This window comes from Giraffa tippelskirchi, chromosome 9, assembly GCF_054371585.1.
Source record: "Giraffa tippelskirchi isolate mGirTip1 chromosome 9, T2T-mGirTip1v1.2.pri, whole genome shotgun sequence".
Taxonomy (NCBI): Eukaryota; Metazoa; Chordata; class Mammalia; order Artiodactyla; family Giraffidae; genus Giraffa; species Giraffa tippelskirchi.
This window is the reverse complement of record NC_137283.1, coordinates 166409168-166552641: the sequence shown is the minus strand read 5'-3', so window position 1 is coordinate 166552641 and position 143474 is coordinate 166409168. Positions and strand designations below refer to the sequence as shown.

The 143474-nt window shown below is 44.1% G+C and overlaps 3 protein-coding genes, 3 long non-coding RNA genes and 2 pseudogenes across 12 annotated transcripts; 4 read left to right on the top strand and 4 right to left on the bottom strand.

Annotated features, from left to right (window-relative positions):
• Positions 1–824: 824 nt before the first annotated feature.
• LOC145521947 (histone-lysine N-methyltransferase PRDM7-like) lies at positions 825–11307 on the top strand (annotated as a pseudogene).
• A 304-nt stretch (positions 11308–11611) lies between these two features.
• Positions 11612–14070, top strand: LOC145521946 (histone-lysine N-methyltransferase PRDM9 pseudogene; annotated as a pseudogene).
• A 4182-nt stretch (positions 14071–18252) lies between these two features.
• Positions 18253–21577, bottom strand: LOC145521349 (uncharacterized). The gene is made up of 3 exons (XR_014065332.1): positions 21428–21577; positions 20504–20655; positions 18253–20005 (listed from the first exon to the last, which is right to left on the bottom strand). It is a non-coding gene; the product is annotated as an uncharacterized LOC145521349 (long non-coding RNA).
• Positions 21578–45024: 23447 nt separating this feature from the next.
• LOC145521350 (uncharacterized) lies at positions 45025–49936 on the bottom strand. The gene is made up of 2 exons (XR_014065333.1): positions 46963–49936; positions 45025–45225 (listed from the first exon to the last, which is right to left on the bottom strand). It is a non-coding gene; the product is annotated as an uncharacterized LOC145521350 (long non-coding RNA).
• A 15842-nt stretch (positions 49937–65778) lies between these two features.
• On the top strand, positions 65779–72061 carry PDCD2 (programmed cell death 2). Of its 3 annotated transcripts, XM_081529812.1 has the most exons (7): positions 65779–65922; positions 66022–66115; positions 66643–66885; positions 67245–67376; positions 68694–68797; positions 70381–70494; positions 71709–72061. In XM_081529812.1, the coding sequence occupies exons 1-7, from the start codon at positions 65833–65835 to the stop codon at positions 71865–71867; spliced, it is 936 nt and encodes a 311-aa protein (XP_081385938.1). In that variant the 5' UTR covers positions 65779–65832; the 3' UTR covers positions 71868–72061. The 3 variants fall into 3 exon arrangements, with proteins under 3 accessions (XP_081385938.1, XP_081385936.1, XP_081385937.1); XM_081529810.1 differs by having other exon boundaries at positions 65779–66115; XM_081529811.1 differs by lacking the exon at positions 70381–70494 and having other exon boundaries at positions 65779–66115.
• A 9431-nt stretch (positions 72062–81492) lies between these two features.
• On the bottom strand, positions 81493–98988 carry TBP (TATA-box binding protein). Of its 3 annotated transcripts, none has more exons than XM_081529807.1 (8): positions 98693–98988; positions 90928–91143; positions 89035–89411; positions 86666–86753; positions 85188–85279; positions 84104–84271; positions 82858–82952; positions 81493–82160 (listed from the first exon to the last, which is right to left on the bottom strand). In XM_081529807.1, exons 2-8 carry the CDS (start codon positions 90979–90981, stop codon positions 82081–82083), a joined length of 954 nt encoding a protein of 317 aa, XP_081385933.1. In that variant the 5' UTR covers positions 90982–91143; positions 98693–98988; the 3' UTR covers positions 81493–82080. The 3 variants fall into 3 exon arrangements, with proteins under 3 accessions (XP_081385933.1, XP_081385935.1, XP_081385934.1); XM_081529809.1 differs by lacking the exon at positions 98693–98988 and adding an exon at positions 94230–94340 and having other exon boundaries at positions 90928–92652; XM_081529808.1 differs by lacking the exon at positions 98693–98988 and adding an exon at positions 94230–94340.
• An 85-nt stretch (positions 98989–99073) lies between these two features.
• Positions 99074–134658, top strand: PSMB1 (proteasome 20S subunit beta 1). 3 transcript variants are annotated; one of them, XM_081529805.1, is made up of 9 exons: positions 99074–99211; positions 102461–102568; positions 106529–106610; positions 108975–109104; positions 114849–114955; positions 126011–126152; positions 126502–126662; positions 127345–127393; positions 134138–134658. In XM_081529805.1, exons 1-9 carry the CDS (start codon positions 99099–99101, stop codon positions 134146–134148), a joined length of 903 nt encoding a protein of 300 aa, XP_081385931.1. In that variant the 5' UTR covers positions 99074–99098; the 3' UTR covers positions 134149–134658. The 3 variants fall into 3 exon arrangements, with proteins under 3 accessions (XP_081385931.1, XP_081385930.1, XP_081385932.1); XM_081529804.1 differs by lacking the exon at positions 134138–134658 and having other exon boundaries at positions 127345–129111; XM_081529806.1 differs by lacking the exons at positions 126011–126152; positions 126502–126662; positions 127345–127393; positions 134138–134658 and adding an exon at positions 115937–116224.
• LOC145521346 (uncharacterized) lies at positions 130896–140449 on the bottom strand. The gene is made up of 4 exons (XR_014065329.1): positions 139355–140449; positions 138834–139057; positions 138467–138752; positions 130896–134503 (listed from the first exon to the last, which is right to left on the bottom strand). It is a non-coding gene; the product is annotated as an uncharacterized LOC145521346 (long non-coding RNA).
• Between the last annotated feature and the right edge of the window lie 3025 nt (positions 140450–143474).

Sequence of the window (143474 nt, the reverse complement as noted above, 5' to 3'; positions counted from 1 at the left end):
AGGGACTACAAGTCCCTTCACCCGCAGAAACACCGAATCCCCTAGTGCTGCGACCCTCAAATACCTAGAGTAACCCCAGTTCCCCTCAGCCTGAGGCACCCTAAAAATAGCACTGCAGAGAGACCAAATTTCCTTAACCTCAGAGACCCTGAATACCTCAGCCTGGGAGCTCTTAAAACTCGTCCTCCTCAAGACCCCAACTGTCATGCCTGTTGGAGACCTAAAGTCCCTTAATAAGAAACCCCCGATTTCCTCAGCCTCAGAGATCCCAAGTTCTCTCACCCTGCGCATTCTACATCAGCCAAAAGATCACCAGTCCCCTCTGTCTGAAGAGCCCAGTTCCTTCAGCCCGTGTGACCCAGCTCTCCTCAAGCCAAGTAACCTGTCCCTTAGACGTAGAACCCACGTTATGCCCAGATTTTTCTGAGTCCCCAGGAGGAGGTCCTCAAAACCCTTCTTGGAGAAATATTCCCTCTCCTGCACTTAAACAGAGCCCTGATTTCAGCCTGACCCCAGTCCAGCAGTTAGGGGCTTCCAGGTCTCCTCAGGACTCCCTCCGTCACCCACAGACACGTCCCTCCCAGAGCCTTTCCTCGGAGGGGCTGAACTGTAGCAGAACCAAAGAAACCAAATCTAGTTCACATCAGGCTGGTCTGTCATAGCTGGTCAGGGTCCGTCCATCCCACCAATACCCTCACCCTGACTCTCCCCTCACCTTCCTGCCCTGGACACTCCACTCAAGGAAGACAGACCAGGCTCTGGACAGTGGTCTGGGCTATCTCAGCACCTTCTTCTTCCACAGGCACCTTGGCCTTGAGCACTCCAATGGCCATGAGGCCAAACAGGTCTCCAGAGGAGAGCACTGAGGGAGATGCCGGGAGAACAGAGTGGAAGCCCACGGTGAGAGGCGGAGGCGGCAAAGCTGGGCTCTAAGCCAGCTCTATAGGAAGGACACGGCGCTGGTCCCTGAAGGACCACAGACTGCTTGCCTGGGCAGCTGAGTGAACTTCTCTGTGACCATACACAGGATGGGAATGCCTGGTCTTGTCTGCGATGGTGGGGTGGAGTGGGACAAAACAGGACACTAGCATCATCAACTGCCCTGTGTCCAGGGAGAGTTAGGAAAACGCTCAGTGTTTGTTCAGTTAAGCAGGACACAGTTGGGAAGGAAAATCTTCATCCCTGCCTCACAGAGACCATCCAGTAGCTTCAGGCTACTCCCTGCACAAAAGGTGGAGGAAAAGGCCCAGCTCTAAGTTCTGACTTATATTAGTAAATTACTGATGAAATCTATTATTTTCCTTAGGCCAAAGATGCTTTCAAAGACATCTCTGTATACTTCTCCAAGGAAGAATGGGAAGAGATGGGAGAATGGGAAAAAATCTGATATATGAATGTGAAAAGGAACTACGAAGCACTGATTGCTATAGGTAACAGGAACTGCTGGGTGCCTGTAAGCCTGGGAAACATGAAACAGGTCTTCACCCTCAGTGTTCACTTGGCCCTCTCTTAGGTGGCTTCATTTGCTCACAGTTGCCTTTTGTGTGGAGACTAACCTGGAGGAAATTTTTATTGTTCTGTACCAAAGGGAGGTTGACCCTGCAGCGCAGAGCTCACCTCTTGCCTTGTTCTAGATTCTCCCAGCTCATTCTACTGATTTCCCTGACTTTGTGACACTTTCCATTGCTTCTGTGCTTTGTTCCTCCTTCTTAGAACAAATATTTTGCTTCTTTCCAGGTTTCAGAGCCACTCGACCAGCTTTCATGCATCACCGCAGAAAGGTCATGACACTGCCCCAGGTAGATGACACTGAGGATTCTGATGAAGAATGGACACCAAGGAAGCAAGGTGAGGGGCCAGGAGGATTTAGAGGTGTCTTCCTGAAAACTACATCTCAGCCGCTAGCACAGAAAACATAATTTTCAGCATTCCGTAGTGGTTGTGGCTGAATATTGACATAAGCCTGAATGAAGATGAATGTATAGGTTTTCCAGTATAATTCTCAAAAGTTTTGTTTAAAATTTATCATCCTTTTTAAAAAGAATTGTTTTTGCTAAACATTCTTAATGAATGACAGTTAAAGAAACCTTAGAAATAAATTCACCAAAGAGATTTAATATTAACCTCATAATTGGTTATTGAATTAAATCTCTTAGAAGAGGAAATGATTAACATATTATGTCAAGATACATTATTTATGTATGTATATAACACAACACACGATCTTCTTAACCTAAGGTGAAACTAATTCTTTGTTTTAATTCTGGGAAAGGGTTTGAGAGAACTATTTATTCTCCCTGATCTTTCCCACATTTCACTGACCAGAGACAGCATCAGGTAAATAAAATGAAGTGCACTCATTATACAATAGAAGTGAGCAGCTCACTTCCTCTTCTGCTGCTCAGTTTAGAAGAGTTAATCTTGCTAGACTGGAGAAAACAATTTAGATAGTTCTATAATTCTCCATCTATGAATTTCTGTTCTCCCAGATTTTTAAAAATTATTTATTTAGTTTTGGCTGCACTGGATCTTCGTGGCTGTGCACGGGCTTTCTCTGGTTGCGGTGAGTGGCTTCTCATTGCAGAGCACATGCAGGCTCAGTAGTTTGTGACACTGTGCCCTCTGCATCGGCAGGCAGATTCTCATCCACTGTGTCACCCGGGAAGTCCCTCTGTTCCCTTAGGTTATTAAAACTAGTGGAAGGGATATGAAAAACAAACATTTGGTTGTCTGCAAAGGTTTTGACATGAAGAGAGATTCTTCATAGGGAATACATATGCCACGGTTCACCATACCTCTGCACATCTTTATTTACCTTCTTAACAATTTCTGAGTGTATGGTACACTCTTGCTAATTATGTACACATTAGTGTTAGTGGCCATAGTGTTAATCACTCCGTCGTGTCCAACTCTTTGCGTACCCATGGACTGTAGCCCGCTAGGCTCCTCTGTCCATGGGATTCTCCAGGCAAGAATACTGGAATGAGTTGCCATTTCCTACTCCGGGTGATCTTCCCAACCCAGGGATCGAACCGCGTCTGTTGCATCTCCTGCATTGCAGGCGGATTCTTTACCGCTGAGCCACCGGGGATATATATACACATTGCTATACAACAAATCTGTAGAACTTTTCCATCTTATGTGACTGAAGCCCTAACCCACTGAGGAACAATTCTCCAATCTTTCCTCCTCATAGCCCTTGGCCACCATGATTATATTTTCTGTTTCCATGGATTTGATTAATTTAGATACCTCATAGAAGTGGAATCAGGCAATATTTGTCTTTTTTGGATTGATTCATTTTACTTAGGATATCATCAAGACCCATCCCTGATGTAGCATATGACAGAATTCTTTTTTAAGGCTTAAAAACATCCCATTGTGTGCATGTGTATATAACAGATATAAGATATATCTTATATATAATCTTTGTTTATCCACCGGTGAACATTTAGATTGCTTCCACATCTCACCAACTGGGAATAATGCTGCAATGACCATAGATGTGCACACTATTTATTGAAGATCTTGTTTTCAATTTTTTATGGAAATATACTCGAGTTCGAGTGCTAGATCATACAGCAGTTCTACTTTTCTGAGGAAATTCCATACTGTTTTCTATGAAGGTTGCAACATTTTACATTTCCAACAATAGTGTATAAGGGTTCTAATTTCTCCATATCCTTACCAAACTTGCTATTGTCTTCTTATTCATATTGCCCATCACAGAAGGTTTCAATTTGTATTTCCCTATTGATTAGTAATATTGAGCATCTTTTCATATGTTTGTTGGCCATTTGTGTATCTTCTTTGAAGAAATGTCTATTTAATTCCATCTCCCACTGTATTAGTCAGCTCAGACTGCCATAACAAAACAGACTGCATGCCTTAAACAACAGAAATTTGTTTTCTTACAATGCTGGAGCATGGAAGTTTGATATCGGGGTTCCATCGTGGTCAATCAGGTTCTCTTTCTGACTTATAGGAAGGCTTCATATTGGTGTATGCTTATTAACCCCTTATCAGATACATATTTTACAAATATTTTCTACCGTCCTGTAGGTGGCCTTTTCACTCTGTTCACTGTGTCCTTTGCTGCACAGAGGTTTTAAGATTAATGTAATCTCATATGTCTATTTTTACTTCATTACTAATACTTGTGCACTTGGTACCATATCTAAGAAATCATTGCTGATTCAGTGTCATGAAGCTTCACCCTTGTTTTCCTCTAAGAGTCTTATCAAGTCTTGCATTTAGGTCTTTAATCCATTCTGAGTTGATTTTTCTTCATGATGTAAGATCTTCGTTATTTTGCGTATGGATATTTTGTTTCCCCAGCACCATTCGTTATAGGGATTAAACTTTCCCCATTGTCTTGACACCCTTGATGAAGATCGTTAGACCATGTATCCAAGAGTGTCAGTCAGTTCAGTCTCTCAGTCATGTCCAACTCTTTGCGACCCCATGAATCACAGCACCCCAGGCCTCCCTGTCCATTACCAACTCCCGGAGTTTACCCAAACCCATGTCCTTCGAGTCGGTGATGCCATCCAACCATCTCATCCTCTGTCGTCCCCTTCTCCTCCTACCCTCAATCCTTCCCAGCATTAGGGTCTTTTCCAATGAGTCAACTCTTTGCATGAGGTGGCCAAAGTATTGGAGTTTCAGCTTCAACATCAGTCCTTCCAATGAACACCCAGGACTGATCTCCTTTAGGATGGACTGGTTGGATCTCCTTGCAGTCCAAGGGACTCTCAAGAGTCTTCTCCAACACCACAGTTCAAAAGCATCAATTCTGCGGTGCTCGGCTTTCTTTATAGTCCAACTCTCACATCCATACATGACCACTGGAAAAACCATAACCTTGACTAGACGGACCTTTGTTGGCAAAGTAATGTCTCTGCTTTTAAATATGCTATCTAGGTTGGTCATAACCTTCCTTCCAAGGAGTAAGCGTCTTTTAATTTCATGGCTGCAGTCACCATCAGCAGTGATTTTGGAGCCCCCCAAAATAAAGTCTGACACTGTTTCTACTGTTTCCTCATCTATTTCCCATGAAGTGATGGGACCAGATGCCATGATCTTAGTTTTCTGAACGTTGAGCTTTAAGCCAACTTTTTTACTCTCCTCTTTCACTTTCACCAAGAGGCTCTTTAGTTCTTCTTCGCTTTCTGCCATAAGGGTGGTGTCATCTGCATATCTGAGGTTATTGATATTTCTCCCAGCAATCTTGATTCCAGCTTGTGTTTCTTCCAGCCCAGCGTTTCTCATGATGTACTCTGCATATAAATTAAATAAGCAGGGTGACAATATACAGCCTTGACATACTCCTTTTCCTATTTGGAACCAGTCTGTTGTTCCATGTCCAGTTCGAACTGTTGCTTCCTGACCTGCATACAGGTTTCTCAAGAGGCAGGTCAGATATCTGGTATTCCCATCTCTTTCAGAATTTTCCACAGTTTATTGTGATCCACAGAGTCAAAAGCTTTGGCATAGTCAATAAAGCAGAAATAGAAGTTTTTCTGGAACTCTCTCGCTTTTTCGATGATCCAGCGGATGTTGGCAATTTGATCTCTGGTTCCTCTGCCTTTTCTAAATTAAAAGCTTTTGCACAACAAAGGAAACTATAAGCAAGGTGAAAAGACAGCCTTCAGAATGGGAGAAAATAATAGCAAATGAAGCAACAGACAAACAATTAATCACAAAAATATACAAGCAACTTCTGCAGCTGAATTCCAGAAAAATAAATGACCCAATCAAAAAATGGGCCAAAGAGCTAAACAGACATTTCTCCAAAGAAGAAATACAGATGGCTAACAAACACATGAAAAGATGCTCAACATCACTCATTATTAGAGAAATGCAAATCAAAACCACAATGAGGTATCATTTCACACCAGTCAGAATGGCTGCTATCCAAAAGTCTACAAGCAATAAATGCTGGAGAGGGTGTGGAGAAAAGGGAACCCTCTTACACTGTTGGTAGGAATGCAAACTAGTACAGCCACTATGGAGAACAGTGTGGAGATTCCTTAAAAAACTGGGAATAGAACTGCCATATGACCCAGCAATCCCACTGCTGGGCATATACACCGAGGAAACCAGAATTGAAAGAGATGCGTGTACCCCAATGTTCATCGCAGCACTGTTTACAATAGCCAGGACATGGAAGCAACCTAGATGTCCATCAGCAGACGAATGGATAAGGAAGCTGTGGTACATATACACAATGGAATATTACTCAGCCATTAAAAAAAAAAATACATTTGAATCGGTTCTACTGAGATGGATGAAACTGGAGCCCATTATACAGAGTGAAGTAAGCCAGAAAGAAAAACAACAATACAGTATACTAATGCATATATATGGAATTTGAAAGATGGTAACGATAACCCTATATGCGAGACAGAATAAGAGACACAGATGCATAGAACAATTTTATGGACTCTGAGGGAGAAGGTGAGGGTGGGACGTTCTGGGAGAATAGCATTGAAACATGTATATTATCATATGTGAAACAGAACACCATTCCATGTTCGATGCATGATACAAGGGCTCAGGGCGGGGGCAATGGGATGTCCCAGAGGGATGGGATGGGGAGGGAGGTGGGTGGGGGGTCCAGGAAGGGGAACACATGTAAACCCATGGCTGATTCATGTCAATGTATGGCAAAAACTATTACAATATTGTAAAGTAATTAGCCCCCAACTAAAATAAATAAATTTATTAAAAAAATAAAATAAAATAAAAAATAAATAAAACCAGCTTGAACATCTGGAAGTTCACGGTTCACGTATTGTTGAAGCCTGGCTTGATTTCTGTTTATTTCTGGCTGTCTATTCTGTTCCACTGATTGACATGTCTGTCTTTATGCCAACGGGCTTCCTCAGTGGCTCAGCAGGTGAAGAATCTGCCTTCAATGCAGGAGACACAGGAGATGCAGGTTCAATCCATGGGTTAAGAAGAGCCCCTGGAGACGGAAATGGCAACCCCGTCCAGTAGTCTTGTCTGAGAAATCCCCTGGACAGAGGAGCCTGGTGGACTACAGTCCAAAAGGTCACAAAGAGTCAACATGACTGAGTGACTAAGCACACACTTTATGCCAAAACTACACTCTTTTGGTTCCTGTACTTTTGTAATATGTTCTGAAATCAGAGACCTCCAGCTTTGCTGTTCTTTCTAAGATTGTTTTGCCTATTGGGGGTCCTCTGAGATTCGGTATTAACTGTAGGATAGATTTTCTATATCAGAAAAAAATTCCATTGGGATTTTAATAGGAATTGCATTGAACCTTTAAATTGCTTTGGGTAGTATGAACAGCTTAATAATATTAAGTCTCCAAATCCATAAACATGAGATGCCTTTCTATTTACTTGTGTCAGATTCCTTTCAGCAATACTTTTGTAGTTTTCAATGTATAAGTCTTTCATCTCCTTAAGTTTACTCCCAATTATTTCATTCTTTTTGATGCTATTATAAATAAGATTATTGGAACTTCTCTGGTGGTCCAGAGGCTAAGACTCCACACTCCCAATGCAGAGAACTTGGGTTCAGTCCCTGATCAGGGAACTAGATCCCACATGCTGCACGAAGACCTGGCACAAATAAATAAATAAAAATAAATATTTTTAAAAATTTAAACTTAGATCTTGAATATAGTTTTAAAAAAATAAAAAATAAATAGGATTGTTTTCTTATTTTCCTTTTTGGAATGGTCATTGTTCATGCATGGAAAGATATTTGAATGTTGATTTTGCACCGTGCAACTTTCTCTGCAGGTTTTTTGTGTGTGTGGAATTTTAAAGATTTTTCTATACATAAAATCATGTCCTCTGTGAACAGACATAATTTTACTTCTTTCTTTCCAAATTGAAGCCTTTTGTTTCCTTTTCTAACCTAATGCCCTGGCTAGAACTTTTAACATTATGGTGAATAGAAATGCTGAAAATGGGCATCCTTGCCTTTTTTTCTGGATCTTAGAGAAGTTTTCAGCTTTTCACTGATGACTATGATGTTAGAGGTAGACTTTTCATATATGACCTTTATATTCCAGTCACTTCCTTCTATTTCTACTTTGTTGAGTATTTTTGTCATGAAAGGCTAGTAAATTTATTAGATACTTTATGGACATCAGGTGAGGCACAATGAAGTTTCATATATTTTTTTAATTTTAAGAAAATTATGTAATGCTCCCAGTGGAAGCATAGGAGTTGATGATACAGAAATCATTTTCCATTCCTCCTTTGGTAATCCTTGTCCTTGTCACTCTCTGGCTCAGAATTATGTGTCCTCAATTAGAATGCCCAGAGTTTGGAAACATTTACCAACCAAAACACTGATTCTCATCATTTTTTAGGTAAACCTTCTAGGATGGCCTTCAGAGTGGGGCACAGTAAACTCCAGAAGGTGAGTATTTCCCAAATCCTGTTGCCAAAATATCCTCCTCATGGATCCAGTCACAGGTGAGGACAGGAGAGAACACAGAGATCCTGGAGCCTGCTGCCTTTCTGTCCTGAGTCTTTAGCACCGTGTCTGATATCATCACCATCTTTACAGTTAGTAAGAACAGCAACAATAGTAGGCTGTCCTATTGTTTCATTATTTTCACAATATTTAAGACTTTCAGCATTTTATGTGAATAAACTTACTTAAACCTTAAAACAATCCTACAGTACCTATAAGTAGGTATATAGCTATCACCATTATCGATCACAAAACTGAGGTAAAAAAAATGATTTATTATATGCCTGAGATCACAGTATCACTGGTAGTGCAATCTAATCCAAAGCACTTTTTCTAAACTCCTTACAAAATGATTAAAACTTACATAGTTTTATGAAGTTTATTCATACATCTTTATATCATTCATCTGAGAGATGTTTTCAACCTCAGTTCTTTTGTGCTGTGCTAGGGAGGGATATGCTAAGACATCTGACTAAGGGAAGCTTAAGGACATGCTGGGCAGTGTGTAGAGTGGACAGTCCAGGATGATGAAGGCGACAGGATCCCTACCTCAGAGCCTCCCACTCCAATAAGAGGAAGCAAGTCGCAACCCTGACAAGCCTCAGGTTTATGACTGAAAAGCAACAAATAAGAAAATAACTGAAGGACTTTCACATAGGTTACCCACTTTTGAGTAGAAACTCATCATCTGGGCATCACTTCAAATGCTCGTTCTTGCAGGAGGAAGTCACAAGTCCTGCCCCTGAGCTCTGATTAGGCAACTCTCCTGTTTGGGATCATTTGTTTAGCCTGCCCAGTGTTGTGAGCTGTGAGAGCCTGGCCCATACCCATTAATTCTCAGAAGACCAGGCCCAGCTCAAAGCCTCCAAGGGCTCCCTGAATGTTTTGTGAATGAGTGACTCCACATTTAAACATTCACCTACCAGTGAGAAGGTCAAAGAATGCTAAACATAGTATCTGTGAGCTAGACTTCAAATATAGAGGCAGTTGAAGGGATAAATTGATGGCCGGGATGTACGCTCACATTCATACTGTACTAAATAGCTCACACAACGATTTGTTGAAATGTTATTAAATTTCATGTCCACTGTAACATTAAGAATTAGCATGTATACCAATTTATGGATCAGGAAACTGAGGAGAACCAGCTAGTCATACAGCCTTGTTCAAGCAGAATTGATAAGGCCAGCTACTTTAATTCCAAACGTTGTCTCTAGGACATGGCAACCTGCAACTTTCAGCTCATTTTCTTTATTGTCTAAATGTGTTTCTGCCGATCATCTTTTCTCTTCTCAATCTCACTCCTTTGTCACCTTATTTTCCAGATGTGTTTTGTCCCCTCTGTAATTTTCCATACTTCCTCATCCATCAAAGGTCCACTAATTAATAGAAAACCCCTCGGATTTCTCTATGAGCACTTACCCTCTTCTTTCCCTGACCTCCAACTATTCTCCCTGCCTTGCTCTCACTTTTATGCAGAAAGTTGAAGGGAAAGAACCTTAAGATATGAATTCTAGTTTTGTTTCACTACCCACTTAGGTCCTTATTTTACACTCCTGTGTTCAGAAGCCCCCCTCCACCAGGTATTTCCAAGAATTGTCAAAGTATTAACTAAAGTCATGCATGTGAAAGCACTTCATAAAGTCCTAAAGAACTAAAGAAATGCATGTTATCTTTTACTCAAGTGGAAGGGAATGTCCAAGGCACCATTAAGTAAGAAATCTAGTTTGAAGGAATTGCTGGGAGCAGCAAAATTGCTGAAGACAAGTGGCTCCAAGCAGGCTCAGAAACCTGTGCCCCCTCCCAGAAAAACAAGGACCGCTGGACAGCACCCCAGACAAAAAGTCGGTAAGAGAAAATTTGGGGAGTTTCTCTAATTAGTTCCTCTAATCCCTGTAGAAAAGCTAATAAGTATGGCCTAGGTGTGTGGCGTGGACTTTGGGTAGGCTTGGGTTTAAGCTGGACTGATCTGAGACATGAAGTTAGCAATGGGGCCTTGGGAAAATCTTGTACAGTTTCTGAGGTCCTGATTGCTCCTCTGTAAAGTGAAGATAAGGATACATAACTCATACAGTGTTTGAAAGCATTACATTAAATGCAAAAGTGCTGACACTTTTTTGAACTAAAAGTGGTTCAGGAAATCCAGCTGTGATGATAGGGACCATGCTTTGTTAGTGTTTATGCCCAGACCTCTGCTCAATGCCTTACGTGTCATGTCAACGCCGTAACATATATTTTCTGAGTAGATGTGTCAGTGAACTATTTCCTAAGTAAGAAGGTTGGGAAGTTAAACCTACTAACGGGAAGTTCAGGAAGCTTACAGTGAACTGGGCATCTGTGGTCAGTGTGGAGCCTCAGTCTCCTGAACCAGTAGTTAAAGGGAGAAGAAACAAAGTATGGAGAAGAGACTTCCTGGCGGTTAAGGGGTTCAGACTCCACGCTGCCACTGCAGAAGGCGGGGGTTCCGTTCCTGGTCGGGGAACTAAGATCCCACAAACCATGCAGCATGGCCAATAAATACATAAGGTAACCTTAAAACATAAAATTACAAAAGTAAAAGTTTGAAAAATACATGTAAACAAGTTTTAACAAAGTATATAGATGGACAGGTAGGAGATCTCACACTTTCTGATAAAACAGGGACTAACTCTCCAGACTCCACCAGCCTTTCTTAGCTTCTGTTCTCCATCTTAGAACTCAGAAGAAAGGAGACTGGAGATTTACTCACACCTGCTCTAACCACCCCCTGTGCTGACTCCCATACGCAGAGAGCTCCAGGCCAGGCACCCCTTACTTAACAGACCCTTTCCCCTCACAGGGAGCTGCTCAGGAGATTCCACTTAAGTCATCAGTCTTATCTCTCAGTAGGGTAAAGTACCTGTGGCCACTGTAACATGACTTTTCAGATACTTACACGCAGGGAAAGGTCCCTGCAGATCCACCTCTATCAGGAGAGACGCTGCTTCTGATGCTGCTGGAAGGTCCCTAGTCTGGGTGATATGTAGAAAAGGCCCCTGACACAAGCTTCCTGGATTTCTCTAGATGTAGAGAATAAGAATGGAATGGAAAAGTGGACTGTAAAGACACACTTGATGGGAGACAAATCGTGCGCTGTCAACACTTAGATGATTAGTGGGCAGGCCTTACCATGGCAAACCAGCTACCTGACCAAAAGCTTCCTCTTTCAGGAAAACCGAAGCCCAAGATCCACCCACGTGCCTCCTGCTCTCTGGCCTTCTCCAGTCAGAAATTCCTCAGCCAACACGTCCAACGCAATCACTCCTCTCAGACACTCCTGAGACCATCTGCAAGAGACCACCTCCAAGCAGAGGATCCCTGCCCAGGCAATCAAAATCAGCAGCAGCGATATTCTGATACACACAGCCAGAGTGACAAACCTGAGGGCTGCGAGGCCAAAGAAAGGCCCCAACCTTTGCTGAAAAGCATAAGGCTGAAGAGGATTTCAAGGGCCTCTTCCTACTCACCCAGAGGACAAGTAGGGGGTTCTGGGGTGCATGAGAGAATGACAGAAGAGCCCAGCACAAGCCAGAAACTGAATCCAGAGGACACAGGCAAATTATTCATGGGGGCAGGGGTCTCAGGGATTATAAGAGTCAAGTAAGGAGAGTGTGGGCAAGTCTCCAAGGATAGGTCAAATCTCATCACACACGAGAGGACACACACAGGGGAGAAGCCCTATGTTTGTGGGGAGTGTGGGCGAAGCTTCCATTGGAAGTCCCTCCTCATGAGACACCAGAGGACACACACAGGGGAGAAGCCCTATATTTGCAGGGAGTGTGAGTGAGTCATGACCAACAAACCACATCTTAGCCACAGGAGGATTACTGCAGCCACCCCATGCCGCAGCTCTAAGGAGGCCTCAGAGGAGGTCTATGACCCGTTACTGTCCCCAAGAGTATGAGGAGAGACTTCCCAGGTGGTCCAGTGGCCAAGAATCCAATGCAGAGACCCATGTTCAATACCTGATTGGGGAACTGGCTCCCACATGCTGCAACTAAGACACATCACAGCCGAATAAATAAATATGTAAATAAATATTTGAAAGAAAGAGTGTGATAAGCACTTTTATGACACTTTCACTTTATGACACTTTCATGACAGGAAAGGAGGTAGATAAACGGCAGAGGGTTTCTTAAGTGTTCTGGAGATGTTTGTGCCAATTGCCTTCATGGTTTTTTGTACTCCTCTTCTAATAAATTTTGTCTCCAAACAAATCTGAAGCCCAGACTACGTACTTATTCCCCACTTATTACTGAGAGCAGTGGGCTCCAGTGGTAGCTGAACCCCTGGGAAGGCATAATTCTGGAGCCAACTCAGTTAGGTCATGGGACAGTCGGTTCCTGGGTCCAGGGAGAGGAATCTAGGGTTTGAGACAAACTCACCAGAGAAGAGAACTCCCTGGCCTCCTGGGAAGTGTGGCCTCTCCTCCTTATAGGCCTCGACTCTCCTTTGGCCTCTCCTGGTTGCCCTCAGGTTTCCTCTGACTTCTGTAGCCTCAAAGTGAAGGCCTTGTGCACCTGAGTGTGTGCGTGTGTGTGTACCTGGCTCAGCCTGGGCCATCTGGTCTTTGCCGCTCCCTCAGAGTCATCACAGCATCTGGACTCCAGATTCGACCACAGGGGTCCAGTTCTCAGCCCTGCCCTCAGCAGCTCTGTGACCTGGGGCAAGATGCTCAGCCTCTCTGTGTCTCTATTCTAATCTGTGACACACGGTGGAGGCAGCAGCATTTTGGTCTGATGCATGAGCACAGGGAGAATCTGGCAGAGGCTGGCTGAGAAGGCAAGCCCCACCTTTGCTGTTCTTTGTGTTTTTTTCTTTAACCTTTTCTTATTTTTTAATTGAAGGATAATTGCTTTACAGAATTTTGTTTTCTGCATGTCCTTCAGCCCCCACACCTTCCAGGTCAGAGCTAGACGAGGAAGGGGCCATTTAGGCACTCGGCTGCCCTGATGAGTGGGTGTGAGGTCAGGGGTGCTAAGGGAGGGCGACCTCCCTTCCCACTACTGCCGTTCCTGCTGAGCTGGGCAGCCCCAGAGCCCCTCCACGGACAGGCAGTGCCGACAGTCGTCCGCCCTGCCAAGAGCAGAGCCTGGAGCTGCGTGTGCAGGAAGTCCCTGTCCGGCCCCCATCCCACCCCGACACGGAGGGTCCTCGAAGCCCACACAGCAGCTTCTCTATGCACGAGCCTCGTACCTGTGTCCATGTGCTCTTGTCAACGCTGTAGAGACCTTGAAATTCTTAACTATGGAATAATTCATCCTTTCACGTCCCTTTTATGAGTGAAGTCTGATGGACCCCGGGGTGTACTGTGAGCAGAGCAGATGCGCACAGCACGGGTCCCAGGGGTGACCAGGCTGCACGAGGGGACAAGGTGGGCACAAAGGCCCCGCGGTGAGTGAAGGTGGGGACCGCATCAGGAAGCCACGCTTGCTTTGACCCAGAACGGAGCTCCGACACAGAGTAGAGACAATGGCGTTCTAAAGAGTCGACCACACCCTCCCCTCTGTGAATGACCTCTGCCCTGGCCTGATCCTTGCAGGATGGGTTCAGGAGGCTGAAGTTCGCCCGGTCATCAGAAGACACTAAGGGGAGAGTGGGCCGTGGGACGGGGGGCGGAGGGTGCAAACTCCAGGACTGGGGGCGATGGCCCTCAGTTCCCTTCCTGTGCCAGGCGTCTGAAGCATCTCTACATGAACCATGTCAGTAATAACCACCCACTAGTATTTTCTCGTTTCTTTCATGCTTTCTTAAAGGAACACGTTTGTCTGTGGCTTGATTTCCCTACAGGAAGGGAAGCCGTATAGAGTCCCCATCTTCTGCGGCTTTAGGCGGGGGCCGCGGGAGGGAGAGTTAGGGGTGGTGCAGGCAGAGGGGCTTCAACTGAAATACGGTGGGGACCGAGCAACTTGCAGGGGCTTCTCACCTGCACCTCCCACCGGAGCTGGGCCTGGAATCCCCTGGAAGCCTGAGCAATTCAAAGCTTCTCCCTCCCCTCTGCTCCCCTCTCTTCCCCTCAAAAAGCTGGCTCCTGGGCCAGCCCACAACACCCCCAAATCCCCCATTATCCACAGCCCCACACAGGCCCTCCCTCACAGAAGTCGGACGACCTGCATGGTGGAAGGGACAGTGTGTGACCCCAGAGCTTGGGGTCTCAGCTGACCTTGAGCAATGGGGCTGGTGCTTTACCCAGCCTCCCAGCCCAGGGAGCTGACAGCAGCCACAAGCCACGATCTGAGTGGGGGGGTGGGGTGGGGATGTGAGCTGTCTGAGGTCCCATCCTGTCCCCACGACAGCGGCCAGGCCTCACCTGACACCGTGACTGCCCTGCACGGGCACACAGGACAGCAGCAGTCACGGGGACAGGACAGCCAGCTGCCTCCACAACAGGCTCCACTCTGACTGCAGTGGTCCCACGGCTGTACCAGCCCCGCCTGCGCGCCGCTCTGCTTGGCTGCCAGGGCTCAGGGACCCTGCGTGGGTCGGTGAAGGCAGAGCTCCAGAGGCCAAGCCTGTCTTCAGCTACCAGACCCACCCTGGTTGCCAGACTCATGAGCCCAACCGGGATCTGAAGCCTTTGGGAGAATGACACCACAGATACTGACTTCAGAGCTCAGACTCCTGAAAACTTACTAAACAGGTTGCTTTTAGTCTTTTTTTAAAGCAGGAAGGGGGGAGCGTAATGACTTCCTTGGTGGTGCAGTGGTTAAAATCCACCTGCCAATGCAGGAGACACGGGTTCAATCCCTGATCTGGGAAGACCCCACCTGCCATGGAGCAACTAAGCCCATGCACAACTACTGCAGCCATGAAATTAAAAGACGCTTTCTGCTTAGAAGAAAAGTTATGACCTACCTAGCATATTAAAAAGCAGAGACGGGGGACTTCCCTGGTGGTTCAGTGGCTAAGACTCCGAGCTCCCAATGCAGGGGGCCTGGGTTCAATCCCTGGGCAGGGAACTAGACCCCACATGCCCCAACTAAAGACCTGGCACAGACAAAAATAATAAATAAATTATAAAAAATAAAAAATAAAAAAAATAAAAAGCAGAGACGTTACTTTGCCAACAAAGGTCCATCTAGTCAAGGCTATGGTTTTTCCACTAGTCATGTATGGATGTGAGAGTTGGACTATAAGGAAAGCTGAGCGCCGAAGAATTGATGCTTTTGAACTGTGGTGTTGGAGAAGACTCCTGAGAGTCCCGTGGTCTTCAAGGAGATCAAACCAGTCCATTCGAAAGGAAATCAGTCCTGAATATTTGTTGGAAGGACTGATGCTGAAGCTGAAACTCCAATCCTTTGGCCACCTGATGCGAACAGCTGACTCACTGGAAAAGACCCTGATGCTGGGAAAGATTGGAGGCAGGAGAAGAAGGGGACGACAGAGGATGAGATGCTTGGATAGCATCACTGACTCAATGGACGTGAGTTTGGGTAAACTCTGGAAGTTGGTGATGGACAGGGAGGCCTGGTGTGCTGCAGTCCATGGGGCCACAAAGAGTCTGACACGATTGAGTGACTGAACTGAACTGATTCTTAAAGATCTTATTCAGAAAATCAAAAGACAAGCCACAATCTGGGAGAGAAGTATTTGCAAAACTCATATCTGATGAAGGATTTGAACTCAAAATAGACAAAGACCTCTTGAACAACCCCATAAAAAATAAGTAAAGATCTGAACAGACAACCAGCCAAAAAAAGGTATACAGACAGTCAAAAACAAAAACACGCTCAACATCATACACCATTAGGGAATTACAAATTAAAATCATGAGATATCACATCACACATATCATTAGGACTGTTAAATTCTAAATATATAACAATATCAATTACTGGAGGCTGAGGATCAGCAGGAATGCCCCCTCACTGCTGGTGGGACGCATGCACAGCCACTTTGTAACACAGTTGGGCGGTTTTCCCCGAAGCTAAACAAACCTCGCCTTGGGATCCAACAATCATTATTTCCAGTATTTAAGAAACCGCTTTGAAAAATCCATGCCCAAGTGCTTTGAAAAATCCATGCCCAAGTGCAAACGAAAATGAACTTAGGCACAGCAGCGCTATTCATAATAGTTAAAAACTTGAAGGCAAGTAGAGCAGACTACCCCCAAAATAAGCCTCTCTGGTGTGAGGATTATTTACGTCGGCTTCAAGGGGAAAAAAAAGAGGACTCTCAGTAAACTAAGTAGCAATTGCCTTTTGTGAAGGACATTTACAACAGAGAAATCTCTGCATTTAAGGGTTGCCCCTGTTTGCACCAGAAATAGAAGGATAATTAACTCAAGTAACTTATCAATGGAAAGGTCCCACCTTAAATCTACCAACAATCATCCTTCTTTACTGTGTCTTGCATGATAACCTTCCATAACTGGCTTCTCACATTCCTCAAGATCTTCTGTCTTCAGCTGAAGGTGGTATTTAAGATGATGGCTTAGGACATTTCAGGGAGTGACTCAGTTTTCTTTGGTAGCTCCCCTGTATACAGTAGGCATTTGTTGTTTTAGTCACTAAGTCATGTTCAACTCTGGGATCCCATGGACTGTATCCCCCCAGATCCTCTGTCTATGGCATTCCCCAGGCAAGAATACTGGAGTGGGTTGCCAACTCCTTCTCCAGGGGATCTTCACAACCCAGGGATCAAACCCATCTCTCCTGTTCTGCAGGTGGATTCTTTACCACTAAGCCACAGGGAAGCACAGAGGAGGTATGCTTCTGTTTTTTTCTCCTGATGATTTGTCTTTTATTATGGAAGGGCAGAATGAAAATTGTTTTTCTTCCCATACACATGCAATGGAGTATTACTCATCAGTAGAAAGGAATGAATCGCCAACCCTCAAAAGGCATGGTTAAATCTCACGTGCATATTACTCTGTGAAAGAACACAGTCTGAAGAGATAACGCACAGCCTGACCTCATTGATGAGGGATGGGCTCGGTTTGGTGGGTCCTCCTGTTTCCTGGATCTCAGAGGCAGCAGGCCCCAGGGGGCCGTGGAGCAGATATGTGGGGTTCTGCTGCAGATAAGAAATTCAAACTGAAATAGAGATGAATATCTTATGATTTCTCCAAAACAGTTACAGAACAATCGAGTGGAAACCATACGCAATGAAATGACTGTAAACACAAACTGTAAAACTTACACCAAATTCACTCAGATTCATTAACAGACATTTAAAATGCAAAACAATCAAAATTACATGCATATATAAGAAAATATACATGATCTTGGCTTTGGTCTGCAGATCATGAGCTTTGAGTTTTAACACAGAAAACGCCAATATACAAAAGATAAAAATAGTGTAGACTTTATAAAATTAAAGATTTCTCCCCTGAAAGACCTTATTCAGAAAGTCTAAAGACAAGCCACAAACTGGGAGAAAAATATTTGCAAACACACATCTAATAAAGGATTTGGACCTAAAATAGACAAAGACCTCTAAAATAGCGCCAGTTTAAAAAAAAAAAAAAATGGGTAAGGATCTAACCAGAAACACCTGGCCAAAGGAGATATGCAGATGCTAAATATCATACAAAAATTATACAAAAGTATCATACTACTAGGGAATAACAATTAAAATCATGAGATAACACACCGCACCTATTAGCACTACTGTGCTCCAAATATATGACAGTAGCAATTGCTGGAGGGTGAGGAACAACAGAAGCTCTCCTTCATTGCTGGTGGTGTTGCAGGAAGGGGGACCCCTTCCAGGCCCCGAAACTGGGCTCTTGTCTAACACTCGGAAATGAATTGTCCAAGGAGACACACGTGCTGACAAAGAAAGAGATTTTATTGGGAAGGGCGCCCGGCTGGAGAGCAGTAGGGGAAGGGAACCCAGGTTTTATGGTGATGGGATTAGTTTCCAGGTTGTCTTTAGCCAATCATTCTGACTCAGAGCCCTGCCTGGTGGTGCTGAAGGAGGAAAGTAGGCCGAACAGACTCCATCTTGAAAATCAGTCTCCATCTTGAAACCACTGTGAACTTTGGACTATATGCCTGGGTGCTCACCTGATGGACACTAAATTATGTGCCCAGTATCCATGGAGACGACATAACAATTGGAAAACCAACCCCCAGATAAAAGACCTTCAGGACTCGTACCGAGAAATCCCATCACCAAGGGAGTGTACTAACTTACCCCAAAGCAAAACAAATTATCTGTACAATACCTATTGATATATGTTACTCTGTTTATCCAACTAAGACTTACTGCATATAAATCATAGCTAGCCTTGATTGTATCTCTCCTTTACACTATCCAGACTAGTTTCAAGGAATCTGGGGATGTGGGTTTGGGCACGTACTCTTATGGTATGTAAGGTTGTCACAAAAACTGGTCGGGGTCCTTGGCTAAGAGGAGACTCTGCCTTGGACCCACCAGTGTAATAAATTGCTCTCCACTATTTGCATTGTCCTTCTGAGTGAGTTTGCCTCCGGAGAGCGTAGCTACAACAGTGCACATCCTGTTCAGCCAAGATGGATGCCAGCGAGGATTCTGGGAGCTGGTCTGACATGTGGTGTCTCCTTTTGACCTTTCCCGAACTCTTTTGGTTGGTAGTGGCTTCTGAGTTCCCTGTTCCTTACCAGGACCTCCAGTCATAAAACAACTCATGCAAATGGTTACCATGGTGCCTGGGCAGGGTGGGTGGTCTCAGTCAGTGTGCTTCCCCTAACAGTGGGATGCCAGTACAGCCACTTTGTAACACAGCTGGGCAGTTTTTTCCAAAGCTAAACAAGTCTCACCTTGGGATGCTCAGTACTTAGTCAACTGCTTTGAAAACCTATCTCCAAATTCAAACAAGGATAAAATTATGCACAGCAGCACTACTCATAATAGCTAAAAACTTGAACAAATAAGGATACCCTTCAACAGATGAAGGCACAAGCGAAGTGGGATACATCCATGTCAAGGCAAACAGAATATGCTGCCCCAAGATATGCCTTTCCGGCATAAGGAATATTTCAGTCTCATTAAAAAAAAAAAAAAAAAAAAAACAGGAATCTCAGAAAACTGTATGGAAATTCCTTGGCTATGAAAGACATTTACAACAGAAAAATTTCCATATTTAAGGGCTGTCCCTCTTTGCACCAGAAATAGAAGGATGATTAAACCTCCAGTAGCTCTTTTCAGTGCAGGAGCCCTGACTGAAATCTGCAAACAATCATACACTTCTTTACTGTGTTTTGCGTGATAACCTGCCAAAACTGGCTTCCCGTCCCCCAGGGACTTCCTCCTATTGTTTTTATCTGAAGATAGTATTTTAAATAATGGTCTTGGACGTTACAGGGAGTACCTCACTTTTTCTGGGTAGCTCCTGTATATACAGGAGGTATGTGCTTAGTCGCTCAGTCATGTCCGACTCTTTGCGACTCCGTGCGACTCCGTGGACTGTAACCCGCCAGGCTCCTCCGTCCAGGGGGGTTCTCCAGGCAAGAATACTGGAGTGCATTGCTGTGCCCTCCTCCAGGGGATCTTCCCAACCCAGGGATCGAACCCAGGTCTCCCACATTGCAGGTGGATTCTTTACCATCGGAGCCGCCAGGAAAACCCATACAGGAGATATACAGGTTATTAAACTTCTGTTTTTCTCCTGGTAATCTGTTTTTTCTTTTTTACAGGGGAAGTCTCTACCAAGAATCTGGAAGGGTAGAAGGAAAATTGTTTTTCTTTACAAGCATATGCAATGGAACACCACTTAGCAACAGAAAGGAATAAACCATCAACTCATACACTGTTAGTGAAAGAATCCAGTGTAAAGAAGCTGCACACACTATTGAACTCAACGAGGCAGCAGTTGTAACCAGGGAGGGTTAATTTTAAATTTACACTGGCTCTGCTTCTATGACTGTAACTCTTTTTTGTTATAATAAATATACATAATGGCCTGCCTCTGGGAGATAATCTGAGCCCCCTATGAAGGACTGTAAGGAAGTGAGACTAACACATCCCCCTGCCTGAGGCTTGCCATTCTAGGAGACATCTGCAAGGATTGAAAAGTCTTCTTGTTTTGTTTCCTCACCTCCCTCCATTTCTGACCCATAAAAAAGCGTGGCCACCAGGCCCTGACAAGATGGATATTTTGAGGCACTAGCCTGCCATCTTCTCGGTCAGCTGGTTCCCCAATTAAAGTCTCTTCCTTGCCTCGACACTTCGTCTCTTGGATTCATTGGCCTGTTGTGAGACGAGCAGAGTGAGCTTGGACTTGCTAAGACAGTGAGCAGGGCATGAAGCGGGATCTTAATTCCCTGCCCAGGAACTGAACCCGGCCAGCCTGGATGAAAACCAGGAATCCTAGACACCAGAGCAGCAAGGGCTACAGGCTAGAAGATGTTTTCCCTTGACTCTTTGTCCCAGGGAAAAACGCATTTATCCGGGAGGCAGAGACTGTAAATGCAAGTATAAAATTCATTATCATAGACATAGCGTAACAACAAGTGGGAGAGCACAGAGAGAAACAATTTGTTTAGTTGAGACAGAAGCAAGGCAGAGACGCGCATCCGGAGAGAAAGTGTGTGGGCAGCCCCCCCCCCCCCGCCCCCGGGGAGGAGCAGCGCAGTAAAGAGGCTGTTAAGTCATTCATACAGGTCGGATCTTCCGGGTCTTTGTCTTCCTTCAGCCAGTTATCTGGTTTCTTTTTCAACCTGATCTAAGCTGGGACCCTCCCCTTGGTGTGCACACACCCCTCAGCCAAGATGGACCTCAAAGTGAAGGGAGGCGCCAGACTCATTCTGGCCTGGCACTGTCCCCAGACTTTCAACCCACAAAGAGCCTTCCTGTGCATGAGGAGTGTCTCCTTTGTCCCAAAAGAGGGGGAGCAGCGATTCCTGACTCCTCTTCTCACACAGGGTTTTGCCCCTCTTTGTCCTTGCCTTGACTATTACCTTGACTATTGCCATGGCTGTTACTTTAAGGTGTTTCCAAGAGACAAACCCTGGCTATTTACCCTGTTGCTGTTGCTACTGCCATTTCAGAGGGCAAACAGGAGGCTGACTGTAAATGCCGTAACCGAAGTCCAGCTGTCCCTTGTCTCAGAAAATGCTAACCGTTGTGAGTATCCAGCTGAAGCCCACTTCTTCATGCCCCGTGAAATGCAAACAGGAGGCCAGTTGCTAGCGTCTAACCTGGAGCCCAGCTATCTCCTACATCACTGTGACCCCATTTATGACATCCTGGATGAGGCAAAGCTACACAGATAATAAGCAGAGCATGGGGTGGGGGTTTAAAGGATTCCATGTGATACTTTAGAGTGGATACCTGTCACTATGCATTTGTCTGAGCCTGCAGATGTGTATAGCCCAAGGGGTCGATTATAATCTATTTGATTTTAGTTATTTTGGGTGTAGGAGTGGAACACACAATGGGACACCGCATCTGACTGTAATAGAACTACATAGAAAAACCTCACTGTGCGGGATGAGGCAAAAGGCGCTGACAGCTTTGGAAATGAGCAGAATCTGTAGACTAAAGGCAAAATGGAGCTTTCATAAACAGTGGGCTTGATTTTACAGAGGTCTCTCCAGGGTGTGGCAGCTGAGAATGCTCAAACCTCTGAACATGTCATCTGGAAAGGAGCAGCACACAGAGAAACGGCGGAGGGTGGGCACCGGGTTCCTCACTGTGGGACTGACAGCTACACATAAAGGGAGAGAGGGCCCCTGCCCTGGTGACCCTGGGTCTGGGCTTCCTGGGAGGATGACGTGGGGAGCTGACTGGCTGGGAAAACGCACAGACCTCTGCACTGGGAAGGCCCTGCACACGCAGGAACCTCACGCCCCATGGTTCCCCCATACCCGCTGGAAACACTCAGCCCTCCATGATCTGCGAAGTTCAGATTTTAAGACATTTTGACCCCAGGCAGGTACAGGAGTGTGAGGGTCTTCCTTACCCTTAAGCTATCCCAGAAGCCAGGCCCTGAAGGCTGGAGCCAGGATGGGGATGCCTGGGCCTCTAACCAGCAGCTGGTTGGAAGGAGGAGCCAGTCCTGAGGGCAAGAGCTCCCTGTTGTCTGTGAGCCCCGGGGCCCTGATGGGACTCATTCCCAGTGAGGACACGGGTGGGGCCAGCAGTAGTTCTGTTTTCCCAGGGACCCTTTGATGAACAGGCTTCCCAGGTGGCTCAGTGGTAAAGAACCCACCTGCCAATGCAGGAGACACAGGAGAAGGGGATTTGATCCCTGGGTTGGGAAGATTCTCTGGAGGAGGAAATGGCAGCCCGCTCCAGTATTCTTGCATGAAAAATTCCAAGGGCAGAGGAGCCTGGCAGGCTACAGTCCCCAGGGTCAGACATGACCGAGCATGGTCACACGCCCTTTGATGAAACCATGCAACACTGGGCTCAGAAGTCTCCTGATAGGGTTTCAGACTCTGACACGGGGGTTTTATGGGAACAGAGAAAGAAGCTGAGCTCCTGACAGGCAGCCCTTTCTGGCTCTGAGTTGATTCCACCAGGACTGCACCACAGTCACCCACATGGAGTCGGCTATGACCCACACGCCCCCGCCCGGCCTCTCCTATTCCTGCGACGATTGCAGTGACATTTCCAGCCTGGACCCTCTCCCAGACCAGGTGCATCTGTCCAGCCACCGCATCCCCGTCTCACCTTGAGGGCCAAGAGGCCTCACAGAGGTCTGTGACCCTGCTGCTCCCACACCCAGGAGGCAGGCCCGACCTCCCCTGGTTGCTGAGCCCAGACGCCCAGGGCCTCCCAGTCTCCCACTTCCTTGTGCCCCAGTGACTGCCAGTTCCCCCGCCAGAGCCTATGGCCAGTCCCCACACTGATTTCCCTCTAGGGCCACAACCTTGGCTCAAGACTGATCCCTCCATCAGGCCCTAACAAAGCTCCCTGCCCGCACGGTGAATCTTACACCCCATCTCAACGTGGTCCTTCTGAAGCATGAACTGTGGAACCGCATGCTGGGGTCATAGGGCAATATTTCCAGAATTAGCTAAGCTCCATGGCAACCACTGATTCTGGGCCATTCTGAGCCCATGGGCCATTCATGGGCCATTCTGTTTGTCATTCGTCATTCTGTCCCTTGGACTTCCCTGGTGGCTCAGACGGTAAACTGTCTGCTTACAATGCAGCAGACCCAGGTTCAATCCCTGGGTCAGGAAGATCTCCTGGAGAAGGAAATGTCAACCCACTCCAATATTCTCAACTGGAAAATCCCATGGACAGAGGAGCCTGATAGGCTACAGTCTACGGGGTCATGAAGAGTCAGACATGACTGAGCGACTTCACTTCACTTTTCACTTCACATTCTGTCCCTAAATAGCAAGTTCCAATCTCCATATTAGGCAAGGTGGTCAATCAAAAGACCCCCAAACCAATGAGAACACCATCCCATCTCATAGGAACTTTCTTTGTCCTGAGACTATAACAATTGCCTCAAGCCCATGAAAGAGATCACCTCTTCCTGGTCGGTCAGGAAGTCTGCCCGCTGTCTCATCAGTGGCCCTCCCTACCTCAGTCCTCTGTTCTCAGCAAATTCTCTCTAAAATACTGTCTGCTCTGCCTGTGTGTCTCTCTGTCTCTCTCCCTGCCATGTAAGGACACAGTGTTGCACATCTTATCCTTTGCTTATCCTCACAACACTCCCTTCCCCTTGTAGTTACATATCACAAAGGCTACAGAGTCACTTAACTGCTGGACTCAATTACTGGGCTATTGACACCAGCCTAGGACTGTTTTTGACAAGATCCTAACACCTCTGTTCCTCATCACTAAGTCCTGACTCCGATAAGTCCTCATCTTATATAAGCCCCTGGACTCCTCATAGGACGGGGCACAGTTCTCAAAGCATGACCCTATGGGGTTCCCCTCTCCACTGGCTGGAAATTTCTTTTAGGAAGTTCTATGTTCTGTAATTTCAGAGTTAAATTATTATGCCTTCAAAGATTGTATAAGGCATTCAGCACAGACCTTTTTCAATTTATAAATTGAGCCAAAGCAAAATTCCTATTTTTAAATAAGAGGTTCTGGGATCGCCAGAGTAGGGTAAAGCTGAGGAAGTCAGGCCCTTTTTGCCTCATTTCCGCTCAGTTCAGTCACTCATTCTTGCCCAACTCTTTACGACCCCATGGACTGCAGCACACCAGACCTCCCTGTCCATCACCAGCTCCTGGAGCTTACTCAAACTCATGTCCATTGAGTCAGTGATGCCATCCAACCATCTCATCCTCTGTCATCCCCTTCTCCTCCTGCCTTCAATCCTTCCCAGCATCAGGGTCTTTCTCAGTGAGTCAGTATTTGCATCAGGTGGCCAAAGTATTGGAGCTTCAACTTCAGCATCAGTCCTTCCAATGAATATTCAGAGCTGATTTCCTTTAGGATGGACTGGTTGGATCTCCTTCCAGTCCAAGGGACTCTGAAGAGTCTTCTCCAACACCACAGTTCAAAAGCATCAATTCCCAGTGCTCAGTTTTTTTATGGTCCAACTCTCACATCCATACATGACTACTGGAAAAACCATAGCTTTTACTAGACGGACCTTTGTCAGCAAAGTATGTCTCTTCTTTTTAACGTGCTATCTAGGTTGGTCATAGCTTTTCTTTCAAGGAGGAAGCGTCTTTTAATTTCATGGCTGCAGTCACCAACTGCAGTGATTTTGGAGCTCAAGGGGGAAAAAAAAACACTCTCACTGCTTCCATTGATTCCTCATCTATTTGCCATGAAGTGATGGGACCAAATGCCAAGGTCTTCGTTTTTTGAATGTTGAGTTTTAAGCTAGCTTTTTCACTGTCCTCTTTCACTTTCATCAAGACGCTATTTAGTCCTTCACTTTCTGCCATAAGGGTCCCGTCATCTGCATAACTGAGGTTATTCAGGCAGCCTCTCCCTCTCCTGGTGCTGGGAACCCCAGTTCCAGCCTCCTGCCCGAGAATGCAGCATTCTAACGCCTAAGAACCCCCAGCAGTGCACTGTGGACCCTAAAATGATGAGTCTGGATTGGGTGTTTGTGTGATGCTTTACGGGGAAATAGTAGTGAGACTCAAGGCCTTTTCTGTTTGTTCAGGTAGAATGCAAAACACAGAAAACTAATTAAACTGATCACAACAACCACAGCCTTGTCTATCTCAAAGAAACTATGAGCCAAGCCATGTAGGGCCACCCGAGACAGAGGGGTCATGGTGGAGAGTTCTGACAAAATGTGGTCCACTGGAGAAGGGAATGGCAAACCACGTCAGTATTCTTGCCTTGAGAATCCCATGAACAGTATGAAAGGGCAAAAATATATGACACTGAAAGATAAACTCCCCAGGTCAGTAGGTGCCCAACATGTCACTGGAGAAGAGGAGAGAAATAGCTCCAGGAAGAATGAAGAGATGGAGCCAAAGTGAAAACAATGCCCAGTTGTGGACGTGACTGGTGACGGAAGTAAAATCCCATGCTATAAAGAGCAATATTGCATACGAACCTGGAATGTTAGATTCAGAAATCAAGGTAAATTAGAAGTGGTCAAACAGGGGATGGCAAGAGTGAACATCAACATTTTAGGAATCAGTGAACTAAAATGGAGTAGAATGGGCAAATTTAACTCAGATGACCATTATATCTACTACTATGGGCAAGAATCCCTTAGAATGGAGCAGCTCTCACAGTCAACAGAAGAGTTGGAAATGCAGGACTTGGGTGCAGTCTCAAAAATGACAGAATGATTTCTGTTCATTTCCAAGACAAACCATTCAATATCACAGTTCCAAGTCTAGGCCCCAAACAGCAATGCTGAAGAAGCTGAAACTGAATTATTCTATGAAGACCTACAAAATGTTCTAGAACTCACACCCAAAAAAGATGTCCTTTTCATCATAGGGGACTGGGATGCAAAAGTAGGAAGTCAAGAGATACTTGGAAGAACAGGCAAAATTGGCCTGGGAGTACAAAATGAAACAGGGCAAAGACTAACAGAGTTTTTCCAAGAGAACGCACTGGTCATAGCAAACACCCTCTTCCAACAACACAAGATAAGACTCTACACATGGACATCATCAGATGGTCAATACCGAAATCAGACTGATTATATTCTTTGCAGCCAAAGATGGAGAAGCTCTATACAGTCAGCAAAAAACAAGACCAAGAGCTGACTGTGGCTCCAATCATGAACTCCTTATTGCCAAATTCAGACTTAAATGGAAGAAAGTAGGGAAAACCATTAGACCATTCAGGTATGACCTAAATCAAATCCCTTACGATTCTGCAGTGGAAGTGAGAAATAGTTTCAAGGGCTTAGATCTGATAGACAGAGTGCCTGAAGAACTATGGATGGAGATTCGTGACATTGTGCAGGAGACAGGGATCAAGACCTTCCCCAAGAAAAAGAAATGCAAAAAAGGCAAAATGGTTGTCTGAGGAGGCCTTACAAATAGCTGTGAAAAGAAGAGAAGCGAAAGAAAAAGGAGAAAAGGAAAGATATACCCATTCGAATGCAGAGTTCCAAAGAAGGACAAGCAGAGATAAGAAAGCCTTCCTCAGGGATCAATGCAGAGAAATGGAAGAAAACAACAGAATGGGAAAGACTAGAGATCTCTTCAAGAATATTAGAGATCCAGGTGAACATGTCAGGCAAAGATGGGCACAATAAAGGACAGAAATGGTATGGATCTCACAGAAGCAGAAGATATTAAGAAGAGATGGCAGGAATACACAGAAGAACTATACAAAATAGATCTTCATGACCCAGATAACCATGATGGTGTGATCACTCACCTAGAGCCAGACATCCTGGAATGTGAAGTCAGGTGGGCCTTAAGAAGCATTGCTACAAAAAGCTAGTGGAGGTGACAGAATTCCAGTTGAGCTATTTCAAATCCTAAAAGATGATGCTTTGAATGTGCTGTACTCAATATGCCAGCAAATTTGGAAACTCAGCAGTGGCCACAAGACTGGAAAAGGTCAATTTTCATTCCAATCCCAAATAAGGACAATGCCAAAGAATGTTCAAACTACCGCACTATTGCACACATCTCACATGCTGGCAAAGTAATGCTCAAAATTCTCCAAGCCAGGCTTCAACAGTACATGAACCATGAACTTCTAGATGTTCAAGCTCGATTTAGTAAAGGCAGAGGGATCAGAGATGAAATTGCCAACATCCATTGGATCATAGAAAAAGCAAGAGAATTCCAGAAAAACATCTCCTTTATTGATTATGCCAAAGCCTTTGACTGTGTGGATCACACCAAAATGTGGGAAATTCTTCAAGAGATGGGAATCCCAGACCACCTGAACTGCCTCCTGAGAAATCTGTATGCAGGTCAAGAAGCAACAGTTAGAACCAGACATGGAACAATGGACTGGCTCCAAATGGGGAAAGGACTACATCAAGGCTGTACATTATCACCCTGCTTATTTAACTATATGCAGATTACATCATGTGAAATGCTGGGCTGGATGAAGCACAAGCTGGAATCAAAGTTTCCAGGAGAAATATCAATAACCTCAGATATACAGATGACACCACCCTTTTGGCAGACAGTGAAGAGGAACTAAAGAGCCTCCTGATGAAAGTGAAAGAGGAGAGTGAAAAAGCTGTCATAAAACTCTACATTCAACAAACAAAGATCATGGCATCTGGTGCCATCACTTCACGGCAAATAGATGGGGAAACAATGGAAAAATAACAGACTTTATTTTTCGGGGCTCCAAAATCACTGCAGATGATGACTGCAGCCATGAAATTATCAGATGCTTGATCCTTGAAAGAAAATTTATGACCAACCTAGACAGCATTTTAAAAAGCAGAGACAATATTTTGCTGACAAAGATCTGTCTAGTCAAAGCTATGGTTTTTCCAGTAGTCATATATGGATGTGAGAGTTGGACCATAAAGAAAGCTGACTGCCAAAGAATTGATGCCTTTGAACTGTGGTGTTGGAGAAGACTCTTGAGAGTCCCTTGGACTGCAAGAAGACCAAACCAGTCAATCCTAAAGGAAATCAGTCCTGAATATTATTTACAAAGACTGATACTGAAGCTGAAACTCCAATCCTTTGGTAACATGATGCAAAGAACTGACTCATTGGGAAAGACCCTGATGCTGGGAGAGATTGAAGGCAGGAGGAGAAGGGGACGACAGAGAATGAGATGGTTGAATGGCATCACCAACTCAATGGACATGAGTTTGAGCAAGCTCTGGGCATTGGTGATGGACAGGGAAGCCTAGAATGCTGCAGTCCATGGGGTCACAAAGAGTCGGATATGACTCAGCAACTGAACAACAAGATGTGCTGCATGTATACAGTAGACTATTTCTCACTCATATAAAACTGCCACTGAAGTTAGGGAATTATGACACTGGTAGTCACAGGGATGGAGTTTGAAGGATCATACACTAAGGCAGAGGTAGAACATGGTGTATGAGGTAAGCTAAAAAAGAGATGTACGAGTCAACAAATTTCCAATTCTGAAAGAGACTCTGAGAATTCAAATCAAACAAGTGGTTCCAGAAAAAAATTGAAGTGAAGGGATGGGATGCATTAGGAGGTCCATACCTAAATTGACATGAAATCAATATACGTAACAAGTAACCCACAAGGAAAATCCTCTGCCTTCCTTCCTTCATTCCTTCCTTCGACGTATGCACAGAAATCTTTGTCTCTAAGAGACAATCCATAAAATTTATCTCCTATCTTCCTGCTTATATTCACAGAAAAGTGTATCTGATATAAATAACTCACATGGACCTGATGCTCACCACTCTGCTCTACCTTCTAAGGCATAAAGTTGGGGGGGGGGAGTAGAGATTTCATAGAAAACTTGCATTCCAGTCCCTATGATGAAAAGGACATCTTTTTTTGGTGTTAGTTCTGGGAGGTCTTGTAGGTCTTCATAGACTCGGTATTTCAGCTTCTTCAGTATTAGAGGTTGGGGCATAGACTTGGACTACTTTGATATTGAATGAATTGCCTTGGAAATGAACAGAGATCATTCTGTTGTTTTTGAGACTGTAGCCAAGTACTGCATTTCACATTATTTTGTTGACTATCAGGGCTACTCCATTTCTTCTAAGGGATTCTTGCCCACGGTAGTGGATATAATGGTCATCTGAATTAAATTCACTCATTCCCATCCATCTTAGTTCACTTATTCCTCAAATGTTAATGTTCACTCTTGCCATCTCCTTCTTGACCACATCTAATTTACCTGGATTCATACACCTAACATTCCAGGTTCCTATGCAATATTGCTCTTTACAGCATCAGACTTAACTTCCACCCCCAGACACACCCACAACTGTTTCTGTTTTGACTTCGCCTTTTCATTCCTTCTGGATTTATTTCTTCACTCTTCTCCAGTAGCATATTGGGCACCTACCAACTAGGGGAGTTCATTTTTCAGTGTCATATCTTTTTGTCTTTTCATACTGTGCAGCTGAATATTAAATGCCAGCTGAATTGCTAAGCAGTTAATATTCAGGAAGATCCAGGTTTTTGTAGTTGTTCAGTTGCTAAGTCATGTCTGACTCTTTGTGACCCCATGGGCTGCAGCACGCTAGGCTTCCCTGTCCCTCACTGTCTCTGGGAGTTTTCCCAAACTCATGTCTGTCGAGTGGGTAAGGCCATCCAACCACCTCATCCTCTGCTGCCCCTTCTCTTCCCATCCTCAATCTTTTCTAGCATCAGGGTCTTTTCCAATGAGTCGACTCTTTGCCTCAGGTGGCCAAAAGATTGGAGCTTCGGCTTCAGTCCTTCCACTTCCAATGAATATTCAGGGTTGATTCCACAAGAACTTTCTCTCCAACACATACAAATTATTAGTACACCTCAGCTAAAGAAAAAAAAAAACTCAACAAAAATATCAGCCAAAGGTCTAAATGAATGTTTCTCTAAAGAAGTCATAGAGACGGTCATAAAGCACATGAAAAGATGCTCAGCATCACTAGTTCTTTGAGAAAGGCAAATCAAATGTAGAATGAGGCATCACCTCACATTGGTCAGAATAGCCACATCAAAGACCTACAACAATAATTTCTGCAGAGGGTGTGGAGAGAAAGAAACCCTTCTACACTGTTGGTGGGAATGTAAATCGGTACACCAATTAGGGAGAACATTATGGCAGTTCTTTTAAAAACTAAACACAGAAGTACCCAGTGACCCAGAAATCCACCACCTAGAAGGAGATCCAGAAAAAAATGCAAAATTTTAAAAGACACCTGCACTCCACAGATCACGGCAGCGCCGGGTACCACAGTCAAGACAAGGGAGCGACTTCAGTGAGCAAGGACAGACAGACGGACACAGAGAATGAGGCACATATACACAATGCAATATTGCTCAGACATAAAGAAGGGTAAAATAATGCCATTTCAAGTTACAGGGAAGAAACTAGAGGAGATCAAACTAAGTGAAATAACTGAGAAAGGGAAAGTCAGATAATAGAGAGTATCACTTCTGTGGAATCTAAAAATGGATACAAATGAACGTCATTACAAAAGGCAAACAGTTTCACAGACTCAGAAACGTATGGAAAGGTGGCCAAATGGAAAGGCGGCAGGGGGTGGAGGAGTAATTAGCTGGTACAGACCAAGATGTACATGTCAAAACTGGTGCAGTTGTTGTTGTTTAGTTGCTCAGTCGTGTCCGACTCTTTGCAACCCCATGGACTGTAGCCGGCCAGGCTCCTTTGTCCATGGGAGTCTCTAGGCAAGAATACTGGAGTGGTTTGCCATTTCCTTCTCCAGGGGATCTTCCCAACCCAGGGATTGAGCCCAGGCCTCCTGAAAGTCTCCTGCATTGCAGGTGGATTCTTTTACCACTGAGCGAGCAGACAAGCCATAAAACAGGTGCTGAAGGGCTCTAAATAGTCACAAACTTGACAGGGCTTTAAATGACATCTGCCCTCAAGAAATGTCCCAGGTATTTCATCAGAAAAGAATTCCAAAAGAAGCCATTTTCAAGAGGTAAATTGTACTCACAAAGTATAAAATAATAAAAGCACATGGAAAGATACTCCACACCAATCATTATTAAATCAATGCCAATCAAAACTACCATAAGGTATCACCTCACGCTGGTCACAGTAGCTATCATCAAAATGATCTACAAAAAATAAAGATAAAATAAATAAATAAAATAAAAGATCTGCAAAGAATATACAGAAAATGAAATCCTCCTACAAGCTTTTTGAGTATGTAAATGGTGAAGCCACTATGGAAAACAGTATGGAGCTTCCAAGAAACACAAGACATAGAGGTATCATATGACCCTGCAATCCCACTCGTGGGCTTAAGTCCAGAGAAAGTGAAGGGAAATTAGCTCAGTCGTGTCTGACCCTTTGCAACCCCATGGACTATACAGTCCATGGAATTCACTAGGCCAGAACACTGGAGTGGGTAGCCTTTCTCTTCTCCAGGGGATCTTCCGAACCCAGGGGTCAAACCCAAGTCTCCCTCACTGCAGGCGGATTCTTTACCAGCTGAGCCACAAGGGAAGCACAGATCCACAGAAAATCACCATCCAAAATGACACACGTCCCTTGATTTTCAGGGCAGCACTATTTCAATAGGCACGACATGGAATCCACCAAAAGGTCCACTGACAGAATAATGAAGACTAGGGGGTACATCTATACCCTGGAATACTACTCAACCATAAAATAGAATGAAATAAGGATGCTGTCAGCAGCATGGATGGACTAAGAAATCATCACAGTAAGTGAGGGAACTCAGAGAGAAAGATAAATATGTGAGATATCACTTACAGGTGCAATCTATAAATTCATACCAATGACTTAATATACAAAACAGACTTCACAGCCTGAGAAAATCAAACTATGATTATCAAAAGAAAGTTAGAAAGAAGGGATAATTAAGAGTTTAGGATTAACTATACACACTAATATCTAACAAATTAATAATCAAATAGGACCTAGTAAATAGAACAGGGAACTCTACTGAACAGACTGTAATCATCTATAATACGAGGAAAAAAATGGAAAAAGAATAGATATGCTTCTATGTAAAATCCAATTAAGCTCCTGTACCGCTAAAACTAACAAAACAATGGAAGTCAACTTGACTCCAATAGAAAATAAAAATTAAATTACCTGAAATCCATCTGGGGAACCCCAGACAGTGGTGACCCTATAGATTAGATATGCGATATGCTATGACATTAATATGACACCACCAAAGGTTTTCACTCAGCAGAACACAGAGCAGCAACCCATTCAAAGGTTCCTGACCTCATGTGAATGTCCCATGATGAAGAGAAGAAAAAGGACCACAGGTTAATCAGGGCAACACCCTCAATTCAGATGTTGGGAATCTCCGAGGGGCAGGAGCAGACACAGGGTCTCCAAGTACGGGATTCGGACCTACGGGGATGGGGTGAGACCCACACAATCCCCAGCCCCTGCATCTGGGGTCGCATGACTCTTGGTTAGGACACCAGGTCTCTGCTGGCTGGGCCCCTAAGGTGGAAACGAGTGGGTTCCTGGAACCTCCTGGGATGGTGGAAAGAAGCATAGGGTCTCCTCTCCCCACACTTGTCCCAGGGAATTCCTCCTCTCCCGCCCTTCTGTTTTGTCTGATACTGTTTTTACAGCTGTCACGATAATGTTGAAGACACTACCTTGGTTCCAGCAGGCTCGGTCCTTCGTTTTCCCACTGAGGTGTTGAGAAAACACACCAGGCGTGGGGCTAGGAAACGAGGGGCAGGTCTGGTCTCTGCTGAGCAGGGACGGCCGACCGGAAGGCGATCACTGGAGCAACCTCACCTGCTGCCCGTTGGTTTTCGGCCTCATCCCAGTACCCTGGAATCAATTTACCAGGTGAACCTGCCTTCCTACTCAAACTGAATGTGCTGGAAAATGGGACTAATCACAGCTAGCCCACCTGAGGTGTCTCCGTGAGCCCCAGGGCAGGTGAACCTGGCAGGAGGAAAGACTAAGAGCCCTACTGCAGCCCTGACCCCTGCGAGGGCCACGGAACCCCACTCAGAAGAGGGCTCATTACCCAGAGGAGCCCACCTCAGCTCCAGACCCCAGGCCTCTGAGCACTGACATTCAGACACAGGCACGGAGTTTTCCAGGACAGAGGACAGGCCCAGTCTGCACCCAGCTCTCCACGTGCTAGTGCACACAGAACACGGTCGGTGTCAATATTCTCACACTATTCCAATAGGCAAGACATGGAATCACTGTAGAAAGCACGCGGTCTTGTCTAAACATAATCAGTGCAGACGGGATTGAAAAGTCAAGGTGTTCGTCATTCAGACATGTCTGACTGTTTGTCACCACATGGACGGTAGCCCTCCAGCCTCCTCTGTCCATGGGATTCTCCAGGCAAGAATACTGGAGTCGGTTGCCATTCCCTTCTCCAGGGGATCTTCCCGATCCAGAGATCAAATCCAGGTCTCCTGCACTGCATGCAGATTCTTTACCATCTCAGCCACCAGGGAAGCCCCTAGACAAGACTTAGGGAGGTCTAAATCTACCATGTAGACAGAACGTGGTCAGGTTTAAACTAGCATAAGGTTGCTCTCCCTGGAGGCCCAGGTCACACACATGCAGGGTCTCTCATCATTGGACAGGGGCCTCACCCTCATGTGGGAACTAGCAAGTAAGTTTCTTAAAGAAAAAATCATCACTGGGCTCCACATGTCACCCACACCAGGAAACTGAAAGAACCTTTGTCATTAAACACTCCAACAGGCAAAACCAAACCGTTACCAGTGTCTTTGGGCAAGTGGTGGTCAGGATCCAGGGGAGATCCAGGGATTTCTTAGAGTTGAGCCCAGGGTCCTGTACAGACAGACAGAAAGTGCCCTGATTCCATCACCCAAGGCTTCCAGGAGGAGGTACCACACTGGAAGCCTTCTAGAAAAGGGTATTCTTTATCAGAATAAAAATTGTTGAAATTGAAAGCATATTAGTTATTATTTGCCAACCTAAAATATTCTTAAAAGCCTGGCCCCCAGATCTTTGTGGTTCCCACTGGTTCCTTTGTGTTCAGATTGTCAGGGTAGAAACAATCCATCCTTTCAAATTAGTTTCTTCTAATTCTGTTTATTTGTTATTATATGAAGGAAAGGTCACACTTGAAAAAATACATCAGAAAATTCCTGCAAAAAGATTGAGTCGAGGAGCCCATAAGCTGCATGAACCCTGCCTTCTAACAGTTTCATTTTGAAAGACTGAGGGTGGAAGAAAAGGGGACGACAGAGGACGAGATGGTTGGATGGCATCACCGACCTAATGGACATGAGTTTGAGCAAACTCGGGGAGATGGTGAAGGACAGGGAAGCCCAGCGTGCTGAAATCTATGGGGTCGCAAAGAGTTGGACACGACTGAGTGACTGAACAGCAACAAGCTTCAATTTTCTGCCTGGAGAAATCTGATAAAATAGGCATCCTGATTTTGTCACTTCTCTGTTCAAACTCTGCTAAAATGAAATTGATCTTCATATCAACATGTAAGAATTTCTGGGTTTGGAGATGTCACACCAAGGTAAGAGGTGCTGGTGAAAATAGAACGCTACTAGTAGGCAAAACATTCTTAAAGCTTTGTTTCAAATTGGATTTAAATACAACACTACATGGTTACATGAAGTATGAACTGAGAGTCTAAACATAGCAGGCAATATGTGAAAGCAAATTTGATGTCCCATATGTGAGAGTAAAAGCTGCTGGGTTTTGCAGGAGTCATGTACGGATGTGAGAGTTGGACAACGAAGAAGGCAGAGCACCGAAGAACTGATGCTTTCGAACTGTGGTGCTGGAGAAGACTCTTGAGAGTCCCTTGGACTGCAAGGAGATCAAACAAGTCCATCCTAAAGGAAATCAGTCCTGAATATTCATAGGAAGGACTGATGCTGAAACCACAGCTCCCATCCTTTGGCCACCTGATGTGCAAAGCCAACCCACTGGAAAAGACCATGATGCTGGGAAAGACTGAAGGCAAATGGAGAAGGGGATGACAGAGGAAGAGATGGTTCGATGGCATCACCAATTCAATGGACAGCGGTTTGAGCAATCTCCAGGAGATGGTGAAGGACCGGGATTCCTGGCGTGCTGCAGTCCATGGGGTCACAAAGAGTCAGACACAGCTTAGCAACTGAACAGCAACAACCACGTGAGAGTAACTGTTTCTTGTCAGATCTGCAGCTGGTATGTGCAAACTGGAGAGCACTCTCCAACATAGATTGTCTCTAAGTCTGATTAAGTGTGTCACAAGGGCCTGAATCAAAAGGTGATGTATTCATTCCAGGATGGAATAGAATGTTACTTTGAACAGCCTGTAAAACTTACACAGAGTCTGTAATCCACTCAAGATGTCAAATAATAAAACAGTTACATGAAATTTAAAGCCTCTTGGAAAGTTGTGTTCTAAACATTTCATAGATTTCTTTTCATAATCATTTTTCACAGTGATAACACTTTAACTCCTCAGTTGCTGATGTTATTACCAACATAAACTTGTCCTCATGAGTGTGGGAGATAAAGTTGATCCATTGTGATTGTTCTCTGGTCAAATGACTCCCGCAATTTCTAATTATGTTCTACATTCACAATAATTTTTTTTTATCCATCCAAGTCTACTTCTCAGATCTTCATGTATACCAAATAATAGATACCTGGTGAGTTCAGATTATATTAAACACTCTTTCCATAGCTTTTCCCATGTCAACTGAATCAGAACAAGGTGAAGCAGGAAGAAGAGTTGAAATTTTCAATGATTCCTAAGGCCTCTAAAAAAACATTAGACAGAAATCCTAGCCTTGACTGGTCTATACAAAAGAATTACAATGTGCCTTTTTCGTGAAATTGCAACAATTGACTAGCTAGAGTTGCAATAAGTTGGAATTATGCTTGAAATGACTTGAGATGAAACAGTTTGGATGTGGGCATGTGAGGATATATATAGCATGATACATACTTAAGGAGGTATCAACAGGTATGAATCCATAAATTGATGAGGTATACTTTGTAAACAAAGATGACACATTGAACTTGTTTTCACTATCTGACCCTTCCAGAATTTGCCATCATCTACTGACTCCCCTGTGGACTTGGTTTATTGCCACCAGATTAAAACTAGTTACAGGAAGCTTTGTTCTCTTTGTTTGAAATTGTTTGTGTTTCTCTCTCCTAGGATGCTCTTATAAATGCCACTATCTGTATCACTTATTTTGTCTATAAGGTTGTCTCTTGCATTTTCCACTGTGTAACCATCTTCCATGTATACAGATATTTATATGTCTATGTATATAAATATCTATATGTATCTATAATAATTTATATCTGTATATGATCCAGAAGGATGGGATGGGGAGGGAGGTCGGTGGGGGGTCCAGGAAGGGGAACACATGTAAACCCATGGCTGATTCATGTCAATGTATGGCAAAAACTATTACAATATTGTAAAGTAATTAGCCCCCAACTAAAATAAATAAATTTATTAAAATAATAATAATAATAATTTATATCTGTATGTACATAGAGATTTATGTCTATGTATATAGATATTTATGTCTCTGTGTATCAAGGTATTTATATATCTATATATCTATGCATATAGACATTTATATATCTATGTGCCTAGACATTTATAATTATGTACACTTATGTACACACAACTAGATGTTTTACCAGTGTAACAGGGCCTGGCGAAAAGGGAACACTCCTACAAAAAGAGTCAGACATGACTTGGCGACTGAACAACAAAATAGAAAATGCACTCGGTTCACCTGCCACCAACAACACATAGTATCTCAGTGTTACTACAATATAAAATAAAGGTTCATTTAAAAAAAGAATGCCCAGGGGGACTTCCTTGCAGTTTACTCGTTAAGATTCTGTTCACCAATGCAGAGGGCGAACGGCGGGGAACTAAAGATCCCACAAGCCGCATGGCATGGCCAATAAATAAAATTATTAAAATAAATAAATAAGAATGTTCAGGAAGAACACACAGGCTTTTGGGTGTTTCTTCAGGTACGTTCCGTATTAAATTACAGTACTGAGTTAAAACTCGAAAGCTTTCATTTCCAAGGAATCACAACAGGGCATGAAAGAATCCTGCCGCCTTGTGGCCATTCCCTGCAATAGCAACCTTAAGAGTTTGGCTTATGAGTACCTCTTTGTTCTTCAGTCCCCAGGTCGTGACCCACACTTTCCTCTCTAGGACGTGACGCCGCCTCTCACTGCTCCCTGACGTCTTTCCTCTCTAGGACGTCACGCCGCCTCTCACTGGTCGGTGACGTCTTTCCTCTCTAGGACCTGACGCCGCCTCTCACTGATCTCTGGGGTCGTCCTCTCTAGGACCTCAAGCCACCTCTCACTGATCCGTGACGCCTTTCCTCTCTAGGACCTGACGCCGTCTCTCAATGATCCATGACGTCTTTTTGTGACGCCTTTCCTCTCTAGGAAGTGACGCCGCCTCTCACTGCTCCGTGACGTCTTTTCTCTCTAGGACCGGACACCGCCTCTCACTGATCCCTGAGGTCGTCCTCTCTAGGACCTCACGCCACCTCTCACTGATCCCTTATGCCTTTCCTCTCTAGGACCTGACGCCGTCTCTCAATGATCCATGACGTCTTTCTGCGACGTGTTTCCTCTCTAGGACGTGACGTCTTTCGTCTCTAGGACCGTACGCCACCTCTCACTGATCCCTGAGGTCGTCCTCTCTAGGACCTGATTGGGGGGGGGGTTCTCTCACTGATCCCTGAGGTCGTCCTCTCTAGGACGTCACGCCACTTCTCACTTGTCCGTGACGTGTTTCCTCTCTAGGACCTGACGCCGCCTCTCACTGGTCTCTGAGGCGTCCTCTCTAGGACTTGATTGGGGGGGGGGGGTTCTCTCACTGATCCCTGACGTCTTTCCTCTCTAGGAAGTCACGCCACTTCTCACTGGTCCGTGACGTCTTTCCTCTCTAGGAGCTGACGCCACCTCGCACAGCTCCCTGACGTTTTTCCTCTCTAGGTGCTCACGCCACTTCACACTGGTCCGTGACGGCTTTCCTCTCTAGGACCTGACGCCTACTCTCAGTGGTCTCTGAGGTCGTCCTCTCTAGGACCTGATTGGGGGGCGGGGTTCTCTCACTGATCCCTGAGGTCATCCTCTCTAGGACATGACACCACCTCTCACTGATCCCTGACGTCTTTCCTCTCTAGGACGTCACGCCACTTCTCACTGGTCCGTGACGTCTTTCCTCTCTAGGACCTGACGCCGTCTCTCAATGATCCATGACGTATTTCTGTGACGTGTTTCCTCTCTAGGACGTGACGTCCTTCCTCTCTAGAACCGGACGTCGCCTCTCACTGATCTCTGAGGTCGTCCTCTCTAGGACGTGACACCGCCTCTCACGGCTCCGTGATGTCTTTCCTCTCTAGGACCAGACGCCGCCTCTCACTGATCCCTGAGGTCGTCCTCTCTAGGACGTGACACCGCCACTCACTGATCCCTGCCGTCCTTCCTCTCTAGGACCTGACGCCGTCTCTCAATGATCCATCACGTCTTTCCTCTCTAGGACGTGACGCCACTTCTCACGGCTCCGTGACGTCTTTCCTCTCTAGGACCAGACGCCGCCTCTCACTGATCCCTGAGGTCGTCCTCTCTAGGACCAGACGCCGCCTCTCACTGATCTCTGAGATCGTCCTCTCTAGGACCGGACGCCGCCTCTCACTGCTCCGTGATGTCTTTCCTCTCTAGGACCGGACGCCGCCTCTCACTGATCCCTGAGGTCCTCCTCTCTAGGACCGGACGACGCCTCTCACTGATCCCTGCGGTCTTTCTCTCTAGGACGTGACGCTGCCTCTCACTGATCCCTGACGTCTTTCCTCTCTAGGACCTGACGCTGCCTGTGACCGGCCCTGACTTGTTTCCTTTTTCTATGCCCTTTGACAGCCCCCTTAAGGTCCTCTCCGCAGACCCCGTGCACCGCCGCTCGTCCACTTACGACTCCCCACTCCAGGTCCGCTTGACTGCTCCCCTCAGGGTCCTCTCCGCGGACCACCCCCACCCCGCGCCCAGGTTCTCTCCGTGGGTCCCCCCAGGTCCTCTCATCGGCCAGAATCGGGTCGCCAGTTTCTCTCGACGGCCCGCCGCTGTTCCCCTCTCGTCGCCTGCCAATGGTCCTCTCATTGGCCCACTTCTGGTTCTCACTACTCCCTGACATCGGTCCTCACTATTTCACGTCTCTGGACCTCACTACGACCTGACTCTGGTCCTCGCTATGCCCTTACTCTGGACCTGACTACACTTTCAACCCTGTCTCTGGTCCTCACTTGGGCCTGACTCTAAAAGAACTGTTAAAATATGCCATACAATACCTACATAAACAGAGTGAAGTTATTTCAAACACAGATACAGATCACTTCAAAGCAAAGGAACTCAGAAGCACCTTCCAGATGAGATTTCCTGTAATGAACAAACACCAAAATGAGAGCCAAGATTATCCTAAGTCTACATAACCACAGAGTGCATGCCAGCGAGTTAGCACACAGTCTGAGTTCTTGAAACACCCCGAGTGCTACTTTCCTAGTTTCCCAGATTAATTCCTTGGAGTAGGACATTTGGAACAGTCCAGACAGGATGGAGAGAGGATTGTCCTCAAGGCAGAGTTGGTCTTGGCAGCGGCTAAGGCAGTCCCTCTTCACTGTCTGCTCCTGCCCTGGAGTTCTAATTGCGAGATGGGGTATGACTCAGTCTCAGCCTTTCCAGTCAAGAATGCCAGGTGATCTGCCCTCTAATGGAATTCTCCAACCTTCCACTCTTGAAAGAGGCTGGCATGGAGAAAATCTTGGAGCATCTGATCAAGTCAGAGGACCCACAGGGGCCATCCCCAAGTCAGCCCGACAGTGAGCACCAAATCTGATCCCAAAACGCCACCTCTGTACACCTGTGCTAAACCGAATCTCAGAGATAGTTCCAGGTGAAGTAGAAAAGCATAGCTATACTGCTTTGCTAGCAAAGAGGGACACAGAAAACTCATGCCCTCAAACACTGCCCCAAGGCAGGAGGACTTGCTTAGGAGTTTTATAGCTATGGGCTTCCCTGGTAGCTCAGCTGGTAAATAATCTCTGTGTAACGCAGGAGACCCTGGTGCAATTCTTGGGTTGGGAAGACTCCATGGAGAAGGGATAGGCTACCCACTTTATTATTCTTGGGCTTCCCTGGTGGCTCAGCTGGTGCAGAATCTACCTGCAATGCGGGAGACCTGGATTTGATCTCTGGGTTGGGAAGACTCCCTGAAGAAGGGAATGGCTACCCACTCCACTATTCTGGTCTGGAGAATTCCATGGATTGTATAGTCCATGGGATCACAAAGAGTCAGACTGAGTGACTTTCACTTTATAGCAATGGTTAAAGGGCAGAGTTGTTGTAAGGATTAGGGTGTGTACAGGGCCTGAACTCCCTTCACCTGACCTCAGGTGGTCTCTTGGTGAGCTTCTCTGGAATGAAGAATGCTACAATTTTCCATTTTGCTGGAGAGGATGTTTCAGCTCAGTTCAGTCGCTTAGTCGTGTCCGAGTCTTTGCGACCCCATGAATTGCAGCACGCCAGGCCTCTCTGTCCTGAGAGGATGTTTAGTTGGGTAAAAAGTTTAGAGATATTTTTGCGTGTATCCCTTTTGACAGAAACAGGACCCTGACCCAAGACAGAATACTCTTTCTTGAGTGCTCTTTCGTTCTCTCTGCATCCCCTCCCTTCCCTGATTAGCACCTCTTCCAATCTGCCCTTTGGAGCTCAGGGTAGGTCATGGAGCCGGGAGTCTATTCCCAACAAAGAAACAGGGGACATGGGAAAGGCTTCTGGGCCCAGGAGCCCCACAGGGTCCTGCTCGATTTCACTCCCAGGCCCTGGACCTACACTAACTATGGCCCTGAGCTGTCCATGACGGCCTGAGCTTTCCCAAACTGTCCTCTGAACTCTCTTCCTAACCAAGGCCCTGATGCTGGTTTTAACGAACACCCTGACAATATCCCTGGGACAAATGGTCTAAAGTGTCTTTTACTAAGGTCTTCAGTTTTCTCTGAGGCCCTGACACGCTCCCTAATTAAGCCCTTAACTCTGTATTTAAGTGTCGGCCTGATACACTCCCTCTCTCAGCCACTGAAGATGCACCCCTGATGCTCTCCCTCACTTCAAGGCACTAAGGATTGAAGAAGTCTCTACCTGAGGGGCTGGTACTGTCTGTAACCAATTTTCTGACTCTTTCCCTAACTAACATCCTCATTTTGCCTCTAAATAACACCCTGAGACTCATCCTAATGCCCTGATGGTGTCCCTAATAGCCCTCAATATCCCTACTTTTGCCATAATCCTGTCCATAACTAAGGCCCTGAATATGTACTGAAGTAGGTCTCTGATGCGGTCCCTAACTAACACCCTGACACTGGTCACAACTATGAACCTAACGCTAGCCCTATTAAGGTCCTGAGATGCTGCTAAGTAACAGCCTGAACTTCTTTAAGGCCCTCAAGTTATCTCTAACTGAAGCCTTGAAACTGTCTTTAACTAAGCCCCAGACACTGCGCCTAGCTAAGGCCTGAACTATGCTTTATGAAGGCCCTAAGCCTGTCCCTAACTCTGACACTGCCCCTAATTGAGGCCATGATACTGCCCCTTATAGCCTAAGCTGTCACAAAATAACACCCTGATCCTATTACTAAGGCCCTATGTCCCTAAGAAAGTCACTGAAGTGCATCTAACTAACAGCCTGAACTATCTCTTACTCAGGCCATGAAGTTATCTCTGAGGTCCTAACAAGGTCCCTAATTAAGGCCCTGTTGCTGGCCCTAACTAATGCCCTGCTGCTGGCTCTGACTCCCTGATGCTCCTCCTGTTATCCTTTGCCCTGCCAACAGAGTTTTGCCAAGAGAACACACTGGTCATAGCAAACACCCTCTTCCAGCAACACAAGAGAAGACTCTATGGTCAATACTGAAATCAGATTGATTATATCCTTTGCAGCCAAAGATGGAGAAGCTCTATACAGTCAGCAAAAACAAGACTGGGAGCTCAGATCATAAACGGAGCCATAAAACTGTGGCTCAGATCATCAACTCCTTATTGCCAAATTCAGACTTAAATTTAAGAAAGTAAGGAAAACCACCAGACATTTAGGTCAGCAGTGACCACAGGACTAGGAAATGCCAAAGAATGTTCAAGTTCAGTTCAGTTCAGTTCAGTCGCTCAGTCATGTCCGACTCTTTGAGGTAGTTTGAGCATTCTTTGGCATTGCCTTTCTCTGTGATTGGAATGAAAACTGACCTTTTCCAGTCCTGTGGCCACTGTTGAGTTTTCCAAATTTGCTGACATATTGAGTGTAGCACTTTCACAGCATCATCTTTTAGGATTTGAAATAGCTCAACTGGAATTCTATCACAATTGCACTCATCTCACATGCTAGCAAAGTAATGCTCAAAATTCTCTAAGCCAGGCTTCAACAGTACGTGAACCATGAATGTCCAGATGTTCAAGCAGAATTTGGAAAAGGTAGGGAACCAGAGACCAAATTGCCAACATCTGTTGGATCATCAAAAAAGCAAGAGAGTTCCAGAAAAATATCGACTTCTGCTTTATTGACTACACCAAAGCCTTTGACTGTGCGGATCACAACAAACTGTGGAAAATTCTTAAACAGATGGGAATACCAGACCACCTGACCTGCCTCCTGAGAAATCTGTATGCAGGTCAAAAATCAAGAGTTAGAACTGGACATGGAACAACAGACTGGTTCCAAATCAGGAAAGGAGTATGTTAAGGCTGTATATCATCACCTGGCGTATTTAACTTCTATGCAGAGTACATCATGGGAAATGCGAGGCTGGATGAAGCACAAGCTGGAATCAAGATTGCTGGAAGAAGTAACAATAACCTCAGATATACAATGACACCAGCCTTATAGCAGAAAGCAAAGAAGAACTAAAGAGCCTCTTGATGAATGTGAAAGAGGAGAGTGAAAAAGTTGGCTTAAAACTCAACATTCAGAAAAATAAGATCATGGCATCTGGTCCCATCACTTCATGGCAAATAGATGGGGAAACAATGGAAACGGTGAGAGACTTTATTTTCTTGGGCTCCAAAATCACTGCACATGGTCACTGCAGCCATGAAATTCAAAGACGCTTGCTCCTTGGAAGAAAAGCTATGACCAAACTAGACAGCATATTAAAAAGCAGAGACATTACTTTGCTGACCAAGGTCCATCTAGTCAAAGCTATGGTTTTTCCAGTAATCATGTATGGATGTGAGAGTTGGACTATAAAGAAAACTGAGCACTGAAAAATTGATGCTTTTGAACTGTGGTGTTGGAGAAGACTCTTGAGAGTCCCTTGGACTGCAAGGAGGTCCAACCAGTCCATCCTAAAGGAAATCAGTCCTGATTGGAAGGACAGATGCTGAAGCTGAAGCTCCAATACTGTGGCCACCTGTTGGAAAGAACTGACTCATTTGAAAAAACCCTGATGCTGGGAAAGATTGAAGGCAGGAGAAGGGGATGATAGAGGATGAGATGGCTGGATGGCATCACTGACTCGGACATGAATTTGAGCAAGCTCTGGGAGTTGGTGATGGACAGGGAAGCCTGGCCTGCTGCAGTCCATGGGGTCACAAAGTGTTGGACACGACTGAGCGACTGAACTGAACTGAAGCTCTCCCTAACTAAGGTCTTGATGAGGACTCTACCTAAGGCCCAGACACTGTCATTAATAACCTAACTCTTTCCCTATATAACACCCTAATTGTGGCCCTAACTCATGACTTGACAATGGTCCTGTTTCTCTGATCCTGTTCCTTAGTAAGGTTAAGAACCTCCTCCTCACCAAGGCCCTGACACTGTCAATAATAATGACCTGACTTTTTCCCTAAGTAACACCCTGATTTTGTCACTAACTAATGCCCTGACATTCGTTCTAACTTCAGCCCTGACGCTGGTCCTATTGAAAGCCCTGAGATATCCCTAAGGAACAACCTTACCTGAACCCTTGACACTGTCCCTAGCTTAGGCCTTGATGCTGTCCCTTATAGTCTATGCTGTCACTAAATATCCCTCTGAATCTGTCCATAACCAAGGCCCTGAATATAGTCCCTAATAAAGTCTCTGAAGTGTCCCTAATGAACAGCCTTAACTGACTCTTGCTAAGGCCATCAAGTTATCTCTGAGGTCCTGACACTGTCTCTAAGCCCCTGATGCTGGCTCTAACTAACGGCCTGATGCTGACCCTTACTAAGTCCTTGCCCAGGAGATATCCCAGGCTGCTGGGCAGCTTTCTGTTTTCCTCATCTCTCGCCAGCTGCCTGCCATTGGCCAATCTAAGATTCTGTGGTACGGTGGTCCCACATAGGATGTGCCTGAGGAGGCTTACCTACCAGAGGATGGTCATGGCCATTCCACCCTCCAAGGGACAGTGGCTCAGGGTGGGAATCTCTCAGCCAGTGTCTGACCTCAGGTTCTATGTCCATATTTGTTGTAAAACCCTTGGAGTTACTTCACTAACATTTTTAAATGGATCTCCCCCTTGGCATATTTATATGATAAATTTTTACTGAATTAAAATTCAGGAACAACATTATTAGAATGAGCAGGAAGACAAAGGATGCCCTCAATGATCTATTACTTGGAGGATTTTACAATTCTCATGAGAAAACATTCACTCTCCTCACCCTCTAGGCATCAGCACAAGGTAGGAATCATCTGCATTCTTTATTTATCCCTCTGAATCTTTCAGAACCTTTCCTTCAGGAGAAACCTCTGGGCTCTTCAGGAACTGTGAGTGGCGATGTCAGGTAAATCTGAAACTGAAAAGCAGAGGAAAAGAGAAGGTGAGGAGATGAGAATTCTTGATGGAGAAGGTGGGGCATCCATGTTCAATCTCAACCTGTGAGTCTAAGTTAGTATCAGTGAAAGTAAGGACCACCAGGACCTGGCCCACTGGCCTTGTCACCTGGTGTGGGGACTGGAGACACCCAAACTGCCCTGGCCACTTTCAGAGAAATGAAGAAGCTGGGAGAACACCACGGGAGCCACATTGGACAAGGTCACTGCTATGAAGTAAGATGCACTTTTCAAGAAAGTAAAGGATGATCCCTTGGTTCTCAAAGATTTGCAAAGATTCTGTGTTCTTCTGGAGACATGTTGAAGCCTCCAGTCTTTGAGGGCAGTGATGAGAAGGAACTGTGCTCAAAACCTTCCAGCACTCACTCCTTGAGGGTGCTGAGGATGACCAGTGTCCAGCCCAAGGGTGTTGTGGGCCTGAAACTCCCTTATCACCTGGGATGGGAGGGGCCCCATGGGCACCCCCTGGGCCAGCGGGGTCTCGGCTTGTAGGCTACAGACCTTTATCAGGTGCATGATCTGCAAACATCTTGTGCCATTTTGGATGGTGGATCTTTTTCTTACTCCTTTTGTGCACAGCTTTTGTTTTGAAGAAGTCTAATTCATCTCTTTTGTCTTTTGTTGTTTGTGGTTTTGGTAGCAGATCTAAGAAATCATGGCCAAATCCAAAGTCGTGAAGTTTTTCTCTCATGTTTTCTTCTATGGGGTATATAATTTTGGTTCTTACATCTAGGCCTTTGATCCATTTTGAGTTGATTTTCTGTAGTGAGGGAAGTAGGGGTCCAACTTTGTTCTTTTGCATGTGGGATCTGGTTGTCCCAGCACCTGTACTAATTGTTGGGGGAAAATATTTGCAAATGATGCCACCAAAAAGGTCTAATTTCCAAAATACACAAACAGCACATGCATCTCAAAAAAAAATTTTTAAATGGGCAGGTCTAAATAGACATTTCTCCAAAGAAGACATACAGATGATCAGCAGGCACATAAAAAGACACTTCACACCGCTAATTATTAAAGCAATGGAAATCAAAACCACAATGAGGTATCACCTCATAGTCATCAGAATGGCATCGATAAAATGTCTACAAATAACAAGTGCTGGTGAGGGGGTGGAGAAAACGAAATCTCCTACACTGTTGGTGGGAACTGATGCAGCCACTGTGGAAAACAGTATGGAGGATCCTCAAAAAACTAAAAAGTTGCCATATGAATTAGCAATCCCACTCCTGGGCATGTATCCAGACAAAGCTATAATTCGAAAAGACACATTCACTACTATGTTCATAGCAGCACTATTCACAACAGCAAAGATGTGAAAGCAACATACCTGTCCAACAACTGATGAATGGATAAAGATGTGTGTGTGTGTGTGCGTGTATACAGTCCATGGGGTCGCAAAGAGTCGGACACGACTAAGCAACTTCACTTCACTTCATATATATATATGAGTATCTCCCATGCACACATGAGGTACACACATTATTTAACTTATTTGTGCAACCATGTGAAAGTAATTAGCATCACAAAACTGCATACTTCAAATGAATTAAATGGTTAATGCCATGTTTTGTATTTTTAATGACAATGAGAAAAAAGTGTAGTGGTCATAATTGTTACAACATAAATGAATATTAAAAACGTCCTTAGTGAGAAAAGCCATACCATAAAAGGCCACCCAGATCCCATATTCATCTTACCTGCTTTAAATCCATCAAGGCTGTCCAAATGAGGGGAAAACGCAGTAATGGTTCTGGGAAAAGAAAACTGGACCAGGATGGAAAAAGGTATCTTCACAGAGTTGGGGCAGCAGGTGACGGTGGAAGCGGCCTGTGTATTAAACCCTAACACAGAATTCCTGCTTTCCTCATGGGGGTCTAGGTGCTGGCTCCTCAGGAGAGTGTCACCGTTTTGGGTAAAACACACTGAACATTTTGTGTGAATTTGCAAATATGACTACTTTTTGCCATTATTAAAGGCTTTCTGTACATTTTAAATTAGTGGAACGTGAGTTACTTTTCAAAACAACCATAACAATACCATTCAAGAACTCAGGCAAGACAGGCATCAGACTTTGTTATAGAGGCCAAGACTTGCCAGACCAAGTTCAACCAAAGTTGTGACACTTATTTCCCTTGTAGGAGTCCATATGGTATTAGTATTAAGAGGCATCGTGGGAAAAGGGTGTTAGTAGCCACTAAGTCGTGGGTCCTGTGGATGATCTGGATTGCAGGGGAAGCAGTGAGATTTTAGCTTCACTATCTTTTACATTAATTCAAAAAAAATATTAAAAGATAAATTCAGCAAAAAAAAATGGAATACACACAAATCAATTTTGTTTTTATACATGAATAACAAACCATCAAAAAGAATAAGAAAACAATCCAATTCACAATTCAAGAAAAAAAAAACTAGGAATAAATTTAACCAAAGACATAAAACACCTATAATCAGAAAACTATAGGGTATTGATAAAGAAATTGAAAACAGAAAACAAAAATATCCTATACTCATGCATCAGGAAAAAATATTTTTAAAATATTTTCTACTGAGCCCAAGAGCCTAGAAGCCCATGCTCCACAGCAAGAGAGGCCACTTCCAAGGGAAGCCCACATACTATAACTAGGAGTAGCCCCATGACCACAACTAGAAACGGCTCATGCACAACAAAGGCCCAGTGCAGCCAAAAATAAAAATAAAACAAAAAATAACTTTTAATAAGAGTCTATCAACAAAAGAAAAAATAATGTGGACTTTATAAAATTAAAAATTTCTCCTCTATGGAAACCTTATTGAGAAAACAAAAAGACAGAGCACACACTGTATGTACGCTCAGTTACTTCAGTCATGTCTGACTCTGTGACCCTATGGACTGTAACCTGCCAGGCTCCTCTGTCCATAGGGCTCTCCAGGCAAGAATACTGGAGTGACACCTTCCTCCAGGGGATCCTCCCAGCCAAGGGGTCAAACCCACATCTCCCATGTCTCCTGTATTTGCAAGTGGGTTCTTTACCCTAGTGCCATTTCCAAAACACATAGCTGAAAAAGGATCTGACTCAAATCATACCAAATGACCTCTTTAAAATTTGGTGAAGATTGAAATACACACCTGGCCAAAGAAGATAGACAGTAAATGAGCATACAAGAGTACACTCAAGATGCTGGTGGAATGCACGTACAGTCAACTTTGGAAGGCAGTTTGGCACTTTTCTCCAAATCTAAACAGTCTCACCTCAGGATCCAAGAAGTGTATCTCTTGTATTTAGACAACTGCTTTGCAAAACTGAAATAAAAACTAGCATCAAGTCATGTACGAGAGCTCTAGTCATAATAGTTAAAAACTCAGATATCAGGACGTCCTTCCACAGACGCCTTCATAAGTAAATCAGGACACAGACACGTCAAGGGGAGCACAGTACAGCACACCCAAAATATGCGCATTTGACAAAAGGGTTAGTTTGGGCTGATTAATTTTCAAAAAACAGCAGCACCGGGAGAATCTTCAAAAACCAAGTAGAAATGCCATTTTATGAAGCAGATTTATATTTATTAAGGATATCTTCATCTGTAAGGGTGTGTCCCTCTCTGGGACAGGAATTGGATGATGACTAAATATGAAGAAAACCTTGTCTAAGCTGGATATTAATCTGCAAAACCACCACACCCTTATTTACTGTGATTCACCTAATAAATTCCCTTAAATGGCTTCTTCCATTCCCTAATCTCCTCCTTTCATTCTTAGTTGATGATAGCGTTTAAGGTAAAATCTTAGACCATTTCTTGGACCAGTCTTGGAATGCAAAAGTCAAGAGATACCAGGAATAACAGGCAAACTTGGCCTTGAAGTAAAAAATGACGCAGGGCAAAGACTAATAGTTTTGCCAAGAGAAGACACTGTTAATAGCAAACACCCTCTTCCAACAACACAAGAGAAGACTCTACATATGGACATCTCCAGATGGTCAACACCGAAATCAGATTGATTATATTCTTTGCAGCCAAAGATGGAGAAACTCTGTACAGTCAGCAAAAACAAGACCGGGAGCTGACTGGAGCCCAGATCATGAACTCCTTATTGCAAAATTCAGACTTAAACTGAAGAAAGTAGGGAAAATCACTAGACCATTCAGGTATGACGTACATCAAATCCCTTATGATTATCCAGTGGAAGTGACAAATAGATTTAAGGCATTAGATCTGACAGAGTGCCTGAAGAACTATGAATGGAGGTTCGTGACATTGTACAGCAGGCAATGATCAAGACCACCCCCAAGAAGAAGAAATGGAAAAAGGCAAAATGGTTGTCTGAGGAGGTCTTACAAATAGCTGAGGAAAGCAGAAAAGCTCAAGGCAAAGGAGAAAGGAAAGATATACCCGTTTGAATGCAGAGTTCCAAAGAATAGCAAGGAAAGATAAGAAAGCCTTCCTCAGTGATCAGTGCAAAGAAATAGAAGAAAACAATAGAATAGGAAAGACTAGAGATCTCTTCAAGAAAATAAGAGATACCAAGGGAATATTTCATGCAAAGATGGGCACAATAAAGGACAGAAATGGTATGGACCTAACAGAAGCAGAAGATAGTAAGAAGAGGTGGCAAGAATACACAGAAGAACTATACAAAAAAAGATCTTCATGACCCAGATAACCACAATGGTGTGATCACTCACCTAGAGCCCGATATCCTGGAATGTGAAGTCAAGTGGGCCTTAGGAAGCATATCTACAAACAAAGCTACTGGATGTGATGCAATTCCAATTGAGCTATTTCAAATCCTAAAAGATGATGCTGTGAAAGCGCTGCATTCTATATGCCAGAAAATTTGGAAAACTCAGCAGTGGCCACAGGACTAGAAAAGGTCAGTTTTCGTTCCAATCCCAAAGAAGGGCAATGCCAAAAAATGCTCAAACTACCGCACAATTGCACTCTTCTCACACACTAGCAAAGTAATGCTCAAAATTCTCTAAGCCAGGCTTAAACAGTACGTGAACCATGAACATCCAGATGTTCAAGCTGGATTTAGAAAATTAAGAGGAACCAGAGACCTAATTGCCAACATATGCTGGATCATAGAAAAAATAACAGAATTCCAGAAAAACATCTATTTCTGCTTTATTGATTATTTCAAAGCCTTTGACTGTGTAGATCACAACTGTGGAAAATTCTTAAAGAGACAGGAATACCAGACCACCTGACCTGCCTCCTGAGAAATCTGTATGCAGGTCAAGAAGCAACAGTTAGAATCAGACAAGGCACAAGGGATTGGTTCCAAACTGGGAAAGGAGCGCGTCAAGGCTGTATGCTGCTACCCTGTTTATTTAACGTATATGCAGAGTACATCATGGGAAACGCTGGGCTGGATGAAAGACAAGCTGGAATCAAGATTTCTGGGAGAAATATCAATAACCTCAGATACACAGATGACACCACCCTTATGGCAGAAAGTGAAGAGGAACTGAAGAGCCTCTTGATGAAAGTGAGAGAGGAGAGTGAAAAAGTTGGCTTAAAACTCAACATTCAAAAAACTAAGATCATGGCATCTGGTCCCATCACTTCATGGCAAATAGATGGGGAAACAATTGAAACAGTGAGAGACTTTATTTTGGGGGGGGCTCCAAAATCACTGCAGGTGGTGACTGCAGCCATGAAATTCAAAGACACTTGCTCCTTGGAAGAAAAGTTATGACCAACCTAGACAGCATATTAAAAAGCAGAGACATTACTTTGCCAACAAAGGTCCGCCTAGTCAAAGCTATGGTTTTTCCTGTGGTCATGTATGGATGTGAGAGTTGGACCATAAAGAAAGCTGAGCACTGAAGAATTGATTCTTTTGAACTGTGGTGTTGGAGAAGACTCTTGAGAGTCCCTTGGACTGCAAGGAGATCCAATCAGTCCATCCGAAAGGAAATCAGCCCTGAATATTCATCGGAAGGACAGATGCTAAAGCTGAAACTCTAACACATTAGCCACCTGATGCGAAGAACTGACTCATTTGAAAAAACCCTGATGCTGGGAAAGATTGAAGGCAGGAGAAGGGGACGACAGAGGATGAGATGGTTGGATGGCATCACTGACTCGATGGACGTTAGTTTGAGCCAGCTCTAGGGGTTGGTGATGGACAGGGAAGCCTGGTGTGCTGCAGTCCATGGGGCTGTAAACAGTTGGTCTCGACTGAGTGATTGAACTGAAATGAACTTGCACCATTTCAGGAAGTGATTCAGTTTTCCCAGCTATCTTTCAAGCATACACGAATGCATGGCCTATATTAAACCTCTGACTGTTTTTCTCCAGTTCATCTCCCTTTCATTATGAGGATCTCAATGAAGAACATCGAAGGGTAGAGAGAAAATTATCTTTCCTCTCATATAATGCAATACAATAGTATTCAGAGAAACAAAGGAATGAACCACCAACCCATTTATTAAAAAAAGCATGAATCTAACACTTACATTGCTAAGTGAAGAAATCCAGCCTCAAGTGCTACACACTGTACAAACTTATAAGACATTCTAGAAAAGGCAAAACAGACATCATAAACAGTTTATGGAATATGTGGTTGAAATATTTCATATGGTATTGTAGTGATAAACACTTGCCACTATGCATTTGTCTAAGCACATATATTTTTGTTTTTAGAACCCAACAAGTAAATTATTACCTATTCAAATTTATTTATTTATGCTATGGGAGTGTCAAAGACTGGAATGCAGAATTTAACAAAGAATCTGACTGATTGAGAAATGTACGGAAAACTTCAGGACTTCCCTGGTGGTCCAGTGGTTAAGATTCCATGTTGCCAATTCAGGAAAGGTGGGTTCAACTTCTGGTCAGGGACCTAAAATCCCACATGCCATATAGCACAGCCAAGAGATTTTTTTAAAAAACAAGAAAAAGAAAAAACCCACTCTTAGTGGTAGGACAAAATGAGCTGACCTAAGTTCACTGTGGAAATGAATGGACTCTGCAGGCAAAGGCAAAGTGTACCATGCACAAACAATGGACCCTGTAAGTTCTTTCCTATGGGAGGTGTAGCTAACAGCACTGGAACTACTGTATCAGTCATCAAACGGAACAGGCACTGGATTTGATAAATGACAAGTAGTGGGAGCCGGGTTTCTTGCCCCTGGAGTGGGAAGTTACAGGCGGACAAAGGGAGAAGGTTACAATACCTATGTCATAACAGATCAGGAGACATAATTATAAACTATCTTTAGCCTAATACAGAAACACATAGCTCCCTGTGAAAATCTTCATAACTGTGTGTATGCATAGTCTGGGATACATGCATATGTATTTTCATGCATTGTCTGCTGAGAATAGTAAGTTCCCACATGCAAGTTTTTATTACCATTCTCTAATAAAAAGGAATAAGGGTTCTTTAAATATGTGGCTGATACTAGGACTGAGACAGTAAATATGTAAAGCAAGATCATCTTAAAGTATGAGAAAGAAGTACCAAAAAATCCCATGAAAGCTGAATTATGTAAAATAAAAACAGGAAAGCATGGAAAAAGCTCTCAATAGCCAAAGCAAGAATAAACTAAGCAGTCTAATAACGTAATGCTGGATTATAACCAAAAGTTTAAAATAATTTTCATGTGTCCAAACTGGTTTAAAAAAAAAAAGTTCCCTAGGTTTTATGAGTAGTGTTGAATAAAAATCTCTATGCAGAAAGATTCTAACAATTGATGCAGACACTCAGCTGTCCATCAAGTGTGTGAAGCTAACTCCCCTCTCCTCGAGTGTGGGTCCTGCATTATGACTTCCTCCGTAATAAGGCGCACAGGACGGACACGGGGAAAACCGACAATAAAGACAAATAACAAATGTTGGCAAAAATGTACAGAAATTGGAACTCCAACTTTACTTGTGGAGATGTAAAATGGTGCAATCAATGTGTGTAAAACTTCAGCATTTTCTCAAAAATATAGAAATGCAATTATCACATGCTTTGGAAACTCTACTCCTAGACATACATACAAAGAATTTAAAACAGGTGTTGAAATATAAAGTTGTACACCAATATTCATAGCAGCGCTGTTCTCAACAGCCCAAGGTAAAAATAATGAAAATGTCCACCAACAGGTGAATGAATAAGCAAAATAAGGTAGATCCGTCCATAAGATGGATTCCTCTGCCATATAAAAGAATATAGTAAAACAGAGCCGCAGCTGCAGAAAACAGTAGGGGGCTCCTCAAAAACAAACACAGAGTTAACATAGAATCCACCAATTCCGGTCCAGGGAATACACCCAAAACATTTAAAACCAAGAACTGGAACAGATATCGTATCCCATATTCACAGAAGCGTTATTCACAGTAGCCAAAAGGTGGAAGCAACACAAGCGTTCCACAGATGAATGGATGAGCACAGTGTAGTAGATACACAATGGAACATGATTCAACCTTTAAAAACAAGACAACTCGCACACATGCTCTAATGTGAATGGACCTTCAAGTCACTATGTGAAGTTGAAACAAAGCCGACACAAAAGGAAAAGTGTTCTATGATTCCACCAGTATGAGATATCCATATAAGACAAATTCCAAGTAGAGTAAGGTAGCCAGGGATTGAGGGTGCTGAGTGTTTAATGGTTACAGTATCACTTCGGGAAAAGGAAAAGATTTTGGAGATAAATGGTGAGGATATTTTTACAACGTGAGTGCAGTTAATGCTATAGAAGTGCATACTGAAAATGACTCAAATGATAAATATTATATGTTTGTAATCCCAATGAAAAAATCATACAGGTTACAACATGGAAAAGCACTGAAAACATCCTCAGTGAAAGACGCCACACAGAAAAAGCCACGCAGATCACAGTCATCTTGTCACTTTAAATCTATAGAAGTTTTTAACATGAGGGAAAGCCCCAGTGGTGGTCCCAGAAAAAAGAAAACTGCATCAGAATGGAGAAAGACATTTGCACAAAGTTTGGGCAGCTGATGCAAGTTGAAGTGGTTCTATGGATAGGATTGTAATGTGGACACCGTAACTATCCCCCATTTTGGGGTTATGGGCTGGTTCCCTGGGAAAGTGACCCTGTTTTGGGTAAAACACATTGCATTTTTTGGTGTGAATATAGAAAATTTTGTACCACTATTTAAACTTGACACTTCTGAAATTTTACTAGAAAGTAAATTACTTTTCAGTACAACCATGAGTCACGTGCCAGAAAATCAGAGATGGCATCAAACATCGCAATAGAGTCCAACACTTAACCAGACCAAATTCAACTAAAGTAGTGATGCTAACTGCCTTGTAGTAGTTCACATGATATTAAAAGTCACTGTAGGAAGAGTAGCCACCATGCCTTGAGTGCTGTGGATGGCCCTGATGGAACTGAAACTATGAGATGTCTGAATTCTAGTTTTCCATGTAACATCACACCAAAGCAACTGTCAGAACTATAAAGTGAATTCAGGGACTTCCCTGGCAGTCCAGTGGTGAAGATTCTGCATATCCACTGCAGGGGATACGGGTTTGATCCTTGGTTAGGAAACTAAGATCCAATATGCTGAGTTGCATGGCCAAAAAATAAACCAGTAGAACTGCAAGATCATGTGTGATTCTCTACACTAATAATGAACTATCAGAAAGAGAAATTAAGAAAATAATCCCCTGTACCATTGCATCCCCCCAAAACTAGAAATTTAACCAAGGACTTGAAAGAGCTTCAAGCTAAATACTGCAAGACACAGTGCTCAATTAAACTGAACAGATACGAAAAGATATACCATGCTCATGGATGATAATACTGTTAAAATCTCCATTCTAACCAAAGTAACGTACACATTCATGCAATCACTACCAACATCTCTTTGACATTTTTTACAGAAACAAAAACAATGTTAATATCCGTGTGGAACCACAAAGGACCCAAAAGAGCCAAAGTGCCTCTGAGAAAGGAGAACAGGCTGGCAGCATCTCCATCCTTGACTTCAATCTACATTACGCACCTAAAGGCACCACAAGACCTGTGGAACTGTATCAGAAACAGGCACAGATATCAGAGAGCCCAGAAATAAATCTACAGGTTCATGGTAATCAATTTACAAGGAAGGAGTTAAGAACATACACCCAGGAAAGGACAGTCCCCTCAATAAACCGTGCTGGGAAAAACGGACACCACACACCAAGGAACAACACTGGACACCACTCTATACCACAGACAAAAACTGACTAAAAACCCACAGCTTTCCACATCAAGCCCTAACTGTCCTGGGTCCTCTGAAGACAGACACTCAGCAACAGCCACACGTAGAAAGTTTCTTCCCAATTTTCCTCACCTTTGCCTTCAGCGGCACCACCTCCCTGCAGGTCCTGAGGAAACCAGGCTCCTGTCAGCCTGAACTGAACCCCACAATGTCCCAAAGCCAAAGCCCTAATGGGTCCCGAGGAGCCAGACTCCCATCACCCTGGATTGAACCCCAAAATGTATCGAAGCTCAAAACCCAGAGGGTCCTAAGAAGACCAGACTCCCATCAGCTTAAGCTGAACCCCACAATGTCCCAAAGCCAAAGCCCTAGTGGGTCCTCAGTGGCCAGACTCCCGTCTCCCTGAACTGAACCCCACAATGTCCCAAAGCTGAAATCCCAGTGGGTCCTGAAAAGACCAGACTCCTGTCAGCCTGAAATGAACCCCACAAAGTCCCAGAGCTGAAGCACCAGCAGGTCCTGAGGAGACCAGACTCCCATCAGCCTGAACTAACCCCACAATGTCCGAAAGCCAAAGCCATAATGGGTCCTGAGGGGCCAGACTCCCATCACCTCGGATTGAACCCAAAAATGTATCGAAGCTGAAACCCAAGTGGGTCCTGAGGAGACCAGACTCCTGTCAGCTTGAACTGAACACCACAATGTCCCAAAGCTGAAGCCCCAGTGGGTCCTCAGTGGCCAGACTTCCATCAGCCTGAACTGAACCCTACAAAGTCCCAAAGCTGAAACCCCAGCAGCTCTTGAGGAAACAAGACTCCCGTCTCCCTGAACTGGACTCCAAAAAGTCCCAAAGCTGAAGCACCAGCAGGTCCTGAGGAGACCAGACACCCATTCAGCCTGAACTAACCCCACAATGTCCCAAAGCTGAAACACCAATGGGTCCTGAGGAGACCCATCTCCTGTCAGCCTGAAGTGAACCCCACAATGTGCCAAAGCCAAAACCTGAGCAGGTCCTGAAGAGACCAGACTCCCTGTCTTCCTGAACTGAATCCCACAATGTCCCAAAGCTGAAGCCCCAATGGGTCCTGAGGAGGCCAGACTCCTGTCAGCAGTCACAGGCAGCCAGGTGCTCAGTTAGAGCGGAAATTCTGCTTGGGGTGGGAGTGGGTCAGAGAGGCGGGCTCCTCGCTCCCTGCCAGCCAATGAGAACTGCAGATCAAGCCTCCCTCACTCGCGCAGGCACAGCTAAGTGGAGACTCCGCCCCTCAGGGCAGTTCTGCCAGGTCCATTAAACTATGGAAATTCAAACTGAATATTGTCAATATCCAAAGCTTCTCCAAAATAGTTAAGGAATAACTTGAAACTGTATAGAATGAAATGTAGTCACCCAATTCACTCAAATTTATTAACAGACATTTAAATTTTGAAACTATCAAAATTGTGGACATCAACATAGAAATTCTACATGACCCTGAGAAAGGAGAACAGGCTGGCAGCCTGTATACAGGTTTAGCCTGTATATCGTGAGCTTTGAGTTTTAACACACAAGCTGTTAGTCCACAAAAGAAAAATATTGTGGACTTTATAGAAATAAAGATGTTTATTCTGAAAGACCTCATTCAGAAAATCAAAATACAAGCCACAAACTGGGAGAAAAATATTTGCAAAATTCATATCTGATACAGGATTTGGACACAGAATAGACAAAGACCCCTTGAACAACCCTATAAACAATAAGTAAAGATTTGAACAGACACCCAGCCAAAAAAAGTTACACAGATAGTACAAAACAGAAACACACTCAACATCATACACCATTAGGGAATTACAAATTAAAGTCATGAGCTATCACACTACACATATTAGGACCGCTAAACTCTAAATATATGACAATACCAATTGCTGGAGTAGCAGGAACGCTCTCTCACTGGTGGTGGGATGCATGCACAGCCACCTTGTAACACAGTTGGGCAGTTTTCTCCAAAGCTAAACAAACCTCACCTTGGGATCCAACAATCGTACTTCCAGTATTTAGGAAACTGCTTTGAAAAATCCATGCCCAAATGCAAACAAAGATTAACTTAGGCACAGCAGCACTATCCATAATAGTTAAAAGCTTGAAGTAATCAGAGTATCCTTCAATAGATGAATGCATAATCAAATTGGGGTATATCCATGTCAAAGCAAGTAGAACATGCCACCCCAAAATATACCTCTCTGCTGTGAGGATTGCTTAAGTCCACTTCCATGAAAAAAAAATAAAAAGGAATCTCTGAAAAATATATAGCAATTGCTGTTTTGTGATGGACATTTACAACAGAGAAATCTCTGCATTTAAGGGTTGTCCCTGTTTGCACCAGACATAAAAGGATAATTAAAACTCAAGTAACTTATCAATGGAGAGGTCCCGACTTAAATCTATAAACAATCATACCCTTCTTTACTGTGTTTTGTATAATTACCTTCCATAACGGGCTTCTCCCATTCTTCAGGGTCTTCTGTTTTTGGCTGAAGATGGTATTTAAGGGGATGATTTTGGACATTTCAGGGAGTGACTCAGGTTTCTTTGGTAGCTCCCCTGCATACAGAAGCTATTTGTTGTTTTAGTCACTAAGTCGTGTTCGCCTCTTTGTAACCGAACGGACTGTAGCCCGCCAGGCTCCTCTGTCCATGGGACTCCCCAGGCAAGAATACTGGAGTGGGTTGCCATTTCCTTCTCCAGGGGATCTTCCCAACTCAGGGGTCAAACCCAAGTCTCCTGTATTACAGGCAGATTCTTTACCAAAAAGCCACCAGGGAAGCATAGAGGAGGTATGCTTCTGCTTTTTCTCCTGGTAATTTGTCTTTTATTATGGAAGGGCAGAGTGAAAATTGTTTTTCCTCCCATACACATGCAATGGAGTATTATTCATCAGTAGTAAGGAATGAACCACCAAATCTTGAAAAGCATGGTTAAATCTCACGTGCATATAACTCAGTGAGAGCATACAGTCTGGAGAGACAGCACACAGTATGACCTCATTTATGACATTCTAGGAAAAGCAAAGCTACATAGATGGTAAGCAGATCATCTGCTGAAGGGAGTTGAGGTATTCCCTGTGGTCCTTTAGGATGGACACTTGTCACTATGCATTTTTGTATGTTCTTCGATTTGTATAGCCCAAGGGATCAAACAATCTATTCAAGTATAGTTATTTAGAGTGTAGGAGAGCCGCAGGACAGAATACACAATGAAACAAAACTTAACCACATTAGAAATGCATGAAAAAGGTATCTCACTGTAGGAGATGGGGAAAAATGTGTTGACTTTGGAAATGAATGAAATCTATACACAAAAGGCAAAATGGCCTGCACATAAACACTGGGCTTCATTCTATAGAGATCTTTCCAGAGTGCAGTAGCTAGCAATTCTGAGCCCACTGTACATGTAATCTGAAGAGGAGAAAAGAGCTGACAAATGCAAATGGTGGGGGCCAGGCTCCTCGCTGCAGGATTGGGAAGTTACAGATAAGCAAAGAGCAAGAGGATAAAGCTGAGCCCCTGACCACCACTCCTTATGGCTCTGAGTTGTGTCCAACAGGACCACCATCACCTGCATGTAGGTGCTATAACCCACCTGCCCCCTCCTGGTCTCTCCCCTTCCTCCCTGCGATGATTCCAGCAACATTTCCAGCCTGCACCCCTCTTCCAGGCCAGGTGCATCTGTCCATCCACGGCCTCGCCATCTCATCCTGGGGGCTAACAGGCCCCTCGAGGACTGCGGTCCTGCTGCTGCCCACAGACAGGAGGCAGCCCCAACTTCTCCAGCTGCAGAGCCCAGATACCTGGTGTAACCGAGCAGGAGCCTATGGGGCCCTCCCAGGACAGACCCCGTCCCGTATCCTCTGCTGCAGCTCCTCTCTGAAGTATGGGGATAATAGTATCTGAGGCACACTCAGGGAGTTGTTTTACAGCTGCTAAAAGCCCCACTGAGTGGAAGAACTTAACTACTTGATGAGCACGAACGCGTCACCCCCAGAGTGTCCAGTGCCTGAGGATTTGTGAGGTTAGCCGCCTGTTACCTCACCAACCAGAGAACCGTGCACCAGCCAATCACATACTCTGTGACCCGCCTCCCTCATGTGGCCTGTAAAACTGCTTTCCTGAAACCCTTCAGGGACTTCAGGGTTTAGAGCACGAGCTACCTGTCTCCAAGCATCGGTACCTTTGCAATTAATGCTGCACTTTCCTTTACTGCACTCAGGTGTGTGGACTCCAGTTTGGTTCAGGAACATGGAGGCCTCCCAGGTTCCCGGTTCCTTGTGCCCCAGGGACTGTCAGCTCCTTCTCCAGGGCGTACAGCCAACCCCCACACTAATTCCCCTCTACACCCTCAGCCTTGGCCCAAGCCGAATCCCTCCACCAGGCCCTGACAAAGCTCCCTGCCCTCACAGTGCGTCTCACATCCCACCCAACACGGTCTTTTGAAGCCTGAACAAGACCATGCCCCCTCCTCCCTGTGATTCCCCTCACCTGATGAAGCCAGGCCTTGATCCGTTCCAGGTGATCCAGGATCCTCATTCTCTCCAGACCCCACCTGTGTGGCCGCTGTCTGTGCCCATCTATATGGGCCTGTGGTGATCTCCTAAAATAAGGGTTATTTTATATACAGATAATGGGGTGAATGGTGGCCCCTAAAGATGTGTCCCCCCAGAAACGGGAACAGGGCCACACCTGGGAAAAGGGTCTTTGTAGATGTAGTTAAGGATCTCAAGGTAAGGTCATCTAGGGTTAGGGTGACCTTCAACCCAACTGACAGAGTCCTTATAAGAGATGAAAGAGGACACAGATGAGAAGCCTCGTGAAGATGGAGGCAGAGATGGGAGGGAGGGGGCCACAAGCCCCGGGACCCCTGGAGCCCCAAAGCTGGAAAAGGCAGGAAGGACCCTGTCCTGGAGCCTCTGGAGGGACCACAGCCCTGCGCCACCTTGATCTCAGGTGTCTGGTCTCCAGGACTGGGGAGGATGAACTTCTGTTCTTTTAAATCACCCAATATGTGGTCGTCTGTTAGAGAAGCCACAGAGAACTCACACAGGCCCTGCTCTGTAGGATCCTAGAAGTGTGGGTCTCACTAAAGGAAGATGGAGGCTGGATGACAGAACCCTTAGAGTCAGCACTGGGCCCTCAGAAATGCTAAAGCAGCAGCTGGGCCCCAAAATGTTGGGGGGTCAAGTCTGAACCCTGTCCCTAGGAGTACTGGCTGCACATGCCTCCCCAGGTTCTTACACCTGTATGTGGCGTAGTAAGTATCTAGTCCTGACTGAGGACATTTAGTGTCACTGTTCACATTGCTCATTAAGAACCCACCAGTTACACAGGTGAAAACCCAGTTAGGATGCTTGCTACACCAATGAGCAATGCTGAAGATGGTCGGGGGTGGGGACTTACGTGCAAACAGCAGCCCTTCCACTCTCCCACCCCTCCTCCACACTCCCAACCCCCTCCTCCACACTCCCGACCCCCTCCTCTACCCTCTCAACCCCCCACCCCAACTCCCACAAGGAGGGTCCTCAGTGGGAAGCTGGGGGACCACGCAGAGGCATCTTGAAGTAAATGCTGCCTGATCCCTAGGCTAGCTGCTCCTGAACATTCTCCACCCATCCCAGTTAACCCTAATCCTAACCCTAAACCCTAAACCCTAACCCTAACCCTGAACCCGATCCCAAACCCCAAACTCCAAACCCCAAACCTGAACCCTAAAACCCAAACCCCAACCCGAACCCATGAACCCTAACCCTAACCCCATAACCCTAACCCCCTAACCCTAAACCCTAAAACCTAACCCTAACCCTGACCCTGACCCTGACCCTGATCTTGACCCCCAACCCTAAACTGTGACACCTTACCCTGACCCTTACTTTGACCCTGACCCTATATTTAGACCCTAAACCCTATCCGTAGACCCTAAACTCAAACCATAAATCCCAATTCCTGAGTCCTAACTTCTAACCCCAAACTCCAAAGCATTATATTAAATCTAATTTTTCACCCAAATCCTATACTCCATACCCTAGGCCTCACCTCTTATGTTAACCTCACCCCTTATCGCAGCCCTTTAAGACGTGCTCTAACCACCACTTCGAATTCTGCACTTACCTTTTGAATCACCTTCCTACACCATCCACCATTTAGGCACATCACATACTTAGCAACATTCAGAAAACTAAGATCATGGCATCCGGTCCCATCACTTCATGGCAGATAGATGGGGAAACAGTGGAAACAGTGGAAACAGTGGCCGACTTTATTTTTCTGGGCTCCAAAATCACTGCAGATGGTGACTGCAGCCATGAAATTAAAAGACGCTTACTCCTTGGAAGGAAAGTTATGACCAACCTAGATAGCATATTTAAAAGCAGAGACATTACTTTGCCAACAAAGGCCCATCTAGTCAAGGCTATGATTTTTCCAGTGGTCATGTATGGATGTGAGAGTTGGACTATAAAGAAAGCTGAGCCCTGAAAAATTGATGCTTTTGAACTGTGGTGTTGGAGAAGACTCTTGAGAGTCCCTTGGACTGCAAGAAGATCCAACCAGTCCATCCTAAAGGAGATCAGTCCTGGGTGTTCATTGGAAGGACTGACGTTGAAGCTGAAATGCCAATACTGTGGCCACCTCATGCGAAGAGCTGACTCATTTGAAAAGACTCTGATGCTGGGAAAGATTGAGGGCAGGAGGAGAAGGGGATGACAGAGGATGAGATGGCTGGATGGCATCATCAACTCGATGGCCATGGGTTCAGGTGGACTCAGGGAGTTGGTGATGGACAGGGAGGCCTGGCGTGCTGTGATTAATGGGGTCGCAAGAGTTGGACACGACTGAGCAACAGAACTGAACTGAATACTTAGCAAAGGACATCCAAATAAATTTCTAGCTTTATACAAAGCTTTAACCCCATAACAATAATGTAAAAACTGTTTTAACACCATTTAAATCACTTGCACCACCAAAATACCTCTACCCCAAAAATCCAAGTAATTAACGTTTAAACAAATCTATGTAATAAATATTAAAGCATAGCAATCAAATGCAAAACAGTTATGTAGGTAATTATAAACACATGATTATTCCAATTCTATATTATAATATCAGTCCTCACAAATGTGGGATTAACAGCAAGCTTTTTCACTATGATCCAATGCATTGCACAAAACAGGCAGTACAAATGTCATGCTCCTATGGACAAAAAAAATCTTTAATTATGCTGCTGCTGCTAAGTCACTTCAGTCGTGTCCGACTCTGTGCGACCCCATAGACGGCAGCCCACCAGGCTCCATGTCCCTAGGATTCTCCAGGCAGGAATACTGGAGTGGATTGCCATTTCCTTCTCCATTGCATGAAAGGGAAAAGTGAAAGTGAAGTCGCTCAGTCATGTCCGACTCTTAGCAACCCCATGGACTGTAGCCTACCAGCCTCCTCCGACCATGGGATTTTCCAGGCAAGAGTACTGGAGTGGGGTGCCATTACCTTCTCCGGAAAGCAAGTCTAGTCAGTAACAAATTTGACATCATCACTATGTAGTCATGTTTAAGGCATAAACAACTTCAGACATTCATCGAATGACATATTTACCAAAAGAAAATATGAGTACACACAATCCACTTAGTTTTATACACAGCTGATGAATAACTTCAAATGGAATTTAAGAACAGATTACCATTTTAAATATCAATATAATTTGAATATTTAATATCCTTAGTCTACAAAGAAGACTATAAGACAGAAAATGAAAAAAGTATGACCGAAATAAATGAAATAAATCCTAAATAGATATGAAAACATCCCATGGTATTGGAATGAATTAACATAGTTAATAGGACATTAATGCCCAAAGACATCTCCAGATTCAATGTGATCTCAACTAAAATTTGGAAAAAATACAAAAGCTGATTCTAACAGTCATATTATTTTTCTATGTACCCCTAAAAGGAGAAACAAACTTGGAGGCTCACATTTCCCCATGTCTTATGTCAGTCCAAAGCAGCAGCATATAAAACAAGGTGATGCTAGCATAAACTTATGCATTTAAATGAAATTGGTTGAAACACTCAAAAATAAACACATACTTAACACAGGCTAAAACATTGTTTCACAAAGGCAGACAACATTCAAATTAATGAAACAATGCTTTTTTCAACAACTGATGATAGCAATGCACTATACAAATGCATAGGAATGAATGGGACCCTAATCAGATTAGATCTGATAGAGTGCCTGAAGGACAATGGACAGAAGTTTGTAACATTGTACAGGAGGTGGTGATCAAGACTATCCCCAAGAAAAAGGAATGCAAAAAGGCAAAATAGTTTTCTGAGGACACCTTAAAAATAGCTGAGAAAAGAAGAGAAGCAAAAGGCAAAGAAGAAAAGGAAAGACATATCCATCTGAATGCAGACTACCAGATAATAGCAAGGAGAGACAAAAAATTCTCCCTAAAGTGATCATTGCAAATAAATAGAGGAAAATAATAGAATGGAAAAGACTAGAGATCTCTTCAAGAAAATTAGAGATACAAGGGAATATTTCATGCAAAGATGGGCACTATAAAGGACAGACATGGTATGGACCTAACAGGAGCAGAAGATATTAAGAAGAGGTGGCAAGAATACACAAAAGAACTATACAAAAAAGATTTTCATGACCTGGATAACCATGATGGTGTGATCACTAATCTAGAGCCTGACATCCTGGAGTGTGAAGTCAGGTGGGACTTTGGAAGCATCACTACAAACAAACCTAGTGGAGGTGATGGAATTCCAGCTGGGCTGTTTCAAATCCTAAAAGATGATGCTGTGAAAGTGCTGCTCTCAATATGTCAGCAAATTTGGAAAACTCAGCAGTGGCCAGAGGACAGGAAAAGATGAGTTTTTATCCCAGTTCCAAAGAAAGGCAAAGACTGTTCAAACTACCACACAATTGCTCTCATTTCACACGCTAGCAAAGTAATGCTCAAAATTCTCCAAGCCAGGTTTCAACAGGACATGAACCAAAAACTCCCAGATGTTCAGGCTGGATTTAGAAAAGGCAGAGGAACCAGAGATCAAATCGCCAACATCCTCTGGATCATAGAAAAAGCTAGAGGCTTCCAGAAAAACTTCTGCTTCATTGACTACGCTAAAGCCTTTGTGTGGATCTCCACAAACTGTGGAAAATTCTTCAAGAGATGGGAATACCAGACCACCTTACTTGCCTCCTGAGAAATCTGTATGCAGGTCAAGAAGCAGCAGCTAGAACCAGACATGGAACAACAGACTGGTTCCAAATTGGGAAAGGAGGACGTCAAGGCTGTATACTGTCACCTTGTTTAACTTATAAGCAGAGTACATCATGAGAAATGCTGGGCTGGGTGAAGCACAAGCTGGAATCAAGATGGCCAGAAGAAATATCAATAGCCTCTGGTGCTGATGACATCACCTTTAGGGCAGAAACCCAAGAGGAACTGAAGAGCCTCTTGATGAAAGTGAAAGAGGAGCATAGAAAAGCCGGCTTAAAATGCAACACTCCAGAAACAAATATAATGGCATCCGGTCCCATCACTTCATGGCAAATAGATGGGGAAACAGTGGAAACAGTGACAGACTTTATTTTCTTGGGCTCCAAAATCACTGCAGATGGTGGCTGCAGCCATGAAATTAAAAGACACTTGTTCCTTGGAAGTAAAGCTATGACCAGCCTAGACAGCATATGAAAAAACAGACATTACATTGCCACCAGAGGTCCGACTAGTCAAAGCTATGGTTTTTCCAGTAGTCAGGTATGTATGTGAGAGTTGGACTATAAAGAAAGCTGAGTGCCAAAGAACTGATGCTTTTGAACTGTGGTGTTGGAGAAGAATTTTGAGAGTCCCTTGGACAGCAAGGGGATCAAACCAGTCAATCCTAAAGGAAACCAGTCCTGAATATTCATTGGAAGGATTGATGCTAAAGCTGAAGCTCCAATACTCTGGCCACTTGATGCGAAGAACTGACTCATTGGAAAAGACACTGATGCTGGGAAAGATTGAAGGCAGGAGGAGTACCGGACGACAGAGGATGAGATGGTTGGATGGCATCACCAACTCGATGGAGATGAATTTGAGCAAGCTCTGGGAGTTGGTGATGGACAGGGAAGCCTGGCTTGCTGCAGTCCATTGGGTCGCAAGGAGTCGGACCGACTGAGTCACTGAACTGAACTTAACAAAGCACCTGACATTTTCTGTTCGGCCCCAGGCAAGGACCGGAAACCGGGTATAAGTGAGCCCGCCCAATCCGGTCCTCCCGTGGCCCCGCCCCCTCTGCGCTGTCGTCCAGTCACGTCTGGCCCGCCGTCCGCACTTCCTGCGCGGACTTCCGCCGGCGGCGGCGGTGCTGCGGCACGAGAAACCTACAGCCCGTGGAATGGCGTCCCCAAGGGCCGGGCTGGCGGAGCTGGGCTTCGTGGAGGCGGCGCCGTCGTGGCGGCTGCGCAGCGAGCAGTTCCCCAGCAAGGTGGGAGGCCGGCCGGCGTGGCTGAGTGCGGCCGGGCTGCCCGGGCCCCCGGAGCTGGCCTGCCCGCTGTGCGGCCGCCCGATGGCCTTCCTGCTGCAGGTGTACGCGCCGCTGCCGGGCCGCGCCGACGCCTTCCACCGCTGTCTCTTCCTCTTCTGCTGCCGGACGCCGCCGTGCTGCTGCGGCCTGCGCGGTGAGCGGCCGCGGCCTCTGCTCGGGGTGGGGCCCCGGAAACCGCCCGGCCTCCCCCGTGCCCTGCCGGCTTCTCTCCCAGAACCCCGCGGCGGGCCTCTCCCCCTGAACCCCGCGAGCACTTGCTGGGGTGGGGGCGTCCCGCGTGCTCGCTCACTCCTAGCCGCCAGCCTTCTGGTTAATTAGTAGGTAATAGGTGTGGTAGGTTACTTTCAGGTAATAGAAATTGTCGCTTTTCGGAAAGGTGGATGCCGACAGGTTTTCCATGTTTCTGTAGTCTGACTTTACCTGTGACTCTTGTTAATTTGAATAAACTGTAAGAGCGTACTTAGTTGTGTGAACTGTAAAAGTTTCTCGTTATTTTTTTTCTCCGTTTCTGAAAAATAAGCTCTTTGCACGCGAAAACTCTTCAGTTTTTCTTTTTAAAAAATGAATGTCTTTTCAGTCCTGTGTGAAGGCTCAAATACTTGAATTGCTATATTGTTTTATTTAAATCATTCGTTAACAGTTCTCCTTCTCTCCCCTTAGTTTTCAGAAATCAGCTGCCCAGGAGAAATGACTTCTACTCCTATGAGCCACCTTCTGAGGATCCTCCGTCAGAGACAGGAGAGGCTGTGTATCTCCAGCTCAAGTCTGGTGCACATCTCTGCCGAGTTTGTGGCTGTTCAGGCCCCAAAAGATGCTCCAGATGTCACAAGGCACATTACTGCAGTAAGGAGCATCAGAGTCTGGACTGGAGATTAGGACATAAGCAGGCTTGTGCACAGACAGGTCAGTCAATTCTTGTTTTGTTTTTAAATATCAGCTCAGCTTCCTCCTGTCTATAGGCCAAATCTTTCATTTTGAGGATAAAGGTTAACAGTAGAAAAAGTGTAATAATTTTCAGAGTTTTGGTTAACTAGTGACATATCTTTATGAAGAAGGAGCTGTGAGTTCTCACCCACTCACATCCCAACCATGCTTTAATATAGTCATTTAATGTATGAAACGTAATCTAAAACGCTGGAGCTACATATGTTAGTATCTGAGGAAAATTGTTATGACATGGAATACATTTCAGAAAAAGGAAATTATTTGATTTTTCAAAACTAAATGATCACTAATGGTGCTAGTTACCTTTTTTGTTTCAGATAATTTGGACAATACAGTTCCAGATCACAACTTCCTTTTTCCAGAATTTGAAATTGTAATAGAAACAGAAGATGAGATTATGCCTGAAGTTGTGGAAAGAGATGATAAATCAGAGATTATAGGAAGCATGGGTAAGGAATCCGTTTCAAAACTCATTTGTTAAGTGAGTGACTATAATACTTGACAGAATGGGCTCAGTATGCCAAGAAGAGAAGCACTGAGCAACTCACTTGGGAGGCTTCAACCTGTACTTTTCAAATACTGCCTCATTGGAAGATACCCTTTCTGTACTTCCCTCCTTGGCGTGTGTAACGTATGTTCTGATTCCTGTGAAGTCCTGTCGCAGGGTGTATGCAGGTGGTCAGTTGGGTGGGGCTGCACAAGATGCTGGAAACTTGGCAAGTTTATCTGGTTCCAAGATGTGTTTCTCAAATTGAGAAGGTGTACATGAGAGTGCCTTGCAGTGTTTGGTGGGTGGCAAGCACCCTCTTACCTTCCAAGTTTCAGATCCGTGATTCTGTCAGTTACTTTACGGTGGTCATATGCTAGAGCAGTGCCTGTGCTGAGACTCAGTAGGAGCCAGCTTCTCTCCAAGATGTACTTTGTGTCGTACAGCACGTACCATGGGCCTTCTCTGCATTATCTTACTGAGGTTTTCGCATCAGAGCAATACATTGAAAACAGTACTTCATTTTGAAGTGAGGAATTTGAGGTTCTGGGTATAACTTATTTGGGTATGTAACTGACCAAAGTTAATTTTAGAACTGGAGTTTGAGCTCACATCTTTACTGACTTCAGAACTTGATCTCTTAACCACCACAGAATGCAGATTTTTAGAATCTAAATTAAATTTTATATTAGAATGACAGCTTACTGTCTTATAGTTCACATTCAGGATATCAGAAATACCCTCTGAGTTACAAAGACTCTCGCCTGTTCAGGACAGGGTGATTCAGGTAGCTGGGATTCCAGAGGTGAGAGTGAAAGTGTGAGCTGACAGGTCCAGTGACCCTGTGATGACTGAATGAGTGTACCAGCTGGGAAAGAAGAGATGGGGCAAAAAGAAACTGGAAATAAGAGTTCAGACAAGTGAAGGACAGTAGGAATTAGAAGGGCTTGTGATTTGGGGGTATCCTTTTCAGTGCTGGGTGCAGCAGTCCTGAGCCTGGGACTTGGGGGTCTGGTCTTAATTTGAAGGTTTAAGGAGAACCTCTTTAAAGAACCAGTAGAATAATAATGCTTCATGGAGTACCTGGAAAGTCAGGTAGTCTTAAAGCACAGATGCTAATGAACCAAAAACAGGGAAAGCCTGTGAAAACATCAGGCCTTCACTGTCTGATTTAACACTAAATTGGTTGTTTAAAAACCGGCTTTCCTCGGCATGTGTTTATTGTCAGGACATGTGGGTTATTCCTGTTGCCATAATAGTAATGTTGATGATTTTTCAGGTGAAGCACATGAGGAAGAATTGGAATCCATGGCAAAACATGAATCTAGGGAAGATAGAATTTTCCAGAAGTTTAAAACTAAAATATCCCTTGAACCAGAACAGGTAAAGTAGAACTCATATAGCTCCTTCTTCTGTTCTTTTCAAGTGGTGTACGGGTGTGGATCTTGAGTTGGGAATTCCCTGGTGGTCCGGTGGTTAGGACTCTGCACTCCCACTGTTGGAGGCCCAGGTTCAATCACTGGTGGGGGGACTAAGATCCCAAAAGCCAAGGTGTGCGCCACCCCTATCCCCCCAAAACAAACCTGTGTAGAAGTAACTCTTTCTAATAAAGTTAGTCTCTTATCTATAGGGTTCCTTCACACAGGGGGTCCATATGGAAAGGTGTTTGCAGTGCTGATCCTTTTAATAGTTATGGAAAGACTAAAGGTTACATTGTGTATCATATAGTCATTTTCTAAAACCATCAGCAATCAGAGATAAACATCTTTTGTTGCCTGTAACACATGGAGTTTAGACACTAATGGCAAGACAGAAAGGAAATTTTTGCCCATTTTTCCAATAGGGACCTTTGACTTATAAAAATTAACCTGACACATTAGTAGAGAAATCACTGGCTTTGTGAAAAGAATAATGGGTTTTTGTGTTGTGAGGATTCCTGGCTCCTTGAGTTACATTTTGGCCTTCTGATGTAGTTGTATCTACAGTGGAGGGAGATAAAAAGTGGTTTTGAGGATTAAGGTAGATTATAGACTTATAGTAAAGTGAAAGTGAAGTCGCTCAGTCGTGTCCAACTCTTTGCGACCCCGTAGACTGCAGCCTTCCAGGCTCCTCCATCCATGTGATTTTCCAGGCAAGAGTACTGGAGTGGGTTGCCATTTCCTTCTCCAGAGGATCTTACCAACCTAGGAATCGAACCCAGGTCTCTCGCATTGTAGGCAGACACTTTACCGTCTGAGCCACCAGGGAATCCTTAGACTTTTATAGTAAGTGTTCAGCAAATGTTTCCCTTTGCCTGTTTTCTTCCATTAACTTTATTCCCTTAATTTCCCTCACCATAAATATAAACCACTAAAGACTTTGCAAAATTCCCGTAAGCCAGTCATTAGAGCAAATAAATACTCAGGGGCTTATAGAAAGAATAGATCTAGGTCCTAAATACTGAGAAGGTGGTTTTTAGCAATGCGTATTTCTTTTTTAACAAGAAGCATCTAGGAAAATCACTCCATTGTTACATAAGATCTTATTATAGTGAAATTTACTTCTGTTGTACTTAAAACAGTGTGTCTCACTTGGTATTTGTTCCTTTCAAAATTGGCAACTAAGGTTCCTTATCTGTGTGAAGGTGAGCAGAGACACTGGGCCCCATTTTATATTCACAACCTGGTAATGGGGAAATAGAATCATTGTTAGTCTCTTCACAAAATAGCCATAGAATTCAGAGTCTAACCATACTGTCATCTAAGAAAAATACTTTTGATAACCTGAATCAGACGAGCTGAAAGCATCACTTTGACGATACTGAGGCGGGCATTAATGGTGCCCAGTGTATGTGCCAGGGAGTTGGGGAGGGGCCGACAGGAAACTGGTTTTCAGATGAGCGTTTTAGAGTATGTACAAAGTTTCTTGAGATGATCCTCAGGTCACATGAGATGTTGGTGATTTAAACTGATCCTAATTGATTTTAGATTCTCAGATACGGCAGAGGGATTTTCCCCCTCTGGATCTCTGGTGAAAATATCCCTCAAGAAAAGGATATTCCAGATTGCTCCTGTGGTGCTAAGAGGGTATTTGAATTCCAGGTAGGATCTTAAAAAAGAACAGTATATATTTACCCTATTAAATATTAAAAAACTTTGCCAAAGTAATCTATGTGCAAGAGTTCCTATGGGTACTATGTATGGAAGGTGCCCTTTGAGGACAATTAGTAGTTTCTGCCCCACCTTAGAGTATGTTCCAAGGAGGGAACTATCCTTTACTGGTTAATCTGGAAGTTGTTTCTGCCTCTAATTTGCTTGCTTTTTCTGAGGTTTATCAGTTTACTAGTTTTTAGACATAATCTGTTGACTGATTTCTGCAGTAGTGAGGATTTAAATGTCACTTATGCCACCTGGATCATCCCCTCCATCCCAGTGTGGTTATATCGTTATTTTTAGTGCCTCTGTTGTCACCTTTATAATTTAAAATATATAGCTTCAATCTTTGTGAGAGGAGTGTTTTAGAACCCTTGCTCTGTTTAGTCTTGGTTTGTGGATTTGTTAGAACAAACGAATGTAATCATTAAGATAAAATTTTTCTTGCCGAAAAGAGATTATTAGCATAAGAATCCATTTGGGTTGGGTGCAAACACTCTTGAACTGTCGATTCACTAACATAAAGTCATAGTTGTTTCTTGGGGTTGAAAGGGTAATTTGAGGACTGACCCAAAACAGACTGGTTCTTGGTTCCTGACGCCCACGATGAGCTCATGTTCAGCAGTCTGACAGCAGTGGTGGCTGTGCTGCCTCGGACTCATTTCCAGGAGACCACTGACTCCTCAGACCCCTTTCTAGTCTAAACAAATACGTCAATAGATTTTCTTTTTGTATTCTACTATGGCAGTGTTTCTTCAGAGTCATAGTAATGGCATTTGCTATTCAGGTTGTAAGTAACACAAAATAAAAGTTGCCCAAATAGAAGCCTCTGCCCTATTTTTGTGGCATTATTATTAATCAAAAATGATTAGGTTAACAGCCAGGTTAAACAAATCACCCAGTCTTATACTTGGGAGCTTCTTTCTCAGATAAAAGGACACCAGATATAAAGAGGGGCTTTAAAGAAACACAGAGCTGCACAGTATTTTTAGATGGTCAGTAAGTTGCCAGTGTCATGTCTGCAGCCTCGCTGTAGAATGTGGAGACTTAGAGCTGAGATCAGGGTCCCTTCAGTCACCCTGGCAGGGAAGATCCGGTCTGTGTAAAACGGTGTGTGCTCCGCGCCTCCAAGGAGAGCTCTGACTGTACCATCCTTTTCTCAGGTCATGCCTCAGCTGCTCAACTACCTGAAGGCCGACAGACTGGGCAGGAGTGTCGACTGGGGTGTCCTGGCCATCTTCACCTGTGCTGAAAGCTGTGAACTGGGCATTGGCTACACAGAGGAATTTGTTTGGAAGCAAGATATAACAGATGCAGCCTAAAGACAATGGTGTAAAGCCTTAAAATGTTCATAATCTCTTCTACCTTGCAGTTCCATTTCTAGAACTTTATCCTAAGGAAACAGTTGTACCAGAGATACACAAAGATGTTGTTTTAGGTGTTGTTTACATTGTCTGAATGTTAGACAAAAATGTCCAGTGGCAGGGAATTCAATAAATTCTGGTGTATCTATCTAGCAGGAGGTTATGATCTTAATGATACAGACCTATATGCAGATCAAGTAAAATACACAATACCATCTATAATACCATACCATCTATAATACTATTATAGATGGTATTCATAGTGTGAAGTTTTTGTAAAAATACACATATGTATGTGTATCAAAAAATTGGAAAGATACTAGATGTGAACTCAACAATGGAACCAAGAACTTTTTACTATATTTAAAATAAATTTTTAACTTTTGACTTTTATTTAAAAAGAATTAGGGTTAGGGTTGGTGATGGACAGGGAGGCCTTGCATGCTGCGGTTCATGGGGTCGCAAAGAGTCGGACACGACTGAGCGACTGAACTGAACTGACTAAAAAGAATTAAGATCTTTTTATATTTCTTCTTACAATAAAAATGGATTATGTGCCTAATTAAGTCAAACTATCACTCAGAGCATTTTCCCCCTAAAATTTGCAAAATTCAAGAGAAAAATATTTGGGTAAAACCCCAAGAGACGAATAATAATCAGATGATTGTCACAGGCTCCAGTTTACATGGAAGCCCAGAATGTGAGAAAATTCTGAACCCCATTCACTAATAGTACAATGAATTGGATACCCACCAATTCTGAAAGCAACAGTTAGCAGGATTAGAAAAACCAGTAGATTTGTGATCAGAAGAGCTTAACTTGAAAAGCTCTACCTCAAAAATGACCTTAGTCAGCTAGTGGCACTGCTTACAGACCACAGACTGAAAAGCAAGAACAATGGTCTCTTTCCATCTGCCTGTCTCAGCACTGCACACGTGGCAGGTAAACCCAAGTAATGATTTGGAATCAGTTCAGGTTCAGTCGCTCAGTCTTTGCGACCCCGTGAATCACAGCACGCCAGGCCTCCCTGTCCATCACCAACTCCCAGAGTCTACCCAAACCCGTCCATCGAGTCGGTGATGCCATCCAGCCATCTCATCCTCTGTCGTCCGCTTCTCCTCCTGCCCCCAATCCTTCCCAGCATTAGGGTCTTTTCCAATGAGTCAACTCTTCACATGAGGTGGCCAAAGTATTGGAGCTTCAGCCTCAACATCAGTCCTTCCAATGAACACCCAGGACTGATCTCCCCTAGGATGGACTGGTTGGGTCTTCTCACAGTCCAAGGGACTCTCAAGAGTCTTCTCCAACACCACAGTTCAAAAGCATCAATTCTTCAGCACTCAGCTTTCTTCACAGTCCAACTCTCACATCCATACATGACTACTGGAAAAACTATAGCCTTGAATAGACAGACCTTTGTTGGCAAAGGAATGTCTCTGCTTTTAAATATGCTATCTAGGTTGGTCATAACCTTCCTTCCAAGTGCCGGAGTCCCGCTCCAGCTGGTCCAGGGGTCCCCAAGGGATGAACGGCGTCGGTGAAAGGAAAAGAGAGTTTTTTTTGATGGCCTAAAGACCACACACTTTATTGCTTTAGTCTCTATTTATATAGCATATGATCTTCTACGTAATGATTCTTAACAATATTTTTCCATTTAGATCAACATCCCCTGATTCTAAGATGCGTTAAAAGTTTTTTCCTAGTCTATTGTCACATTTTGGTTACATGTTTACCCCGAAACCTATTTTTATATTACTAAAACATAATCTATAAATCATATTATTCCATCTGTTTATTTTGTACAGCCTGCTACTACAGTGAGTACAGCGTCTTGCTTCAATGACTAAAAACTATAGTGATGGCTAAGGGCAAAGTTTTTCATAGTACAGCCATTGTCAGTGGTGGCTTGTTTACCATCTACCCACATACCACAAGACTATTTCTGGCAAGGGGAAATCTTTTGCAGTTACCTAGAAAGTATTTACAATACAATTTATATATATCTTTTCTGTTTGTGCTTAGATTTTGAGAGTAAAAGGCAATTGGCTTAGTTTCTGTAACTTTCCCTGATACATGACCCAAGTTTTCCAGTCATCAATAACAATCTCCTCATGAGGCCAGGTCACAATAGGCTTAGGGCTTGTTTTCCAAATGATCATGGCCTTATTCCTTGGCTGAATGTTAGGGACCCACCAGTCAGGGGCCTCAGTAGGTTTAATCATTTTTGGAATGTTTCTCTGGGGCCAGGGATCATTTTTCTTATTGAACTCTCATGATCTCATCATGGAAGCCCCTACAACTCCAGCCATCAAAGAATGAAACAGTTAGCCACAACAAAAGCATAGAAACAGGAAGGAGGGAAGGTTCCCATCCTGGAGAGAAACCGCTTTGCAGTTTCTTCTTGATTGGTGCCGTGACTTTGTCACCCGGCAGTAGATCCAGAACGGCTCCCAACAGAGAGAAAGAAACACAGCTAGCTACAACAGAAGCATAGAAACAGGAAGGAGGGACGGTTCCGATCCTGGAGAGAAACTGCTTTGCAGTCTCTTCTTGATTGGTGCCGTGACTTCGTCACCCGGCAGTAGTTCCAGAACGGCTCCCAACATCCAAGGAGTAAGCTTTTAATTTCATGGCTGCAGTCACCATCTGCAGTGATTTTGGAGCCCAAAATACAAAGTCTGACACTGCTTCCACTGTTTCCCCATCTATTTCCCATGAAGTGATGGGACCAGATGCCATGATCTTAGTTTTCTGAATGTTGAGCTTTAAGCCAACTTTTTCACTCTCTTTCACTTTCATCAAGAGGCTCTTTAGTTCTTCGCTTTCTGCCATAAAGGTGGTGTCATCTGCATATCTGAGGTTATTGACATTTCTCCTGGCAATCTTGATTCCAGCTTGTGTTTCTTCCAGCCCAGCGTTTCTCATGGTGTACTCGGCATATAAGTTAAATAAGCAGGGTGACAGTATACAGCCTTGACTTACTGCTTTTCCTATTTGGAACCAGTCTGTTGTTCCATGTCCAGCTCTAACTGTTGCTTCCTGACCTGCATACAGGTTTCTCAAGAGACAGGTCAGATGGTCTGGTATTCCCATCTCTAAGAATTTTCCTCAGTTTATTGTGATCCACACAGTCAAAGGCTTTGGCATAGTCAATAAAGGAGAGATAGATGGTTTTCTGGAACTCTCTTGCTTTTTCGATGATCCAGCGGATGTTAGCAATTTGATCTCTGGTTCCTCTGCCTTTTCTAAAACCAGCTTGAACATCTGGAAATTCATGGTTCATGTGTTACTGAAGCCTGGCTTGGAGAATTTTGAGCATTACTTTACTAGCGTGTGAGATGACGGCAATTGTGTGTTAGTTCGAGCATTCTTTGGCATTGAATTTCTTTGGGATTGGAATGAAAACTGACCTTTTCCAGTCCTGTGGCCACTGCTGAGTTTTCCAAATTTGCTGGCATATTGAGTGCAGCACTTTCACAGCATCACCTTTGAGGATTTGAAATAGCTCAACTGGAATTTCATCACCTCCACTAGCTTTGTTCATAGTGATGCTTCCTCAGGCCCACTGGACTTCACATTCCAGGATGTCTGGCTCTAGATGAGTGATCACACCATCGTGATTATCTGGGTCGTGAAGATCTTTTTTGTACAGTTCTTCTGTGTATTCTTGCCACCTCTTCTTAATATCTTCTGCTTCTGTTAGGTCCATACCATTTCTGTTCTTTATCGAGCCCATCTTTGCATGAAATGTTTCCTCGGCATCTCTAATTTTCTTGAAGAGATCTCTAGTCTTTCCCATTCTGTTGTTTTCCTCTATTTCTTTGCATTGTTCGCTGAGGAAGGCTTTCTTATCTCTCCTTGCTATTCTTTGGAACTCTGCATTCAGATGGGAATATCTTGCCTTTTCTCCTTTCCTTTTTGCTTCTCTTCTTTTCAGTTATTTGTAAGGCCTCCTCAGACAGCCATTTTGCTTTTTTTGCATTTCTTTTCCATGGGGATGGTCTTGATCCCTGTCTCCTGTACAATGTCACGAACCTCTGTCCATAGTTCATCAGGCACTCTGTCTATCAGATCTAGTTCCTTAAATCTATTTGTCACTTCCACTGTATAATCATAAGGGATTTGATTTAGGTCATACCTGAATGGTCTAGTGGTTTTCCCTACTTTCTTCAACTTAAGTCTGAATTTGGCAATAAGTTCATGATCTGTGCCACAGTCCGCTCCCGATCTTGTTTTTGCTGACTGTATAGAGCTTGTCCGTGTGTAGAGTCTTCTCTTGTGTTGTTGGAAGAGGGTGTTTGCTATGACCAGTGCATTCTCTTGGCAAAACTCTATTAGCCTTTGCCCTGCTTCATTCTGTACTCCAAGGCCAAATTTGCCTGTTACTCCAGGTGTTTCCTGACTTCCTACTTTTGCATTCCAGTCCCCTATAATAAAAAAGACACCTTTTTTGGGTGTTAGTTCTAAAAGGTCTTGTGGGTCTTCATAGAACTGTTCAACCTCACCTTCTTCAGCATTACTGATCAGGGCATAGACTTGGATTACCATGATATTGAATGGTTTGCCTTGGAAACGAACAGAGATCATTCTGTCATTTTTGAGATTGCATCCAAGTACTGCCTTTCGGACTCTTGTTGACCATGATGGCTACTCCATTTCTTCTAAGGGATTCCTGCCCACAATAGTAGATACAATGGTCATCTGAGTTAAATTCACCCATTCCAGTCCATCTTAGTTCGCCGATTCCTAGAATGTCGACGTTCACTCTTGCCATCTCCTCTGTTTGACCACTTCCAATTTGCCTTGATTCATGGACCTAACATTCCAGGTTCCTATGCAATATTGCTCTTTTCAGCATCAGACTTTACTTCTATCACCACTCACATCCACAGCTGGGTATTTTTTTGCTTTGGCTCCATCCCATCATTCTTTCTGGAGTTATTTCTCCGCTGATCTCCAGTAGCATATTGGGCACCTACCGACCTGGGAGTTCATCTTTCAGTGTCCTATCTTTTTGCCTTTTCATACTGTTCCTGGGGTTCTCAAGGCAAGAACACTGAAGTGGTTTGCCATGCCCTTCTCCAGTGGACCACATTCTGTCAGACCTCTCCACCATGACCCATCCGTCTTGGGTGGCCCCACACGGCATGGCTTAGTTTCATTGAGTTAGACAAGGCTGTGGTCCATGTGATCAGATTGGCTAGTTTTCTGTGATTATAGTTTCAGTGTGTCTGCCCTCTGATGCCCTCTCGCAACACCTACCGTCTTACTTGGGTTTCTCTTACCTTGGATGTGGGGTATCTCTTCACGGCTGCTCCAGCAAAGTGCAGCCACTGCTCCTTACCTTGGACAAGGGGTATCTCCTCACGGCCGCCCCTCCTGACCATGAATGTGGAGTAGCTCTTCTCGGCCCTCCTGTGCCCGCGCAGCTGCCACTCTTTGGACATGGGGTAGCTCCTCTCGGCTGCCGCCCCCTGACCTCTGCGTTGGGCCCCAGGGACTGTTGGGCCTAAGGGAGTCCCTGAGGAGGCTTTCAAATGAAGGATGTTTACACAAGTGGTTCCTAAATCAGTGCTAAGGCTCCTTCCCACCCCAAGCAATATACACTTACATTGAGATAATTCCCAGTTCTCTTAGCAGCAGTGAAGCCTGCCCAGCACTAAGGCAAACCTGAAGAGAGATCGCTATTAATCACTGCTTGAAGTTCAGTTCAGTTCAGTTGCTCAGTCATGTCCAACTCTTTGCAACCCCATGAATTGCAGCACGCCAGGCCTCCCTGTCCATCACCAACTCCCGGAGTCTACCCAGACCCATGTCCATCGAGTTGGTGATGCCATCCAGCCATCTCATCCTCTGTCGTCCCCTTCTCCTCCTGCCCCCAATCCTTCCTAGCATTAGGGTCTTTTCCAATGAGTCAACTCTTCGCATGACGTGGCCAAAGTATTGGAGTTCAGCTTCAACATCAGTCCTTCCAATGAACACCCAGGACTGACCTTTAGGATGGACTGGTTGGATCTTCTTGCAGTCCAAGGGACTCTCAAGAGTCTTCTCCAACACCACAGTTCAAAAGCATCAATTCTTTGGCGCTCAGCTTTCTTCACCATCCAACTCTCACATCCATACGTGACTACTGGAAAAACCACAGCCTTGACTAGACGGACCTTTGTTGGCAGAGTAATGTCTCTGCTTTTCAATATGCTATCTGCTTGAAGACCAATAGCTAATTCTGGTTAACAGCCTTGCTAACCCTGAAATGCACTGCTGCCATAAACACAACTTAGAATGGCATTAACATCACTTGCTGATGTCACTGACTTGATTACTTCATTATACTTTTATATCGGGAAGTCCTAGCGTTTTACTCAGTATCATGTGTATAGTAGTGTTACTACTGTAGTGGTGTTAGTTGCTCAGTCGTGTCCGATGCAACCGCATGTACTGTAGCCCGCCACGCTCCTCTGTCCATGAAACTCCAGGCAAGAATACTGGAGTGGGCGGCCAGCCCCATCTCCAGGGGATCAGGCCCAGGTCTCCCGCTTTGCTGGCAGACTCCTTACCGTCTTGAGCCACTAGGTGTGTGTGAGTGTGTAATTCATACAAAGATGTGTATAAAAAAACAGTCACACGTAGCACTATATGGGAAACTGCAGTATGGAATCCCATGGAGAGATTGTTAAATAGAACTTTCAGAGGGAGAGAATGGCGTTACAGTCCTGGAGCTAGGAGTGCTCAGTTGGTGAGAATCACCCATAATTAAGGGGACACAGCCTGTGGCTACTGAAAGACAATATGGCAAGAGTCACACACCTGGCAGGAAGCTCACTGTAGAACTATCTAGTGGGACCTTCCTAGTCCAAACTGTAACTCAGATGTAAGTTTGCCAAAGTAGGATAGCACCCTGACTGCTAAGGACTTTTTCAGTGAATTCACTAGGGCCTATCTGGAGACATCCCTGGATGTCTACATAGACATTCTTGCAGGCGTGTGGTAATCAGCCAAGCTATCCTTTAGGTGTATATTCCTGCCAGTCTGGAGATGACAGTGAATTCACAGATCGTAAGATCATTTCCACTTGGACACAGACATCCAAATCACAGCACTGACTTGGCAGCTATGTCCAAAAAAAGCAACTAGTTGAAATAACTAAAAAATTTTAAAACTTGGATTAAAAAACTCAGTTGTCTCTAGACAAGTGAAGACACATGGTGACATGGTGGTCACATGGTGACGCATGACCCAGCAACTACTCCTGCAGAGGCTATCAAACTGCCAGACCACGCGCTCCACCGTTCCCCCCAAACCTTGGCTTGGCCTGGACACCGCCTCACCAGGCAGCTTACCCCACTGTAGACAGCAGTGCATCCACCTACCCTTATTTCAGATACTGAGTGAGTGCCAGTCTCATCCTCAACAATCCAGAGATTATAGTGAAGAAAAAAACATTTCAGTGCTTTTGATAATCATATTGGTGGTGGTACTCTGTTATTCTAACTCATCATCCCATGTGTCTTTAAAAATGAAGGGTTCTCAGCATAAAATACATTAATACAGAGCTGATGGGAGGACACATGTATACCTGTGGCTGATTCATACTGATGTATGGCAAAAACCATCATAATATTGTAATTATCCTCCAATTATAATAAATTAAAAAAAAAATACAGAGCTGACTAAAAGCCCTGTAGTCTGGATTGGATGTATTAATACGAACTGAGGCATTTTTATCTTGACAAGTTTTAAAGGGAAAGAAGTAACCACTTACCCTATGTGAAGCATATCACTGTATAAAAAAAGTTTTCCAACAAGTAATGAAAAAGTGATTAAAATTTCATCTTTTGCAACCTAATGAATTAATGGATCAATGAGAAGGAGACAATCAGACATTCAATTCCTAAAACCACTACTTACAGTCTCTACAAAGGGATGAAGCCTTCAGATGCACCTACCCACCCGCAGGAAATACACAACGGGGGCACGCTGACTGCACCGTCTGGGGTTTGCAAACAGCAAGACAGACTGTAAGAAACTAGTGGCCAAACAAGCCTGTAAATTTCCTTAAGTGAGATGGCGGGGAACTTCAGGAATAAAACAGACATAAAAACATACCAATTTATTAAAATGGAAGACTAATCAATATTGGTGTTTGGTAATTACTGGAAAAGGATAATGGTTATGGGGGGGGGTGTCTGGACTGGACCATAAGAAGGAGCTTCTGGGATGGCTCACGAGGTTCTGGGTGGTGGCTGCTGGGGTGGCTGCCTCTGAATAATAAGTTATGCAAAATGTGTGCTGGGTTTCCTGTGTGTGCTGCATTTTACAACTGTAAGTTTAAGAATTCACCCAAGTGACTGGAAATAGATAAATACATCAACACTAATTTTAAAGTATTCTGAAAAATACCGTTAATGACAAACTATAAAATACTTAGGAATTAACTTTTATGAAATGTAAAAGCCCTAAATGAAAAAAATTATGAAACTTTACTGAAGAACCTAAGAGAAGACCTACATGTGAGAAGACAAATTCTTTCTTGGAGAGAAGGAGATACTATTGGAATGATGTCTTTCGGATGAGTTCATACATTACTGACATCACTCATGATTTCTGGACTATAATCTGGTATGCATCTATTAAAACCTAGGATGTATAACTGCTGTTTAATACAGTGACTTCTATGCATGTTGTTACAGAAATACCTGTACTCACTACAAGTACACATAAAAGGATGCTCCCTGCTGCACTGTTTATAATAGTGAAACGCCGCAGATAACGTAAATGATTGTAATCCAGGAGACGGTTAAACACGTAAAGGTGTGTAAGAGATGATGTGACAGCACCGAGGTCCACGTCATGGAAGCATGTCTGTCATGCAAATGTGTGTATGATATACTGACTACAAAAAGGAGGCTATAAAATCAAACAGATGCTTTACTGTATTCTCCAAATATGGAGAAAAGCACCCCCAAGGGAAAGAATCTGAACAGAAGAGAGCTGAGGAGACACCAGTCCGTAGTTAACCAGGGAAACCAGAAGGAAGAGACTTACCTTTCTGATTCTATACCTCTGAGCTGTCTGAAAAATAATTTTTACAATTAAAAAGAAAATCACACATCTACATGTGTGACAACATCTACATGATGAAACCCCAAAACTTATACGTGTTAACCTGATCTTCATGAGCACAACAGACAGCCATCTGTTAGTCTGTTGGACTACCCCAGTTCTAACCATGAAGGCCTTTGGCTTAGAACCCATGTTTGCCACTTACCTGCTCTGTAACCTGGGGCGGATCCTCAGGTGGGACCTAGCTTGCCTGCCGTGTGTAAGAGCAACAAAACCTGTTTACAGGCTTTGTGAGAATTAAGGTATGTGGGAAATAGATGGTGCTCAATACACAGGATGTAATAAACACGTTTTGTGAGCAACTGTAAATTTTCACAGTTCTGCCATTTTCACTGCAACAATGACTGAAGCAAGCAAGCAAACACACTGAAATGGTTTCAGGCATTGTATCTAAAATACAATTTTTTTAACAGTATGATCACATGAATCTTACAAAGTTTCATTTACAACATCAATCTAATACTTTTATAAACAGCATTTATTGTACAGAGTACTCTGAAGGAAGAAAAATATGTACAGCCATTTGTTTTCATTAATACATTTCTATTCTGTCCTGCAATACTGAAAAGGCGGAATGTGTCTGGCACAAAAATAACCCTCAGGAGTTACAAATTAGAAAACAACACTTTTAAAAAAGAGTTTTACTTTTCTGGTAGAAATATAAAAACTGTGGTTTATGGGGAAGAAATAAAATAAAGTCCAATCAATTGCTGAGGTGGCTTTAACACTTAGTTTATCCCTTAAACCAACTTGTCAACAACAGTAAGTGTTTAAAATCTAAATATAAATAACAGGCAGCACTGCCCATATAGCAGCACAGTTTGAGCCACTTACAGTGACGCTCGGTGTTCTCTGTGCAGAAACAACACCCCTTCCGGCACCCCATGGGGGTACACGTGGGGGAGAGCTTCACCCGGTGCTGCACCCTACAACCAGACGCCCATCCTCTACCGCATGGAGCCGTCCACACCACCACCGAGTGTACCAGAACCAACTGGTTTAAAGAAATAGACAAGCGGGTGGGGGAGGCAGGAGTGCGCAGCAGCCATTACGTTGTCTTCCTGAAACCCTTCAGGATAGGGTAGATGTTCTCAAAGGCTTCATAAATTTCTGCTCTGACTTTAGCACCTATGAACACAAGTGGAATAGAAAAGAGTCTGAAATGGCATTTCTTAACAAAACCACAAAAGCACAATTCTCTCCATATCCAGTAAGATAGATGCAAGCATTAAAACATTAACAATGGAATCCCTCATCACAACCCTATTTTTGTTTTTAAAGTCGTATTTTCTTAATTTGGCTCAAAAAAAAAAAAATTACCAAAGCAACAACACAGATGACTCCACCTTCCATGCCTACAGTCTGCCCATGTGACAGCTGTTGGTCTCTGTACCAGGTCAGAGCCCAGCAGGGCAGCAGTTGAGAGTGACAGAGTCTTATTCTCTCAATTGCCGCTTTCAACCAAGCTCTTTTGAATCTTCCTTTGTTGAGGCAAAATGATGATGCTGAGGAAAACCAAAGTTTTAGACAATGGTACCCAACTTAAAACACCATCTGTTATGCAATGTAATGCTCATCTTCACCCCTCCCCACCAAGGTGATGCTTCAATTGAAGGATCAGCAAGGCTGTGATCTGACTTTCCTCAGCTCACTGCCTCTGGTGGATATGTTTCCCATCAGTGCTGGGGAAGAGAGAAACGGGGCAAAGCTTCTCTGCAAGTCACTAGTTAACTGTCCCAACACTGTGATATTACTTCTAAGTACTGTGAAAATGCCATTCTCAACACTTTCAAAACTTTAACCACTACTTTCTGTTACAACTTACCTGTTAATACAACTTTTCCAGAAACAAAAATAAGGAGAACAATTCTCGGTTTGATCATTCTGTATATTAAACCAGGAAATAACTCTGGCTCATAACTAGAAGGAAAACAGCAAAAAGTTTAAATTAACAGCTGCTCATGCCTTTAGAAAAACTGAGGACCTGAACAAGGGAAAGCACTGGGTTAGCCACAAACCAACGAGGGGGTGAAGCCCGATTCTGCAAGCAGTGTTCGGCCAGTGAGGCTGACCTGTCACTAGCACTTGAAGACCAGCTAATTCTGTTTCTAATGAATCTGGATTTCCCGACATAAGAGCAAGAGTTTTATAAATATGTTCTGTAGTCTCTGATCTTTATCAAGTTTCATTCTGGACAAGTTTATATCAACTTAAAAGAGCCCAGTAATTATCCATCTATAAGATCTGCCAGTCACACAGTTTATTTTTTAATCATTCACATCTCATTTCCTTAAAGTGAAATATCTTCTAGCTGCTACGTTTGCTCAGGCAATTTAACCAAAGTGACAGAAAAGATACTGGTTGGAGACTGAACCTCGCCCCGTGTTATCTGACTAAAGGCACTATTGGTATAGTTTTATTCTAATCCTACTAACCTCATTTTGCTAGATTGAAAACAGGATGTATGACTGTGCTTAACTTACTGGAAAATTCAAGGCAGGCTTTTCTGAGGAAGGGAGATGCTGGGATGGATACATGAAATGCCAGTGGGAGTTTCTTAGGTAAAAAGTGACAGAAGAGTGTGCCAGGGATAAAAGTGGGATGTGCAAGGGCCCTGGGTGCAAGAGAGGCATGATAAGCTATGGGGCCGCTGTGAGCAGAGAGGCTGGAGAGGTGGTCAGGGACCACCTGCTTTTGAAGTCTTCTTTAAGAAACAGAACAAAAGACTCAAACAACTGGGGGAAAAATTGATACAAGAGGTTGTGGTATTCATTTAAAATGTATTTATTGAGCAATAAAATAATGAAACATACAGAAGGGAATCAATTTCACACCAGTAAAAGGGAGTTTTGGGTGTCACTGAGTTAGAAGACAGAGAAGTAGGAGGCTGGTGAGAATAGTAGGTATTACCAAAGGAACAGGAAGACACTTCAACGATAAATATACCTATCAGTATATTATTTGTTCTTACATACTAATTATTTTGCTTTAAGTTTTATCATGAACAATGTTTAAATAGATTATAAATTAAAATTGTTGCCAAAAGCAACCACCATGTATTTCAGACTTACCTACTGAACTGCTGGTGGGTAAGCACAAGGCCTTCTAACCTTATAGGGAACTTCACATCACAGCTCCCCACCATGTTCTGAATTTTGAAGTCCAAGAACTTAGCTGGAAAACCCAATTTCTGTACAACTCTGGCATATTTTCTTGCTGCTAGTCTAGACTGTTCTTCACTAGGAAAGAAAAAGTGAGCTATTCATATTCAAAGACAGCTAACACAATTATTTAGATGAGTAACTTTCCCACATCCTTGGCAGAAAACTGTAGGCCTACCAAAATGAATACCTTTCAATTCAGCAAATTATTGATAGCCCCAGATTTCATGGATATGAAGTATAACATCAGCATCACCATTATCATTAATATTGCTGTATATAAACCCACAAATTTCTACTGAGATGAAAACCAACAGCGTCATTTTGATAGGAAAATACTGATAAGATTTATACTCAAAGAATGCATACACTAATTCCTCTTTTATATCATGTCTTTCTTTATCCATTCCTAGAACTTATTTGTTGGATAAAATATGACTTAGCAGTGCAGGGCTTATGTAACAAAAGCAGAATGAAAGCAGTAACATCACTGTTGACAAAAGGCTCTCAAGTGCAGGGTCACAAATGACAAAAATCTGGCATGCACACGTGCTGAACTGTACGGAAATAAGGTCGGAACACACATCCTAAACTAATGCCTATTTTTAAGAAAATGAAGTTACCACTGTCTAAGGTGATGAGAATCAACTACTTTAGTAAGAAAGCAATGAGGGACTTCCCTTGTGGTCCAGTGGCTAAGACTCTGTGCCGCCAGTGCAGCGGGCCTGGGTTCAATCCCTGGTCAGGGAACTAGATCCCACATGCTGCAACTAAGAGTTTGCATGTGGCAACTAAAGATCCCCACACGCCACAACATAGATTGAAGATCCTAAAGCATGAAGACCTGGCACAGCCAAATAAATTAATTAATTAAAAAAAAAAAAAGAAAGCAACGATAACATTGTATTAAAGTATTAGCCTAACATCTAGATACCATGACACAGCCCTCTCTTCGTAACATGCAGACCAGGACAATGAACTCCTTTAAACCCACCTCTTGGCTCCTGTGCACACCATCTTCCCGGAACTGAAGATCAGGGCGGTGGTCCGGGGCTCTCTTATTCTCATGATTACAGCAGCAAAACGCTAAAACAGCCAGAGACAACAGTTAATGAGGTCCGGCCAGACTGCCGACTTCCATCAGGAGAACTAAAAACAACCAAGAACATCTGAAAATAATCAGAAGGACCTGGTACTGAGACAGTTATCAAGACACCTGTCATGTGTTTCCTCACAGGACTCCCTTCCATCGCCACATGGCACACATGCTTTTGCATAGGAAACAAACATGTAAACTGTGACGACAGAGGCAGCTGGACCGAGATTTTTGTATTCTGTCCTGCACATCCCAACAACTGAAGATAAATAATATTTGCAAAATTTTAACTGTAAATTTTCTGTTTTATTAATGATTTTTTAGGCAAATCAACTTACAAACCTTTCCACCTCCAGAAGGAATAAATCAGGTTACAAGCATATCAACACACAGGGTAGTGACCTCCCTATTCCCGTAGACTTTTAGAAACTTCACTGATATATTGGCATTTATATAAATGCAATGGCCTCTCTAAAAATGTAGTATCTGCTACCTAATTACACACAAAAAAATCCACATATTTCTAATGAAGATGACTCTGACAAGTTAGCTTTAACAATTTTATTTTAAAAACTACCATCTGTCTTCCTTCTAACTTTACCACCATGTAAAAAATGCTAGCATTATATTCTAGTTTATACAAGTCCCAGGAAATGTCTTATTATTTTGCATTTCCTAAATTCCTTCTATAGTTTTTTACATTTCCTGAATCCCTTTAACCAGTTTTACTGGTTGGATAACTACTATCATTTCATTAGAAAAAAATATGTAAAATTATGTATTCAACTTAATAAAATTACGATAGACAAAAGGTTAATTCTTATAATGCTTCACTCATATGGATTTGCCATATGCATTAGACTGCTATCTTAAAATCTGAAAATTTGTAGGTATTTTCTCCTTAATCTGTTTATTATATAAAAAAATTTTTGGCAGTTATACAAAGGTAGAAAAATATATTAGACTTCCTTGTTCTTATTATACAACTTTAACAATTACTGGTTTTTGGCTAATCTTGTCTCATTCACATGCCCCTTTCCCAATTCTCCAATTGGATTATTTTGAAGTAAATTCCAAGTAGCCTGGCATTCTATTCTATATAGTTTTCAAAACATAAATGGGATGACACTACATATTTGGTTCAGTAACTTCACATGATCCCCTTACAATAAGTATATTAAATTTTATCTTGTGGATTGCTATATTCTGACAGTCTCTTACTTGGCAGTTATTCAATAAAAATGCTACATATTTTGCTTTAAATTCTTGTTTTGTTGGTGTCAACAAACTTAAACACAACATATTCTTTTTAATCTAGAGACCTTGGAAGAAAATTCTGTTATCACTATGGTTTGATACATTACAATTGTTCTGACCTTGGGATTATATTCAGCATTTCGGGCACGAAGTGCAATGGTCTTTAGGTCAAGTTTACAACCAAGATTCACTGTGGATACAATATTTCTGTAATAAATTTGAAAAGAAAACATGATTATTTACTGTTAATTATCTAAAAAACACAATCTTCCCTAATTTTTTTAAATTAAACATTTTTTAATTGCTGACAATTGTTTAAACAAGTACCAAACACCATGCCAACATAATACATAGATAACCTCACTCAGTACTTACAATACACTATGAAGTAATAACTATTAATATTGCCATCTTCAGATGAAGAAACTGCTCTGTATATATATGGCTCCTAAGTGAGGTATGACTTTCTCACTTCTTTCAAAATAAGTATCTTGGACAAACAAAAATTCAATTATCTCTGACAAAGCAAGGAAACCTGCTTTTTCCTCCGATTAACTCTCAGTAGATCAAGGAAACCAGACATCAATATTTATTATGCAGGTCCAATGAAAGTTTCACTTTCTTTCTCTTCTCCTCTCCTTGGGGGCCCCTCACCCTGCCCTCTGCTCCCCCTGATGTCAGGGGGCGACTGGTATTCTGGAGCAGCACCTCCATAACTCTGTGCTGAGGCGCCTGTGCCTCACAGCATGGCAGGCGGGAGACAAAAACTCCCTTTTCATTTTTTAATATTCTTAAACATCTATTTTCTTCTAATCAATTTTATATACACAAGTTCATACAACTTTATTATAATCTATTTACTTCATAGAATCGGTAGCAACATCCCTACTGTCTTCTCTGATTTTAGTACTCTGAGTCTTCACTTTTTGTTAGTCTAACTAAATGTTGATTTTTTTCGAAGAACCAGTCTTTTCTTTCATTGATTTTCTACTGTTTTCTTTTTCTCTATTTCATCTATCTCTGCTCTAATCTTTATTATTTCCTTCCTTCTTACAGCTTTGGGTTTAGTTTGCTCTTTTTCTAATGTTATTGCTTTGAAATATTTCTTATTTTTTAATGTGATCATTTATAGCTATAACTTTCACCCGTAATACCATATTTGTTGCATCCCAAATATGTTTTGTGCTCCATCAGACTTCTCTGCCCATGGAATTTTCCAAGCAATAATACTGGAGTGGGTTGCATTTCTTACTCCAGAGGATCTTCCTGACCCAGGGATCCAACCACATCTCTTGCGCCTCTTGCATTGGCAGGCAATTCTTTATACTACTAGCGCCACCTGGGAAGCCCTATATAGTATTTTCATTTTCATTTGTTTTAACTATTTTCTAACTGCCCCTGTGATCTCTGATTCATTGGCTATTTAAAAGTATATTATTTAATTTCCACAATTCTGTGAATTTTTTGGGATTCTTTGTGTAATACCAGAAATATTAAGGTGCTGGCAAGAAATAAACACCCCATCTGAACTGGGTAAAAATTACAATTTAAACCAAAGGTACAAACTTAAATGGGCATAGGAGCCAGGTAACTGTGCAAGACAATAGCATATGGTGTTTACAAAGGTGAACTAATAAGTGCTTATCTTTCTAAAATCATTAAGATTAAAATTAAAATTATTTTTTTTTTAAATTGTTTCAGATCAAACAAACACCCAGGGCAAGATTTAGGTCTCTGTGTAACAGTCATGATCCATGATTAAATATTACTTAGTTCTAAAAATGATTAGGAATGACTTGCATGAAAACTGGGTGATGTATTTATTACAAACAACCCTTCATGTGGTTATAAGCTTCCTAAAGGCAAAAGCTACATACTTCTTATTGACAGATATGAGGATATCTGTTTTTCAGGGAGGAGAAATTTTCCCTACCTGTTCCCCTACCCCCTTTTCTGTTACATACAGGGCCCACTTCATATAGGTAGAAAAATCCATTTAGGGCAAGAACAGTCATCCTCAGCTTGTGGGAAGGACACAACTCTTCAAAGATTTTTATGCAGCCCTTATAATAACCAATGAAGAAAAATAAGGACCACTATGAACTATGATGCTTCTGTGACTTGGCAATTAATCTTTCCAAAGACTTAAAACACCACAAGGGAGGGAGACTACATAAGGCTTGATCTGATTAATCAGCTACAGCGACATGTCGACAACAATAATGCAATCCAAACTGGACTTCACTGGCCCAAGCATATAAGCACAGCTACCAAATTTCTGAGAATGTTATGAGAGACCTTTACTGGGGGCACTGACTCACTAAGACAGCTTTCTTTCCCTTTCCCAAGTGAGATAAAGCAAGTTTTGATGCGTGATCACCATTAACACCACACAAATAAGTCAATCCATCTGAGAACAAAAACAGCAGCACAGTTGCGGAGGGAGGCTCCCTCCAGGGCAGGGACAAGACGCGCAAGGAGAACTCACTGCAGCTGCGGCACAATCCCGGAGCTCTCTGAGGCTGGCGTGGCAGGGGTGATGGGCGTCATGGGGGTCATGGGGGAGGGATACAGGGGAGTGGTGCCTGGCAAGGGTGCAGTCGTAAGAGTCTGTGAGTGGAAGAGCTGTGGTGTCTGGCCCGAGGGCCCCTGGGTTGCCTGCTGGGACGTCGACTGCTGGACGGCTGCCACTGCCGCCTGCTGCTGCTGCTGCTGCTGCTGCTGTTGCTGTTGCTGCTGCTGCTGCTGCCTTTGCTGCTCTTCCAAAATAGACAGACTGTTGGTGTTCTGAATAGGCTGTGGAGTCAGTCCTGTGCCGTAAGGCATCATTGGACTAAAGATAGGGATTCCAGGAGTCATGGCACCCTGTGGACAGTTAGAGAACAATGGGTTAGATTGGTTGGTGTCGAGTGTCTGCAGAACTGCAGGTGAGATGTGCAAAGACAGGCACCATCCAAGATCAAATGGGGCTATTAAGCCGTCATCTCACACACATCACGTTCTTCTTCACCACAGCATAGCAGCATGGTAGGTAAGAGCTTAGGATGTGGAAGGAGACCTAGGTGTGAAATTCAACGAACAACACGTGAGAATTTAGGAAGATGTTTAACCCTTCAGGCTCTAGAGGCTAATAATGCTCTAAGACTTTGAAAAAATTGAGAATTTCTATTCTTTGAAAGATACCATTAAGAAAATTAAAAATTAAGCTACAGGTTAGGAGAAAACATCTACCATACATACATCTGAGAAAGAACCTATATTGTTCCAGAATAAAGAACAATCAAAATGCAATAAAAGATGAACAAACAGACCAATAAAGAATGGGCAAAAGATGTGAAGGACATTTTACAAATGAAGATACATGAACAGTTAATAAGCAGTTGACAAAATGCTCAAGATCGTTAAGTCAACAGGAAAACACTTTTACTTTTAGACTCAAGTGAAAACAGAAGTGCTGGTGAGGGTGTGGAGCAACGAGAACTCTCACACGCTGCTGGTGGGACTTGAGAACATGCAGGGCACTTTCTTATAAAGTTAAACACACACTTACACAATGACCCAGCAATCCCACTCCTGGGTATCTACCCAAGAGAAATAAAAATATAGCAGACATGAAGAATGTACACATACAGCACCTTTATTCATAACTGCTTCAACCTAGAAACAGCCCTAATGTCAGCAACTGGAAAACAAACTGTGGTACACCCACACAAGAGGGCCATTTGGCAATAAAAAGGAGTTTGCTGATATATGCAAACATTATGCTGGGCTAAGATGACAGACACACAAAAAGCACATACTGACTGGTATGATGCCACCTGCACGATATTCTAGCATAGACAAAACTATCTCTAAGTCTGGAAAGTGGATCAGCTGTTGCCTGGGGCTAGGGGAGTAACTGTAAAGGGGCACAGAGGGATTTTTAGGCTGAAATGTTCCAGAACTTTCACAGGTGCATACACTTATCAGAACACACACCTAAAAATGGGTATTTTTATTTAACAGAAGTTATTAAAAAATTTTAAAAGCAGATATGTTATTTGGAACCTTAAACATGAAAAGGAAAAGATAAAGCTAGAAAATAATTAGGTTACTTCCAAAATCAAACTCTATATAATCACTCGGACCACTTTCATAAGTGTTTATCAAAAGATTAAGTCTTATAGACAAATATATATTTTAGCTTCCAAACTTCCCAAATTAAACGCTATCATGCCTATTCAAAATCTAAAGGAAATTCTCAACGAAATAAAGAAGACTTAAAAAAATGTTAAGTGCATTTTCCACAGATGCAGATGGCTTAATTCCCTTCCTTCCCTTTTACAGTATCTCTAACAGTGCAGATTCTGTCCCATAGGCACCCTCCCTCCAGTTGCATTACCTGAGGGGAGGCCAGGCCCTGGGCATAAGGTGGGAGGCTGTTGTTCTGATCCATGATGTTCACTTTCTTGGCAAATCAAAAACCTTTGGATTGGAAATTGCCTCAGCATTCAGTCTTCTCCTAGAGCATCCCCAGCACACTCTTCCTGGTGCCTTCCTCAGCTCTGGGGGTTATCTTCGTGCACACCAAGAAACAGTGGTGCTGCTTTGCAAAGATCTGAAGTTTAATGTAAGAATACAGGTAAGCTATACAGCTTTATAAATTAGTTTCATGGTTTTAAACACATTTAAAAACCCAATCAAGCTATTCTGGAATCCATTTCCTTTTACCTTACAAAGCTGAAACCTTATTCTGTCCATGTTTTTCATGACTGCATGCAAAACAGTCAACAGGACAAAAACTGTTCTTTAGGTGTTCAATTTATAGTCTTATAATGTTAAATGCTAAGGTACATAACCAGCATTCAAAACTTTTGGGGAAAAATATCCAAGGAAAATGAATTCCTAAGGAAACTGTCATATCCGAGTAGAAATATTTATTATGCACTGTATACATGGTAACTATTAGGCTGAATTTAAGTTTTTAAATATTTCATTCAGTTTTCTATCCTCTATAATGTCTTGGGCATTAAGTTTAATAAATTTTGAATTGTATCCAATACACTTTAGCGTGATCATTTATTGAGAAACTACCTTAAATAAATAACATACTGTGATAGAAGCTGTACATACATAAAAATAAGACATGATGTTCTTATATATGTAATACCTTTACCTCTTCAGAGCAAACAATACCAATATGCCTGTACCTGGCTTTCCTTAAATCATCTCTTACTGGCTACACATTTGAAATTCCTTTCAGGTTAAAGAACTGAGTGACTAATGAAAGACCTTTTATTCAGTTTAGTTCGTATGGACTCCTACTGTGCTGAAGGTCGCTGTGAGAACTGACTGATTCAAACAGGACTGATTAATACCTTAAGAACAGCATCCAGTTATCACACAGTAAGCGCAGGGTAAATGCCAGCTATTACTATTAGATTTCAGTTTAAATGTTATCAATCTAGTAAGATATTCTCACACAGAACACATAGATCTTAAAGTTGCAAATTATATGTCAAAGACCCGCATGTACCTCAAGCACGTACTTGTATAAAAAAGCACTCAGAATCCGGCAGTGACTCTGAAAGGACAAAGGACTCCGAAGACTATATATCCTACATACCTATCAGTGGGAAGCAGACCAAACACAAAGAAAGCTGCTTCCGAAAACAGACATATAAGAAAATTATGCTCTTTCGGACACTGTCATCCTATTACAACAGAGTGCTGCAAATATAAAAATTAAGAGATATATATATATATAGTCCCTGGCATCAAACAGTTCAATTTGTATAGGATATGCAAATAATCACTGCAAAGCTTAAGTGCTAGAATAGCAGATACGCACTATGCTAAGCCCCTTGAGTGAAGAAACCAGGAAGATATGTTTTCGTAATCTCTATACTTGGTACAGTGTCTGACATATAATATGTTGATGATGAATGAATACATGCTTTCCTTTAGTAGCTAGGTCACGTCCGACTCTTTTGCAACCACATGGACTACATAGTCCACCAAGCTTCTCTGTCCACAGGATCTTCCAGGCAGGAATACTGGAGTGGGTTGCCATTTCCTTCTCTAGAGGATCTTCCCAACCCAGGGATCCAACTGGTGTCTCCTGCAACTGCAAGTGGATTCCTTACTACTGAGCCACCCGGGAGGCCCAAATGAATGCATACATGCTCGAGAAAAGAAGGCAATGTTAACTGCCAAGTGTTCAGAAGAGTATGCTTATAAAGCAAGGACCATCGAACTTGGGTCTAGCAAGGTGAGCAGGAATTTACATTCAGCCTTTCAGGCAGAAGAACCATCAAGCACAAAGAGACAAAAATTGAAACAGCATGCAAGCAACAAACTAAGCATGACTGCATGGAATGTTCTGCAGGGGATGAGACAGCAAATGTAAGTGGGGTCACGTTATGTTACATAAGCAATACAAGCAGTGACAAGGTTTTGAAGTGCCCCGTGAGTAGATCTACTGTGGCAAGAGTATGAATGAACTCTAAGAGATAAAACTGGAGGCTGGAAGTTCAGTTTAAGACTCACTGCTACGGTTGAGGCAAGAGATAATGAGGGCAGGATTGAAACCACTCATTAATACGAACAGATTGATCCAGAAGCTCCTGACCCCTTTCTGCAAACTAAGTCTAGAGAAAAAATCTGAGGAAGAAGTAGTTGAGGCCACATGTCACCGTCGTTCACAGCTCATCTGTAATTCGAAGTGACGGCACTGACCATCTTCCCTTAAAGCCGCAGTTACTGCTGCACTAACTCATCCTCCGGAGGAGGCAGCGGCACCCACTCCAGTGCTCTTGCCTGGGAAACCCCATGGACGGAGGAGCCTGGTAGACTGCAGCCCATGGGGCCGAGAAGAGTCGGACACGACTGAGGGACTTCACTTTCACTTTCATGCACTGGAGGAGGATATGGCAACCCACTCCAGTGTTCTTGCCTGGAGAATCCCTGGGACGGAGGAGCCTGGTGGGCTGCCGTCTATGAGGTCGCACAGAGTCGGACACGACTGACGCGACTTAGCAGCAGCAGCAACCTATCCTCAGAAAAGACAGCTGTTTGCAGCATCTCCTCATCTTTTGGTAACTGAAGCATCAAATTTGATATCTTGGGGAGACAATCACTGATAAGTGAAAAGAATCAATAAATTCTGCATAGTCTCCTCGTGTCTGCGTACCTCAATCAAGAATAATCTTTTCAGAGACGCCTACCTAAAGTATTACATGCGAAAACCACACTGTCCAGGGCCTAGACAGGGACACCTTTGTATTTGTGTATCATGCTCTAACGTGCCTGAAGTGTCCGGCCTCTGACAAAACGTTAAAAAGTTTCAAGCGCAACTTTATTATAAAACTACCCCTGTTGGTAGCAAAACAGGTGGGCACAGGCCAGGGTGAATATGCCTTTCAATAAAGAGAATTAAGGGATGGCAGGGTCCTGGATGAGCGGGACTGTGCCGCCTCAGGCCTCACCAGCACCCGGCGCCCGCGCTCGTACAAGGAGCCACAGCAGAGGGCGCCGGGCGAGAGCCACGGCCCGGAGAGGCCGAAGGGGCGGCAGCACGAGCCAGAGGAACGGCCCCCGCGGTCTCCGGATCCATTCCGCGCCTCTCCGCTCCACCACCCCCAGGAAGTCGTTGCAGTGACCGCTCTGCAGTAATTCTCAGAGAGAAGTTAACAGGGTGGTTACCTGGAGTCACTGCACAGACGACTACCGGTCAGAGAAAACGAAGTTCTGCACCCTGCGGCCCAGACGCCCGCCACGGCGACCCTTCCCGATCCCACAGGACTCCGGGCGCGCGTTGATAACGTCACTTCCGCCAGTTTCACCCTCGGCTTTAGCAAGCTGCCCACGAGGGGCGCTGGCCGTGGTAAGTGTTGGGCGCCGTGTGACTTGCTCTGACTTCCTTGGATACTCGACTTTAGAGAAACAAGAGACGGGGCGGAGCACTTCTGGCTTCCGGGAGAGGCCACCCTGCCAGAATATGTTGATTGGTTGCTGCTGGATGTCGACAAGATATTGATTTTTAAATATTGACTGTTTACACCACCTAGCGGTGTGACACTGAGCAAGTTACCAGACCGCTCCACCTCAGTTTCTTCATGTATAGGATGGAATGGTAATAGCGCTTGTCCTCTAAGAACAATGTGAGAAGAATCAAGGAAATTCATGAACAGTGCCTGGCGCGCGGTAATGGGTGTTTAGCTATTCTCAAACATGTGGAATGATTAAAAAAAAAAAAAAAAAAAACAGATAGCCTGCTGCCATCTTATGAAATCTTATCACATTTGTCACAGAGACTATAGGTAAAGTTGGACCCCAGAGAACCTCTCCTATGTTTCCGTTCAGTCGCTCAGTCGTGTCAGACTCTTTGTGACTCCATGGATTGCAGCATGCCAGGCTTTCCTGTCCATCACCAACTCCCAGAGCTTGCTCAAACTCATGTCCATCGAGTCGGTGACGCCATCCAACCATCTCATCTTCTGTCGTCCGGTACTCCTCCTGCCTTCAATCTTTCCCAGCATCAGGGTCTTTTCCAGTGAGTCAGTTCTTCGCATCAGGTGGCCAGAGTATTGGAGCTTCAGCATCAGTCCTTCCAATGAATATTCAGGACTGATTTCCTTTAGGATTGACTGGTTTGATCTCCTTGCAGTCCAGGGGACTCTCAAGAGTCTTCTCCAACACCACAGTTTCAAAAGCATCAATTCTTCGGCGCTCAGCTTTCTTTATAGTCCAACTCTCACATTCATACATGACTACTGGAAAAACCATAGCTTTGACTAGACGGACCTTTGTTGGCAAAGTAATGTCTCTGCTTTTTAATACACTGTCTAGGTTGGTCATAGCTTTTCTTCCAAGGAGCAAACGTCTTTTAATCTCATGGCTGCAGTCACCATCTGCAGTGATTTTGGAGCCCAAGAAAATAAAGTCTGTCACTGTTGCCATTGTTTCCCCATCTATTTGCGATGAAGTGATAGGACCAGTTGCCATGATCTGAAGTTTTTTGAATGTTGAGTTTTAAGCCAGCTTTTTCACTCTCCTCTTTCACTTTCATCAAGTGGCTCTTCAGTTCCTCTGCACTTTCTGCCATAAGGGTGGTGTTATTTGCGTATCTGAGGCTATTGATATTTCTCCCAGCAATCTTGATTCCAGCTTGTGCTTCATCCAGCCCGGCATTTCACATGATGTACTCTGCACATAAGTTAAATAAGCAGGGTGACAACATACAGCCCTGACATACTCCTTCCCCTATTTGGAACCAATTTGTTGTTCCATGTCTGGTTCTAGCTGTTGCTTCTTGATCTGCATATAGATTTCTCAGGAGGCAGGTAAGTTGGTCTGCTGTTCCTATCTCTTTAAGAATTTTCCACAGTTTGTTGTAATCCACACAGTCAAAGGCTTTGGAGTAGTCAATAAAGTAGAAATAGATGTTTTTCTGGAACTTTCTTGCTTTTTTGATGATCCAATGGATGTTGGGAATTTGATCTCTGTCTAAATCCAGCTTGAACATCCGGAAGTTCTCAGTTCAAGTACTATTGAAGCCTGGCTTGGAGAATTTTGAGCATTACTTTGCTAGCATGTGAGATGAGTGTAATTGTGCAGTAGTTTGAACACTCTTTGGCACTACCTTTCTTTTGGATTGGAATGAAAACTGACCTTTGCCACTGCTGAGTTTTCCAAATTTGCTGGCATATTGAGTGCAGCACTTTCACAGCAGCATCTTTTAGGACTTGAAATAGCTCAGCTGGAATTCAACCACCACTAGCTTTGTCCATAGTGATGCTTCCTAAGACCCACTTGACTTCGCATTCCACGTGCGCATTCTTTGGCTCTAGGTGAGTGATCACACTATTGTGGTTATCTGGCTCATAAAGATCTTTTTTGTAAAGTTCTTCTGTGTATTCTTGCCACCTTTTCTTAATATCTTCTGTTTCTGTTAGGTCCATACCATTTCTGTCCTTTATTATGCCCATCTTTGCATGAAATGTTCCCTTGGTATCTCTAATATCTTATGGTTCATTTAGGCATAATCGCAGGTTGTAATGCTTGTGAGTTTGCTTCCTTTGTACTTCACATGATCAATGAGGTTGTGTGCTCCTTAAGGATAGGAAAGGTTTTACAGAATTTTTGTATCCAAGACAGTACTGAATAAATACAATACTTCTCTATCCATAACCATCAAAGAAAACCCTTTCTTTTACCCTTGTTTACAGTAAAGTATAGGAAAAGTTTTAATTAAATAAGTACTTTTCAAAAATCTTTCTCTGCTTCCAGAATTGCATGTATATATCAGGCAGTCCATTCTATATTAGTCAACAGCTTGCTTGCTTTTTTTAATAACACTTTTATATTGCAAAGTATGATATTCATATAAAGAAATATGTAAACATGTGTACAGATTAATAGATGGTATTAAATCAAGTAAGGGCAGTACATGAACCAAGAATGTCCAGATGTACAAGCTGGATTTAGAAAAGGCAGAGGTACCAGAGATCAAATTGCCAACATCCCCTGGATCATAGAGAAAGCAAGGGAATTCCAAAAAAAATCTGCTTCATTGACTTCACTAAAGCCTTTGACTGTGTGGATCACAACAAACTATGGAAAATTCTTAGAGTGATGGGAATACCAGACCAGCTTACCTATCTCCTGAGAAACTTGTATGCAGGTCAAGAAGCAACAGAACCAGACATGGAACAATGGACGGGTTCAAAATTGGGAAAGGAGCACATCAAGGCCGTACACTGTCACCCTGCTTATTTAACATATGCAGAGTACATCATGCAAAATGTGGGGCTGGATGAACCTCAAGTTGGAATCAAGATTTCCTGGAGAAATATCAACAACCTCATATATGCAGATGATACCACTCTAATGGCAGAAAGCAAAGAGGAACTAAAGAGCCTCTTGATGAGGATGAAAGAGGAGAGTGAAAAAGCTGGCTTAAAACTCAACATTCAGAAAATGAAGATCATGGCATCTGGTCCCATCACTTCATAGCAAATAGATAGGGAAAAAGTGGAGACAGTGACAGATTTGATCTTCTTGGGCTCCAAATCACTGCAGTGACTGCAGCCATGAAATTCAAAGACGTTTGCTCCTTGGAAGGAAAGCTATGACCAACCGAGACAGTGTATTAAAAAGCAGAGACATCACTTTGCTGGTAAAGTCTGTATAGGCAAAGCTGTGATTTTTCCAGCAGTCATGTACAGATGTGAGAGTTGGACCATAAAGAAGGCTGAGTGCCAAAGAATTGATGCTTTTGAACTGTGGTGTTGGAGAAGACTCCTGAGAGTCCCTTGGACTGCAAGGAAATCCAACCAGTCAATCCTAAAGGAAATCAACCCTAAATATTATTTGGAAAGACTGCAATACTTTGGCCACTTGATGCAAAGAGCTGATTCATTAGAAAAGACCCTGATGCTGGGAAAGAATGAGGGCAGGAGGAGAAGGGGGGACGGGTGACAGAAGATGAGATGGTTGGATGTGATCGACACAATGGACATGGGTTTGAGCAAATTCTGGGAGATAGTGAAGGACAGGGAAGCCTAGTGTGCTGCAGTTTATGGGGTTGCAAAGAGTTGGACACGACTTAGCGACTGAACAACAGCAACAAAGGGTTCCCCTGGTGGCTCAGTGGTAAAGAATCTGCCTGCCAATACAAGCGATACAGGAGATAGGTTTTCGATTCCTGGGTGAGGAAGATCCCTTGGAGGAGGAAATGTCAACCTACTCCAGTATTCTTGCCTGTAAATATCCCATGGATAGAGGAGCCTGGTGGGCTATAGTCCATGTGGTCGCAAAGAGTCAGACGCGCCTGATCGACTGAGCAGGCACGCATTAAATGAATAAAGAAACCCAGTATTGCTAGCACTACAACCTTCAACCCATCCCTAGCCAAGCAGGACCTTCCCACTCACTGTGTGCTCCTAAGGTACACAGTATGTATTCTTTGGCTCAACGTCTTCAGACTCATCCATTTTGATGTGCCTTCCCTCTAGCCAAAGTCAGTTAATTTTCTTGCTCTGGCACATCCCTCAGTTGCTTTATCCATTCTGCAGTTTATGGGCATTTAGCTCATTTCCAGTTTGGGGCTATTAAGAACATGCTTTATGAACATTCTTACACGTCTTTCTGGCCAGGGTACATACCTCGGCGTGAAACTGCTGGGTCATGATGTGTGTGTATTTTCAACTATGTCAAGTAATGCCAGTCCCTTTTCGAAATACGGCTGTAGTAATTTACACTCCAACAGAGTCTTCGAGTTTCCGTTGCTCCATAGTTTTTCCAATTTCTTTGTAAGCTCAGACTTTAAAATTTCTATCCATCAGGAGCGACTTCGAATGTCTGCCTGGAAAAGAAAGCCTTTACCTCACTGCCAGGTCTCTTCGAAGAACGGGCGCTGGTTACCGACTGGAAGGCGACGGCTCTGGCCTCCAGGAGCAACGACTGGCGCGAGATAGAGCGGCCGGAGGCAGCGCCGCGGAAACCGGAAGCAGCACAATTTCCGGTCGAGACAGCCATCTTGCCGTGAGACAGCAGGAGCGGAGCCACAGAATGTTGTCCTCCGTTGCCGCGTACTCGGGCGCGGGCCGAGACCTGGCCATGGAACCTCACAGCGCCGCGGGCCCTTTACAGCTGCGCTTTTCGCCCTACGCTTTCAACGGAGGGTAAAGCCCGGAGAGCCGCCGCTTTCTCTTTCTCCCTCCATATCCCTGCTTCAGCCTGTGTGCATGGCTGCCCGTCGCTGCCCTTCGAGTCGCAGGCCTCCCTCTTCGAGGTTGCTCGGCTAGGTCTTGTTCTTCAGGGCTTCACCTTATAGGCCGGTTACTGGATCTCGATGTGGACGGCCAGCTTTACGTAGACAGCAGATAGAAATTGACACCTGACTTCCGCTGTGGAAGAGCTTTAAAAACGGACCTAACGTTTTCTTTCTGTCTGAACGTGTTTCTCGAGCCGGCAGGCACGGGGCAGGTTGAGCATCTGAGATTCACGAGTTAGGGTTGATTGGCCATGTGATTAGATGTAGTAGTGTCTAGCTAAAAGGTCTAATCGAATCACCATTTTGAGTTGTTTTAAATAGCAGGTAGGATTACTTGCGCAGACTTAGTTTCATTGATCAGTGCTTATTTTTAAGGGTTAGCATAAGTTCAGGGAAAAAATACTCAGAAGGGGGACCTTTGAATATGTGTATTCTTGCATGTTGCATTCAAGTTTTCCTTCTTTTTTTTTTTTTTTTTTTACTTACCAGCTTTATCTTAATACTTTTCCTTCATAGTGCACTAAAAGAACTAGGGTTGTGGAAAGACACTCTCTTTAGGACTCCTAACTGCGAAGAGCTGTGAATTTAAGCATCGTTTATAGTTTGCCAGCCAAATTTTGTACTTTGAAACGTACACACCCAGTTAATTAATCTGGTCATCTTTAAGGACCGTCCGATGACCAGATTAATTACTCAGGTCCTTATGGATTTGAAATTTTAATGTAGATTTTTGGGATATTTGCAAAGAGGGTGGAAGTCTGTGATTTTAGCCTTGTCTCTTGACAGTAAAGAGCAGTGTGGTCTTTGGTACCTACCTCTTAGCTTCTTGAACCAGATTTCCTTATCTTCCTTAGCTACTCATACTTTGAGGGAAGAATCAAAAGAGAAGCATTTTGTAGCTTGAAAGCAGGTATCTTTTTAATCCTCATGATGACTGACTGTTAGATGATATATACCTCAATTTTACAAATGTACTTGGGCCCTTAGAAGTTAAATTTTGTTAGTCATAGCACTGGTGTGAAGTTGAACCCCAGGACTTGAATCCGTATCTGTGTTGCTATGAAGTTTATGAATGCTTTTATCGTTGCACTTTTAAATATTTCCTATGAAAACTAATGAAGTGGTGGTATCACAAAATGAGTTATTAGACCCATTTCATGAGACAGTTGCAGATTCTGCTTGAGACTTATAAGGTATTCAGTGTTTATTGAAAGTGAAAGTGAAGTCACTCAGTCGTGTCCGACTCTTGGTGACCCCATGGACTGTAGCCTGCTAGGATCCTCTGTCCATGGGATTTTCCAGGCAAGAATACTGGAGTGGGTTGCTATTTCCTTCTCCAGGAGATCTTCCCAGCCCAGGGATTGAACCCAGGTTTCCTGCATTGTAGGCAGACACTTTACCATCTGAGCCACCGGGGAAGTCTCACTTCACTTTTTAACCTTTGTAATCCAATTACTGCTCTAAAGTTAGTGCTTATGGCTTTTTGATATTAAATTACCTTTTCTTAATCTGTGTTCTTTTCCTTTCACATTTATTGCTGGCCCTTTGAGCAGCCTTTGCTTCTACAAAAGAAGACTTAGTCTTATGTCTTTTTCTAGTCTGACTGAATGTGATTAAACTCCCAAGTTATTACCCTGTGCACTGTCTCTGAGTACTTTTGGATTATGCCATTTAACTCAGTCAACCTTTAACATAGGAACTGCTAATATCATCAACTTGATAATTTGTTCAAGGTCACAGAGCTGTTAAGTGGCACAGACAGGTTTTGGGTAACTTCAGAGTCCAGGTTCTTGGTGATCATACTTATGCCGGAGGGATCATAGCTAACACTTAACTGGAGGACCATTTATGTTTCAGGCACTGGTATAAGGCTTAACAATTTAGTCCATTTAATGCTTGTAACACCCAAATAAAGTAGCTACTGTTGTGATCCCTGATATGTGTTTGAGGACGTCGAGGCCTTGAGAAGTTAAGCAGTTGACTCTCTGCAGGAGAGTCAGCCTTCGAACCCACACAGTCTGCTTTTAGAGCTCATGCTCTAGGCTGCCACTGAACTATCATGAGTCACATGGCCACAGAGGGAAAAGGTTGTTCTTTGTTGGTCCATTTTCCAACAGATGCTTGGGTGTCTCCTGAGTGCAAGACAGTTATATAAGGACTTGGATATAAAGAGGGAGACCTGGGTTCAATCCCTGGGTTGGGAAGATTCCCCTGGAGAAGAAAATGGCAACCCATTCCAGTACTCTTGCCTGGAAAATTCCATGGACGGAGGAGCCTGGTAGGCTACAGTTCATGGGGTCGAAAAGAGTCGGACAGGACTGAACGACTTCACTTGCACTTTCACTGGGTGTAAAGAAATCAAAAACATTAAGCCGCGGGACTCCCTTTGTGGTCCAGTAGTTAGGGCTACCCTTCCAAAGCATGAGACACAGGTTTGATCCCTGCTCGGGGAACTGAGATTCCACGTGCTGTGTGGTGTGATCAAAAAATAAAAAATAATAAAAATCACATTAAGCCCCTCTTTCTTGAGCTCAAATATCTTGTGTTATATCACTATCTACACCTCCCCCAGCAGGCAGGGCCATGGCCTTTGGCCATTTTATAGTATCAGTAATTGTTTAATGATACATATTAATCAGTAATATGTTTAATTTTTTGATGCTGGTGATAATTTAGTGATGTTTCTGCTTAGTCGCTCAGTGGTGTCCAACTCTTTTGCTACCCCTTGGACTGTAGCCCATCAGGCTCCTCTGTTCATGGGCATTCTCCAGGCAAGAATACTAGAGTGGTTTTCTATGCCCTCCTCCAGGGGATCTTCCCAACCCAGGGATCCAACCTAGGTCTCCTGCATTACAGGTGGATTCTTTACCAGTTGAGCCACAAGGGAAGCCAGATGTTTCTGTAATTTTCTGCTAAGGAAGCTTTGCTCTTATGTGACTTGTGTTTTTAAGGGAATCCTTAAAATTTTTTTTTCCCGAGTGACTTGTAGCCAGGGATCCTTTCCCCTGATCTTTTCCTCTTCCATCTGAATCCTGCACTTGACTATATCTAGTAGATTTTATCTCAGTATGTGCTATGGAACATTCTCATATTGGGAAAGGTGTTATTAATATCCAGAAGAATGCATTAATTTTGTTTTTCCTTCTTTTCCCCTCAGTACTGTATTGGCAATTGCTGGAGAAGATTTTTCAATTGTTGCTTCTGACACTAGATTAAGTGAAGGGTTTTCAATTCACACGCGGGACAGCCCCAAATGTTACAAATTGTAAGTAAATATTTCTAAGGACATGTTTTCAGCGCCTTGTGATGATTTAATGCTGTGAGATTCAGGTTTTAAATGATTTTTTAGATTGCCTGTTTGGAGCTTAGCTTGCATTTTTGTTAGAAAATTATTTTCTAGTAATTCAGTATGTAGTCTTCGTGGTATTTGCTATATCTAGATACCAACAGTATTTTTGTTAACTTAAATATTTTTTACTCAACATCTTATAAAAAGTTTCAGATATACAACAAAGGTAGGATAATTTTGTAGTCAATGCTCATGTACTAGCACATAGATCTTATCAGCATTTTATTGTTACTACTTTATCATATGTATTTTAATCCTTCTGTGGGTCCTTCAGTATATTGGATTCTTTTTTAATCTGCACCTTTAAAAAAAATAACCTAAAACATTTAATTTACCCATATCTTAAGCAGTTATATCCATGGCTCACAGTTTTAGTGGGTGGCTGTTTTTTTCTAAAACTTAAGAAAATAAAGTCATATGTACGGGGCAGGGGGAATCTGCATAAATTACTAACTAAATGCATCTTACATGTTAACAGTGATTTGTATTTAACATTTTTGGACACAGTTGGAAATGGTGGTTACTCTCAGGTTAACAAGTGCTTCTGAATCCTGAATTCTATCAGGAGTGGACTGATGGGGTTCAGGTCCTTTGGGTAGACCTTGTGGTGCTGCAGGGTGTGGCTTAGCCCACTCCGTAACCTAAAGAACAGTAAGCTTGTCTTCATCTTCGCAGTTCCCTTTCTGTCCACTTCCATCTTTTGATACCCTTTTCTCTTCTCTGATTTGTAGTAGGATGGTGATTTAGTTGTTAAGTCCTGTCTTACTCTTGCGACTCCATGGACTGTAGCCTGCTTGGCTCCTCTGTCCATGTGATTCTCCAGGCAAGAATACTGGAGTGGGTTGCCATTTCCTTCTCCAGGGGGGTCTTCCTGACCCAGGAATCAAACTCTGGTTTCCTACATGGCAGGCAGATGATGTACCGACGGAGCTATCAGAGAAGCCCTTGTTGCATATCCATGCAACAATTTTTGTCTTTTAAGATGTAACTTTTATAAAGTGAAAGTAGTAAATATTATGAATGAAACTTAAGTACATAATGTTATAGATACTGTCCTTGTACAAGATTCTGCTCATCTTTGTAACGTTCTGTTTTAGCTTGTATGCCTCCTGAGTGAGTACTCTTTTTTTTTTAATAAAATACTTCAGGTATGTATATAGAGAACATTGTTACTTCTGTGTTCCTGTCGTGCATCTCAGGCACTGGGTCACACATGAATTGCTTGCATGCTTCTGATCCCATGCCTTTTGGGGCTGACCTAGAGCCTAGCCCACCTCTTCCCCGACTTGTTTGAAACTTATATTTACTCTTTATTCTTTGCAGAAAAACTCTTCTTCGTTTAGGTACCTGGATATTTGGCAAAAGCATTTTGAAGCTCAGATTTTGTCTTACCCTCTTGGTACTATCAGCCATTCCTGGTAGTACAGGCAGTGAAGCCTTATAGTATATTGAGGTCATTGGCTCAGTGCAGTGAGGTTGGTTATACAGAGATCAGGAAATGCTGGTGATGACCCTACAAGTGTCAGTGGTCTCCCCAGTTGGACAGGTATGTTTTGTGTGAATCATTCTTTTATTTCTGAAAGAAAGGGTATCATGTGGCCTCTGCTGATCATTTCTTGATGAGATGGGTTTAGGTTTCTTTACAAATATCAAAGCTTAGGAATTAACCTTTGAGGCGTCAGTTCAGTTCAGCCACTCAGTTGTGTCCAACTCTTTGCGACCCCATGGACTGCAACATACCAGGTCTCTGTCCATCACCAGCTCCCAGAGCTTGCCCAAACTAATGTCCATCAAGTCGGTGATGCCATCCAACCATCTCATCCTCGTCGTCCCCTTCTCCTGCCCTCAGTCTTTCCCAGCATCAGGATCTTTTTCACTGAGTCAGTTCTTTGCATCAGGTGGCCAAAGTAGTGGAGCTTCAGCTTTAGCATCAGTCCTTCCAATGAATATTCAGGATTGATTTTCTTTAGGGTGGACTGGTTGGATCTCCTTGCAGTCCAAGGGACTCTCAAGAGTCTTCTCCAACACCACAGTTCAAAAGCATCAGTTCTTTGGCGCTCAGCTTTCTTTATGGTCCAAGTCACATCTGTACATGACTACGGGAAAAACCATAGCTTTGACTAGACGGACCTTTGTTGTCAAAGATACACAAAAATTTTATCAAGTACTCTGGTGGGCATTTAGGTTGTATTTGTTTTGTTTCAGAGAGCCATTAAAATAATATGTGTACTTACAGATGAACCTAGAGCTTATCTTCTCAAATTTGCATGAGTATATTTCTAGCAGTGGAATTTTTGAGTGAAAGTGATGTGCATTTAAGGTTTTAGTGGGTGCTGTCAAACAACCTTTCTAAAGAGTTGGATCAGTGTACACTCTTTCCCAGTTTCTGAGAGTACCCTATTTTCACAACCTCACTAGCATTAAGCATTATTATTCTACTAGGCTGAAATCATTTCTTGTTTAGATTTTAACTTATGAGTGGCATGGAGGCTCTTTTATATGTTTATGGTGACTTGTATCTCTTTTTATATGATTTTCATATAATTTAGGGGCTTCCCTACTGGCTCAGACAGTAAAGAATCTGCAGGAGACTGGGTTTGATCCCAGGATCAGGAAGATCCCCTGGAGAAGGGAATGACCACCCACTCTAGAATTCTTGCCCGGAGAATTCTATGGACAGAGGAGCCTGACAGGCGACAGTCTATGAGTTTGCGAAGAGTTGAACACAACTGAGCACTAAAACTTTCACTTTCATGTAACTTACCTATCTTTCCATTGTGGGTTTTTTTTTTTTTTATTGAGGTATAATTGACATTTGGGAGCTTCCCAGGTGGTGCACTGGTAAAGAATACATGCCAATGCAGGAGGTGCAAGAGATGCAGGTTTGATCCTTGGGTCAGGAAGATCCCCTAAAGTAGGAAATGGCAACCTGCTTCAGTATTCTTGCTTGGAAAATTTCGTGGACAGAGGAACCTGGCGGGCTACAGTCTGTGGGCTTGCAAAGAATTGGGCATGACTAAGGGACTGAGCACACACATACATGATTGACGCATGACATTTTAACACTTTCAGGTATATAGCATAATGATCCCGTATTTGTATATATTGCAGAATGATCACAGTTCATCTGGTTAATATCTGTCCACACAAGTTATAACATTTTTTTTTCTTGTGATGAGAACTTCTAGGATCTACTCTCTTAACAACTTTTAAATATACGACACGATGTTATTAACTATGCATATTATCCTCAAGAGCCGTTATGCTGTTAATGCATTTCATATTTTTAGGAACTGTTTGTAGAATAAGGAAATTAAAAGCAGACTTTGGTCTGGTCGTGTATACTACAAATATATTTTCTTAGTTCTTTCTTTTTCTTTTTGGCTACACTGAGCGGCTTATAGGTTCTCAGTTCCAAACCAGGAATTGAACCTGGGCCATGACACTCCCAGTTCTTTTTTTTTTTTTTAATTTTGTTCATCATATTTTTATAGAAGTTTTCATTTTTTATGCAGTCAAATCTGAAACTTTCTGTGTGGACCCTGGGTTGTATTATATGTAAATTGGCTGCCCGCCCTAACCCTAACCTTATTAAAAACATTCGCTCTTATTTTCTTTGGTGCATTCGTACTTGCATTTATTCTCGTAAGTCTTTATCCTCCTGTAATTCACTTGGTCTGAGGGGTGAGGCTTCTGGATACAGGAATCCCCCCTCCGCGTGCCTACATGGCTTGAGTAATTTTAAATTTAAAATGTATTCACCAAATGGCAATGGGAATGGGAGTTTATGAGTTTTAAATTTAAAATTACTCAAAACGTGTTTTGCTTTACTGTCAAACCAACTATTCCCTGAAATGTGTTTTTTTTTTTTAACAGAACAGACAAAACAGTCATTGGATGTAGCGGTTTTCATGGAGATTGTCTTACCCTGACCAAAATTATTGAAGCAAGACTAAAGGTAGATGCTTTTGTACATGTCTACACTGTTGAAAGCTAATAACAACGGTTGTTTAGATTATTTTAAGCATACATCATGGCTATTGCTATGCATGGCTATTGCGGGAGAAGAACTAGTTTAGCAGGTGAAACCTTAACCTACCCTACAAATGACATGATCTTGTTAATACAGCCATCATCAAAGTAGCATAATCTAAAATGACAGCGAGTTCCCTTCTGTTAAAATACACGTACAATATGAAGTGAAGGATTATCTCTCCTTTTTGAGGTAGACTGGAAGGGGTTTCTTCTGAAGATACTCTTCTCAGAAATGAAACAAATCAGTTTCTGCAGAGGAGACAGGCTTTTAGACCAGAGCTTGGTTTGAAACACCATCACCCAACACATCACGCTCTCTTGACAGCAGTGTACTCTTAGCATGAGCAGAAGAAGGAACGAGCCAGCTGTTTGGACCTGAGGCACAGTCATTATCACCTAACCCCTGCCAGTCCTTAGTTGACAGCCAGCTGAGTAAGGAGATCTGACCCAAGGTGGATGGGAGTGGAAGAGAAGAATGGGTAGGGTGAGGGAGAAGGAAGAGAATAAGGTAGACTAACCTGCAGGGGAGTCTTCAGAGGGGCTGACGCTGCACCACCTGTGTGTCTCTGGGAGCTGGGGTGTTTGAAGAACAAGGGAACTGACTTGACAGAAGCAGAGACAGGTCTAGATGTTGATTCTGGCCTGTGTATATCAGCATCATTTGCTTCAGATCGTTTCAGGGAGAATAGGATAGGGGTAATTCGGGCTGCACTCATATAGATTTTATCAGTAATGACTCTCTTCTTAGTTCGTAAAGTACAGGGTTAGGGTAGGATTCTCAGTCACCATATGTCAATACTCAGAAGTGTAGCTCTGTTTCTTACGTAGCTTGGTGACATTTTAAAATTTCTATTGATGATATTTACAGTATCAGTATTATATCTTCTTAGTTTTCATATTATTTTCTAGGCTATATATTGTAATATTTAGTTTGGTAGTTGGTAAGTTCAGCTGGTACATGAAAAGGTTAGCAGGGTTGATGTTCTGTTTCGCTTGCTTGTGGGTAACCCTTAAGATTACAAGTAAGGTTACCGGAGTTATGTGATGAATTTAACTGACACTTTTTTAATGTGTAGAAATGATTTCAGTGAGTATTTACCAATTGTTAACATTTATTTAAAACCTATTGATATTGAAAGTTGTAGTGACTAATGTATTGACATTTATATGATTCCTAATGCATATTTTGTAAATGGCATTTAGAGAACAAAAATAAACCTGACATGGAAAGTAGTATTTTGTTAATAAAATTTCAAAAAGGTACAGTGAGTTCAACTCAATGCACAGTACTTGAAAATTTTCTTTCACATATTATTGTGTAAACGGTGAGGTGAATAAATATTGTTGCTTGGTTTTGAAATGAAATGAAGAATTTTCTGTATAATCTTGGGAAAAAATGTTTCTATACATTGACTTATATAAGTAGCCCATTTCTCATCTTTCTTCAGTATTTTGTCATTGTTAGATTTTACAGCAGTTCTTAGGTTTCTCTTGAGAGATGTTTGCTGTGGCTGACAAAGAAATCGGTGAACTTAAATTTATTTTATTGGATAATTTAGGATTGCCAAGGATGTAGTAAATCTGGGATCAGAAATCACTGTGTCAGGTGCTATTTTGGATACTTCTGTTCTCCATGGTAGATGCTCTAAGGATTAAGACCCTGCCCTCTGCTGGATTCATACCAAGTAGAGCTGCCCCCGTCTCTCACAGATACCTGCTCTGAAAAGAGAGAGGCTTGTCTGAGTCTGATCAGGTGTCAGCCATTTGGTTTCTGTGGCAACTGTTTAAGTCTGCCCTTGTGCAAAAACAAACACTAACAATATGTCATGAATAAACAAGACTGTGTTCCAGTGAAACTTCACCGAAACACGTGGGGGGCTGGATTTGGCCCGTGGGCTGGATTTTCCTGAGCGCTGTCGGCTTGCAGAGTGGAGAGCTGAGTTGGGAATACCCTCTCCAGGCTGCCTCATGTGATCTGTTTGTGTGTGTTTGCTCTTGAGCTAAGAGCGCCTGAGACAAGGGTGGCACGGAAAGGAGCCTCCAAACTGGAGAGCTGAGGGCAGCTTGGCGTTCTCTCCCTGAGAAATGTCTGTAGCCCCCACGATGATAGAACATAATAACATGCTGTTTTGTTTTTGTATTAATGTGTTGTTTAATCATGAAAGGAACAGGCGTCCTTTTCCATTTCACCAGGAAAGGCTTTCATTCTTTTCAATTTGCTGTTCATTGTTCTAGTCTTTAGTATATTCTGCCTCTACATGCCTGTTGGTTTTGTTAATAATTGCAGATGTACAAACATTCCAATAATAAGGCCATGACTACCGGGGCGATTGCTGCGATGCTGTCTACAATCCTGTACTCCAGGCGCTTCTTCCCCTACTATGTGTACAACATCATCGGGGGCCTTGATGAGGAAGGTAGGACGTTTCCTTTCTGGGTGACGGAGTGGGTGGCATTTCTTACGTGTGTGTGTCCATCCAGAGCTGATAAAAACTGAATACCATCTTGCCCAGCAACTTGATTTTCTCATAATCAGGGCAGTGAAGAAACTGAAGCTAAAAGGGAAGTAAAGGATTATCCAGGGAGACACAGCAAGTTGTGTGTTAAATGAATGTTGGGTAGTCGGTTCTTTTACAGGTATTTTCTCAAGATCTTGCATGAGTTCAGTAATAGATATTTAGCATTTTAATCTTACAGAAAGAAAAATTGACTTGGAGAAGCTTGATCTAAATATGATTCTAAGTAATGATACTTCAGTAACAAGCATATTTGATTTCAAAAAGTTGTTTTGAAAGTAATGTGTAAAAGAAATGCTTTTCCACCAGTGTTCTTGGATCATTTTTGAAACACGTCTTTTAATTTTCTGTCAGAGTTGGACCAGGAGGGCCAGGGAAAATCAGCGTTGTTACTTGACATTTTCATGCTTGTTTTGATCTAAAGCTGTGTTACCCAGAAAAGGCAACAGTTGTTTTTCACCAGATCTGATTTGAGTGAACTTTTAGTTGCTTCTAAAAATCAAATACGATCTCCCAGGACAGGTCTGTGCTGCTGTTTAGAGTAGTCCATTGTAAAAAGAAGGCTTTCCTGGTGACTCAGATGGTAAAGAATCCGCCTACTATGTGGGAGACCTGGGTTCAATCCCTGGGTTGGGAAGATCCCCTAGAGGAGGGCATGGCAACCCACTCCAGTATTCTTGCCTGGAGAATTGCCGTGGACACAGGAGCCTCGTGGGCTACAGTCCATGGGTCGCGAAGAGTTGGACATGACTGAGTAAGCACAAGCACAGAGATTGTGAACAGAAGGCACAGATGGCTGAGGAGAGCGTGGCTGAAATATCGCTGTCTTTCTTTTTGTAAAAAAGTTTCCTTTATTTTTGGCTGTGCTGGGTCCTTGTTGCTGGGCAGGCTTTTCTGTAGTGGCAGTGAGTGGGGGCTACTCAGCGCTGTGGTGCGCAGGCTTCTCACCACGTTGGGTTCTCTTATTGCAGAGCACCAGCTCTAGGGTGTGTGGGCTGCGGGGGTTGTGGCTCCCCGGCTCTGAAGCACAGGCTCAGTAGCTTTGGCACATGAGCTTAGTTACTCTGAGGTACGTGGACTCTTCCTGGATCAGGGAGCGAACCCATGTACTCCTGCATTGGCAGGCGGATTCTTGACCACTGAGCCACCAGGGAAACCCAAGTCTGTCTTTCCGAGAGGGAAGGTTTCTGGGTCAGAAGAAGTCAGGTTCTTTTCATCTTCTCTCTTAGTTTTTACTCCTGTCCATGCCCGTTCCCAGGTGTTTTTCTTTGTTCTCCCTTTCTGTCTCAGCTCCACCCCTTACGTGACGTATGGGAGCATGCTGATCACTGTAGGGTGACGCAGTTTTTCAGGCTTTCGTATGTAAAACAGAAAATACAAAGCATAGAAATGGCGTATAGAAATTAGTTACCCCTGAACCTGAGGGATTCTGGCCACAGGTTAGCTCGCCTGATACCCAGCATGCTTCTGGTGCCTTTTTTTTTTTTTCTTTATTGACTGATTTTTAGCTGAAGGATAATTGCTTTACAGTATTGTGTTGGTTTCTACCAAACATCGACGTTTACCCATTACCCTCCCACTTGAGCGTCCCTCCCACCCCCCTCCCCATCCCACCCTTCTAGCCTGTTGCTGAGCCCGAGTTTGAGTTCCCTGAGTCATACAGCAAATTCCCATTAGCTATCTATTTTACATATGGTAATGTGTGTTTCTGTGTTACTCCCCCTGAATGTGCACGATCTCCTCTGGTGCCTTTTTTAACTTCAGTTATGTCTGACTTGAATGTCAGGCTAATAAATTCAGATTTTAGCAACATAAATAACAGCTGCCATTGAATCTCAGCAGGCCAGGCAGTGTCTTTGAGGTTTTCTGATCGTCACTGATTTGAGGACCCTTATGTATACTGACTGGCAGAGCTCAGGTTTGGATCTGTTTTCAGAGCCCTAGCCTTTGATTTCCACGTGCCAACACTCTAGCTTGCTTTGGTGGTATTCTCAGGCATTTCTAACCTTTTTCTTTTTCCTAATCTTGTCTGGTTTAATTTGATTTTTATTCCTAAGGGGAATTTCTGTGTGTAGTGAAACAGTCCTTTGCCTTCTTGTCCTGTTCCCCAGGACAATCTTCAGCACCTTCACTCCCATCCTTTCCTCTTGATTGGTTTATTTCCTTGTTTAGTGGAGGGCGTTGCTAGAGAAGTTTCTGAAGAAAGGTATCAGGAGACCTTTTTGAGTCTTTGCTTTGAGGCTTTTTTCTCTCCTTCTGTTTTTTGCTTTAAAAAGATTTTCCCCACATGTTGTCTGCCTGTTTGGGGTTTTTTTGTTCTGCTCTGAAGATTTTCGCAACTTCAGTGCCTCGTTCTTCACTGAACTCTGTTTCCTCCATCATTAATTTCCAAGAGCTTTTCTTACTTTCTAGCCCCTTACTTACTTTTTTAAGTATCCTGTTATTGCTAGATTTCTGGGGTACTTCCTTTGAAAGGTTCTCTGCATTTTATCCGATTGCTTTTTGGGTCTTGTTCATTTTCACTGCGCTCTTCTGTGTTGGAGGCTTCCTTCAAATTTCTTTTGATTTTGGCTGTCCATTCGTATTCAAGAGTGATAATCAAAATTTGGTCGTAAAGGCTTGTGGTGGAGTGGCTCATCAGCTGTCCATTGAACCTTTTACCTACCTTTTACCCTGTCTGTGCCTAAGCCTTGTGCTTCCAAGTCCAGAGCCTCTGTTGAGTCTTGAGATTGTTTCCTGTGATTTGTGTTGGAGGTGGAGCTGTGTTGCTAATGGAGGCCCTCAGGACACTGGTCAACAGCTGACTGAGTACAGTGAGCAGCTACTGCTTAGACCTCTGGGCCTCCACCTCTCCAGTTGCAGTCATGACCTCTTTTAAAAGAATCTTCCCCCAAGTTAACCAGGACTTTGGCTTTTCTATAATGAAAACAATAATGCTTATAGAAGTAGTCAAATAGTATTGGAAGATAAAAAGATAAAAGGGGGAATCCCCCAAAGCCTGTCCCTAGAGGTAATTACTGTTAAACTTCTTGGTATGCATATATGCTTGTGCACTGGGTAAGGAGGCTGTAGTTGGCATGTTTTTCCTTGATGTACAGTGGATGTATTATCACGGGGTAGATTTGTGCTGGTGGGTAAAGACGTAGGTGATGATTTTATGGCCAACACATGGGGTAGAGCTGCACCAGTTTCCCCACTAGTCCTCTGAGGGTCATTTACATTGTTTCCACTTTCCTTAACATAAACAATATTATGCCTCCCTGTAGGTAAAATTTTGTGTCCTTCTCCTATTATGCTTATCTCCCTGGAAAAAATTCCTGGAAGTTGAGTTTCTAGGTCACAATATCTGTGTTTTCCGTTCCGCTGATACCACATGCTTGCCCATCAGAAAGGGTCCTGCACTCACCAGCAGGGGTGTGAGTACCATTTTTGTCTTTTGGGGTTTTCTTGTTTTGCTTTGGCGTCCTAACCAGTATCAGAATTTTAACACATTTTGAAGGTCTTGGCCTAGTGAACACGTTGTTGTTATCATTTATATTTACCCTTTGTTTAGATTGAGTTTGGGTGTCTTCCTGTTCATTGCCCTTTTCATTCTTTTTTGGAGATTGACCCATGCATCAGTCATCGCTTGTTCCTTTACGCGAAGGTTAGTCTTTTTCTTGCTGCTTTATAACAGCTGTTTTCAGCTTATGTGACACACGTCTCTTGCTTTTCCTAAGGGGTCTTGGACATATTCCACTCTTTCCGTTTTCCTCAAAGCTGTTGTGTGTGGTTTTCCGAGGTTGGCTTCCCTCGGGTCAATCCTTTTACATACATATATAACTGTCTGTTTGTAGATGTGTTTTGGCTCTGCTGGGTCTTGGTTGCTGTGTGGCTCTTCTCTGGTTGTGGCGAATGGAGGCTGCCCGTGGTTGCAGTGCTCGGCCTCCTCTTGCTGTGGAGCGTGGGCCCCCGGGGCGCGTGGGCTCCTGGGCTCTACAGCACAGGTTCAGTAGTGGTAGCCCTCAGGCCTGGCTGCTCCACGGCATGTGGGATCCTCCTGGCCCAGAGGTCAGACATGTGTCTCCTTCATTGGCAAGTGGATTCTTTACACTGAGCCACTAAGAAGCCGCCTACCCTTGGGTAAATTTTTTGGCCTTGTTTTACTTGTGGCCTATTGGCCTCGTGAAAGATAACATGAGGTTTGGTTTTATCCTTTGTCTTTTTATCCTCTATCCTTTGATTTTATCCTTCATAGCCCTTTGCTTATGTGTTGAAGTTGGTGAGCTTGCTTGCTGCAATCTGGGTTCTTGTTCCAAGCTTACTTCTAGCAGAACACTTCTTCAGGCTTTCTCAGATGCTGCCGCCTTGGTGGGGCTGTTAGGCTTAGGGTTATGTTTATGTAATTCTGCAGAATTCTGCATGAATCTATTAGTTTTTAAGTCATACTTCATGAATGACTCATGAGTTCTCACACTCAGAACACAGTTGTTTTTAAAAGTTCTCTGTAACAATTACAGTGACATGTGTTCTTTGTAATAAACTCAATACCAAAGCTTATAAAGTGATTCCCCTTCCTCAGTCCCACAAAGATGAGTAAGTACCGTTCACTTATTAATCTTTCTGTACGCTTCTGTGTGCCTGTATAAATGTGTGTACTGTTCACTTAATGCCCTTAATGAAAATGAAGCTGTGCACCCTTCAGAGCTCTTCCTTTGGCGCGGCCTGTGGATGTGCCCCGCACCTTCTTCCTAGGCTCCGCGTTGCTATGTGGACGTAACATTTTCTGCTAATAGATTTTAGGTTGCTTGTAAATTTTTGCTCTTTCAGAGATAAATAAATGATCCTGTACATACTGCTTTGTGTGTTTATATAAGCATTATTTGTAGGTAAATCTTAATTCTGTAAGTGAAATTATTGCTGGATCATAGGGTACATACTTTTATAGTTTGATGGATTCTGATTCCAGTGGCATGACAGTTTATGCTTGCTTCAGGAGAGCCTGAGAAGCCATTTACCTACCCTCTGATAGGTCTCTGTAACTGTCATGATAAGAATCACTGTACTCGGATTCTGTTTTTCTTACCCCCAAAAAAGTGCTAGTGTTTTATACTGCTAGTGTAAAACAAGTGATTACGTTTTAGGCAAATCTAGCCTTTTGCATGTGACATTTGTGTTCTTCTGGAATTTCTTCTTTATTGATTTTTTTATGGTGCTGATACTAGAGAGTGTGCCTACCATTAGTCTAAAAACACATAATCAGGTTTTTGTGCTTCCGCTTCTATTTAGCACCAGGAGAATCTTAAATGTGTGTCTGCACTGCAGCCGCACCGGTTAGTTTTCTAGGAATGTCGTGAGGAGTTTGGGGCAGAACTTAGAGCAGCAGCTGTGACCGCTAGCAGCCCCATGCGCACGGGGAGCCCCGTCGGGTAGTCGGTGACAGCAGCTTGAAGAGGTTGAAGCTCCTGGTGGCAGATGCCGTCATGGACAGGAGTGGGCAGGGTGGCCTCCGGTGGCCTCCTGAGGGGAGGGGTGGAGCAGACCGCGCTTCTTAAATTTTAGCCAAGTTGATGGTCCATATTGTGTCACACTTTGATTAGGTTTATTTTACCATAATTTGGGAATGTTGTCAGGATGCACTCTTACGGAGACTTTTCTTCTCTAAGGGAAGGGAGCCGTGTACAGCTTTGACCCGGTAGGGTCCTACCAGAGAGACTCGTTCAAGGCTGGAGGCTCAGCCAGTGCCATGCTGCAGCCCCTGCTTGACAACCAGGTAAGGAGACTGCATCCAGGAGGTGGTGGGTGAACCCGAAGTGCCTTCCTTTGCCTTCTCTTCGTTAGCTAGGGGAGCCGAGAAATCAAGGCTTTTTTGTAATTCACTGCTGAGCTTGCCTGGCTGATTGGCCTCACCCAACCTTCTTGTCTCTGTTCTGCTGGTTCTCCTGTGGCCACTCACTTTCGTGGCTCCAGCTTCTTCCTTGTTCTCGTGACTTCAGGGGTGCTTCTGTTTACAGTGGTTGGTCCATGTTTTCACTTCTCCTTTCGCCATTTTTATGTGGAGATCGTGAAAATGCATTTCTCCCCCAGTCTCTCCATTTCTCTGTCACCTCATTTTGTATTCTAACTTCCATGTATATTTTGAATTTTTCCCCTTTTCTGTTACTGCTGGCTGCATTCATGCCTGCATGGCATCTTGCCTGGATCATTGTGTTAATTTCCTAACATCCTTTTTGCCTCCTAGCTTACTTCCGTGTTTCATCCTCCTTGCTTGTTTGAAATGTGTGCAGTTACTTCTGCTTATAGCTTATCTACCACATTTCCTGTTGCTCTGTATTCCACTCAGGTCCTTGACATGATGTGCCTCCCCGTCTCCACGCCTCCATCTGGAATGTGACTCCATCCTTTAACTCCAGTTTATCTGTTAGGATTCCTCTGCTCAAATACACTTCCTGCTGGGGGCTCTCCTGGCTCTATTTTCTCCTTAGTTTCGGCACATTCTGTAACCATGCTTGGCCTTCACGTGCCTGCCCCTCTAGTGTGTGCTCCTCAGAAGTGGGGACTTGGTCTTAATGGATGCTTGGCAGGTGTCAGGTGTGTGTAATTCAGCCAGGTCTGGAAACATTTCACTTGGGGGACATTTTAAGTTTGTGTGATGTGTTCATTTTGACTCCTGAGACCTGTGAAAGCTTTGCGGGAGACTGGACCTCCTTTGCGTGATCACATGATGCCTCATCCAAGTTTCATGTCCCACTAGGTTGGTTTTAAGAACATGCAGAATGTGGAGCATGTCCCGCTGTCCTTGGACAGAGCCATGCGGCTCGTGAAGGATGTCTTCATTTCTGCTGCTGAGAGAGATGTGTACACTGGGGACGCACTCAAGATCTGCATCGTGACTAAGGAGGGTATCAGGGAGGAGACTGTTCCTCTGCGGAAGGACTGACTTCTGGGCCCTTGGCATTGATCAGCTCAAAACTAGCTAAGTTTGTACCTTGAAACTGTTGGACTAACTTGTTTTATTAAAAAATAAAACCCCAAGCACTTATTTTGTTATAACTTGTCTTCTTCAAGGACAGAACTAGGAAATAGAATTGTTTTCCTTCATTTTCTTCATTCTTGTATTTTTCTGTCATCCAGAGCTGAGTGGACTCTCTTGGTCAGTTTATCGTCTTATGATAGTCAGCCCATCTTACAAAGAACATGCTTAGAATTTATGTAGTCCACCTAGCTTGCCTTGATGGACAGATTACCTTTAACTGTCTCAGTTTCATTAAGATGTTAGTTAATGTAAGTAGAGTGTGCTAAGATCTATCATGCCTGGAATGGCTGTTTTGGAGGAAAATCTGCAAGTCAACCAGAACAGAAGCGAGTTGTAAAAGCAAAGAGCCGTTTATGCGGACTTGCCGGCAATCTGCAACAACTGTTACAAACAATTAAGAAATGTTAAAATTGAGACCTAAACTTGGATAGAGCTAAAGTTTTTGCTTTAGAACTATTAAGTATGTTTTAACTCTATTACATATAATGTTGGAGTAATTTTTTTGATGTTGAACAAATTATTTATTATGGTAGGGGATGTGATTTGCTTTGTGGGCTAAGAAAAATGTAATTCTAAGGTTGACTTTCTGTTAATTTAAATGATCAAAAACCCTAGTGGATGCATATTTGAAATTTTGTTCAAGAAATACTTGTTGAATACTCTGTCCTAGGCAGCAGAGTGCATTGGTGACATCTCATTCATTTCTCTTACAACATCACAACTGAAAACCAGACTCTTCCATTCAAAGTGTATTTGTCATCTTTATTATATCAGTTATCCAGAGAAGCAGAAGAAATAGGATATAGATTTATTATAACTGGCTCACATGATTCTGGAGGCTGAGAAGTTCCCATTACCCATTGCCTGCAGCCTCAAGACCCAGGGGATGTGGGTATGAATTCCATTCCAAGTCTAAAGGCCTGAGACCAGGAGAATTGATGGGTGTGAGACCCTGTCCCCAAGGACAAGAGAAGACTGTGGTCCCAGCTCAACATGAAGAGAAAACGAGTGGATGATGCCCACCCAAATTGGGGAGGGCAACCTTTTACTCATCTAATTCAAATGCTAATCTCATCCAGAAACCCTCACAGAAATAATACTTAGCAAGGTATCTGGGAACCCTGTGATCCAGCCAAGTTGACATAAAATTAGCCATTAACATTGTCAGCTATAGGTATATTTTATTTTTTGTTTCAAAGGATTTTCTGTTGATTTGGAATTTAATTTTTCACTATTTAAAATTACATAAATTTGTGCCTAAACTTTTCTATTAGGTCTTCACTTCCCAAGGTTTCTAGGACCATTTTCCCCCAACCATCAGTTGCAAATTATTTTAGCCTACTATTCCTCTAGACTGAACGTGGTTTCCCTGAAGGCCTTGTCCAGAATGTGCCAGATGTGAACCCTCCTAGAGCTACCTCTGACTCCAGTTGTTTGAGTGGCTTTTATATTTTATTCAGTTACACGTGTACCTGAAAAAGGCAGCCTTTTAGCCTTTGATAGGCTGGAGGAGTAATTTGCTTGTACAGTTAGCCAGACTCTTAAGATTCCAGTGCCAGGTGACACTAGTGGTAAAGAACCCACCTGCCAGTACAGGAGACAAAAGTGATGTGGGTTCAATCCCTGGGTCGGGAAGATTCCCTGGAGGAGGAAATGGCAACCCACTCCAGTATTCTTGCTTGGAGAATCCCATGGACAGAGGAGCCTGGTGGGCTACAGTCCGTGGAGTTCCAAAGAGTCAGACACAACAGAGAGATTTAGCATGCATGTGAGATTCCAGTGAGAAAGCTCAATTATGTTGAGACTTGACTTTATAGATGAGTTACGTTCCTGCCTACAGCACGGAATTGAAAGAATCGGGTAATACTAGAAATTGTTGGGAAAACAGCACTTTGGAGGCATCAGCCGTGGCTTGATTTACATATGCTGAATTGGAATGTTGTGTACATGTTTGTTTTTTCTTTCATTGTCAGAGCAGAGATGCTTTTTTGCAGTCTGCACAACAGGATTGCCCAGTGGGGTAATGCTGGCTAAGCTGAGCCTGTGACGAGCAGGGGCCACATTTCCTGCTCTAATTGTGAAGGCAGCATGCTATGAGACGGTGACCGTGCAAGCCTACTTGAGAGGAATATGAATTGCTTGGTAGGAAAATGGTCTTTATTTCTAAAATGTCTCAGTCATTGCCCTGAAGGGTTTTCCCGCTGTTTTTCTGTACCTGTTACTTAGGAGAGCCCTTCAGTAACATGTTTTCTGACTCCAGGATCTCCCATCTCCTCTGCGAAGTTTCAAGGTGTGACTAGTGCATCCGTATAACGGAGCTGACTCACTGGAAAAGACCTTGGTGCTGGGAAAGATTGAGGGCAAGAGGAGAAGGGGCGACGAGATGGTTGGATGGAATCTTCGACTCAGTGGACATGAGTTTGAGCAAACTCTGGGAGATGGTGGAGGACAGGGAAGCCTGGTGTGCTGCAGCCCGTGGGGTCCCAAAGAGTTGGACGTGATTCAGCAACTGATTCAGCAACTAATCAATAACAACATATGAATTACATAGAGCACTTGTTAATAATTAATTCCTGAGCCCACCCCAGACATACAGGCCTAGTTTCTGGACTGGGACGTGAAAATATGCGTAAGAAAACTAATACCCAGGTGACACATAACACAATTTGAAAACCCAGGAATCAAACCTGGGTCTCCTGCATTGCAGGCAGATTTTTTGCCAACTGAGCTACAAGGGAAGCCCGAGGAGACATTTAATGAGGTACTGACTAGAGGTTTGACCTTGTGCCGTCAAGAGGGGCTGGTTAGAGGACCCATGAGTGTTTGGTGCTGGAGCCTAAAGTCCAAGTGCAGCAAAGCCTCCTGGGAAGGAACAGTGGGTGTAAAGGGAACTCAGCCGGATTGGAAACTGAACTGGGGTGTGAGGACCTTCCTACCAGCCTCACCACCTCCAGATCTCTGACTTGAGCGATGGCTGCAAGGGGCTGAGTTCCCTCAAGTTCCCTGAGTTCCCAGCACAGCAGCTAGGAGCAGCTGGAGAGGGTCTGGCAGAGCTGAAGGCACCACCACGCCCACCAGAGGGGCACAAAAGGAAGATGGCACTGCCCATCTTCCCAAGTTGGCAGTAGCAGGCCCACACCTAGCAGGTGGGAAGGACATTTAGGCTCCATCGACAGAGGAGGTGGCAACTGTGCCCATGGACAGTTTGGACCACAGGGAACCTAAAGGCAAGGAGAACTGAGGGATAGGAAGCTCCTCACATTCTGCAGGTCAGGACGGAGGGTAGGAGAGAACTGTTAACGTCCTGGGGCTTGTTTTCTCTCTTGGACAGAAAGGGGCTCCCAGTGTGTCTGCAGCGACTCAGTACATCCAGCGGAGGAAGGGGCCCTGACAACGCCGGCCACCATCACCCTCTCTGAGCAGATGCCCAACGTCTGTTCTAAATGTGTCTGTTCTCTCTCCTTGTGTGAGATCAGCTGCCCATGTGGCTCTCCCTGGTCTGAGTGGCTCCATGGAGTGTGTATTCATCTTTGAAAATGTTTTTTCTATAATGGGAACATCTCTATTCAAGAAAACAGCCTGGAAAAACAAAAACAACAGAAATCAAACATGGGGTGTGAATGGATATCCACAGGGCTGACTTGGAAAGTATAGGTGACCTAGGGTGTGATCTCACACTTTGTCCTCAAGCAGACGTACAGCCTGTGCCTTCTCTGCAGTGAGATGCTTCTGGAGGGGTCCTGCTAGAAGCTGTGGGTTTGGAAGAGGAGTTGGCTGTGGTCCAGGGAGGTGTCACACTCTCACTCTTCAATGGATGTCAGATCTGCAGGCCACTCTCCGAGGCCACCGGATGGCAGTGTTGTCTTGTCTGGCTGGGTGTCCCACAGCTGGGGGCCTGGTGTTCTCTAAGGTGTTCTTGCTGGTCCAAGATCTCCCAGAGCAGACTGCTGAGCTCCTGTGAGAGCCCTGGGCCTGATGGTAAATCCTTTCCATAACCTGGAAGGAGGGTTGCCTTCCTATGTGCTAAATCCCTTCATCTTCATATCAAAGTGGAAAAACAGGAGATAAACCCAGCACAGTTGGTAGTAATCTGTACTGGCAGAGATAAATCGAAAGTCGCTAAGTAGTGATCTGTACTGGAGGTCCTGGGCAAGGTGTGGGTGCAAGGGAGAAAACAGCAAAAGACAGCTTCTTTGGAAACAGGGAAACTTCCGGAATCTGCCCAGGCAGCTGTCTGGTGGCAGAACTGAAATTAAGACTCCGCATTCATTTTATTCTCCTGGGCTTGCTCTCTGGGTTTTCTTTGTTTTCTGCCACCAGCAAATCCTTTTATTTCTTGTACTTGAGTCTGTTCCTTTCAAATGGACTGTGATGTTACGATACTCTTGAGGACCTTAGTCTACCAATTCTGCTGAGACCCTTGGTTGAAGAGTTTGTGTAGGTGCTCATGGTAGAGAATACCCACAAAGTCATGAGCACAATCTCCGCTTAATGAAGTTCTAAATCCCAGCAAGTAGGCTGCTTACTTCAAGTGGTAACTACACCCCCAAGAAAATGCAAGAAAAGACTTGCTTTACTTGCATTTAATTTAATGCCTTTGGTTTAATACGAGTTGGCCTATACTGCTTTCCTTTGCCACTGGCAAGGAATACTTCTGTTTTCTTTGAGTATCACAGGTAATTTTGCCTTTCTTCTCTTTTGCTCAGAGAGAAACCTAGTAACCCTGAGGCTGACCTGCCTTAACTGGAAAAAGTTTAAAAAGGAAAAAGGGAAGTCTGCCATTATAATGATCACATTTTCTGAGCCAAAGGTTGAAACATGCTGTAATGTAGGGTCTGACCAAATAATTCAGTTCAAGGCTGTCTTGCAAATATTAGCACTTGTAATAAAAGTTCTAAGAGTATCTATTTAGTTTTGTTTTTCTTTCCTAACACTTATTTTTAACTATTTCAAAAACTGCACCTGGATTCATTTTCTTCATTCTGATTGTCTCATTTACTTTTGCATTGACTGTGGAGAACCATGTGGCTGGCCTAGAGGTTGGAGACAGTGCTGATCCATTTGTGATGATGTGCTGTTTTCCCTCTTCATTTAGGATGCTGAGAGCATTCACCCACAAACTCTGAAACGTTGATTAGCTTCTCAGGAGATCATCTCGAAGTCCAGCTCTGCTATCACTACTTCCTGGGAGGAGTGCTATGTACAAATCTCTGGAGCTTGCAGGTTGTAGATGTGGAGACCTCCAGGAGACCTGCCAGCCATCGTGCTCCTGGACTCCGGGGCTCTGAAAGGCTTTAATGTCATAGGGCATTTCCCATTTGTGGGTTCCTTGTGAACCTTCTAAGAGGGAAGGGGGTGGTGTGAGCAGGGAGAAAGGCACAGTATCAGGGACAGGGAACCCTGGGTGATGTCAGAGCCCAGTTGGTTGGTCATATTCTTTCCTGCAGGTTCTAAAGAGTGTGAACCATGTGATCTGGGACTTGAGAACCAAGAGAAACCAGGGACGTGCTCCTGGGGAGGCATCTGTGAAACTCACTTGTTCCCCAAATGCTAGCTTGAGGCGCAGCTCTAAACAGACACCATCTTCCGGAGAAGTTCTTAATGTTGTGGGAAGGGAGACAGTCAACAAGGAGGAAATGTAGGGTCCAGAGGAGTGGGGTGATGAGAGCCAGGGAGCCTGGAAGGGGAGGGAGCAGAGCAGCGTGGGGAGGAGCCTCCAGCAGAGCAGAGTGAGCCTATGCTGGTGACTGAAGCCAAGTCAGCGCTTCTTGTGTTGAGCCTTAGAGGGAGGCTGGGGCCCTAACACAAGTCTCATGTTAAAGCTTCAGCTTCTTGTGCAGCGTTCCTGGTTTCCTCTGAGAAAAGGGCTGTTGCTGGGGAAAGGGGGGCCCTGACGGCAGCACATCCAGGTAAACAAACACCTCATCACAAGAGAGGTGTTTTCACTTCAAATTCCTTGTAAACAAGACAAGGGTGCCCACTCTCACCACTACTATTCAACATAGTTTTGGAAGTTTTGGCCATAGCAATCAGAGCAGAAAAAGAAATAAAAGGAATCCAGATTGGAAAAGAAGTAAAACTCGCACTGTTTGCAGATGACATGATCCTCTACATAGAAAACCCTACAGACTCCACCAGAAAATTACTAGAGCTAATCAATGAATATAGTAAAGTTGCAGGATATAAAATTAACACACAGAAATCACTTGCATTCCTATACACTAACAACAAGAAGACAGAAAGAGAAATTAAGGAAACAATTCCATTCACCATCGCAACGAAAAGAATAAAATACTTAGGAATATATCTACCTAAAGAAACAAAAGACCTATATATAGAAAACTATAAAACACTGGTGAAAGAAATCAAAGAGGACACAAATAGATGGAGAAATATACCATGTTCATGGATCGGAAAAATCAATATAGTGAAAATGAGTACACTACCCAAAGCAATCTATAGATTCAATGCAATTCCTATCAAGCTACCAATGGTATTTTTCAGAGAACTAGAACAAATAATTTCACAGTTTGTATGGAAATACAAAAAACCTCGAATAGCCAAAGCAATCTTGAGAAAGAAGAATGGAACTGGAGGAATCAACCTGCCTGATTTCAGGCTCTACTACAAAGCCACAGTCATCAAAACAGTGTGGTACTGGCACAAGGACAGACATATAGATCAATGGAACACAATAGAAAGCCCAGAGATAAATCCACGCACCTATGGGCACCTTATCTTTGACAAAGGAGGCAAGAATATACAATGGAGAAAAGACAATCTCTTTAACAAGTGGTCCTGGGAAAACTGGTCAACCACTTGTAGAAGAATGAAACTAGAACACTTTCTAACACCATACACAAAAATAAACTCAAAATGGATTAAAGATCTAAACGTAAGAACAGAAACTATAAAACTCCTAGAGGAAAACATAGGCAAAACACTCTCCAACATAAACCACAGCAGGATCCTCTATGACCCACCTCCCAGAATATTGGAAATAAAAGCAAAAATAAACAAATGGGACCTAATTAAAATTAAAAGCTTTTGCACAACAAAGGAAATTATAAGCAAGGTGAAAAGACAGCCTTCAGAATGGGAGAAAATAATAGCAAACAAAGCAACGGACAAACAATTAATCTCAAAAATATACAAGCAACTCCTGCAGCTCAATTCCAGAAAAATAAACGACCCAATCAAAAAATGGGCCAAAGAACTAAACAGACACTTCTCCAAAGAAGACATACAGATGGCTAACAAACACATGAAAAGATGCTCAACATCACTCATTATCAGAGAAATGCAAATCAAAACCACAATGAGGTACCATTTCATGCCTGTCAGAATGGCTGCTATCCAAAAGTCTACAAGCAATAAATGCTGGAGAGGGTGTGGAGAAAAGGGAACCCTCTTACACTGTTGGTGGGAATGCAAACTAGTACAGCCACTATGGAGAACAGTGTGGAGATTCCTCAAAAAACTGGAAATAGAACTGCCATATGACCCAGCAATCCCACTGCTGGGCATACACACTGAGGAAACCAGAATTAAAAGAGACACATGTACCCCAATGTTCATTGCAGCACTGTTTACAATAGCCAAGGCATGGAAACAACCTAGATGTCCATCAGCAGACGAATGGATAAGGAAGCTGTGGTACATATACACAATGGAATATTACTCAGCCATTAAAAAGAATACATTTGAATCAGTTCTAATGAGGTGGATGAAACTGGAGCCTATTATACAGAGTGAAGTAAGCCAGAAAGAAAAACACCAATACAGTATACTAACACATATATATGGTATTTAGTTAATCGGTAAAGATAACCCTGTATGCGAGACATCAAAGAGACACAGATAAATAGAACAGTATTATGGACTCTATGGGAGAGGGCGAGGGCGGGAGGATATGGGAGAATGGCACTGAAGCATGTAAATTATCATATGTGAAATGAATCGCTAGTCCAGGTTCAATGCATGATACAGGGTACTTGGGACTGATGCACCGGGATGACCCAGAGGGACGGGATGGGGAGGGAAGTGGGAGAGGGGTTCTGGAAGGGGAAAACATGTACACCCATGGTGGACTCATGACAATGTATGGCAAAACAAATACAATACTGTAAAGTTAAAAAATAGATAAATAAACTAATTAAAAAAAATTCCTTATAAACCAGCAATTTGGAGTGATTGAGCAATTAATGAAATACTATGTGGGAATTCTGCAGCCCTTAAAAGTAGTGCCTGTGAAGCCCTTGCAGTATTATGGCATAATATTAGGGCAGAACATTTAATGAAAACCACAGAATGAAAATTGTCTGTGCACCATGACTCAGTCGCTCAGTTGTGTCTGACTCTTTTTGACCCCATGGACTGCAGCACGCCAGGCTCCCCTGTCCATCACCAACTCCCAGAGCTTGCTCAAACTTATGTCCATTGAATCGGTGATGCCATCCAACCACCTCATCCTCTGTCGTCCCCTTCTCCTGCCCTCAATCTTTCCCAGCATCAGGGTCTTATCCAATGAGTCAGCTCTTCGTGTCTGGTGGCCAAAGTATTGGAGTTTCAGCTTCAACATCAGTCCTTCCAATGAACACCCAGGACTGATCTCCGTTAGTATGGACTGGTAGGATCTCCTTGCAGTCCAAGGGACTCTCAATAGTCTTCTCCAACACCACAGTTTAGAAGCATCAATTCTTTGGCACTCAGCTTTCTTTATAGTCCATACATGACTACTGGAAAAACCATAACCATGACTTTAGGTATGTGAAAACATGAATATAACAATGCAGAAGAAAAAATATCCAAATCAGTACAGTGGAATGGCCTAATATAGGTGGCTTTCTTTATTTTATAGACCTCCCTAATGACCATTTATCATTAAAAATAAGTTTGAGAAAAATAGTTTTGTAAATCTAGAATTCTATGTATAATGATTCCTTTTCCATTTTTCCCAATCTCCTCAAAATATTTTGAGTTTGGATGCTACCTAATAACACACCTAGTGAAAAAAATCTAATCGGTAACTTGGTTTGAGTTGGCAAAAAATTAGTTTGTTTGACAGAGTATCTCACTTTTAGCCAGCCATGTTGACATCAATAGATATACCTGATCATTCCCTAAATAGTAACTAATAAAGACTGCTGTTTTCATGAGCCATAAATATCGGGGCAGGGGGAAGATAGGGCCAGGATGGAGCTAACTGCAGAGCACATACCTGCTGTGTGTGAGGACTTTCAGGCAGTTAGGTGATGGCATGGCCAGGATACTAGTCTTATCTGTTGAATTATGAAGCTGAAACCCCAGCCTTTTTAGAAAGATGTGTACAAAATCTCTGGTTGTCTGGAGAAAATCACAGAGAACTCTTACTTCCTTCAGGCTTCGCAAAGGTGAAACGAGTTTTAACCTTGAGCACACATTACAAAATTCTAATAAAGGAAATGGTATCGAAGACTGTAGAGCTGCACTCAAACAATGTAATAAATGCTGACAGGCAACATGTCCGCCACACAAAAATTAAAGAAGTCCAGGGAAAAATCACCAATGCCTTTTTTATTCCACTGGAAATTTGCAGTAACGTCAAACATCAACACTTCAAAAACAAGAAACAAACACATTTTTTGTTATGGTTTTCACAAATCAGAGGAAACAATTACTAATCTAAACTTATCAGGAAGTTTGGTGAAGCTTATTGTTCCATTGCCCTCATAATTCTGTGAGAAAAATATGTTTTTGATTTTATACTGGACAAACTTTGATATGAGCTCTTCATTTGCACAAAATTTACAGCAGGTTTTGAGCCCTCCTGGCACTCGAGTGCTCCTGTTCTGGGTCTTCTATTTGACGTGCGTGTGGGTGCTGCTGCCTGGATTCGGTAATTCCCAAGACGGGTTAGCCTCAAAAGTGCCAGCATGCTTTGGTTTATTACAAGGTACAAACTATTTTTTCCTTGAATTCTTCAAATGCCTCATTTATTCACGTATTTTATTATGGAACATTGCAAATGCATACAAAAGAAGTTGAGAGGCCAGTGTTACGAAACCCTATGGATCCTTCACTCACTTCAGTAACTACTCCCGACCACCGTCATGTCATTGCCTCCTCTCCCCAGCCCCACACACCCCAAAGTATTTTGAAGCAAATCCCAGAAGTCCCATAACTTCTTCTGTAAATTTTTCAGCCCTCTAAAAGATTATGATCATATTTTAAAATATAATCACAGTTTCATAATCATATTTTTAAAGATTAAGTACAGTTTCTGCAAACATTTTTTTCTGTAGTTTCGGCTGTCCCGGTCGCCGCTGCCCCGCACGAGCTCTCTCTGCTGGGGCGAACTGGTGCTGCTCTTCACGGCGGTGCTTGGGCTGCTCACTGTGGCGGCTTCTCTCGTGGAGCACAGGCTCCAGGCCCCAGGCTTCAGGAGTGGCAGCACGTGGACACGGTACTTGCGGCTCGGGGGCTCTAGAGGGCGGGCTCAGTGTTTGCGGCCCACAAACTCAGCTGCTCTGTGGCATGTGGCATTTTCCCAGATCAGAGATCGAACCCAGGACCCCTGATTTGGCAGGTGGATTCTTATCCACTGCTCCACCTGGGAAGTCTCTTAAGTACAACTTCTCAACCAAATTTCCAGTCAATGTTCAAATTTCCTCAATTGTTCTCTGTTCAGAATTCCTCATTCAAATCTGACCCGGTCTCTCCAGTCTCCCTCCCCCGACGGCGTCTCTCCCGACGGCGTCTCTCTCTGTGTATTAATCTCTTTCAGTCTCTTTCTCAGTTTCTTGAAACTCATTTGTCCAGAAACTGGGTGATTAGTCTGCAGAGTTCCCCACTTCTTGGTGATTGCTGATTGAATTCCTACAGTTTATGTTTTTGTCTCTTCTTATAAATTGGCAGTTAGATATAGAAGCTTGATCACATTCAGTTCAATTTTTCATCAACAGAGTAATCTTTTAATAAGTTTATATATCTTACCATTGCTTAGATCGGCAAATTTGACCTGTTGCTATTAGTTAAATAATAATCTACTGTGATGAAATATCTGAGTATCACTGACTGCTTTTGTTTATGTCATCAGAAGATAAACTTCAGTTTCTAAACAAGCCACCGCCTTCTTTCAATCACAGGTCTCAGACCCAGGCCGGGCAGAGCTTCAAACGCCTTCCGCTTGTGCAGGTCAGATGTTTCCTTCCACCCGCCCTGGGGTGCAGTGTACCTGGTCTCTGGACAAACAGCTCCAGGGATGGGGGTTCATCCAACCAGCCTGGCCCCTGGGCCACAGGAAGCGCCATCACAACATCTCAGTTTCTCCTTCAGGGCAGTGCATTTTCTTCCAAGGTGTTTTTGTTGGCTTTTTGTTTTTTAACAGGGTTCTTATCATGTTACCCTGCTCTATGTTAATAATGTAAATATCACTTGCTTCTCAAAGAACGAACTTCCCAGACAGTCTGCTCCCCGGATCGTCAGTCCCCTGGACTGAGGGTGTTTTGCTTGGTCTTGTGGATTCTCTTCCAGTTCAGTCCCTACGTCAACACTCTGTCTCCTATGCCTGCTTGTGGTCACCACCTTCACTTACATTTGATTCTGTGGGTAACAGAATAGTGCCCCCTCTGCCTTCACCTCCATTGTTCCTGTTGGGCTGTTTGGGGAGAGGGCCTCAGGGAACCTGCCCTCTGAGGGTCTGTTCCGGCCCATGAAGGCGGCTCCTCCGGGCACGGGGGCAGAGAGTCCGTGTGTCTGGTACCTTTTATGGGAGGCCCAGGTGGTAAGGTTCCCTTTCAGAAACTTAAGTCCAGCTATTTGCAGTGGTGACTCGTCGAGCTCCAACTGGCCGTCTGCTCCTTGACAGCAGGGCTCAGATCCCTCACGGCCTTAAAAGGAGAGGCAGGCAGTGGGCTGCACAGGCGGCTTCTCTCTGAAAGCGCCAAGGGGATGGTTTGAGAGAACGAGAGGGTGCCTCCAGAGCTTGGCCTCAAAATAGCCTGGTCATCTCGAGCTTCCCTTAATAGCCAGCCATGAGTCAGTCAGCCACAGTCTATGTAAAGCCCTTGTAAACCTATTTGTATTTGTACCACCCTGAAGAGCAATTAAATTCAAACAACTACCTGATTATTCTTATTTTCCTTAAACTGAAGCCATCTTTAAGTTTCAAGGGTGTCCTCTTGTCCCTCTGATCTGGAATTGGGTGGCAGGTGACATGTCACATCCACGTGTGAATGTGCCTCAGGGAGGCCCAGTGACACCAGCTCATAGTCACCTTCACCTTCAGATGGAATCCTCTGGGGGACTGCGTGTTGCCCAAGTGACATCAGTTTCTGGGCAGAAACTAAGTGTCTTGCCTTCTGGAGTCGATTCCATCACTTCCCAGCCGTGTGGCTCATCATCCTTACCTGTGAAGTGTGTGAAATGTTAGTGCTCCCTCCCAAGGAGGAGCAGGTGATGTAAGTGCTTCGCCCAGACCCTGTTGCCCAGCAAGTCCTCAGTGAGCCGCAGTTGTGACCAAGCCTCAGGCTGCTCCCGTCCTCCGGAGGGCCCACAACCCTACCCCGTCTAGCTACCTAGAAACTCGTAGTGTCCTCCCTCGGTCCCTTCAAATTCCGGCTCAGGGTGCCTCAGGGAGCTACCCCGGCCTTGCTCCGGCCTCCTGCCTCCCCTCATCTCACTCCACCTCCCCCTGCACAGCCGCTCTGCTCTGTGAAGGGTAACTGCTCGCTGCGTGGTGACTTCGGCTGCTGCCCTGCAGGGCAGAGACCTCACCCCTTTGCACTCTGGCTCTCCATCCTTGTCTATCACTGCTGCTGAATAAATACTTGTTAAAATAATTAATTAAACTAACTCAGGGCTTTCTTGCATAAAACTTTTGCTGGAAGCTATAAATGTCTTTGACTCTTAAAGACTTCTTTGTTATTAAATGCAATTTTGTAAGAAAAAACCTTCCCAACATAGGGTGTTGGGGGGATGAGGGTCAATGGGGGATGGGGTGGAAAAGATAAAAAGAATTCTTGGTCTTAGGAAGTCTGAGGAGCTGCTGCACTGGCCTCTCCTCCCATCCCACTGGGAGCTTGACTCCAAACTAAGCACTTGTTTCTGAGCTTAGGCGGCAGCAGCTGCCGTGCAAGCTTAGGGTGCAGGGCTTTGCAGCTGACCAGGGCCTTCTGTGGACCCCTCCCTCTCTGCCTGGTGCGTGCCCCTGCTGGCCTTCTGAGGACCAGCCTGCTGTCCCCGGACACTCTATAAGTTACCTTGGGGTCAATTTGCTGTCAGTAGCCCTCAGATTTGGGACCAGCTCCTCTCACTTCTGCTGCTTGGCAGTTCATACTCTATGCATGCAAAATTTTATAAATGACCCAGAATGATATGGTAACTATATTTTCAGACCCCCAAACTGAGTTTGTCAACCTAAGATTGATTTCAGATTTGTGAACTGTTTTATACAAGAAGTCTTATAAAGTTACAAATATTAAATCATATTTTATGCTGTTTTCTTTTCTTTTTTTTACATGTGGTCTATCTGGAGAAGACTCTTGAGAATCCTTTGGAGAGCAAGTAGATCAAACCAGTCAATCTTAAAGGAAATCAACCCTGACAATTCACTAGAAGGACTGGACAAGAGCTGACTCACTGGGAAATAGCCTGATGCTGGGAAAGACTGAAGGCAGGAGAAGGGGGCGACAGAGGATGGGATGGTTACATAGCACCACAGACTCAGTGGGCATGAGCTTGAGCAAGCTCTGGGAAGTGGTGAAGGACAGGGGAGCCTGGCTGCAGTCCATGGGGTCACAAAGAGACACGGCTGAGTGACTGAACAACAACAGCAGCAAAAGGAAGGAAAAAAATCCCACTGTCAGCATCAACTTTCAATATTTTGATTTATTTCTTTTTAGGTTTCTGTATGTGTATTGTTTGCCTGTATGTTTTATATTTTTACAAAACTCAAACCAAACTTGCCATCTTTACCTCAAGTTTAAAATTTAATAGTGATTATGAGGCACCATGTCAGAAAAGTTCCCATTTATAATAGGAATTTGTGTGGGAAGCCCTGGCAGTCCAGTGGTTAGGACTCAGGGCTCTCACAGCTGGGGCCCAGGTTCCCAGATTCAATCCCTGGTCGGGGAATTGAGATCCCCTCAAAAAGGATATAGTGTGAATTTGTGAATCTGAGTTCCTGAAGCTTGAATATCTATAGATCTGATTTTATCTGTGGGCCCTGTATTTTGGATATTCTATATTGGTTCTACATTTAAATCATTGATGTTGCTTAGTCATGCCCAACTCTTTGCCACCCCATGGACTGCAGCCAGGCTCCCTGTCCTTCACCATTTCCCAGAGCTTGCTCACGCTCATGCCCATTGAGTCGGTGAGGCCAACCAACCATCCCATTCTCTGTCATCACCGTCTCCTCCTGCCTTCAATCTTTCCCAGCATCTGTGTCTTTTGCAATGAGTCAAATCTTCCCATCAGGTGGCCAAAGTACTGCAGTTTCACCTTCAGCATCAGTCCTTCCAATGAACATTCAGGACTGATTTCCTTTAGGATTGACTGGTTTAATCTCCTTGCAGTCCAAGGGACTCTCAAGAGTCTTCTCTAGCACCATAGTTTGAAGGCATCTTCTTTGGCGCTCAGCCTTTTTTATTGCCTGGCTCTCACATCTGTAAATGACTACTGGAAAAACCATAGCTTTGACTACATGGACCTTTATTGGCAAAGAAATGTCTCTGTTTTTTGCTATCCTGTCTAGGTTTGTCATTGCTTTCCTTGCAAGGAGCAAGTGTCCTTTAATCTCATGGCTGCAATTACTGTCTGCAGTTATTTGGGAGCCCAAGAAAATAAAGTCTGTCACTGTTTCTATTGTTTCCCCATCTATTTGCCATGAAGTGATAGCACCAGATGCCACGATCTTCATTTTTTGAATGTTGAGTTTTAAGCCAGCTTTTTCACTCCCCTCTTTCCCTTTCATCAAGGGGCTATTTAGCTCCTCTTCAGTTTCTGCCATTAGGGTGATATCATGTGCATAATTGAGGTTATTGATATTTCTCTTGGCAACCTTGATTCCAGCTTGTGCTTCATCCAGCCCAGCGTTTCACATGATGTCCTCTGCATAAAAGTTAAATAAGCAGGGTGACAATATACAGCCTTGACGGACTCCTTTTCCAAGTTTGAACAAGTCCGTTGTTCCATGTCTGGTTCTAATTGTTGCCTCTTGATCTACATACAGGTTTCTCAGGAGATAGGTAAGGTGATCTGGTATTCCCATCTCTTGAAGAACTTTCCACAGTTTGTTGTGGTCTACATAGTCAAAGGCTTTAAAGTAGTCAATGAAACAGATGTTTTTCTGAAACTCTCTTGCTTTTTCAATGATCCAATGGATGTTGACAATTTGATCTCTGGTTTCTCTGCCTTTCTAAATCCAGCTTGAACATCTGGAAATTTCAGTTCACATTCTGTTGAAGCCTCACTTGGGGAACTTTGAGCATTACTTTACTAGCATGTGAGATGAGTGCAATTGTGCAGCAGTCTGAACATTCTTTGGCATTGCCCTTCTTTGGATCGGAATGAAAACTGACCTTTTCCAGTCCTATGGCCACTGCTGAGTTTTCCAAAGGTGTTGGCATATTGATTGCAGCACTTTAACAGCATCATCTTTTAAGATTTGGAATAGCTCAGCTGGAATTCCATCACCTCCACTAGTTTTGTTTGTAGTAATGCTTCCTAAGGCTTATTTGACTTCATACACCAGGATGTCAGGCTCTAGGTGAGTGATCACACCATCATGGTTATCCAGGTCACTAAGATCTTTTCTGTATAGTTCTTCTGTGTATTCTTACCATCTCTTCTTAATATCTTCTGCTTCTGTTAGTTTCATACCATTTCTGTCCTTTATTGTGCCCATCTTTGCATGAAATGTTCCCTTGATATCTCTAATTTTCTTGATGAGATCTCTAGTCTTTCCCATTCTATTGTTTTCCCCTATTTCTTTGCACTGTTCACTTCAAAAGGCTTTCTTATCTCACCTTGCTATTGTCTGGAACTCAGAATTCGGATGGATGTATCTTTTCTCCTTTGCCTTTCGCTTCTCTTCTTTTCTCAGCTATTTGTAAGGACTCCTCAGACAACCATTTTGTCTTTTTGCATTTCTTTTTCTTGGGGGTGGTTTTGATCACCGCCTCTTGTACAATGTTACGAACCTCCATCTATAGTTCTTCAGGCATCTGTCTATCAGATCTAATCCCTTGAATCTATTTCTCACCTCCACTGTATAATCACAAGGGATTTGATCTAGGTCACACCTGAATGGTCTAGTGGTTTTCCGTGCATTCTTCAATTTAAGTCTGAATTTTGCAATAAGGAGTTCATGATCTGAGCCACAGTCAGCTCCTGGTCTTGTTTTTGCTGACTGGATAGAGCTTCTCCATCTTTGGCTACAAAGAGTATAATCAATCTGATCTCAGTATTGACCATCTAGTGACGTCCATGTGTAGAGTCTTCTCTTGTGTTGTTGGAAGAGGGTGTTTGCTATGATCAGCGTGTTCTCTTGGCAAAACTCTGTTAGCCTTTGCCCTGCTTCATTTCGTACTCCAAAACCAAACTTGCCCATTACTCCAGTTATCTCTTTACTTCCTACTTTTGCATTCCAGGCCCCTATGGTAAAAAGTACATCTTTTGGGGGTGTTAGTTCTAGAAGGTCTTGTAGGTCTTCATAGAACCGTTGAACTTCAGCTTGTTTGACATTACTGGTCAGGGCACAGACTTGGATTACTGTGATACTGAATGGTTTGCCTTGGAAACTAGCAGAGATCATTCAGTCATTTTAAGAGTGCACCCAAGAACTGCATTTTGGAGTCTTTGGTTGACTATGAGGGCTACTCCATTTCTTTTAAGGGATTCTTGCCCACAGTAGTAGATATAATGGTCATCTGAATTAAATTGCCCATTCTTGTCCATTTTAATTCACTGATTCCTAAAATGTTGATGTTCACTCTTGTCATCTCCTGTTTGACCACTTCCAATTTACCTTGATTTATGGACCTAACATTCCAGGTTACTATGCAATATTATTCTTTACAGCATAGGACTTTACTTTCATAACCAGACACATCCACAACTGGGTGTTGTTTCCACTTTAGCTCCGCCTCTTCATTCTTTCTGGAGCTATTTCTCTGCTCTTCTCCAGTAGCATTTTGGACACCTACCGACCTGGGGAGTTCATCTTTCAGTGTCATATCTTTTTGCCTTTTCATATGGTTTATGAGGTTCTCAAGGCAAGAATGATGAAGAGGTTTAACATTCCCTTCTCTAGTAGACCACATTTTGTCTGCACTCTCCAGCATGACCTGTCTATCTTGGGCGCCCCTACACAATATGGCTCATAGATCCATTGAGTTAGGCAAGGTTGTGATCCATATGATCAGTTTAGTTAGTTTTGTGTGATTGTGGTTTTCATTCTGTCTGTTCTCTGTTGGATGAGGATAAGGGTCTTGTGCAAACTTCCTGATGGGAGATACTGGCTGTGGGTAAAATTGGGTCATATTCCGGTGGGCAAGGCCATGCTCGGTAAGTCTTTAATCCAATTTTCTGTTGATGGGTGGGGCTTGGTTCCCTCCCAGTAGTTTGGCCTGTGTTCAGTCTTAGTAGTTGCTGCACAGGCTTAATTGCTCCCTGGCATGTAAGATTATAGCTCCCTGACCAGGGATTGAACCTGTGTTGCTTGCATTGTAAGGCAGATTCTTACCCACTGGACCACTAGGGAAGTCTCTCTTTTTTGCTAATCTGTACTAATTTATAAGTAAGCAAAGACAGTAAGAAAAATAAATAGATGCTATTAAACGGTGTCTGCAGCATAAGTTCTGGAGGATACTGGGACCTGCAGCCACATTGCAAAGCACTGATTTGCCTCTGACTCTTCTCCATGTCTTTTCTCAGAGCCCTTGTGATGTTCTCTGTGCTGAATGCACAGCGCCAGCTGGTCTTGCCCGAGCGCTCAGAGTCCCAGGTCCACACTGGACAGCGAATGCTCCCGTCCTCCCGTGAGTGCTTCACGGGCCCTCCTGAGCGTCAGCCGAGACTCACTCTGCGTGAAGACTGTGCAGGATTTTCACCCTAAAAAGGAGCTTGCCTGTGTGAAGGATCCTACTCCTCTGAGGAAGGTGCTTGGACGATGCTGCTGTGTGGCCATGCTAACTTCACTGTGCCTTCCTCCAGGTTGCAGATGGGGGCTCCGGCTTCAGGACAGTTCAGGGGAAGTCCTCTCTCTCAGACCCAGTTCCCAGGTGGGTAAAGCATTTCTAGCTAAGTTTTTGCAAAGACGGAGGGGTGGAAGGCATAGTGTATTAATCTTAGTGGCTGAGTCCCTCCCATATTCCACATATTTCTGTTATTTTATTTCTTACCCATTGCAAGTTCCCCACCAGTTAACTTGTAATTAAAGATTTTAATGAAAAAAATCATTTTCATTGGTATTTAATATCCTTATATTTAAATTATAAAATCCTATTCTGCATCTCATAAAATCAGTTTTTCCCCAGCACATGACTTTTTGTATACTGATTGGCTGGATGAGAGAATTCACACCACACACACACACACACACACACACACACACTTCTATGGAAAAAATCTATTTTCTTGGAAAGACCACATCTATCTCTCTATTCTCAGTCCTAAAATAATCATAAGACTTATTGAAACTGCTTTTTCTTCCCTAGATCCACTGAAACGTAATCCCTAGTTCCTGCTTGTCTTGAACCTGGATGACTCCTGGGGTTTCCATGCCAATCTCCGGGCCCCCACGTCCTTCCTGGTCCTTTCCACTCTCCACAGACAACAGACGTGATCTTCCTATAATGCAGTTCTGACCATGCCAGTTCCATCCTTAAAATTATTTATTGCTTTTTATTCACTTTAAGAATATTTATATTCAATAAATAAAAGTAACTCTTGTGGGATATAAATTAGAAGATTAATTTGGAGTTAACAGATACACACTATTATATATAAAATAGGTGAAAAACTAGGACCTACAGTATAGCACAGGGAGCTATAATCAATACATTGTAATAACCTAAAAGGGAAAAGAATCTGAACAAGAATGCGTACATATGTATTTAACGGGATCACTCTGCTATATACCTGACACTAACACAACACTGTAAATCAATGTTATGCCTCAATAACAAACAAGACAAACAAAAAAAGTACATCTTTTAGGTGCAAGTCCATGTATTTTGACAAATGTGCACACTTGGTAACACCACCACAATCAAGGCGTAGACTAGCTGTTTCAACCCCCGCCCCCGGCCCGGCCCCAAATCCCCTGGGAATGTGGCGATCACTGATCTGTTTTCGGTTCCTTTAATTTTGCTTTTTCCTGAATATCGTATAAATGGAGTCATACAGTATAGTAGCCTTATTTTATAATTAAGCTTTTTACTTTGAGGTAATCATAGACTCAGTGTGGCTGAAGGAAATGACATGGAGGTCTCCGGACACCAGGACCCTGCTTGGGTTTCCAGCCCCACCTCCCCTGCGGATGCTGCCTGCTGGCCTCACTCACACTGGATGGATGTGCACTGTAGGGTCACTGTCCATCTTCCCAGGTCTGTGCTCCTGTCTGAACCTTTCTCTCTTCACTGCCTCCAGATAGAGCTGGAGAAGGTCCTCCCTCCTAACAAAGGCCGGTTATTTCACAGGCGTTTCCACCATCGCCTCTCACCGTCCCGGGCTTCCCTCCTCCCGTTACGCCTCTTCCGTCCTGAACTACTGATCATCGCGTAGCACTCGGTCGTCCTTACGGCTGAACAGCTGTGCTGCAGGGTCCCCATGTAAAAAAATGGGAGCAGCCCCCTGGCCTCCTCCTCCTGTTCAGCTACTGTTCCATTATCCTGGGTCTCTTTACAGCCAACTCGCCCCAAGGACACGCTCTGTAGACACGGCTGGAGCCTTCCCTCCGCCTGCCCTCCTGCAGGCTGCCACACCGGAGCGCTCCTGTCACGGCACCACGAATGCTCTCGGGCCAAATCTAACAGAGATCCCTTGCTTGGGACACTTCCTTTTGCATGTCTATGCTTTGTGACGCTGAGTTCTCTGGAATTTTCTCCTGTTTCATTAGTTGCTGGTTGGCTCTTGGATCCCTGGATCCTCCTTTCTCGTTCTCTATCCAAGTTCCGGCTGTGGGTGTTTCTTAGGGCTCTTGGAGGCCACTCTTGAAGAAAGTTGGATGTGCTTGACTTTTCTTATTTAAGATTTTTGTGATTATATTATGCTACATGAATATATATTTTAATTTAAAATCCACAATTATATAAAGAGCCAAAATCCCACTAAGTACTCACACCAGCCCCATTCTCCTCCATAACTAACCACGTCCCAGGCCTGGGGCTCCACCAGCCCCTCCAGCCTTCCCCCTCCCCAGACAGATGTCTTCACGCTGTTAGGAAGAGCTCCCCTCAGCTCTTTGGGAGTTGGCTGTCATCTCTGTCATCTACCCCGTCTGAGCATTTATTCTTTTTCAGAGCAAACTGATTACTTTGTTCCTAGTAACTAGCATAGTCTGCAATTGTCTGTTGAGCTCTCTAAGAGGGCAATCTTACTCAGTCTTTGCTGTGAGAATAAAGCCTCTGGAGGCAGCATCTGTGAGCCTTCCTGTGACTCAGTCCCAGTGCTCGGAGCACACAGGGCACACGGAAGCAGCACCGAACACGCTGACAACCCTTTCCAGCCCTGAGGCCACTGCTGAGTTTTCCAGATTTGCTGGCATGTTGAGTGCAGCACTTTCACAGCATCATCTTTTAGGATTTGAAATAGCTCAACTGGAATTCCACCACCTCCACTAGCTTTGTTCGTAGTGATGCTTCCCAAGGCCTGCTTGACTTCACATTCCAGGATGTCTGGCTCTAGGTGAGTGATCACACCACCGTCATTATCTGGGTCGTGAAGATCTTTTTTGTACAGTTCTTCTGTGTACTCTTGCCACCTCTTCTTAGTATCTTCTGCTTCTGTTAGATCCATACCGTTTCTGTCCTTTATTGTGCCCGTCTTTGCACGAAATGTTCCCTTGGTTATCTCTAATTTTCTTGAAGAGATCTCTGGTCTTTCCCATTCTATTGTTTTCCTCTATTTCTTTGCACTGAACACTGAGGAAGGCTTTCTTATCTCTCCTTGCTACTCTCTGGAACTCTGCATTTAAATCGGTATATCCTTCCTTTTCTCCTTTGCTTTTAGATTCTCTTCTTTTCTCAGCTATTTGTAAGGACTCCTCAGACAACCATTTTGCCTTTTTGCATTTCTTTTTCCCAACCCAGTTTGGGAATTTTTGTGCCGGAGTTCAGCTACAGACACTTGGATCTATTTGAGCCAGTTTAAGGAGCAGACTTGACTCAGGGGATGGAAGAGTGGACACAAGCAGAGAAAAGGCTCTGGTCTGGTGAGACAGCTGGTGCTTCTGCTTCCAGCAGTGGCCCAGCCAGGCCTGTCTTCAGGGTTAGGATTCAGGAGCATCACATGACAGTGGGCACACAGACCTCCGGAGAGGGCGCTGGTAGTTCTGGGCTTCTGGACAAGGCCTGCCTCCAGGGCTCTCCAGGCCCCACCTTCCTTGTTCTTGAAACAAAGAAAAGTGACTCTGGGGACTTAGGGCTCCTCTGCTAAGTGACAGCAGCAGAATCTGCACGATGGGACCAGAAACCCCAAGTCTGACCCTGGACACTCGCTCTGTGGCCGCTGTGCCTACGTGAAGGTCTTCATGCCTGGGCAGCCTTCTGAGCTGCCCTCAGCTATGAGCACATGCGTGGTGTGTGCACATGTGTGCACACTTGAGCATAGACCTGGGTTTGGATTCTGGCTTAGAACCCTAACCCACCACTTGTTAGCTGTGTCATTTTGGGCAAAGGACCAGCTTCTCAGACCTCCATCTATTCACTTGGGAAGCAGTGTCTGCCAGTTCACCATGGCACCAGGCCGTCTGAACAGGAGTCTGGGAAATTCCTAGGGACTGGAAGATGCTGTTGGGGTCTCCAAAAGGCCCCTGACAAGGAGCCCTCTTCTGCATCTGGTTCAAACAGGATGAGACACCCCCCTGGGTCCTGGGCCATCACGGGCTGTGTGCAGCTCCAGCCACACCAGCACCACCCTTCTGTGAGAAGACGAACCGCATCTTGCTGAGAACTGTGCCCTGGCTCTGCCACAGGGCTGCTGTGAGCACAAAGGACACGGTAAACTCAAAGGCCAAACAGACGTGACTTGTGTAGGACTCACCGACTTTTCCAGTGGGACTTGGGAGGACCTTTCACTGGGGAGGAACTGCTCCAGCGCCACACCAAGGGAATGCAGACACCCCACGGTTTGCTGAGTCTGTCAAGACCGCCTTGCTCTTCCCCGCCCCACGGCTTCCTGAGTGCCGGGGTCATCTCTTCCCGTCACATCCCTGGGACACACCCCGCCAGGGGGTCAAGGCGGGCTCTCGCTCAGCCTTTCTTCCGATGCACCACTGACGGTGTTTCGGACGTCAGCTGAAGTTTGGGGCTGACCAGTGAGATCTCACCTGCCAGCAGGGTGGGTGGGGGTGAGTCTGCGATTCCTGACTTCCCCTCCTCACTCTCTGGGGTCACCTGGAAAGCCTCACCTTGCCGGGTCAGCACGCAGCCCCCTCTGGACGTTTCTGAGTGGGATGAGAGGCCAGAGCAAATGGCCCTCTTCCCTTTGTGCTGCCCCAGCAACGGCCACTGACCAGCAGGACGGCTGCACCGGGGCCCTGGCTCCTGGGGAGACAAGAGAGGGGTTGGCATCCCTGAAACTGGCCTGAAGCCCTCATTACTGAAGATCACAGTGCATATTCAGGCACGGTCACTTGAGAGAAGAAAAGAAAAACAAAACAAGACAGAATGAATAAGCTGAAACAATTAAAAGGTAGAAGAGAAAACACCAGAGTCGATTATCTACTTTTCTTTCTCCCAGGTTGTAAATAAAGGTCATTTCCCTACCACGTTTTGAAAAACCAAGAAAAAGACTTCTCTGAATTATGAGCGTTTGTGGCAAACTATTTAATACATGAAGTGCCACTCTGAGCGAGTCGCCATGGTCAGTGTGTCGTTACCATTACTAAAGTCCATGTCCTGTTTAATCCATTCAAGGACTGTCACGTACCTTTCCATTTGATGCCAAGGTAAGGTTTGCAGCAAAGGTTGCTGAATGCACCATTCAGCTTTTTAAAATGAGGAAACTGAGGGGGTCCATAGTTTGTCAAGGTCTCTTTAAGGAACTTCAGCACATCTGGGGAGCCCGTGAATTCTCACAGAGATGCGGTGCAGACAGTGAAGGGAGGTAGGGACGTGGCTGGGGGGGGCCAGAGGGGAGAGGGATCGCGAGCCCAGTGAGGTGATAGAATGTCGGGGACGAGGGCCTCTGGGTCACCCGACCCTCGTCTCAGTCCTTTCTCACGCCTGGTGGGCTGTGAAGGGAATCCGTGAGCCCCTGCCCACATCTTGGCCTGAGTCACCAAGGAGCCCTGGTGTCCAGTCGGGCAGCTCAGACAAACCTCCACTGGCAGGAGGACACTTGGCACCACGGGCTCTGGTCCACTGCACCCGGTCTGTGGGCCTCCTGGTCGGGAGGGAAGGACAGATGCCGCACCTTCAGATTCCAGTCTCTACTCATAACCAAGTTCTCACAGAGGAAGGAAGAGGGAATCAGATAGCTCTGGGAACCAGTAACAGGATAGGGAGCTTTGGACCTGTACAGACCACCTGTTGGAATCTGGCCAGCCAGCCCGACAGCTGCTTGGTGAGGGGTGGTCTCACTTGGGGCGGAGGGGCAGCAGTGTCTGATGCCCACTGTTAGCTGGTACCTCTGCTGAGAGAAGCGGCCGAGGGCCAGGGTTCAGGGCCGCCACCCCACGCGCGTCAGTTCTGTTCCTGAGTCAGAGGAGCAGCTAGTGAGCCCCTGCCAAGCAAAGCTGCCCCCCGGGCAGAGGTGAGAGCACGCGGCCTGCGGCCTGTCCGGAGGGGGCCCGCCCCCAGGGTGCAGGCGGGAGCCAGAGGGAACAGCTCAGAGGGACAGTCACTAGGTCCACTGCTAAAGGTGCATCCACTCCAGCTACCAGATTAAGTTCTCACGCATCCACGTAGCCGAGGCATCCACAGCTCCCCCTCCCAATGTCCTCCCCTTTCTCTTTATCCTTGAAGTCCTGGCTCCTCCTGGCAGAGTCTCATTAGTCAGCCCTCTGCCGGTCTGGGGAGGGCAGCCGGGGGGCACAGTGTGTGAACAGGATTAGAAGCCTCAAGCGGAGCACCTGTGAGGCAGGCCCACTGCAGGGCAGACCCCACAGAACCCTTCTGTGCAGGAAGGCCCCCCTTTCATCTCGCCCTGGGGGTGGCTCCTGGAGGCCACTTTTGAAAGCTCAAGCTCGCACACCTCTTCGGTGCTGCCTCCCTGCCATGGGGCCAGCGCCAGACAGCGGTGAATTCCCGTGTGGGGGTGGCTCCTCTGAGCTCAGAGCCTCTTCAGGGTCATCTGTGCACTGAGATGGGGGCGCCTCACTTCTCAGCCTGGTGCTGATGGCTTAGTTCCCAGAGGTGCAGGCAGGGAGAAGCCCCAGAAGCCGAGAGCAGCCAGGCCCCGGTGTTGGCTCTCACAGGGGGAGGCGGGCGAAGGCCGAAGCTTCCATTTGACACCTTCATACCCAGAGCTGCCTCCTGTTTCGAACCTTTCTCTGGCTCCAGTGCACAGACTTTAGGGGCTTGTGAGGGAAGCAACCTCAAAAGCTCATTCGATCCAGCCCTCTGCTTCAGGAGGGGCCATACGCGGGAGCATCGGGGACAGGCTGTGGAGGGGCAGCCCCGCTTGGTGGCCAGCCCTGTTGTGCCGGGGGTGGGGGGTGGCAGCTTTAAGCTCCTGCTGGCCCCTCTGCGCAGACCTGTGCTGGTGACCAACACGCCCAGGCTTTGGGCCCTGGTGACAACTTTGGGACTATAAGCAAAGCCGTCCGAGAACATCTGCTTGCCTCTTGCAGCTTTAAGAAGAAAGCATGCACAGTGGTGAGGGCCGCTTCTCTCCTGCCCTGAAGCCTTGTCCCCAGAGGCCTGCTGAGGGCCCTCTGTGGCATGGACACCGCTGTCTGCCCTCACCTCCCTCTGTGAGCACGTTGCCCACAAAGGCAGCCCCCTGGCTGATCCTGGTTTTGCTTTTAATACAAGTTTCGGCTGTAGAGCAATAAATATAACTTGACATCTGTATACACCACAGCGTGCTCACCGCCTCAAGTACTGTTTGCACCCGGCGTGATACAGGTGAGCACCTATGAGCTTGTTTTTGTTTTGTTTGCTTTTCAGATTCCACATATGAGTAAAATCACACAATATGTCTTTCCCCATCTGACTTATTTCACTTAGCATAATACTTTCAAGGTCCATCCATGACTCAAATGGCAAATTTCTTTTTTATGGCTGAGTGGTATTATTCCATTTTATGTGTGTGTCACACCAGCTTTATCCACTCATCTGTTGATGGGCACTGAGGTTGCTTCCATGTCTGGGCTATAAAGACACTTGTAAATACAGCTGTAATGAACACAGGGGTTCATATAAATTTTTGAATTACTGTTTTTGTTTTCTTCAGATAAAAACCCAGGACCAGAGTTTCTAGAATATATGGTAGCTGTGTTCTTAGTTTGAGGAACTTTCACTCTGTTTTCCACAGTAGCTGCGCCAATTTACATCCCCACCAACAGGGTAGGAGGGCTCCCTTCTCTCCACACCCTCTCCAACACTTGCTATCTCTTGCTGTTTTGCTAGTAGCTCCCAGGCTGATTCTTGACTCCCCTTCTGTAAGAATGTGGGGCGCGGGGGAAGCACCTGCCTCAGCCCTTCTCCCCGAGCCCCTCTCCCAGCTTGGCTACAACGCCAGTGTCTGCCCCTCTGTAGGCCGCCCTGAAGGGACCCGCGGGCACAGGCGCTGGAACACTGTCCCCACTGGGGCCAGGGGAGCCACTGTGAACCTAAGGAACATTTCTGGGGGCTGGTCTCTTTCCCCCACACCGTTCCTCTTCAGCTCTTCTCTTAAGAGGCCCTGGCTGACTGAGTTGGGGGCCACCTCTGTTTGACTTCCCTGGTGGCTCAGACGGTAAAGCGTCTGCCTACAATGTGGGAGACCCAGGTTCAATACCTGGGTCAGGGAAGATCTGGAGAAGGAAATGGCAACCCACTCCAGTATTCTTGCCTGGAAAATCCCATGGATGGAGGAGCTGGTAGGCTACAGTCCATGGGGTCGCAAAGAGTCGGACACAACTGAGCGACTTCACTTCTGTTTATGGGCCAGATACCCCGCCTCCTGTGTCAGGCTCCCAGGATCGACTCCAACAGCTCCCAGGTGCAGGCGGCCAGGGGACAGTTTAGCGGCAGAGGGAGAGGAGATTCCATTACTAGTGGTGACATTTTGCATGTCATATTATGTGTTGTTTTTCTTATAATGCAGCGTTTCTCAGGGGCTGCTTCGGGTGCTGCTCTGTGCCAGGGCCGTGGGAGCACACACAGGCACGGACAGCTACCAGGCTGCCTGCGACATAAACAAGGAGGAGACATGGACACACCTCGTGATCATTCTCAATGACACCCAGCTGGCTCGGCCCCTGTGGATGGGGCCCCCTGAGCCCAGACTGCCCTGGGCCCGGGTCAGGTCCCCCAGGACAGTGAGGGGACCAGCATGAGGCGCAGGGTCTCTGGAGGGAAAGGCCTTCCTGGATGGCCTCTGACCAGAGCATCTGGGCCCGTGACTGGGGGCTCACAGAACCACCGAGCATTCTGGGGGTCACAGCTGCCGCAAGCCAGCCCCTCACACCTGTGTCCACGGATCTGAGTCTCAGGTGCGGATTCTGGTGGCCAGAATGCTGGGCTCCGTGCTCCGCTGGGCAGAACTGTGTTTGATGGGCAGGTGACCACACCCGTATCTGAGTGAGGGCGGCCCCATGGGCAACACTGCCACAAGCAAGCACGCTGTGTGACTGTACCTGTGGAACACACCCACAGAGACAGAATTCTGAAGGACATGACCAGCTTTTCTTCCCTTCAGAAGGGACGGATTTTGCATTGGCACCAAAGGCACAGGTGAGGCCCCTGCCCTTAGCGTGATCGAAGGGAACGCAGCCACTCAGGGAGTTTTATGAGAAAAGCTGGGCTCTTCTCGTGTGTTTGAGGGCGACACACATCTCTGTCTCAGGTGAGCTCTTTGCCTCCTTTTCCTTATTGATCTACTGCTGCTGCTGCTGCTAAGT

What these genes read in the sequence shown, in the direction of transcription:
- PSMB1 (XM_081529804.1), top strand. Translation starts at nt 99,099, where the DNA reads ATGTTGTCCTCCGTTGCCGCGTACTCGGGCGCGGGCCGAGACCTGGCC. An exon ending in CCCTACGCTTTCAACGGAGG is followed by an intron (nt 99,212 to 102,460) that starts GTAAAGCCCGGA and finishes TTTTCCCCTCAG; the next exon opens with TACTGTATTGGCAATTGCTG. An exon ending in AGTGGCAGCACGTGGACACG is followed by an intron (nt 126,663 to 127,344) that starts GTACTTGCGGCT and finishes TTTCAATCACAG; the next exon opens with GTCTCAGACCCAGGCCGGGC.
- TBP (XM_081529807.1), bottom strand. Translation starts at nt 90,981, where the DNA reads ATGGATCAGAACAACAGCCTCCCACCTTATGCCCAGGGCCTGGCCTCC. An exon ending in GGGATTGTGCCGCAGCTGCA is followed by an intron (nt 86,754 to 89,034) that starts GTGAGTTCTCCT and finishes AATTTATTACAG; the next exon opens with AAATATTGTATCCACAGTGA. An exon ending in ATGCTGAATATAATCCCAAG is followed by an intron (nt 85,280 to 86,665) that starts GTCAGAACAATT and finishes TGGCTGTTTTAG; the next exon opens with CGTTTTGCTGCTGTAATCAT.
- PDCD2 (XM_081529810.1), top strand. Translation starts at nt 65,833, where the DNA reads ATGGCGTCCCCAAGGGCCGGGCTGGCGGAGCTGGGCTTCGTGGAGGCG. An exon ending in GTGCTGCTGCGGCCTGCGCG is followed by an intron (nt 66,116 to 66,642) that starts GTGAGCGGCCGC and finishes CTCTCCCCTTAG; the next exon opens with TTTTCAGAAATCAGCTGCCC. An exon ending in AGAGGGTATTTGAATTCCAG is followed by an intron (nt 70,495 to 71,708) that starts GTAGGATCTTAA and finishes TCCTTTTCTCAG; the next exon opens with GTCATGCCTCAGCTGCTCAA.